This window comes from Corylus avellana, chromosome 2, assembly GCF_965113065.1.
Source record: "Corylus avellana chromosome 2, dhCorAvel1.hap1.2, whole genome shotgun sequence".
NCBI lineage: Eukaryota > Viridiplantae > Streptophyta > Magnoliopsida > Fagales > Betulaceae > Corylus > Corylus avellana.
Window position 1 is genome coordinate 8154191 of NC_142491.1, and position 143515 is coordinate 8297705.

The window sequence follows — 143515 nt, forward strand, 5'->3', positions numbered from 1 at the left end:
TCCAACAATCAATGAAAATCTTGTATCGGAAAATAAATAAATAAATAAATAAAAGCTTAATATCTTGTCTAAAATCTCTGTCGCGTCATGACATGAAAAGAGAAGCCTATAACGGCATGCCACATTGCATTTGAGCGGTGGGGATATTGTCATTGCATTTATTGGGGCTTCTTCTCGACAACTAATTAACCAATAATAGAAGAGCCTGCATTATATATATCCCTTCAAATCCATGCACAAGTAGCACAAATCGGTGGTTACACTACCTCTAATTAGAAGTATGGCTACAAAACCAGGGATCCTCACTGACTGGCCATGGCAGCCTCTTGGTAGCTTCAAGGTATTTATTTATCTTTTTTATTCTGGATATCTTCGGAACACCGTACAAAGCATTCCTCTAAAAATTGTTTGCACTCAACTGGATCACATTGATTTGTATTATATAGTATGAAAAGATTCATGACTTGTTGATGTTGTCATATGGTTGATTATGAGCTTCATAAAAGCAATATCTTTGTTAACTTTTCTTTTTTGGCCTGCTGTTGGGAATTAAGTACGTGGTTCTGGCTCCATGGGCGGCTCATAGCACATACTCATTCATGGTAAAGGAAGAAAGTGAGAGAGACATCGGCTACTTCCTTATACTTCCATTCCTTTTGTTGAGGATGCTTCACAATCAGATATGGATCTCTCTGTCCCGTTACAGGACAGCCAAAGGCAATAACAGGATTGTAGACAAAGGTATCGAATTCGAGCAGGTTGATAGAGAAAGGAGCTGGTACGTTCGATTGGTACTTTTGTTGCTTCATATATAAAAGATGTTCGTTCACTTCCACGCAACGAACATGATTTGGTCTTGTTTACATACAGGGATGACCAGATATTGTTCAATGGAATCCTATTTTACGTAGGCTATCTGAGTCTTCCTGGAAGTCATAACCTACCCTTTTGGAGAAGCGATGGTGTGGTTATCGCAAGTCTACTTCATGCGGGTCCAGTGGAGTTCCTCTACTACTGGCTTCACAGAGCATTGCACCACCATTACCTTTACTCTCGCTACCATTCCCACCACCATTCTTCCATTGCAACCGAACCAATTACTTGTAAGATACTTTATTTTATGACACTAAATATATAGAATGCTATTTAATAAAACTGTTATTTGACTGAAATGATACACTAATACTATAAAGTCAAGCGCTATATAACTCGAATGATGTATCAATAAAAATTAACTTTTAATTATTTTATAAGTACTGATCAAATAATTAATTTTTATTATTATATCATTAAGGTATATACTAGCCCTTTATTTTATCGGATAGGGAGAATTAATTTGTAAAGTTAGTAATATCTTCATGCATGCGTGGCAGCTGTGATCCATCCGTTTGCGGAACACATAGCGTATTTCATGCTATTCGCAATACCATTGTTGACAACAATGCTCACCGGAACTGCCTCTATAGCATCCTTTGTCGGATACGTGACATATATTGATTTCATGAACAACTTGGGTCACTGCAATTATGAGCTCATTCCAAAATGGGTCTTTTCCATCTTTCCCCCTCTCAAGTATCTCATGTATACCCCCTCGTAAGTATTTCTTATTATACTATTTATCTAAAAAGTTTAAATAAATTTAATTATTTAATTAATATTTTAATATTATTCTTGCCCAACATAGAATATTTAACTGATAAGTTTGCATTTTTTTTTAAAAAAAAAATTTGGATTTATTTATATCATTGTCTATTGCTAATGGTCAGAAAAAGTAGGAAGGAAACAATATGAAGAGGACAGTCAATTGTAAGAACTTGGCCTTGTGAGCCTTATAAATGTTGCACCGGCCGCCAACATCCCAGTCACCATTGGTCCAACAGCTAAATTTCATTATGGAATACTTTTAAGTTTCAATTCTTGTTAACAAGGGACCTAGCTATATGCCTAATCAAAAATTCTTTTTATTATTATCTCTATTATTGTTGTTTTTGCCATATGAATTTCATCAAGAAATTATAATCCAAAATCTTTAACGCGACAGGTTTCATTCCCTACACCACACTCAATTCCGTACCAATTATTCACTTTTCATGCCTATTTATGATCACATGTATGGGACCATGGACAAGTCCTCGGATACTCTATATGAGGCTTCACTAAAAAGACATGAAGAGTTACCTGATGTGGTACATTTAACGCATCTAACGACGCCAGAGTCCATCTATCATTTACGGATAGGATTTGCCTCCTTGGCCTCTATGCCCCTCACGTCCAAATGGTACCTGTGGTTGATGTGGCCTGTGACATTTCTATGGTCTTTGATTCTATCTTGGAACTATGGCCGTGCATTTGTTTTAGAGAGCATCACCTTCCAAAAGCTCAAATTGCAGTCTTGGCTGATACCAAGATACAATATACATGTAAGAATTCGATTTGTGTTCAATTTTTGTTCAACCTAGACTTCTTGAGATTGAGACACGTTTTTTGTGTCTTGTTACGAAACTGATATTCTAATTTCAACGAGTTCAATTCCAATTACAACTGAATGAAAGCCAAACTGAATTATTGCTGGTCACATTCAATTGATTCAACTTTTTTTTTTTTTTTTTTTTTTTCAATCTAACTTCTTTCTTTGTTTTTGTTTTTTTGTTTGTTTGTTTGTTTGTTTGTTTTTTTTTTTTTTTTTTTTTCTGAATCTTCAGTACATGTTCAAATGGCGAAGGGACTCCCTCAACAGCTTGATTGAAGAAGCTATACTAGATGCTGAACTTAGAGGAGTTAAGGTGCTAAGTCTTGGTCTTCTAAATCAGGCAAGTAAATCCAGCTTTTTAATATTAAACTAATAAAGAACAGAAACTACACTTATCTTAGTCAAAAGTTAAGTTTGGATTTATGTACAACTAGGGACGGAACTAGAAGTTCAATTTTAAGGGGACCGGACTGTAAAAAAAAAAAAAAAAAAAAAAAACCTAGGTTCTAAAATTAGAAGAAAAAAAAATAATTTTATTTGTATTATATGTTGTGTAAATTCGTAGAATGTGACCAACAAGAATTTTGGTATATAGCAACTTTTAATGCTAAAATGGCCATGAAAAGGAAAAAAGAAATTGTTTAAAGTGAGCCAAAAACCGGTCCAAAACGGTTAAAGTGAGCCCAAATTGGTATATAGCAATTTTGTCTCTCCTCGGTTGTTGTCTGGATTAGTAATTTGAAATTCCTAGGTGTTTCATTCCTTGTTTTGTCTTTTTGTTTTTGTCGTTTGGTGTGTTTCTTTTGTTATTTGCTCAGAAAAAAAAAAAAAAAAAAATCATGCTTTCTAATATATTATTTGAAACTTATTTTGTCGATCCAATGGTTGGTTTACACAATGGAGAATTGTTGGTGTAAGAGAAATTCATTTCATATCCTCCACCTCTGATATCATACTGTCTTATTTTTATATAAATTTTTGCAGGGGGAGGAACTTAATAAAAATGGTGAGCTTTACATCCAAAAGTACCCTCAGCTTAGAATAAAGCTGGTGGATGGAAGTAGCTTAGCAGTGGCTGTGGTGCTAAATAGCATTCCAAAAGGAACAACTCAAGTGTTTTTAAGGGGCAACCTTACTAAGGTTGCTTATGCCATTGCCAATGCTCTATGTGAAAGGGGTATCCAGGTACGTTTTAAGTGCTGTTGATTAATCGTTGTTCAACCTAGCTAGATTGCAATTTTTTATTTTATTTTTTTCTATTAATGTTGCTTAGCTTATAATTGTATGTATCAGGTGGCAATACCATATAAGGATGAGTATGAGAAGCTTAAATTAAGGCTCACCACAAAGTTGAAAAATAACTTGATCCTTTCATCAAGTTATGCTGATGAGAAGGTAAAATTTGCAACCCATTTCATGATTGCTCGTGACAATCTTTCGTTGGATACTATAACTTTTATTATAATAAGATTTTTACAAGCTAATGTGCCACGTACAGTACTGTCACATCATCAGTTTGTACCGAGATTATAATAAAAATTATAGCATCATAAGCATTTTCCTTTTATGAGATTCATGGCATAATTAAAATATAAAAAATGAAGATTTTTATATTGAACTTTTTAACACTATAGTATGACATAACTAGAGATTTGCAGACATGGTTAGTGGGAGATGAATGGAAAGAAGAGGAGCAACTGAATGCGCCAAAAGGAACATTATTCATTCCTTTCTCTCAATTTCCACCAAAGAAAATGCGGAAAGATTGCATCTTCTACACCACACCAGCCATGATCGCTCCCACATCTTTGATCAACATGCACTCTTGTGAGGTTAGCAATTAACCTATTGACATTTTCTTCTTAATTTTAGAGTTACGATAATATTTGACGCTATATATTCATCACATATCCCAAAATTGTATTCTCATAAGAAATCGTTTTTTAAGTATTTAATTAATACTCTAACGTTTTCCTTTACATGCGAGTTCAAATTCTCGCTTAACAAGTGACACCTAACATATCTGTTAAATTACAAAGATGAGATTAATTATTTAATTAATATTTTAACGCTCAGTATTTTTTTATGTTATAGAATTGGCTGCCAAGGAAAGTGATGAGTGCTTGGCGTGTTGCCGGGATAGTGCATGCCTTAGAAGGGTGGAATGTGAACGAGTGTGGGAACACTTTGTTTAATATCGAGGATGTCTGGCGAGCAAGTCTTCAACATGGCTTCCGTTCCTTGATCGCGCTTTAGCTAATTACATTCATATATATGAGAATAATTTAACTTTCAAAAATCAAGTTTGCAAAATTCTACAATTCAGTCACATTTGCAGCTTGAACATAAAATAAAAAATTAAAAAATTAAAAAAATATAATAAAAATAAAAAAGCATAAAAATATAAGAAAAAAATCACATTCGTATGAAATTTTATATGATCAGCCTCTTTTTTTCTTTTTTCTATTTTTTTTTTGTGATATATATATAAAGAAAAGAAAAAGAAAAAAGAAAAAGAGGCTGATCATATAAAATTTCATATGAATGTGATTTTTATATATGAATTAACCTGATAAAATAATTGCTTCTATAAAATTATTGTACGTAGAGGCTTATATATATTGTACTAGGCCTTGATATTTATGTCTCGTGTCTGAACGCAAGAAATTACAAGTTAAAATGTATCATCCATTATTAATTACTTATTAATGTGTTGCCTACTACGACCGAACTGATTAAAGTGTTTTTGTTGCCATGTGTGATTTGTACGTAATTTTCCGACATGCATGATATAATTAAGCACTGGCGTCGTCCTTTTTCTTTTCTTTTTTTCTTTTTTATTTTTTGAAAATAGAAATTACAGTGGTGGAATTGTTCATAATTCAAATTCTTCTCGTTTTTTAGATTATAATAAAATTCATAAATGTACGTAAGACAGTTCAATTTTTGTTGGATTGTCTTAAGACACACGCATGCAACAATTTTTTTTTTTTTTTTTTTTTAATTACGACGTATATATATAACTATTAAACTATATAAGAGTGACCACATTCAATCAAACTACAAGACTTTAATTGGCTCAACTCAAAGATGAATCACATCACAATTTCCTGCTACATTAATGCAGTACTAAAAAGTAGGTGCCACTTTTCAGAAAGATCTATTGATTTAGGTTTAAATTTGCAATTTTTAAAAAAATGTTATTGTAAAATGTGCACTTTTAAAAACACGGCGTTTAAAAACGCAATTTAAGTGTGCGTAAAAAAAATTACAGTTTAATCTTTAAAATCGTAATTTAACATTTAAAATTATGTGTTTCCTTAGCTAGTTTGCGATTTTATTTCATATACACCATATAAACAACGAAATCAGCTAATTAAAAACGACGAAATGTACATGTGTGTAACTTTTAGATATTTTATGACCAAAAGTCTAGTTTTCTAAAAGTATTATTGTTTTTAGAGACATGTTAGAGGTAATAAATCTTTTACTAATAGAAGCTTACTAACCTAATGTACGTGTAGCTCATTCATTGAAAAAAAAAAAAAAAAACAATTAATTAACAAAAATGTAACAAGTACTGATGAATGAGCTACACATCAGGTTAGTAAGCCTTTTTTACTAAAATATTTAAAGCATGTTTGAAATTATGTTTGAGAAATAGAATTTTTAAGTCAAAATGCGTTTTATTTTTTATTTTTTATTTTTTTATGTGAAAAATTCATTTTTAAGCCAAAAGTGCATTTTGGCAATTTTTAAGCTTTTTAGATCCTTAAAAGTGCTTTCAATTTTTTTTTTACCAAATAAGTATTTTTTTCTTCAAACTGACTTTTTACGTATTAAATGCACTTTTAAACCCATTAAACGCATACCCAAACAGACTGTTAGTACGCATAGCATTTCTTTGTTTTTATCCAAACAAGATTTGGCTAGCATAACAATACATTTACATCCGTTATCAAAATGCATGTACGTAAACATTTTTTACGTGGTTTTGTGAAAAGAACTACACACTTTTTATTATTATTAAAAGTAAATATGATAATACTGCCACTCACGTGGTTATCACAATATAGTTATGTTTGTATAACCTTATATGGGCATTACAACGACGCTTTAGCAATTTTCTCAAATGGAAAGCAAGAGTTGAGACTTGTACCTCTCAAGAGCGTTGCTTCCGGAGCACCTCAGTACATTCTACGTCGAGATTATACTTTCGTAGGGTTTCAATTCGCCACTCAACAAACCTTCCTCGCATCCTTATACATGTCTTGGAGATATATAGAAAGAGAAGGACAAAATACAATGACTTGGGGCTCTATTTATAGAGTTTTAAGTCGGTGCTACAATGCTCAATCGGTGGACCGAGCCTTTTTTGATTTAGCCAATTACATGTTTGCCATGTGTCTCGGTCAACCAAGGTTGTGGCTCGATTGACCGAGCCGTCATGGCTTGCATTAAAAGCATGCCAAATATGAGTTGGACAAGTCTGACTCAGCCATTTCTAGCAGAGCTCGTTTGGACACGTGTCTCGGTCGCCTGATGTCCAAAAATATATATTTTGCAACATGTCCAACATTCTCAATTGACTGAGCCCAGTTCATGCATGGAATCCTATAATTCCTTTGTTTCGACCCTAATTTTCGTTTTGTTTTGTATTATCTCTCTCAGGCATTCTCGTAATTCATATTAAAGTATTATAAAGGGAGGTTTTAAGCATTTTACTGTTATCTTAACATTATCTTAGGTGATTTATTTTCTTTGAGTGTTACACACACCAATAAATTGACACCATTTTCACAACACATTTACTTCAACTGTATCGCCCCCAGTAGCCTGGTTGGTCCTGCCCCAACGATAACATCATAGAACTCCATAGACTCCCAATCCAATCCAATTAACTACTGAAGCTCCTCAATCCACCTACATATATACAAAATCCTGAAACCTTAAAAAACCCAAATCAATTTTCCTTAAGACTCCTGAAATTCTTGTAATTCAGTCTATACCCAGATGAAAAAACCTTAATTACGAAAACCAATCTGGGAGCTGAAGAAACTAAATTAAATATCGACCCAAACGGTGGTAAAACTAACAACCATTTGGAGTTTAGTTGGATATATGAAATTGAAATGGTGTAGTTTGATGTGTGTGTGTGAGATCTAGAGAGAGAGACGATTAAAAAAACAAATGAAGAATGAAGAGCCACGGTAACAATATATTAATTTAAATATTCTAAAGATAATGTGTGTTTTAAAGACTTTATATATAGTTAAAATTTAAAGAATTTGGTATTAAAAAAAAAAAAAAAAAACAATAATTCCGTTGGATCGGTGTTCGGTGTTCCTTCTCATGATATTACATATTTGAAGTTCGGTACCTACATTTATTGGCCGGCAATTAAGACCAATAAATGGAGGAATTGAATCTCAATTCTTTCCATTTGACATCACAAATATATTTTGGACCTCCTATGACTGTATGACATAACAAATATTCGCATTCACTAATATTATATACAAATAATACAATGAAACAAAAATCTTGATTATAAAATAAATTTTATTAAATAAAATAATCCTCTTTGAATCCGTAGCTAGAAATTAATTAAGGATTTAACTTCATTGCGGTCTTTTGCAGCCCCCAGCCAATTACTGCCACCTAAACTAAGTGCACAAAATTAACTTACAACCGAATACACCGGATGAAGAAAAGAGAGAAAGAAAAAATGGCGTGGGTTTGGCCGAGAAAGAAGAAATGGCCGTGCAGTTTGGCAGAGAAGAAGAAATAAGATAGGATCTTATTCCTATCTTCGTTGCTTTCATTCCAGCTTCTCTACAATTAATTGAGGGTAACTGCATGTGCTAGCTCTTGCAAACGATGGTCCAAGGGGATGTAGTAGGTTTCTCGTTTGTGACACAAGTAAGTATCTCTAATTTGATGTAGTAGGTTTCTCGTTTGTGACACAAATAAGTATCTCTAATTTGAATTGTCATGTCGTCCATGAATTAAAATATTCAGAGAAGAAAAAATAATAATATCTTGTCTGAAATCTCAGTTATGACATAAAAATATAGAGCCTGTGACGGCATGCCACATTGCATTTGGGCGGTGGGGGTCCTGTTATAGCATTCATGGCGGCTTCTCAGCTTCAACCAATTAACCAATAATAGAAGAGCATGCAATATTATATATATATATATATATATATATATATATATATATATCCCTCCAAATTACTCCAAATTAAATCCATGCACAGGTAGCACAAATCGGTGGTGAGACTACCTGGCCTCTTGGGAGTATGGCTACAAAACCAGGGATCCTCACCGACTGGCCATGGCAGCCTCTTGGTATCTTCAAGGTATTTATTTATCTTTTTTAACCGGGATATCTCCGGAACATCGTGCAAAGCATTCCCTGATCTGTACAGGTTGGATAAACCTCTAAGTCTCACCCGCATACGTAACTCAAAAAATTGTCTGCAATCAACCGGATCACGTTGAATGTACAAATAGTTGTTAATTTTCAGGATCACGGTGTTCCGGAATATTTCCGGAATACTGTACAAAGCGTTCCTCTAAAAATTATCTGCACTCAACGAGATCACATTGATTTGTATAGTATGAAAAGATTCACTTGTTGATGTTGTCATATTGAGCTTCATAAAAGCGTCTTTGTTAACTTTTCTTTTTTGGCCTGCTGTTGGGAAGTACGTGGTTCTGGCTCCATGGGTGGCTCATAGCACATACTCATTCATGGTAAAGGGAGAAAGTGAGAGAGACATCGGCTACTTCCTTATACTTCCATTCCTTTTGTTGAGGATGCTTCACAATCAAATATGGATCTCTCTATCACGTTACCGAACAGCCAAGGGCAATAATCGGATCGTGGACAAAGGAATTGAATTCGAGCAGGTTGATAGAGAAAGGAACTGGTACGTACAACTAGTACTTTTGTTGTTTCATATAATTTGTTTTAACCGATAATAATTGTTGTTATCGTGCATAATAATAATGATAAATAATATAAAATAAAATAAAAAAGATTAAAAGAGAGTTGACATAAATTTAATGTGGTTCGGCAACGTGCCTACGTCTACAGAGAATACGACTGTATTTTGCAGTTAATGATTTAGAGTTACATCATAACATATATATATATATATAGAGGAAAATCATAAACCCTAATTGTACGGAAGTATTTTAAAAATGTTTAAAATACTCCATACCGTGAAAGTATTTTGAAAATTTCCCACTCTGTGAATGTCGCTATCACTCCACTCCCGTCTACTTGACCCTAACCTTGACCTTCAACAGATGTTCTAATATGATATATAAAAAATGCTCTTTCACTTGCATGCAACGACACATGATTTTGGTCTTGTTTAATTACAGGGATGACCAGATCTTGTTCAATGGAATCCTATTTTACGTAGGCTATTTGAGTCTTCCTGGAAGTCATAACCTACCCTTCTGGAGAAGCGATGGTGTGGTTATGGCAAGTCTGCTTCATGCGGGTCCAGTGGAGTTCCTTTACTACTGGCTTCACAGAGCATTGCACCACCACTACCTTTACTCTCGCTACCATTCCCACCACCATTCTTCCATTGTAACCGAACCAATTACCTGTAAGTTTACTTTATGAGATTAAATATATAAAATGTTATTTAATAGGCTGTTATATGATTAAAATAATATAAAATTAATAATATATTTGTGCATGCATACATGGCAGCTGTGATCCATCCATTTGCAGAACACATAGCGTACTTCATGCTGTTCGCAATACCATTGTTGACAACTATGCTCACCGGAACTGCCTCTATAGCATCCTTTACCGGATACGTGACATATATTGATTTCATGAACAACTTGGGTCACTGCAATTACGAGCTCATTCCAAAATGGGTCTTTTCCATCTTTCCCCCTCTCAAGTACCTCATGTACACCCCCTCGTAAGTTTCTCCATGCCCTCATCACTTTCACCTTATTATGATTTACCCTTCATGGTCATCTCTAAATGTTCTTTTACCGATCAAACTACATGTACAAATAGTTCTTCTATTTTTTTTAAAAAAATAATAATAAATTAGTTTCTAGCATAATTTCATTTAAAAAAAAAAATTAATTAATCCACTGACACGATGAGTTTTGTTGCATTTGCATGGCATCATTACTTCCCCTGCACTATCCGACACACGAGGAGACACATAATTAATTGACTTGACTTTCGACACAGCCCACACCCAGTGTTGGGTGGTCACATGCCAGTGCCGTACACATTTCCTTTGAATTTACAAGCCATCTCTCACCAGACATCAGCTAAGATCTAGTGCGTACTGAAAAAAGGACATATCAATCTTTGAGTCTTCAGGGTTATTTTGGTGTGTTTTGAAGGCATTTAAAAGTGTATATAACCTTTAAAAAATTTGTTTGATTAAAAAAAATATATGTGTTTGATAAAAAAAAAATTAAAAACGTTTTGAAGAGTCTACAAAATTTAAAATTGAAGTTGTCAAAAATTGATTTTTTACTTAAAAATTTCAAACATGGTCTTAAATCCAAAACAATCTCATGATAAACTTTCTTCAATTTAGAGAGGAATCCCCAAGGTATACCTAATTTAGAAAGAGAACCTTTATTGGATCCCATATTGCTTAAGAGGAGCTCTCTGGTGCCTTTGATCCACGCCACCAGTGAGTGAATATATTGCTTTTAGTTGGGTTAGACGAGGGACCCAAAAGTTCATTCAATTTTGCAAAACAAACCCTAACCACTTTTCTTGATCTCTCGTATCACTTTCGCTGAGGATTGCGTGGCCACATTCTCTGATTTTAGGGTGGCCGTATGCCCACATCACCTTTCACAAGACTCCTATCTATTTAATTTCTTGGCCCATTTGAACAGAAGGGGATGGACCGCTCCATCTCAGTGTATTTAAGATAGTAATTTTTTTTTTTCTTTTTTTGATAAGAAAAAAATATATATAATTAATTTACTGACACATTGACTTTTGTTGCATTGGCACCATTTCAATTATATTTAACATTAGGGGAACCCTGCCTTATGAAACGGAGGTTACTAATTTGAATTAATTATCTTCTTCTTGTGTGGATGTGTCAAAAAAAAATGGTTAATTATCTTTTTAGTACCTGAATTTTTACTTTTTTATTTTTTCCGTTCTAAGTTTCTATTTATATCATAGATAGTACCTATGTTATCAATAAATATCGGTTTACTACTTCCGTCACAATTTTGTTTAAAAAAAAAAAAAACTAATGGTTCGGCCACCCCACTTTGGCCTTAGGGTGATTGAGCCACTCTCAATGACTAAAATGGGGCTGGCTGACCACCTTTTTTTCTTTTCTTAAATTATTTTTATGATTTTTTTTTAACTAAATAGAAAAACAAATAGGGGGTGGCCATAAAAAATTATTGTCGTTTTCGTTATAGAATTTCAAGAAATTATGATCTAAAATCTGATTCAACAGGTTTCATTCACTACATCACACCCAATTCCGCACCAATTATTCACTTTTCATGCCTATATATGATCACATGTATGGGACCACCGACAAGTCCTTGGATGCTTTATATGAGGCCTCACTAAAAAGGCGAGAAGAGTCACCCAATGTGGTACATTTAACGCATCTAACGACGCCAGAGTCCATCTATCATCTACGGCTAGGATTTGCCTCCTTGGCCTCCAAGCCCCACACGCCCAAATGGTACCTGTGGTTAATGTGGCCTGTGACATTACTATGGTCTTTGATTCTATCTTGGAACTATGGCCGTGCATTTGTTCTAGAGAGCATCACCTTCCAAAAGCTCAAATTACAGTCTTGGTTGATACCAAGATACAATATACATGTAAGAAACGTTCATTTCTGTGTCTATTGTCGGCTTGTGTCCAGATTTAGTTCGAGTTGGATTTGTTGGAATTGTGACACGTCCTCCTTATATACTGGTATAACACACATGTGCTTATATCAAGAAGTTCAATTCCAATTAATTAGAACTGAATTCAAGCTAAACCCAATTATTACTAGTCACATTCACTTTGATTCAACTAGTTGTTTTATATCTATATCTAACTTCAATCTTCATTTTTTTTTTTTTTCTTTTCTTTTTTGCACTTTAAAATCTTCAGTACATGTTAAAATGGCGAAGGGAATCCCTCAACAGCTTGATTGAAGAAGCTATAATAGATGCTGAACAGAGAGGAGTTAAGGTGCTAAGTCTAGGTCTTCTAAATCAGGCAAGTAAATCCAGCTTTCTAATATAAACTAAGAAAGAACAGAAACTACATTTAGCAAAAAGTCTTATTTTTATATTTTTATCCCCATGAGCTCCTCCTATTGGAAATATTCAAAAAAAAAAAAAAAAATTAACAAAAAGATACGTGGATTCATTCTTTCTCACAATATTTTATCAACATTTTATTTGTGTAAATTTTTGCAGGGGGAGGAACTTAATAAAAATGGTGAGCTTTACATCCAAAAGAACCCTCAGCTTAGAATAAAGCTGGTGGATGGAAGTAGCTTAGCAGTGGCAGTGGTACTAAATAGCATTCCAAAAGGAACAACTCAAGTGTTTTTAAGGGGCAATCTTACTAAGGTTGCTTATGCCATTGCTGATGCTTTATGTGAAAGGGGTATCCATGTACGTTTTAACTGTAGAATTCTTGTTCAACCTAGATTGCAATGTTTTTATTTTTTTCTAATGTTGCTTAGCTTATAATTGTATCAGGTGGCAATACCATACAAGGATGAGTATGAGAAGCTTCAATTAAGGCTCACCACGAAGTCGAAAAATAAATTGATCCTTTCATCAAGTTATGCTGACGAGAAGGTAAAATTTGCAACCTATTATTTCATGATTGCTTGTGATAATCTTTCTTTAAGAGAAATATAATTAGGGATATTATAACTTTTACTATAAGTTATTTACAAATTAATGTGACACGTGGCTTGCATAGTAGTGCCATGCACGTCCGTCTTGAAGTCCACGTGCCACTTACCACGCCAAGTTTCTAAATAATTAAATTTGATTGTGGTTGACGTGGTAACGCCATGTGCACTATCCCATCATGAGTTTGTAACGAGGTTATAGTTTAAAATTATAGCATCATAAGCATTATCCTTTTTTCTTGAGATTCATGGCATCATAAGCATCAAAATATAAAAAGAAGACATTTTTTTAATTTTTATTTTTAACTTTTTAACCCTATGATATTATATAATGAGAGATTTGCAGACATGGTTAGTGGGAGATGAATGGAAAGAAGAGGAACAACTGAATGCATCAAAAGGAACATTATTCATTCCTTTTTCTCAATTCCCACCAAAGAAAATGCGGAAAGATTGCTTCTTCTACACCACACCAGCATTGATCACTCCCACATCTTTCATCAACATGCACTCTTGTGAGGTTAGCAACCAATTCACATTTTATTCTTTTAGTGTTAACATATATGACACCATTCGTCATCTAATTATCCCAATTTCAAATTGTGAAGAAATAATGAATTTAATTATTTAATTAACTTTTAACATTTTTTTCTCACTTGGGAGTTTAATGTATAGAATGTTTAATTGAAATGAGAGGTACTACATTACAGAGGTGGTATTCAAATTTAAAATATTTACTTTGATATCATGTTAAACTACTAATAATCTCAATAGTTTAAGCTTTTGATGATAAAAAATTATAAATTTAATCATTTAATTATTATTTTAAGTATTTTGTTATCTGATAGAATTGGCTGCCAAGGAAAATGATGAGTGCTTGGCGTGTTGCTGGGATAGTGCATGCCTTAGAAGGGTGGAATGTGAACGAGTGTGGGAACACTTTGTTGAATATCGAGGATGTATGGCAAGCAAGTCTTCGACATGGCTTCCGTTCTTTGCTGGTGCCCGTTTGATCGTGCTTTAACTTCCTTCATATATATATATATATATATATATATATATATATAATGTGTGTGTTTCTATATAATATAGCTACATTTAATTATCTCATGTTATTTGATGCATGCAGTTCTATTGAAAAAGAAAAACATTTACAAATATTAGTTTCTATATTGAGAATAATTATATACCAAAGAGACTTTATCAAAATCTATAAACGTATAGAAGATTGCTTCATATAAACATCTTTGTTAGAAAAACAATGAAAATACATGATTAAAGAGAGATGTGAGTATGTGGCATAGTGGCATAGTTGATGCGATGTGGTCTCTCGAAAACCCATTTGCTGCTTAGTGAGAAAGAAGAAAGAAGCTAGTGCATGTGCACAAAAAACAAAGAGTTGTATGCGCTAAGGCTCGGTCTGGTAGGGGTACTGTAGATATCTTCTTTTCTCAAAGAATATACTTTTTCAGCTGGTTAACGTACACAATAAAACAAAAAATTTATGTGAGAATCACATGTTTGCTTTAATGACAAATACTAATTTAATAAATTAAATTTGAAAAAAAATTCATGAACCCATTTTAGAAGAAAACTTTATATATATATATATATATATATATATATTGTTGGTATCTATCTTATATATATATATATGAGTCATTTAACAAGTACTTCTGCCCAAAAGAAGGAAAGAAAAAGAAAAAGAAAGAAAAAAAAAAAAAAAAAGCAATTGAAATAGAAAGCCCTATGAGCCTTTTACTTGGGACTTTATGGTATGATTTGCTAAAAAAGTTGAGGTTAAATTATTACTTGTTCTAAAACTTTAAATTGATAGGAATATGTGAATTTAATCATTTAATTTATATTTTAATACCCTACTTTATGTGTGAACTCAAACTCCTCCTTAATAAGTAAGGCTTAACGCCTAAAATATTTCAATTAAAATTGGAGGGAAATAATAAAGATAGAGTTCGAAGTAAGGATCTTTGTTATGATACTGTGTAAAATTAGAGGAGCTCTCAAAAGCTTAACTACTTAAAAAAGTAAATAAATTTTCAACCTCCAGCAAGTAATCGAACAAACCAAATAATTTCTTCATCACTTTGCGTGCACCTCCATTTGTCTTGTATGCATGCTTTCATTGAAATTTTTGAAAGAACAAGATAAGTACATATGCTCTTGGCAATGATGCAGATGGTGAGACTTTGAGTTGGAATTGGTGAAGTATTTCCCAAGAAAAAGTCTAGAAAATGTTAGTTTCATGAGATGATGTCAAAGATGTTCGCATGTTCTAAGCAAGGAAAACTATAACATAACAAAAAGAAAGAAAGCTACCGATTCAATGACGGATTTGTAAAAAGAGATGAACGAGAGGCGTGTAAGAGAATGATACTAAACACCGATCGTGTTGAATTACGCGGCCAATGATTATTAACGAGACATGAGACCTGAGTTCTACAAAGTGGGCACGTAGAATGGGACCGGAACCATGCATCGATGCAGTCGACATGGAAGCAGTGGCTGCATTCAGGCAACGCCCGGAATCTTTCCCCGTCGATGACGTCGTAAAGGCACACCACACAATATAAGGTGTCCTTGTTGCCCGCTGGATTGTGGCGGAAGGTGAGCAGAGGGAGGTGATGGCTGTGCCAGAAATTCTTTGCGCAAAAATGGATGGTGAAGAAGACGATTGCGATGACAATGGTGTGCCTGCAGCAACTACTTGTGGTGCTAGCTATTTTGACTATCAACTCCAATAAATCATCCATTTCTTTTGATCACCAAATTTCAATGCTTTCTCTCTCTCTCTCTCTCTCTCTCTCTTGAACGTGGAAGAAGAAGGCGATTATGTCTAGTATTTAAAGCTTGCAAGAAGTCTTAAAGTTGATGAATTTTGTAGTTTAATCAATCTAGTTGCTTCCAAGAGATTATGAATTAGGTACGTAAAGGAAACCTGTACGTGGCCGTATGGATACCTCATGCATATTAAATTGTTATTCAATTCCCCAATGGAATATCAAATCCTTAGGGACACAGTTTTTCTCTAATTGGGTCGGAGAAACTTCTTCTAACTTAATCCGTAAAAATGACGTTTCACTTTCATGTGAAAAACACTTTTTCTTAAAAAAAAAATCAGAAGGACAAAGTAAGAAGAAAACTTTGTTTTGAACAAAGTCGGAAGAAATTCTTCTAACCCAGTTTTGATGAAAACTGTGTAAAAAAAAAAAAAAACTGTCACATGACTCACATCAATAAAATAAAATAAAAATATAATTTCTAGCGTTGCTCAGAACAAAACAGACGCGCATGCCGATTAGCACCACCAACCATTGTCCCTAAAGGGTAGCTCAATCTGCTGGACACCACGCCTCATGAAGCTAATGTTACTAGTTCGAATCTCCCTGCCCTTTTCCTTGTAAGGATATGTCAAAAAAAGAATAATAATAAAAAAAAAAATCCCACCTCCACCACCAACCATTGATCCACATTGTACATTTAATTGTGGTTAGGGTACATTGCTTTTTCCCCAAAGTTTGGAGTCTCTTGGTCGGTGCCCTTTTTTGCTTTGTCTTTCCTCTTATTAATTATTGTGCTCTGAGATGAAGCCAGCTTTGAATTTGGGAGATTCAGGGTCAAAAACATTTTGAAGAGGGACCAATTAACAAAGAATACCTTAATTTTTTTTTTTTTTTTTGCCTTAAAAAAAAAATTGTAATTTGGGGGGGACCAGGGCCACTCCGAGTCCCCCCTAAATCCGTCTCTGATTGTGTGAACTGGATGTGAAAATATATTTATTTAGCGAGTTCGAGTTCATAAATAATTTTACAATATTTTTATTCGTGATTCTTTTGTCAGTGTATGAGGTTTCTCATATATTTCTGTTTATTTTATTTTTCGTGTTCATTTTATTTGAGTTTTTGATATTTATTTGAATTGGTTTCTAATGAAAGTTAAAAAGAAACACACATTTCATTGAAACTGGTGCCTACTAAATTGAATATTGTCTTCAAATGCACCGTACTTGATTGTCGCAAATGTTGGACATTGTATTAACTCTTGCAATTTCAATAGCAATTATAGAGGACATGTTCCAAGGAAATTTCTCAATTTTGTGTATTTTTTTTTGTAAGTTGACTAGATAGACTTTCCTATACTCCTCTTTACTTCTGAAACAATATTAATATATAAATATCTTTTTTGAAGTTATATATATATATATATATATATATATTATCTTTGTTTTAATTAAAAAAAAAACACTTGACTCCACCACTGATTATGTGAATCCCGATTCCCGAACAACCCACCAACCAGAAAGTAGTATCCACGGCATGGCTTCATGTTGTTTGAAGAAGCAGGAACAGGTGCACTAACTTGAAAGATTGATAATGCTTCATTCTTTTCGTGTGCACAATAGCAAGGAAATTGTTGCTTCAGGCATGTTATATATATATATATATATATATATATATATATATATATATATATGTATATATTAGGAACCAAAGGTAAACATGTTCCTATCTTATTATCCCCATGGAATAAGAAAAATGAAAGCCAAGTAAACATTAGGTTTTGATCTCATTGCCAATTTTTACTGTCAAGGCTTAAATGGATTTCCTTACAAGTTAAGATTATGTTCCAAGGCTACTCTTTCCAAAAATTATCGGTATATTATGTTACAATTAAGATACATAAAAAGAATGCCCTATACTTTATAAAATGCTATGGGACATAAGAGAAATGATACAGTTCCTCCTCATATTCTTCTAGCGTTCTGTTGATCCTACATGAATATTATTTTTTTTAAAAATGAGGGACCAGTGAAGTTTTTTTCTGGTTTTTTTTTTTTTTTTTTTTTTTTTAATAAAAAACAATATTCACTAAGGATCAGAAAAACACCAAAAAGAACCACAGCATATCTCAGGAAATTATAGCTTTGTTTCCATGAAGAGTAATTATTCACATAACACTGTCGTGCATGAACTGTTCATGCACGCCAGCATTGTGTTTATCATTACCCTTCCATGAATAATTGAAATACATGCTCTTTTCTCTAAAGCACAAAACACTAAAAACACAAACAGTTTTCACATTTATATCCCCTCATAACATTTTTTTTTTCAAACCAAAAACAAAAAAGGCAATAATAATTTTTACTCAAAAAAGTCTTTTCAATAGAAATTGAACCCTATGAGAGAGGAACATAAGCAAGCTCATCGATTGAAACCACTGGTAATTGATCTATGGGAACCTCAAAACCCCGCAGCATGCAACCCAAAAAGATAGAAAAGCTTCTCGATTAAAGAAAATTAATTTAGAGGTATTACTTTGATATAAATATAAATTGCTCTAGACAATCAATTGACTGCATTTATCATTTTTTTTTTCCTGACCATAAAGTGAAAATAAAAATGAAAAGAAAAGAGTGAAATTTCAATGATTTTATACGTATGTAAAGAATCATCAACGATATAATGTATATACAACCAAGTCTCACTCTACTGAAAATTAAAGAAAGCAAAATACGTGAAACAAATAAATAAATATTTGAAGGGAAGCTGTTCCAGTTACTGTATACGTTGTCCACCCCATGAGTCTAATGGTTTTCCCACTTCCCTAATTGCTCGAGAACATGTAACGAAGAGCAAAGCACACCAAGAGAGTGAAAGGGAGCGAAGACAAAAGGTGGTTTGACACATTCTATCCATACAGGCACTATCCAACCCTCTTCACTTTTTCTGTTCTTTCTAAAGCTTTTCTCCTGGTAGGCGTGCAGGGAGTAGGCTAGTAAAACAATCAGAGATCTTTTATGTACATGTGTGGAACATCTTAAGGCACTCTCTAGCCCTCATATAATGTATATCAACGTGACGATTTCAGCTGAATGTGATTTTGAATGGAAAAAATTAAGAACATAAACCAGTAAGGCACAACAAGTAGGCAATACCAGGGATTCTGAAAATAAACTGCATTAGGAGCCAACATTTCTTTCTATGTGCTTCAACTTGCCAATCATGCATTTGACTGGACATTTCTCTGAAGAAACAAAATAGCTTCTGCGCCTCATGGATGCTAATCTGGATATTAAACTTGTATTTCAGCTGATTAGGTCTACCTGTGTCATGAAGAAACCCTATGCTAAGAAAATAATCAAAGGAAACTATAAATTAGCATTTCTAACAGCTTTAGACTCTCATCTTTTCATGTCACTGGATTCTAACCATAATTTTAAGTATTTGCAGGGCAGAAGCAAAATGAGAACAATAGTTCTTAAAATGATTAGAGAGAGACTCAAAGTCATCTGCTACAAAAGTACTCATTTGTAGATTTCATAATTCTCAATGTATAATGATATTAACATAGTCAGCTGGTAATAAAGCTACTTCAATTTAACCAATGATTTAATTCACCTTTCAATTATGCACCCACAAGGGTTCCAAAGAGAAAGGCTTCTCACTGCGGGTATGAGCACCAGAAGTCCCAGGAGGTGCATGCACAGTAATTGGAAGAACCCACTCGCTTTTGTCTCTTCCCTCTATCAGAAGTGGGTGCTCGTATCTGAAGTCATAAAATCCAGAGTTTTAGGAGGGAGTGGTGATGAAAATTCTCAACAACTACGGATATTGCATATTTTTGGGTATAATTAAATCTCTAACTGTTTGAAATAGAAAAGAAAAAAGCCCTAGCACCAAATAAATCTGTGATTTCTGATAAATTGATATCAAACTTATCACCTCAAGCCACAACTATGAGAAAGAGTCAAGACCATAGTTAGATACATAACATATCCTTACAATCTAATGTTGTTTCTTCATTTAAATTACTAGTTGCCAAGAAAAACTATGATAATCTTTCCCTGCCATACCATATAACCCTTTTACTTCATGTACTTTAATTATACTTCTCATGTCATGGGAACCTTCACAACATACTAATCACTTACATTGGAAGAAAGCAAGATGCTATAGTAGTGATACTATTAAGTCATACCTGGTCCAATCTACATTCTTTGGAGTGGTAAAAAATTCAAAACGAAGCGACCATTGCACGGATACATGGGGAGTGGAAAAGGACATGGGCCCATCCATGGGAATGGAGAACAGAAAGCTTGTTTGGACCAAATCCGCAACAACCTCATAATGATCGCTTTGAACCTGCAAGCATATTGGTCCAACAAACATGCCACAAAGCAAAACATTAAAATTCCTTCAACGAATTAATAGAAGTTCACAACAGAAACTATTTCTCAGTCTTGCCTAATAAATCGGACTCTTTCAAAATCTTTCTGTATGCATTTTAAATTAGTAGCTTTATGCATCTGAGCAATGTAATGTCAATGTAAGAAGCATGGTTTACAACAAAAACTATTTCAATGAAATAGTACCTTCGTAAGCGTAGGGGAATTCCTCCGAGAAGGATGGACGAATCGCCGACTTACAGTCTCTGAAGTCTCCAATGTTATTGAAACCTGGAATATCAATCTTTTCATGAAGCATCAATAACACTAAACAAATTGATACTTGCTGCTTATGATCTTTCTACTGCTTATAATTCCACAATTACCTCAAGGCATCTCCTAGCTCCTTCTTCATGAAAGAAAGTAAGAGTTCCACCAATCTGAAATTGAGAAAAAGATAAACAAAATGAAAACGAGAAAAAGGAAAATAAAATAAAATAAAAAAGAGACAGAGACAGAAGAAGAAAGAAAACCCTTAGAATATGCAAAACGGGCCCAAGACATCAGTATTAAACTGAAAGAGGATCTTGGTCATTGGATGCAGCCGATGCATCCATGTGGGTCCCACTGTGGAACAGATTCACACAGTGTTACCCGCAGAGACGCATGGTGCCATCACAGTGCGACAAACAGACCTTCAAAAATGACCATAGTATTTCTCAAACTGAAATTACCATATCGCTGAAGTAATAAGTTGAGTCAGAGTTTTTTGGAGAAAATCTAAGCAGAACTTGATCATCCAGCCTGATATTGTAAGACCTTCCTCGAACAAAGCCTTCTGCTGCAGAAAATGTTTACATCAAATTAGTTTACCAGGACTTACAACACACTGAAATCAGTTGATCCTATATATATGACAAGTACATAAAGATATTTGAAGGAGAAGAAAGTGTGATAATTTACATGCTATGGGTTCAGCAGCTTCCGATCCTGATGAAGAGGATACTCCTGTTTCATCATCTGCAGAAAGGGGCCTCATAAGCTTCCGCTGATGGCTTGGAGAGACAACGGCAGCCGGCTTCTGTGTTGATAAAACATCTGTTTGCAAAACTAAGCTTTATTCAGAAAAACTGCACTTCTGAACTCATAAGAGAATGGCAAAAAAATATTTCATTTTTTTCATTACTCCACGGTCATGACAGAGAAATTGCAAAGAGAGTTATCATAATGCAAAATGGAACTGAAATTTTCTGAACTGAACAATCTATATAAGGTTTGGGTATAGAATGAGTGATTAAGAAGTTGGCTTAAGTAACTCACCAGCACTAGAATCATATAAGACCTCAGCCACGGACAGCTGAGGAAGTGGAACATTTGAAGATAAGCTTGTACGTTCTGCCTCAACATATGGAAGATCCTTAGTTGAAGACCTTGCTGCAGATGATTGCAAGGACAGTGAACTTCCAAAGGTTCTCTGTACATGTTCTTTCATGGGATTGTATGAAGAAACAGATGAGATCTCATCCTTCGAGCTTTCATAGCCTTCCTCAATGCCGTCATATATGTCATTAGCTCTAACCTGCAAGGAGTAATTCTACTCTATATCAAAAGATCAAGTGAATGACTAAATCTATTATTTTGAAGCTCTCGGTGAAAAGCATCAGAATGTATGATTGCACTATGCACTCAGAGTGTTAAGAGAGAGAGAGAGAGTTACAAGTTAAAACGTATTATTAACAGCGTACCCAATCAGAGTCTCCATCCATCTCTTTCCAAAATATATCCAGTTGGATGGTTGTAGAAGGAACAATCCCTAGAAACATTGAGAACACAGGGATATTTCTCAGTTATCCTATTAAATGCATACAGAAACTATTACATTTAGTGTGAGCTGTATGACATATAAAAAATAAAAAATCTATAAGCATTAAGAAGATTAAATGCATTTTTTGCTGATTTTGGACTTTGTAGCACGACAGAAGATTATTTTTAACTTTAAACAACAAATTTATATTGATCCACATTACTGTCATGCCTTGTCATCCAAACAAACAAACTGTGAAAGCATAAAAAATCAGCTGGCACTATTTGCGTACAGAGAGATTCTTCACATGGATGCCAAAAATAACATACACAGCAAACCTTATGTCAAGAATGGAAATAAAATTCATGGAAACAAACAAATACCTTCCTTTTTTTTCTTTTCTTTTTTACAAGTAATTGTAATTGGCCCCAAGGGAAGGAGGAAGAGGAGATTCGAACTAGTGACCTCCGCTTCTTGAGACGTAATCCCCAGCTAACTAAGCTACCCCTTAGGGTCAAAGATGGAAAATGATTAAAAGAACAAAAGAAAAACTCATTTTCGATCTAATGAAGATAGTATAACGCTTGGAGTGGAGATTAGACCTTCTAGTGTTGTTTACTATTGCTCATTATAAGGAGGCCTCGAGGGCAGACCATATGTTGTTTTCTAATGACACCTTCCAATGGAATATCGCTTTCATCAGATTCATGCATGATTGGGAGGTGAAGATGGTCACTTTGCTTGTTAATCTCTTGTGCTCTATTAGTTTGAATCAAAGGGGTTAGGATAGAATTTGCTAGATATACCTTCCAAAGGTAGATGGTGGAGCTTAGGTTTTTTTGTTTTTTTATCATGCGCTTAGCCCCTCAGTTGGTCTTTTTTCCCTTGGAAGAGCATTTGGAGGAATAATGCCCTTGGGAGTGGCTTCTTTGTTTGGACAGCAGAGTTAGAGAAGATCCTAACTTTGGATAACCTAAAGAAACATGTCATAGTGATGGCTTGGTGTTGCATATTCAAGATGAGAGGGGAATCAATCAATCATCTTTTGCTACATTGCGAAGTCGCTACAGATTTGTAGGTTTCATTTTTTGTGTTTTCGGGATAGAGTGGGTCATGCCCTAATGGGTGGTGGCTCTGGCTAGTTGGAGAGGCCAGTCTGATAGCCATCGCATTATAGAAGTATGAAAGATGGTGCCCCTATGCTTGATGTGGTGTATCTGGAGAGAACACAACACCCGAAATTGAAGATTGTGAGAGAACGGTAGTAGGGTTAAAAGCTATGTTGTTTAAAATGATGGTTGCTTTCAATTGTTCTTGCTTTCTAATTTTCTTGCTTTTCTAGATTTGTGTTCTTCTTCTTCCTAATTGGGTCTCTCTCTCATACACTTCTTGTATACTTGGGTAACGCCCCTCTGCACTTTCTATTAAGATTGAATTACTTTTATAATTTTTTTTTTTTTAAAACAAAAAAGTATTATATGAGCATGTAGGGAAAAAACATATAGCCAAGTCAGAACTCTCCTCTCTCTCATTGTTCAATTGAAAAGAGCAGATTGTCCCTTGAAGTGGTTTTTATGACTCTAGCCAGAGCCTGAGCATCTAAGTCAAACTTTTAACACACTTAAAAATAGGACACACATGGACCAGTACTAACTAAAGGTCAAGCCATATCAATTGGCTGAGTTACATGCCCTGTGATTTCTAATACTGTGGGAACTAAGCTCCGATTTTTTGAAACTTTACATGTATGAATAGTCTTATGTGCCATATGAATAACCACATTCATATTTGTGTAGTACATAATGCACAAATCCATCAACATGAATGAGGCAATTCAAGAATTATAGCTAATATAAAAATCTGAAACAAGGGAACAACATAAATTTCTGATTGTATTTCATTCGCTATAATGATGATCCAACTTCTCCTAATGGTCCCACTCAAGAAGGGAAATGGGGCCAAATTCTATAGGACAACCAAAAAGGTTGATAAAAAGGTTGTATACTAACAAGATGCATAACAACGCTCCAATGCATTATCACTTATACTGTTTTCTTAGCCTGATGCATGAAGATTTAGTTATCATTGCAACCATTCAATCAATAGCCAAATGCAAATGTGAGGATACTCAGCCAGAGCAAAAGATAAGCGAAGAGCTTCCATCAAAAGAAGTGGGAGCATAAATAGAACTTATCATCAAACTTCAATACCATTTCAAGTAAACCACAAACAGGAAAGGGGTAAAGATAATGAGATCTTCAATGTATATATCATACCCACTGATTAAAAAAGAATAAAAATAAAAAATAAAAAATAAAAAACTGCTTAAGACAAGTCCATAGTTTTTTTTATAAGTCATGCCACCTTTTTTTTTTTTGGCTTAATAGGATAATACGCTAACTTTTACATAATATTCAACATTAATATATCGATGTCATTCAAAGACAGAAAATTTCCAACACTAGCCTGTTCAGAATATCTTTTAATGGGAATCCACAGGTTGAATTAATAATTTTCAATCCATGTTTTGAACTAAATGACTCCAGTTCTGAGACAGAAGCAGTGACATGGAGTAAATGGAACTTAAAGGAAAACTCACCATCACTTTGACCGTCTTCCATTAGCAACCCACTGGTTTTTTGAGCAACCCATACTTGTAATGGGATACGAGCTTCCTGTATTGGTTAAATTTCAGCAAATTTTAAATCTAAATCATCATATTAAAACAATATATTGAAAGGCTGACATGGAAGCAAGGACTTGGACATTTTCTGAAATATTCCCATCCCCCATTTAAACGCATATACACATATGTGTGTTTGTATGCATGTTTGCTGTGGGAGGGCAACTCCCAACTTCTTGAAATGTCTACAAATAGTTAATTAATCAGCAAGCAATCAGAAATCTAACCACTCATATTTTGGAAAAAAGTGCCCAAGAGAATGCAAAAATAAGATAGATGACAAGTTGACAAAAATAGGTACTCTGTATCACAACCAATATCATGCAGAAAGTTTAAAAATAAAAAAAAAATGAAGCAAAAGTTTAACTGAGCGGAAATAGCAGTAAATTGTATATAGTACAAGAAGCAAGAGATATGACCAGTGCAATAATCTATTGCTGAAAAAAAAGGAGCAAATAGTTGATATAGTCTAAAGCAAGTTAAAGGAAACCAACCAGCTCAGTACGATCTTTTACTGACTCTCTATGAGAGTGGCCATTTTCCAGTACCAGCCATTGTCCAAAAAATGTAGTTTTAACATAGTAAAAGTAGCGAATGGTAGCACCCTTATACGATGGTGGTATAATGTCTGGCAGCACAGTTCGCACCACATCTGCAGATAACATTGAATGTTTTACTGAATCAATTGGTTTGAATCAAAATGATAGAAACATAAACCCAACATGCTGCAATGTTTCATGCAAAATAACCCAATTGATTATGAGCTTAAGAATCATGTAGCCCCAGTCAAAGGGTCCTCCTAATCACGTAAAACACAAGATTATGTACCCAGGATTGGTCTATTGGGTTATAGTCAACAGATCAGGTTCCAGTTGCCCCTACGGTTCAACATCCATATCATGCCGACTTCCATTTTGGGTTAAAAGGATTGTTTCTTCTTCTACATTTCTGAATCTATGGTGTCATTCACATTTCTAAATAATCCTAAAAACACTAAGTGGTGGATTCAACAATGAAATCAATTTGGTAATCAAAACTCAAAAGTCGTGAACTCAACCAAAAAATAAAAACACTGAACTACGTGCATCACAGCAACATCAGCCATGGAATCTGTATAGATATCAATTCAATAATTGATTGAAGAGAAAGTAGAATACATATTTACATTACAGAATCACATAAAAGCAAACAAAAAACAAGAACAGAAGCTTACATGATTTAGTGGCCCCAGAGGGAACAATCTGATTCGAAACCATCGACGGTACCGCGCAGTCCATAAACACATGTTCACCTAAAAACACAATTCTTGAACATAAACTCGAACAATACAATCAAACAAACAAATTAACTAATTAATCATCCCAAAAATTGTGATTCAAATTTAAAGTACAAACCTCGTCTTTGCTTGGATCCAGGATAGGGCTTGGGAGTGGCGAACCACTGCGAGTCAAGCTTCTCGACGCCTTTGATCTCGAAACCAAGGCGCTCGAGCAGGAGCGAGCAGGCGAGCTCGTCGTCGCTGGCTCGGGGGTTGGAGATCTCGACGGTGACGACGACCAGATCACCGGGCCGGTACACGTCCTTGTCCGTCTGGAGCTTCAGAGTCGGTCGGAGCTCAGTCTTCGAGGAATCTTCCGCACGGTTGCCGCCTCCGAAGAATGAAAACCTTGGCGCCAACATTGCCTCCGATTTGACTTTTGCTTTTGCGGAGAAATGCGTCGTCGTCTTTGTCTTCCTTCTTCTTCTTCTTCTTCTTCTTCGGCTTCGAAAGCTTGGAGGAGCAAAGACCCTGGGCGAGATCTGATCTGTGTTTGTCTTTGTTAAGTTTTTTGGTATCCGCTGCTTAGTGAAAGAAAATGTGGAGTGATATCACGTGACTACCTATATATTCTCTTTCTCTGCAAATTGGAATTTGTAAATCTCCAATTTTTTGGAACTTTTTTTTTTTTTTTTTTTTTGGGCCTTTTCTTTTCCTTTAATTATTTTGTGGAGTTTAAACAAAAAAAAAAATTATATTTGTTTTAGGGTTAATTAACTTTTTATAATTTCAAAATGAGTATTATTAGGAGTATTACAATTTTTTACCGTAAATTCTTTATAAAATGATATAGCAATCCCGTAATACTAATCAAATCGACCAACTAAATAATTAAATTTATTTGTAAATTTTTTTTATTCATACTTAGAATGTAACATAAATTTGAGGTATGCTATTTAGTAAACCCTCGTGTGAATGCTATACAACTATAATAATGTGCCAGTGAAAATTAGTCATTGATTTTTTCTTGTTATAAGCCTCTTTTATCTAATTGCTAATTTTTTCTGTCACATCATTATAATTGTATGAGAGTCTACTAAATAACGTTATTCCATCAAAATTATAATATATTAAGCATCGTTCTTCCAAAATGGAAAGAATAATGAAGATATTTGTAAACCCCATTTGGGATTTTCTTTAGACACTAATTTTTTTTCATGTGAAAAATTTTATTGCTTAGATATATTTCAAATGATAATATATTATTATTTTTAAACTCAATATCAAATTATATTCATTATATAATTTTACCTTAAGAAATATAACTATATATAGATTTTTTTTTATGTTTTTTTTTTTTATCCCCGTCTGAACGATATAGTGGGCGAAGGAGGCCTAAGAGAAGAATCCTATCTATCGTGAAAATCTGAGAGTTCAGCAGAGCTTAAAGACTCAAAGATGGCATGCGTGTCAAGCCCTCCGTCATCCTCATCATCGATGCTTCTTCCAACCGAGTTGCTTCCAAGTCGCTCAGTGAAACCCACTTCGCTTTCTTGGACATGCTCCTTTCCCAAGCTTGGCATCTCCAATACCATCACGCACCCACCTATCCCCACACTCAAAAAGGTATGGAACTCTTGCTAATCCCTCACTTTTTCTCTCTTTTAGGACGATTTGCTTGATCTTTTTACTCTCCAAGAGTCCATTTTAATGACCCATTTCCTTGGTTTTGCTAGAATGTCAGAAATTGTTGAAAACCCAATTTGTAGATAGTGGTTTATGGCACTGGGTATGTATGATGGACTGAATGAATTTTAGCTCAAAACCCAGTTAATTCTTGTAATAAACAAACTCAGTTGGTATCAGAAAAAGAAAACTTGAACCTTTTCGGCATCTCAGTGGTTTTTAAGCTTTGTAGTAGCCCAATGGAGCTTGCCTATTAAACTAGTTAGACGACAGAGTATACATCCTAATTTCATTCTTGTGGAGTAAACAATAAATTGGTGTTGATTTTATAAGGGAAAGCTGCTATTGTGTAGATTAGATGCCGAGAAGAAAATTCTGACTAATGTGGCTTTAATGCTTGTTGAAATTCTTGAGACAATGAATGGCATGATATTTTGAAATGAAAGGTGAATGGTCTGCAAGATGCTGGTCTATGTAGAATCGAACAGATATTGTAGAAAATAGGTTATATCCTTTGTAGTAATCTTGTCAGTATTGTACATCCATAGAAACTCTTTGCTATATGACATAGAAATGTTGTGCTAAGTAGGAAAAGAAACAGCTGATGTTAGATGAATTGCACTATATGGGAGTTGTTTTTTGGACAGGATAAGGTGACAAATTTGACAAGAGGAGGCCATTGCAAATGATGAACAACATCCCACAATTTTGTTATGACAGTTAGTATAACTTATCGTGTTTAAGGTTGTACTTGGAATTAAAAAGAAAGCTAAGGAATTTCCCATTCTATTTTCTAAAAAATTTACACACATATATATATATATTGGATATACTGTATAGTTACACACATGCGCACTCTACAAACACATATCTATATATTGATAGAATGTCCATATGAAAAGAACAACTTTTCAGTTTTCATACACTATTCTTTACTTACCTCCTGGCAAAGAAAGCCTCAAGTGATTTTCATGTTAGAGTAACCCCTAAGAGTAGCTCATTGCATTTATGGAAAATCTTTAGAAAGAGCAATTCTAAGGGTTGAAGAATAAATTTTTTATTTCACTTTTTTGCCTTCACCTTTTCCCTCACTTATAGAACTCATTATGAGATGGGTCACCATGTATTGTTGTTCTTTCATTCCAATGCCTGCTGAGATGAAAAGTATACTCGGAGGTACTCCCGTCGCTGTTCCCAAATATAATTTTAATTTGTTCCTGTTTATTTTTATCACTCAAAGAATTGACCTTTACATATGTTTCTTAGTTGGTGACCGACTTTATCTTCACATTCTAGATCTTTGGCCTGCTTGTTTATTTATCATGGTCTATTTGGAAGCAATTTTGTTTAATAATAAACGCCTTTTTTGCAATTGGAATATGCACCCTAAAACATGTGGAATAGGTCATTAAATTGAAAAAGACATCCACCATCAATGTTTTAGGGAAACTGGAAAGCAAACTTTAGCATGAGTCGTGATCTTCTACGGGATTGCCTCTTTAGAAGTCATTCCTTCTTGTAGTTGGTTCATTCGGATTTCCAGTTGTTAATTGTTAAAATAATTGATGGATTCTACTCTAAATAAGTTGTCTACACTCCAATCTAGCTTAGTAAATAGAAGAAAGCTGCTAACTCACTTGGTGCCTGTAGGATTCTTTCATTCAAGCTGCCTGGACTCGGAGATCTCGAGGCGAGGCTGCTAAAAGACCAAATAAGAAATCATGGAAACAGAGGACAGATATGTACATGAGACCATTTTTACTAAATGTCTTCTTTTCAAAGCGATTTGTCCATGCCAAAGTCATGCACCGGGGTACGAGCAAAGTGATATCTGTTGCTACTACGAACTCCAAGGATCTGAGATTTTCGTTACCATCACTGACTGATCACAATGCCTGCCGGGTTGTAGGGAAGCTGATTGCAGAGAGGTCAAAGGAAGCTGATGTATTTGCGATGTCTTACGAGCCCAGAAAGGATGAGAGAATTGAGGGTAAGCTGGGGATTGTTATTGATACCATTAGAGAGAATGGGATTATGTTTGTTTAAAATATATGCCAGGATTTGGAGTTTCTTTTCACCTGGTGATGCTCTGCCCTCTGCTTGGAAGTTTGTAGGTTCCTTTTAGATGCTTCAACTCTACTTGTGTGAAGGAAATAGAAAATTTGGGGGGGGAGGAGGGGGAGATCACTCCCTTAATGTACTACGTACTTTTGCATAAGCTAAAATCACTTTTGTTATTTTTTTTTAACTGTATTTGAGATTTTTACTTGGTAATTATTTGAGGAGTGGAAGAAGTTGTTCGGTAAAGCAAATGCCAAATTGAATTTGGGGCAAACAAAGAAGGGTGTGGAATACTTTGCCCCCAACTAGAAGGATGCATTGCTGGCCAATGGATATGGCTTTTTAATCCAATACCATTTTATATTTTATAGAATCTGCGCGGTTTAACGAATGTGCATTAGCATCACTTACCATTTTTCCGTTTTGTTAGGCTTAAAATATTTCTTTTAAAAAAATCAAAAATATTTTCAGCTATTTATTTGCAGTTCTTAATAATGGTTTTTTTTTTAAAAAAAAATTATGTGTTCGGCTCGTGTGAAAAATGGTTAAATATTTTTTATATTTTCAAGAGAATAGCCTTCGGAGATGAAATTAAAATTCAGTGTAATTGTATGCGCATATTGCTTGCAATTTAAATAGGCAATTGCGAGAGGAACTTTGTAAGCCCACCTACCCGGGCAGGTGTTTAGGCAAATCTAAGACCTGCTCGGTCAATTATGTCTTGTAAGAAACCCTCTCACAATTGTCTGCCTAGAGTGTGAGAGAACGACTACAAATGAGAAGCAAAAGTAATTTTATGCCTTGTGAAGATTATTTTCCCTGGTCAACTATAAATATTTTAAGATTCACCAATAGTTTATGCCGTACCAAACATTCAAAAATAAGAAGAAAAAAATTTCCAAATAATATGGAGCTTTCCCTTCAATATTTTAGTGAATTCAATGGATGAAAGGGGAGCCCTTCCCTTTATGGTCTAGCCTGCTGTCTTTTGATCCAATAGAGAAAACAACCAGTATGGTTATACTCCTTGCCATGAGCGACCCAAAAAAGGTGAAAAGAGGAAAAGATGGTCGGACAATCGATAAAGGAGCCTTATTGCTGTTACCATATTATTAATAATGATATTAAAAATACAATCACAATAGTAAAGATATAGAGGTACTACAATCTTCTGTAATAAGGAATTAATGGGAGGCAATAACATCCCTAATAGAATACAATCATACGCAGCCAACAATCCATAACCTGAAACAAGAATAACGATATAAATATGTGATCAGCAAGCTGCAGCATTTAGTGGTACAATTTGTTCATTCATATCAAATGTCAAGAACCTGTGTGTGTACAATTTGTTAATTCATATCAAAATGGCAGCTGACCAAAATACCCCTTATCGATACTATGTACCATAATTCTACTAAAGAACTATGAATTACTTTTCCAGCATCGATAGATTTCCAAGTAAGTTGGTCATACTACAATCTTCAATCACTACACTTCACAGGATTGAACCCACTGCTGAAAGGCATTAAAAACAACTTCAAACACAACTACTTTCACATTTATGTCATATTAAAACTCTTTTTTAACCAATAAGCGAAAAGCACCATCTAAAAAGTTTTATCAAACGAACCTATTCACTCTAGTTCACAAGAACCATAGATGTCAAAAAAAAAAATTGGATGAGAAAAAAAAAAAGTCGTTGATTTCAGGGTGAAGAATAGCAAATTTTTAATCATGATCTACCTAGAAGAAGATGACCATTATCAGAATGGATGCTAAAATGTTTTCTTAATCATAGATTATTTCAAAATTGCCTTCAAAGCATGATCAACTTATAATTTCAGTGGCGTGTCTCGGTTCAGATTCTTAGTATTAAACAGAAAATGAACTAAAAAGGCACGTAACTAACCGAGTTCAACCTTTGAAGTGACCTCAGAATGCAAAAACAATGTTATCCAAAAACAAAAATATAGAATTCTTAAAAGTCCAAGATCAAATTTTTACCTCAATAGATATAATGTCTGAAATTTCAGGTAGATATGCAGTACTCAGTCAGCCTGCAAACAAGACACCACATCAATGACAGGAAACAATACACCTGAACGGCTGCATATTGTTCTTCAATTAAAAAAGAAAGTTAAAAGTTTCAAATTTCTTTTTTTTTCTGCAATTCTCGCAGTGTTAAACCGCAATATGCTGCGTTATTGTACTTTGAGTACCTAGTCGTTGTCCTATACATGGAGTACAAGACAATAGTGTTGTGGCTTGGACAAAAGGCTAAGTCAAGAATTGCAAAATAAAAATAGAACTTGGAGAGACATGTTCTCCATAAATTACTGATATATTCAACTTAATTTTTGAGCATTCACAATCCAGTTATTTCAATTAGATATGTTAAATCCAAATTGTCCTGAATAAAAGCCTATTTCTGATTTCTTTTTTTTAGCATGCCAGTAGTACAAAAAAGAGTGATATAACATAAACTTGTTTTTTCACCCAACATATCATGTCTCATGCTTCTCTGAATATTACATACATATGCATGATTATACCCCCTTGCTCATACCAACCATAACTGCTACTGGTACCACAGAAATTAATTTAGTTGTAAAAGAGTAATGCTATAGACTACATTTTATCCCACAGATATTCCACAATGCTGATGTGACAGTCTCAACCAACTCTTAGCTTCTTCTTTTTAACAAGGACTAAACCAAGGGTTGGTTAAGATTGCCAAGTCAGTATTGGAAAATATTTGTGATATAAAAATATAGTTTCTAGCATTACTTTATTAATTGTTAATGTTTTATATGGACTTCGATTTCAGAAACTATAGTAAAGCTAAATTTACATCATATTGGGCATACGTTTCCATAACTATATTTACAAAAAGCACACGGATGTAAGTATTGAGACTATACAAGCCCCATTTACAGCACTAATAAACTCTCTTTCCAGATTTTAGTTTCCTTCCAAAACAGAGTCTAAGTAGATTGAACTTCCACAAAGCACATCTATGGTGCTTTACCTTCTCATTTTTAGAGGTGAAAACAGCTTTAACAGACTCAAAAACCTCTTCAATAGGCCTTGCAGCATCAATCTGGGGATGAAGGCACAACATCAGTAGTTGGATGAACATCCAGAAAGATTGACAAAATAAAAATATTGAAGTTGGAACATCAAGAAAAAATTACCTTTCGAACCTTTCCCCTCGAATCATAATGCTCAATCACAGGGAGACTAGACTCCAAGAAAACCTTAAACCGCTTCCTAATTGTTTCAATGTTATCATCTTCCCTTCCCTTCATTATGCAGAAAAAGGATAAGAACAGAATAAAATATTAATATCCAGGGGAAAAAACTCAGGAAAAGATACAATTAGACCAAAGAAGGATATTAACTCCAAGAGATACAGAGAGAGAAAGACAAAGGTAACCTGGTTCCTACTCAAAAGCCGCCTCTCCATCTCTTCTTCTGAACAATCAAAAAACAAGACAAAAGCTGGCTCGATTTTTGTCTGCATAACACATAACCATCACACATTATGGCACTTAAAAAGAAAGGCATCATGCAATAGTAGTTTCATATAAATATCAACTAAAGAATCTATTCAGAGAGAGCTACTCCAAACAGAGAAAGTCTTCTACAACAAGCAAAATCAAAATAAAGAAGAAAGACTTGTGCAGAGGGCTTACGACATCCTCAAATGCCGCTCGATTTTCCTCATTACGAGGAAAACCATCAATAAGAAACTTGTCATTACCACATTCCTCGATTGCTCGTTGGAGAAGCTTAATGGTTACCTCTGATGGAACAATCTTTCCTTCTTTAATCATGTTCTGAATCATGGTACTGTAAGACCATATGAGAAACTGTTAAAACTGTTAATTACTATCCTAAAGAGCAGAAAAAAAAAAAAAAAGCAACATTATAGAATATTCGATATCCAAGTCAAAATTCTAAGCAGAACCATACTAAAAATAATAAATAATAATGATAAAGAAAAAAGACATTCGAAGCAGTGCACAAACAGTCATCCAATTGTAATGTCCGCATGCAGCACAAAAGACCTGATGAACCAATGAAGCATGCCCAACAACAAAAAATACTGGTCGATGGAACATAGTGGGCAAAGCCACAACACAAAATTGCAAAAACTATCTTGTTAACATATGAATCATTTCCTAGCAATGAGGATGGCAATAGGTGGATTTGGGAGAGAGAGCTCCTTTCCAACCCCAAACCCCAAGGGAATCATGCAAAAACAATAAACCATTTCCTGACTGATGAGTCACAGCAGTAAACAATTTTGAAAGATGAAGATACAACATTGAAAGACTTCGTGCCTAGATAAATGGTCACCATAAAGCTGGCTCTCTCTTCTTCTTTTTTTATGTATGAAGGTAATCATGCTAAACATACAGTTGCTCGATGGATAATTAGCTGAGGGAATAAAAATCTAATGGGAATAGTTCAATAGATAGTAATTCATATAAATTGTACCCATTTTCAGAACCAGATTTGATTTCTGCCCGGAGAAGATCACCAGCACTGAGATGGGTATAACCAAAGTGTTGAACAATATTTGCACATTGGGTACCCTTTCCACTGCCTGGGCCACCTGGCCAATCAAAAGAATCAAGAAATCGATTTAGAAAGGTCTACAAGAAGTTTGTTACAGAAATAGAAGGAAGACGACTGGCTGGAAACAAAAGAAACAAGGAAAATAAAATAAAAACTTATTGCCTTATTCAAGCTAACACCTTCTTTGAAAGGAACTAATAAGACCGTTCCCTGTGACTTTTTCCATTATTTTAGGAGCCATTGGCAGTAGGAAATGAGAATCACAATTTAAGCTTTGGATCAAAAAAGAGAGTTTTAACAAATCTAATTGATCCAACAGTTGACTAACCACTCTTTCTCAATGAGGAGGTTCATTGTTGAAATGGCCAAATTTCCAATGAGGAGGTTCATTGTTGAAATGGCCAAATTTCCACTTCAATTATTGTTAATGTTGAAAAGTAAAGGCCAAACTATTAGAGAAGCATATAGTGTCATTATAAAATGTCAAATCTTAGCATTATGGTCATTTGCAGTTATGGATAAAATCTTAAAAAAAATATACTAAGTCAAAAGTACACAAACTATTTCTTCTTTCAAAATGTAGGAGAATTTCTAGCCAAGAAAGATATTGATTTCCAATGTAAAGCCATCCAAAGCCTCAAAGTTCTGAAGTTCACTAAATTTATATCTAGCCAATAATAGAATGACCTGCATCACCCCTATATGGGGAAGGAGAGGCATCTCAGGATCCAAACTAAATACATTCACAGGCATTAATATAAGACTAAAATGAGTTCTGGCCCAAGAAGCAGTTTCTTCACCACCAAAAATGGAGTGAAGGGTGAGGTTATGGATTTCAAACTCATGGGGGGCTTATGCAATTTACCCAGATAAATAAATATATATAATCAAGATCCTAGTCCAAAATATTCAAGGATCTCCAATGAAAGTGCAATTCTTATTCTCTAGTCATGTTTCATATCATGTAGAAATCATAGTCTAACCATAAATTTAGAACAGAAAGATGACTTAATCAGTCAGAAAGGCTCATGTATCTATTTATTTGATGTTTCAAGAAAAATGCCAGGTCAGGACTTTTATAGTTCTTTTGTGCTTCCAGCACCGTGCTTCTCCAGAAATCTGACCAGGTGAGAAAGTGTTTCTTTTCTTTTCTTTCCTTTTTTTGGGTGAGTGGGGTGTGTGTGGGTGTGTGTGTGTGTTGGGGGGGGGGGGGGGGGGGGGGGGTGTCGCGTTGTTGTGAAAGATTTATTTAAATTTTGAAATACCTAACTGAATATCCAATACAAGCAGAAACCTTGAGAGTCTAAATAAGCTATAGGAAAGATCAATAACTAAAACACTTTGAGCAAGGTGCTGACCTAAGACAAAAACAACTGTAGGCTTCTTTTCAGCTATGCTTCCATTAGCCTCCTGCAGTTGAATAAATGTGTCATATTAAATAATGTATATCCTACTACTAAAAAAGATTTCAGTGTTAAGAGAAGTTCCATGCGGACCAGCTATCTTTTAGCCAATCATAGAAAACTTGTTTGAAGGCACACATAGACCACAGATGTTTCATCAGCACAAGTCTATAACCAAATTCCAAAAGAAATCCCACAACAGCCAGTAGCTACAAAATCAATGGGATACCTTGTTTGCAGCTTCAACAGCAGTTCCCATGAGCACCAACTAAATTGTTTTTGAATATGCTATCTGCATAAGCAAATATTGCAGTCAAATAAACAAATACAAAAAATCTAATGTCTATTGCTACATAACAGAATTAACTATTAGCTGATCTCAACTTGGTTAAGAAATTTCTATGTTTTTTTTTTTTCTTTTTAATATGGCAGTATACAAAAACACACAAATATTTTTGTATGTATTAGTGCACATATGTATCTATATACAAACATATATTCACACATACATGTCTGTATATGTCTATAAATTTATTATGCATGTTAGTTTATATATATATATATATATATATATATATATATATATATATATATATATATATATATATATATATATTTAATAATTACATGTGTGCCATGCCAGTCCTAGTGGAGCTACAAAGCTCCATCCAACATCCAAACGCAGTGCAAGAGTTAAATGCAGCCAAGCAGATCAACTAACGTATTGTATCAGATCTATATAAACAAAGGATCTTTTACGTTTGTTCTCTGCCAAAACGACTATATCCAATTAATAACAAGAAATTCACTTTGATCCTCATGATTCATGCATAATTCAGATCTTCCAAATAGCAAAAAGCCAGATCATTCCATTCAAAACCAGCACTCATTAAAATCTCCACAGATCCACCATTCACTAACCACAATGTTCCACTTTTTAGCAACGTAGAAGCAAATAAAGCACACGGCTTGACAATTTTCAAAGTTCCTTACTTTTCCCGCTGTTTTCTCGGAAACCAAACGGGAGCGAAATCAAAAGATCCAATCACAAATGCAAAACCAGAGGAATGCAAGATCAAAAATCCAACCAAAAGAAAGTGCTACACAAATTAACTGAATTTCGCAAAGTTCAAAGAGATCAAAGCCTTAGAGATATTGAAGCTCTTACCGAGAGCGGCCGAACAAGAGAGATCTGAGGGGGAGACACGGTTCAGAATGAGGCCGCGCGCCTTAAATAGAGGCGTTTGGAGCTCAGAACTGATTATCAAAGGAAAGAAAATCTGTGACCGTAATTTGAGCGTTTTGATCGGTGGGGGGTAGATTTGGGAATTTCATGTAAATCATACGCCGTACGCGGTTCGCGACTTTGCGTAATTGTAACGGCTAAAACCCCTCTCAGATCCCGAAGACTTTTGAGTATGTCCTAAGCTAAACTTAGCCGACTTTGACTAGGGTCGTCGGTCGTCCACTAATAATTATACATGGTGTAGCCATCAGGGGGTTCCAAAAAACATCCTCTCCACTTCGCTTCATCTTTTGATTTAAATTAAATTTTCAATATTATTTAATAGTATATATGTAATATATTATTACATCATTTAAAATTTTTAAAAAATGCACTATTATTTGCACTAGTAAATATTATAAAATTTAATTTCGACCATAAAATATCTAATGCCATCCGCAAACAAGTTTCGAGCTCGTTGGTACAGTAAATTTGCCTCTTGTCAGAATCCCTCTTAATATATTCAAAGCAGCATTGATGTAGTGCCAAAGCTGATGTTGCATTAGGGCTGACATGACAGCCTATTTGGATGACATGTGGCGCATGATGTGTGCAGAAAACATGTCAATGCATGGATGACATGTGAAATTAGAGTGGCGGAGTGTGGCCGTGTGGGTGGAGTAGCAAAAAATTATGGCGGAGCATATAGGCATGTGGAGGCTTCAATGGGAGTGTTCTTTGTGGCATTGGTACAAGCGTTTTTGAATCCTTCGATCATGTGGCCACTGACTCAATAAATAGATCATGGCAGAGTGTGGCTGCATTGATAAAATCTTCGGGCACCGCGTGGCAACTTAGATGGAATTGGTCACGTCGACTCTGGATAGATCGTCTTTACAGGTTTCGATTGGTGTAGTGATCACCGAATCGAAACGATGCTTGGAAGAAAGAGATCTGAATAGGTCAAAACTAATGTAATTGCAAGAGAAACTGATGGGGCCGGGGAGAATGCTGGAAAAATGAATAAGAATAGTGGGTAAGGTGCATGATTTAGAATTTAAACTTTGATACCATGTTAAGAATAAGACTGTATGTTGAATTACCGTATAAATAGAGGATGAGCCTCTATATAGAGGCAAGCTAATTTACTCACACATACAAAAACTCATGTGGAATCATAATATTAATATATAACCTAACAAAGGTGTTGGAAGATGTGTCAAGGACTTGGATATGGGTTCCAAGTTAATCAACCCAAAAACTAAAAATGAATTAGGGAGAAAAGAAACAAGGACAGAAAGCAAGAAAGAAAAAGAATTCAATTCCCTGTAAAAGATCTTTCTGGGGTCGATTCTTCTTGGCTTCCACCCTTATTTATTGTTTGGTAAGATTGGAATATGTGCACTGCATCCTCTTGCAACGGTAGGGAGTTGGTCCACTTTGGATGAACAGAAGGAGAAAGGACCACAGATGTCAAGTAGAGAGTACTTGGCACTTGGAAATTCTTTTTGCAAGTGAGAGACTACTTTTTGTCCTCCTTTTTCTCATATAAAATCCAGATGAATAATGCAATAAGCCATACATCATCAAACTTCACAGAATTATCAAGTTGGGAATGAGAACAATATTATATATAAGTGGAATATTTTACCTGAAAGAGCAACTTTCTTATCTTAGAGAAAATTATAGTAGCTTTTACCAAATCTTCTTAAACAATGTCCTACCAAGACTTAAAGAAATAAGATTTGGATCCATATTCTTAACCACCTGCTTAACCCTTTTTGTTGTAACCTCTTTAATGAGTGATTCTCTATGTGCATCAAAGATACATGCTTCTTTCTATTTTGCTTGCATCTCAAATTTGTATTTTCCATCCACCCTTAATTAAAATAAAATAAAATAAAATAAAAAACCAGTGTTAAATGGTAGTTTACAGATTCGATATTTTAACTAATTTCTTGCTCATCTCTTTCGATTTTTCGTTAGATTATGCAAATCACATGTTTTTGTATAAAAACTTGGAAAAAATGTAAAATCAGTCTTTGTAATTTATCTGATTTGCAATTAACTCTATGTGGTATCAAAATGAACTCAAAGGTCCCTGATTTATTTCAAAAAAATAATTTAGTCCTTACAGTCAAATTATATTCACTAACTTAACAGACCCAATAAATTAAATAAAAACACTTGTCATATTTAAATAAGTGTCACACTAATGGAATCTGTTAAATTAGCAGACAGAATTTGATAGTAAGAACTAAGTTTTTTTTTTTTTTTTTTTTGTGTGTGTGTGCATACCTTAGGCACTTTTGAGTTCATTTTAATACCATAGAGATTAGGTAAACCAAAGGAAATACTTTTACATTTTTCCCTAAAAACTTTGTTTATACAATTTCTCATGCATGTGCATCAAACGTCATATAGACACATATATGATCATCATGATTTTATCAAAGCATGACGTTGTGTTTGTTTTTCAATTAGAATTCAAGCACATGAATTAGAATCACATGTATTGTTCGGACATATATAGTCTGTAATAGAAATATGGAGATTTATGGTGATATTGCTAAAGAAGGTTTACGTTGAATTTTCCTAGTCTTTTTCTTCTTTATTTTTTGAAGGGAATTTTCTAGTAGTTACGGTTTTTCTTGCAGTAGAATAAACTGTATTGATTTAATGCTTAAGCAATAATAAATGCTATTTTAATTAATTAGCCCTAGCTAGGAAGTCTTATTTAATAATTAAATGGAAAGCTACTTATAGGTCAAGTGGCTTTCTATTTCTCTGTCTCTCTCTCTCTACACATTTTTCGCACTTACCCTTAATCTCCCATGTGCGATACATAATCCCATCCAACTACAAACCAGATTCAAAAAGCCCATTCCATTAGCTGAGGGCAATAAAATAGATCAATTTTGTAAAAAATATTTTGCACATAGAATGCTCAAATTTTTCTAAACTATCATTTAAAAAAAAAAAAAAAACTCTCAAACTACCATTTTGTGACATTTGACCCCTCAAAATTCTGTTTCGTAGCGATTTGACATATATCCATTAGATGTTGACATTAAAATGGACATAAAATGGCATACACGACTTATATGTGCATATTTTAGACTTGAAACACTCAAATTGTTTTGATTTTGAAGAAACAAATAGCAAAAGAGAGGGGCCCTCTCCCCCCCCCCCCCCCCCCCCCCCCTTCTCTAAAATCAAAGAAATCCAGGCATTTAAAGTCTAAAATATGCCCATATAAGTCTTGCATGCCATTTTTTGTTCATTTTAATGCCAACATCTAATGGATGGCCAAATCGAAACGAAACGGTAGTTTTAGGGGCCCAAGTGTTACAAAATGATAGTTTAGGTCAATATGAGAATTTCAAGTCCTCACATGCAAAAAAATTTCATATATTTGAACACTCTCAACTAACAGAAGGGGTTTTTTTTTAATGAAATAATAGTTTGAGAGGGTTATCGTGAAGGTTTAGACAAGTAAGTGGAAAGAGGTGTTATTTTATTTGTGGGGGGGGGGGGGAGTATTTAGGATTATTCTATATCCCGTTGTTAGGATTATGAGCTTCCAAAAATGTTATTATGTACTTAATAAGTAGTTTTTATTAAATGAAGAGTTCCGATCCAAAAGTCACATTGTACTACTAAATGAAACCCCCCCATTTGAAAGGTTGAAAGGGCATGATTCCATCTTAAAAAATGTGAGTATGTACTTAATAAGTAGTTTTTATTAAAAGACATATAAACTTATGAAGAGTTCCGATCCAAAAGTCACATTGTACTACTAAATGAAACCCCCCATTTGAAAGGTTGGAAGGGCATGATTCCATCTTAAAAAATGTGAGTACATAGAGTTATGTGATAATTCCTCTTATTTTTATTATTTTATATTATTAGTGTGATGTCTCACATCGTCTAGGTATGGAGATGGAGATGTACTTATATGTATACTTATGTCATTCATGACAACTACGCGTTTTAAAGTCGTGATGATCATAATCTCATCAAAACTCCGTAGTTAAGCGAGCTTATATAAGAGTAGTATCAAGATAGGTGACCTCCTGAGAAGTTTGGTTCGAGGGAGCCAAAAGCAGACAATATTGTGTGTCAATGGAGGTGGGGTGTACAAATGGTATCAGAGTCATTGCCCAGCTTGAGATGGGGGGACGTGCACAAGCCCATGAAGGTCATTAGCGAACACTTGTTGTGACGCCAAGAATAGGCTAATCCCATGAGAGTCGTTAGCGGGAATGCTGGGTCCTAAAAGGGGGTGATTGTGACCTTTCACATCGCCTAGGTATGAAAATAGCGATGTGCTTATATATATACTTACACCCAAACAACACGTTTTAAAGTCGTGATGGCCATAATCTCATCAGAATTCTGCAATTAAGCGAGCTTATGCAAAAGTAGTATCAAGATCCATCAGAACTCTGCAATTAAGCGAGCTTATGCGAGAGTAGTATTAGGATGAGTGACCTCCTGAGAAGTCTCATTTGGGAGAACTAAAAGCGGACAATATTGTTTGTCAATGAGGTGGGGTGTTACAATAAGCATGTTACTTCTTGTAACATTGTTTGAAAATTTCTTCTTTTGATGTTCACATATTATTACCCTTCAAAATAGTTTCTTAAAAAATTCTCATTATCTCTCCTTTGTTTCCCACTTCTTCTTAAAATAGTACTTTTCACATCATTTGAGAAGGATTTTGGAACACCTAGCAGCCCTCTTTTATTTATAGTTCATGCATTTTTTTTTTCTCGATATTATATTTCATAATAATATTATTAAATTATAGTTTACTAAGATCACATTCTACCCATTTGTTTTGAGTAAATTTTTTATTTTTTGTTCAATACAATAGCCTTTTGATTTTTTAGAGATGATTCTTTTATTGGATAGTTGCTCTTGCACCTTTTGTTGAAGATGGAACTAAAGTTACTAAAATGAAATTATTCATGCAACCTTTAAAATATGTGTGTTTATTTAATGCATTGTAGCCCTTCAAATGCTCTTCAATTCACATGTTCAAATGAGTACCAACCTTTCGAATTTAGTTTGGAACCTCATAATTTAAACAATGGGACTATATTAAAAGAACGCATTTCACTTATGAGCTATCTTACCTTATCAAATGCTCGTTAGCTTTTAAAAAAAATAATTAAAAAAATTGCCTGCATTCTTTTTTATATTTCCAAGGATAGTAATAAATGCCTTTTTTCTCTCAACTATTAATATCTCCTCAAGTAAATGACTATGTTACCCTTTTAATTAACTAGGCCTAAGGATGGATAGAATTTCTTAAATGTATTTTTGCTCTCCACCATCAATCTCTCTTCAAAGATGTGCCCGGTCAAGCAGAGAATGAGAAGGAACAGTAAAGAAGGAAGAAGAAGAAGGGCCAAGCAGAGAAGAAGAAGAAACGATCAAAAAAGAAGAGGAGCAGGAGTAGGGGCTGGAGAAGGAAGAGGTGGGGCTAAGGGCAAGAGAACCAAAAATTTACCTGTAGAAAAAAAAAATTCCAAATTTTATTTGTAGGGGCGGGCGCCTTTGCCCACCCCTTTAATATCGGCCACTGCTAGCAACCCTTGGGGCGACCAATGGTGGTGGTGATGTCCCCCTTGCCACCCCAGAGGGTTGGGGTGGCTTGAGGCCACCTATGGGTTGGCCGCAAGCCACTTCAACACACTCTGGGGTTGGCTTCCCCCCACCCCAAAAGCAAACAAGTGGTGGCCAAACCACCATTATTTTAGAGTTAAGTTTTGTTAAAGGGCACGTATGGTTTTTCAATGGATAAAATGAGGTTATTTTGGAAAGTTTTTGGTAAAAAATGTCACGTGCAAGGCACGTGACCACTTCTTTCATCCAATATAATCAATGATGTTGACAAATGGGTGTTTTTGACACAAAATGATAATTTGGTATATCCAAATGTCACACTAGTCAATTCGTTAAAAACTAAAAACTAGGGGGGAGGGGGGTGGAATGCTAAATTAGCTCTTGGGGTTTAACTCTTCTACAACTAGGGTTTAAAAACTAACAAAGCACTCGCCATAGTAATCCTACCTGACAAATAACTCCCTACAATTAACTTCGATTTGAAATTCTAACTAAACTCATTAATGTGCCACATCATTACCAATAGAAAATAGACATGTGTCCCTTACGATGAGTCACTAGCAAAATGCAATGTTGAATTTGACACGTAAATTTTTAACGCTAACAAATATAAAAATAAAAAATAAAAACGATAAAAAAATAGTAGAAAAAGAAAGTAAGAGATGTAGGGTGGTCAACTACTCCCAAATTGGACTAAGAGGGTAGCCAAATTTAGGGGTGGCACAATAACCTCCAAGCCTTTTGGGTGGTTCCGCCACCCCTCTAGCTGAATATATGAGTGGTTGAACCACCCCAAGCCTTTGTAAATTGCCGAACCACCCCCAGATTTAACCAAAGGAGGTAGCCAAACAACCCTCAAGGTCATGGAAGTGATTTGACCACTCTCAGATTCAGCCAAAGAAGATGGTTGAACTACCCTAAAGCCTTGGGTGAGGTTCGGCCACCCCTTCTAGCCAATCTTGGGGTGGCCAATGACTCCCCATGTGTTTTCTTTTCTCTTTTTATTTTTTATATTTTTTAAGGTAAAAAATGACAAGCCTGATTGAAGCAAGAAAGCCAAGCTTTTGCCAGAGGATGAGTCTTTCAAGTATTGGTAGCATTCTTTTTTCAAAGTCTAATATGCTAGCGACTCTTCAAGCGGAGTAAACAAAATGAACCCATTTTGGGTCTTGCCAAGAAAGATTTAGATGAGAGTTGAGAAGTTGGCTTTAAACAAGCAACATATTGAGCTGTCAACGCAAGAAAGCCGTTGCGCATTAGTAACGTGTAATATTTCATTGTTGCATCTGTTTTCTTGCTGTAGTATTTTGATTGCTTGTTAGCTAGGCTATTTTCAATAAGGGGCGCGTTAGCGCTTTACTAATATAGAACGATCTGTTTGAATTTGTGACTTTAAAATGAGCAATTTAAAAAATATTTATTTCATAACATGTGATTTGAAAACTCAATTTTTAAAAATGCTAATGCTTTAATCAATCTTTCAATGAAGGCTACCATCTCACTCGATCTAACGTGACATTTTGCCCCTAACTCATCATAGGGACACGTGTATTTTCTATTAGTAATGATATGTCAAATTTTCCATTAGAATTTCAAACAAAAGTTCAATGTAGCAAGTTATTTGTCGGAGTGCTTCGTCAGTTTTTTAAACCCTAGGAAGCTATTTGTCAAAGGATCAAACTCCAAGGAATAATTTAGTATTTTTCCTATAAAAAGAAAAAAAAAAATTAAAAATGAAAAACCTTCAAATCCTGGCAAATAGATATTTACTTGATCCAAAAGTCACTTAAGTGAAAAAGTTATAAGTATTAAACAACACTTATTTGAATCAAATTAGTTTAAAAAATAAATCACTTTCGTATAATATATAAAGGCAAAGCCTTAGTCATGGTTTTGGTTATACGTCAAAAAAAAATTTCTAAATCAGAAAAAAATCTATGGCTTGCAAATGTATTAGAAAACTTATGGTAGCGATGATAGACTTGTTTATCGTTATTCTCCTACAAATACAAGCTAAAGACCTTTCTCACATCTCTTTCCATCCATCTTCGCCTCCAGTCATTCATCCTCATTTCTCAAAACTTGATAATGTTCAAACTAACGACCTTTGTCCTACCTCTTTTTGTCCCTCTCCATTGCCAATCGTGTATCCTCACTCCTCTAAACTTGATAAAGTTGAAAGAACATTGCATACTTGCCTTGCAAAAGAATTTAAAGCTTGTGAAAAATATTTCAAACGGCCACATGTCATCAATCAATTTCAACAATGTCTCAGAGAAGCTGTGGGAATATGCCATAAAGAATTTGGCGTGCTCAACTTTTCTAAAGAGTTTAGATTGTGCAAGGTGGATTGCGAATGGCAAAATTTTCGAGGAGAGATCACGGAAAATGATCTCAGAAAGGCTGCAGAATGTTTCTTAGAATGTTATAAAAAGCATTATAAGAATTACTAAGATGTTGTTTATAGCGCATACTCCCTTGCGAAAGCTCTGGTAAGTATTGGGGTTTGTTTCTTGACATTTAAAACAAATAGAATCCTAACCATGAAATGGACAGGATCTTATTCAATTTCTTGAAATCTATACATATTTTCTAACTTATGAAGTATTTAATAAGTAAATTCAATATTTAAAGTAATGCCAAACAAAACTTTATCATTATCATAGCCATTGATTCTCACTCTCTCTCTCTCTCTCTCTCTCTCTCTCTTTTTACCTAAAAATGTTGTTATAATTTGGTAGTTAATTATCTAGTTTTTTTACGATAAATATGTATGGATTGCCAAGTAATTACCAAATAAAGTAATTTAATTTGAATTAGAGCAGTAAAAATATCATGTTAGTGAATTACAATGATAAAAGTCTTGAATATTGTGAATTACCTTGTATAAGATTTTGAAAAATGAAGTTTTAAGAAAGTAATTATGATCACATAATTCACATCTTTGGTACACTGCTATTTTTTTTTTTCCCCTTATAATTTGTGCATTAAGCATAAGTTTCTCTAATTGGCTCTTCTAATTACATAACTCTTGAAGCTTGGTTTTCCATTTTTTCCACCACTCTATTTATTAAGCTACATTTCTCACATAATGCATATTATAGTTTCAGATTTACAGGGAGGCTTCTCAAGGATTATGCAAGAGCAAAACTCTTGTACAACTTGGTTTGATACGGTTGTGTTTTCGAGTTTTTAAGTTTGACCAGTTTGGACCCAAAATTATGTTAGTTGGGAGTTGAATTATATATGAATTTGTTGATATTGTTTTATGTTTGGAGATTTTAAAGTTAACCACGGGTGTATTAAGGCTTCAAAAATAATATGCTATTTGTCCCTTTCAAAAAAAAAAATTGCTATTTGTCTAAAATATTATATGAATAATTGTTATTATTGCTAAATACTATGTTATACATATACATAATATGCTATTTATATGTAATAACATTGTACAAGTATCAACCCCAACCTATACCAACCCAACAAGACAAAACCAGGAAACAAACTAAACTAGAATTTTAGTATCTGTGCCCCAATCACAACAAAGAATCCTATTTCCAGTGGTACATTGAAACTTTCCTTTAAAAATAATAAGCCTTTTAATATCCCAAATAATTCTTTGGATCACTTGATCTTCTGTTTTAGGAGAACCCTCATGTCCGATCGAGTAATGCTACAAGTTCCTTTTGTGTTATTTTTTGTCTCTTAAATGATAACGTGGCTCTTAAAATCACCATTAAACTTGTGATTGATCACTATTGATTTTTGACCAAATTGTGAAGTAATTCTACAAGTCGATCACTCTTGTGTCCTTTTTGTGTCACTCCAAAAATGAGGTGGCTTTTAAGATTATCAGTTGATTAAAATTCAATACTGATCAATTACAAATTCAATGGTGATTTTAGAAGTCACATCATTCTTGGAGTGACACAAAAATGACACAAGAATGACTTCTAACATTACTTTAAATTATAATTTTAAAAGTTACATCATTTTTAAAGGACCGGAACACAAAAGTGACAAAAAATAAACTTTTAGAATTACTCAATAAATTCATCGCAATTAACCCATAACCCAAATGGAATTAGGATTTAAGAACACACCTTTAGTTTTGCAGCTCTATCCACCCACTATGTTTGCGACTAATTTTGCAGCAGTCACTAGTCTTAATTACCCTGACTTGGGATGTTTTCAAAGTTGTCATTTATTTTATGGGGAATGAATAAATATGGCCAGAGTTCAATTCACGTGAATGCAATTTTAAGCTGAGAAAACAAGGTTCAAATAATTGAAATCCTGGACACAAACGCTTTGCATGCATGGATTGTACTACTTACAAATTAATTAGTAATTTTCCTAATTTAATCATATGTTCTGAAATATCATTTTCAATTTTTTATATATCCATACAATTCAACTTGAGTTTTCGAACGACCAAAGGAATTGAAGTTCCAAACATTTTGGCAACAATATGCAAATAAATGGTTAAAATATATACACTTGAAAATAATCAAATATGTATTATATTATTATACTTTGAATGTGTTCTCACAACCACTATGGGATGACTTCTTGTCATTGCCAAAGAAGTTTTACAATGAATTTTCTAGTATTTAGTGGCAACTCTTTGCATCGGAAAGACCATTTTTCTTGTAGTATAATAAACCGTATTGATTTAATTCTTAAGCAATATTAAATGCTATTTTTATAAAATTGCCCCTAGGAAGGTCTTATTTAAATGAAAAATTATTTATAGGTCAAGTGCCCCTCTCTCTCTCTCTAAAGGCTTGTTTGGGATTGCGTTTGAGTGACTTAAAAGTGTTTTTAACAATCAAAAAGTTTATTTGAAGAAACTCGTTTGTTAAAAAAATTAAAAGCGCTTTTAAGGGTTTAAAAAGTCAAAAAATGGCCAAAACGCAGTTTTGGCAAAAGCTTAAAAATGAAGCTTTTGTCCAAAAGCGTTTTTTGACTTAAAAGCTCTATTTCTCAAACACAATCTCAAACAGGTTCTAAGGAATATACTTAACTCATAAACTGACATTTTTTGCACTTACCCTTTGAATCTACCATTTGTGATATATAATCCCTTCTCAAAAAGCCCATTCCATTAGCTGAGGGCAATAAAATAGATAGAATTTTTAAAATTTTGGGCTTGAAATGCTTCTTCTTCTTTTTTTTCTTTTTTCTAAACTATGATTTGCTTAAAAAAAAAAAAAAAAAAAAAAAACTCTCAAACTACCATTTTGTGACACTTGATCCTCTCAAAATTCCGTTTTGTTGTGATTTGATTTTGACCCATCCATTAGATGTGGACATTAAAATGGACATAAAATGACATACATGACTTCTATGTGCAAATTTTAGACTTGAAACACCCAAATTGTCTCGATTTTGAAGAAACAAATAGCAAAAGAGAGGGGGCCAAGTGATCAACCACCCCTCAATCCCACCTCTCTTTCTTTTCCTTTTTTCCGTCTAAAATCAGAGCAATTCAGGCATTTCAAGTTTAAAATATGTATATGTAAGTCATGTATGCCATTTTTTGTTCATTTCAATGCCAACATCTAATGGATGGGCCAAATCGCAACGAAAAGGTAGTTTTAGGGGTCATATTTCCAAAAAAAAATATGATGGGCCAAATCGCAACTAAATTATTTGTCAAAGGATCAAACTCCAAGGAATAATTTAGCATTTTTCCTAATATATATATATTCTTGCAAATAGATATTTACTTAATCCAAAAGTCACTTAAGTGAAAAAAGAGTCATATTTCTAAAAGTCACAACTATTAAACAACACTTAATTGAATCAAATTAGCTTAAAAAATAAATCACTTTCGTATAATATATAAAGGCAAAGCCTTAGTCATGGTTTTGGTTATACATCAAACTTATAAAAAGTTTCTAAAGTGAAAAAAAATCCATGGCTTACAAATGTATTAAAAAACTTATGGTACTGATGATGGACTTGTTTATCCTTATTCTCCTACAAGCACATGCTAAAGACGTAGCTCATATCTCTTTCCATCCATCTTCGCCTCCCGTCATGCATCCTCATTTCTCAAAACTTGATAATGTTTAAACTAATAACCTTTGCCCTACCTCTTTTTGTCCCTCTCCATTGCCCATCATGTATCCTCGCTCCTCTGAACTTGATAAAGTTGAAACAACATTTCATACTTGCCTTGCAAAAGAATTTGAAGCTTGTGAAAAATATTTAAAATCGCCACATCTCAACTATCCATTTAATGAATGTCTTGCTGGAGCTGCGAGAACGTGCCATAAACAATTTGGTGTGGACCTTTCTCTAGAGTGTGCATTGTGCAAGATAGATTGCAACTGGCGAAATTATCGAGGAAAGATGACAGAAAATGATCACAGAAAGATTGCAGAATGTATCTTGGAATGTTATAAAGAGCATTATAAGAATTACTGAGATGCTTTTTTATAGCGCATACCCCCTAGCATAAGCTCCGGTAAGTTTTGAGGCTTGTTTCTTGAAATTTACGACTAACCATGAAATGACTCTTTTCTATTTCAAATGAAATGAGAAGAATTCCACTTTGTTTCTTGATATCTACACATATTTTATAACTTATTGAGCATTTAATAAGTAACTTCAATATCTAAAGTAATGTCAAACAAAAGTGTATCTGTATCATAGCAATTGATTCTCACTCCTTTTTTTTAACCTAAAAAATGTTGTTATAATTTTTTATTTATCTAGTTTTCTATGATAAATATGTATAGATTGCCAAGTAATTACCAAATAGAATAATTTAATTAAAATTGGAGTAGTAAAAATCCCATGTTAGTTAATTACAATGATTAAAGTCTTGAATATTGTGAATTACCTTGTATAAGATTTTGAAAAATGAAGTTGTAAGAAAGTTATTTAAGAAATTATAAATCTAATAATTGAAGTGAAAAGATGAGATGATAATTACTTGATAGCTTTGGCTATTCAGTCATGCCAAGTAGCTTCACAAGCATAATAAGCTTTTATATTTTTTTTTCCTTGTCATTTGTGCATTAAGCATAAGTTTTATCTAATTGGCCCTTCTACTTACATAACTCTTGAAGCTTGACTTTCCATTTTATTCACAACTCACTTTATTTATTAAGCTACATTTCTCACATAATGAATGTTGTAGTTACAGATTCATATGGAGGCTTCTCAGAAATTGTGCGAGTGCAAAACTTACAGATTCATAGTAATGTTGTACTAACTGGTTTGATACGGTTGTGTTTTTAAGTTTTTAACTTTTTAAGTTGGACCAGATTGGACCTAAAATTATGTCATTTGGGAGTAGAATTATATATGGATTTGTTGATCTTGTTCTATGGTTGGAGATTTTAAAGCTCCTAGCTGGTGTATTAAGACTTACAAAAATAATATGCTATTTGTCTAAAATATTATATGAATAATTGTTATTATTACTAAGTACTATGGTATACACATAATGTAATAACATAGTATCTTATATTTAATTGTACATTTTCTCTATCTCATATTTTGTATATTAAAAAAAATAATATATAAAATATATTTTGAGTAAGCGTTTCAACACACTAAAAATTGCCTCAATCCAACATCTTTTGAGAGCTTTATGGCCAAAATACTAACCATGTCAATCTATCTTCGTACAACTTTTGTTTTCAAATTAGGTTTTCTAAATAAGGACATTTACTTATAGCATATCAACAGGAATTATGCCTTCAAGGAGTAGCTCAATTGGCTAGAAACCATATCTTATAAAGCGAAAGTCACTAATTCGAATTATCATTTCCCTTTTTCCCTCCTTTTTTGCGGACATGTAAAAAAAACGCATGAATTCTTTTATTTTTATTGACAAATTTTAATGTCTACAAACTCAAAATAACTTTCTCTTCTGATCTTGCTTGGTCTTTGATTCACTTGCATTAGGTCCAATCTCTATCAACTTTGGGCCTCTAGTTGAACTTGACTCTTTCTCCATGGGTCTTGAGCTTTTCCTTTCTTTTATTATTATTTTTTATTTATTTTATTTATTTAAAAAAAAAAAAACAACAAAACAAAAACAAAAGTTAATGGGCCTGGATTGAACTTCTACAAGAGAAAAAAATAAAAATAAAAAATCATAACAAGTTTATTGAAGAGGCATTGGCATGTAGAATTAATAAACTCCATGAATGTACCACTTTAATCTGAAAAATGTGTACTAGACAATGGTGATAATGCCTAATACAAATAATATATTAATGAAAATTTAAGTAATTATCAAAAACTCCCTTGACGGCCAACATAAGCGTTAATAGTAAAGCATGTTTGGGATTGCGTTAAAAAGCTTCAAAAATATTTTTAATACTTAAAAAGTTATACCAAACAAAAGTTGGCATCTTTGATAAAAAAAATTTAAACATACTTTTTTACTCTAAAAATAGCAAAAACGCACTTTTGACAAAAACTTAAGAATGAAGCTTTTGCCGAAAGCGCTTTTAAAATAATTAACTTGCAATGTTGAGACACTACTACTAGGGCACGAGTGCACGACTAAAGTGGGATCCAGATCCACTAGAATTCCCCTAAGAATTTCAGTTTTTAGAATTTCAAATTCAGATCCTCTATTTTCATCCAAAGGCTATTGTCCTGCCACGTGTAACACTAATAAAAAAAATAATATTTAAATTTTAAAAAGAAAATAAAAAAAATAGAATAATATGGGGTGGCCGGCCACCCCATTTTTGCCATGGGGGTGGCTTCGGCCACCTCCAAGGGCCGGTGGGGGGTGACTTTAGGCCCCAAGGGTAAATCGGCCACCCCAATGGCCAAACCCAATTTTTTTTTTTTTTTTTGTTTTTTATTTTGGGTTTGGCCCTTGGGGGTGGATTCGTCCACCCAGGCCCTTGAGGATGGTTTCAGCTACCCCATGACAAAAATAAGGTAGTCGGCCATCCCATATTATTCTATTTTTTAATTTTCTTTTTAAAATTTAAATATTAGGGAAAATTTCAGAAAGCCCCCCTGAACTTCTAGCCAATTTGAAAAAACCCCCCCTGAATTTCCAAAACTCTCATTTAGGCCCTCTGAACTTTGGTTTTCTCTCACTTTGGACCCTTTTAACATTAAACTACGTCGTTTTGTATCCTAAAATTAAACACCTACCCAGCCCAAAAATGACGTAGTTTAATGTTAAAAGGGTCCAAAGTGAGAGAAAACTAAAGTTCAGGGGGCCTAAATGAGAGTTTTGAAAATTCAGGGGAGATTTTTCAAATTGGCTGAAAGTTCAGGGGGGGCTTTCTGAAGTTTCCCTAAATATTATTTTCTTATTAATAGGAGTCGTGGACAATAACCCTTAAATAGAAATGAAGGCTGTGAACTTGAAATTCCCGGAATTCCTAATTCCCCCACGAAGATCCTCTGAAGTGGGCATTGGGTGCCTCCAGGCTCTCCTCGTACAACGAAGCTTAGTTTACCAATTGCGCGACTGATTCAAGGTATGCACTCTCTCTCTCCCTCTCGAATCGCTCTTTCTGTTTCAATCGCAAAGCATGCTTTCGTAATTGTAGCATTTAATTTCCTTTTCTACATTCACCTTTTTCTGTAAGCAAAAACAAAAATTATGCACTTTTTGTGTTCCAAGTGTTAGCGATTAAATGTTCTCTTTCTTTCTCTCTCTCTCTCTCTCTCCTTTTTTCTTATAATAATATGCCCAAAAACTGTTTGTGTAAATGTTTCCAAAAGGTCCTGACACCTTGGGAGTTGGGTGGGACTGGGACGTACATGCGTACATGTGTGTGTGAATATAATTTACATATTACTTTGAATTTAGATGTCTGTATTGTCTAAACCTTCATGAGTGATGATAGCATGTTCTTTGAAATGGGGCTATGGTTGTCTTATGGTGTATGTTCCAGTTTTCACTGCAAGCCATGGAAGATCCTCATTCTGTCAGTAGTCCTAGAAGAATTCTCAGCCTGTCAAAGAAGAGGAGGGCAACTGTTTCCTCTCTGGACAAAGATGAAAGGACTTCCGGGTTTGGAGTGTCTGGAGAGCATGGTCCCAAGCCATCAGAAGTTTATGGGTTCGTGGGTTCCATAACTACTGTTGTTGCAACAGGTTCACTTCATAGATCATGCTTTTACTTCATGTTTAGGCTTGGTTGAGTTGAAGTTGCCTAATTGTTTGATTTCCTGATGGTATTGAAACTTTAAAATAAATTTATCAGTTTAATTAATTGTGCAGGGAACTGGGTGATTATTTCATTTGTTTTATCCATGACCTGGATTTTATCTTAATATATTAGTTAATTGCTGGTCAGTTGGAATAAAAATGCCCATGAGCATTACCTACTGCAGAGGGGGGACTAGGAATTTTAGTGTGGGGGGCAGAACTGAAAAAACAATTTTGTGGGGATAAAATTAATTTTTGAAGGTCTACCTCATTAAAAAAAAAAGTTTTTGGGAGATTTTTTAGAATTTTGGGGGCCTGAAGCCCCCAAAGCATAGGCTAGTTCTGCCTCCGTGCATTTGCTTCTGTTTTGTGCGTGTGGCGGGGTGGGGGTGGGGTTCAATATACTTGGCATTTTTTAGAATTTTGGGGGCCTGAAGCCCCCAAAGCAAAGGCTAGTTCTGCCTCCGTGCATCTGCTTCTGTTTCGTGCGTGTGGCGGCGGGGGGTGGGGGGTGGGGGGGTTCAATATATCTGGAGCTACTATAACATGAATTCGGCTTGACCTTGTAATGTTGCATGGACCGTAATATAAACAATGGCGAGATACTTGGCATTTTTTTTGTTTAAATCAATTTTTTTTTAAGTCTATTGTTTTGTTTGCCAGTAGCTGGTATCACAATACCAGGCTACCTGTTGTTTAGCGTTATATGTGCATTCTCGCCCATAAATGGGATTTTCTTGTATCATTGGAGGTCTGTGGAGTTCTCATACACTTCTATTGCTTTGAGCAGTTATTTTCTTGGTATGGGCATATGTTCCAGAGGCTTGGCTACATTATATTGGAATCTTCTACTATCCTAGCAGGTATCTAAGATTGGTTTCTATGCTGTGTTTTTTCAACTTCAGTCGGTTTAGAATTCTTCTATGCCATACGCATTTCCCATTGAGAGAAATTTATCAGGTGAGAGGAAACCTAAATCAGTAGAGCCTAGTTGTGTATGGTCTACTTGATCGGACACAAATAGTAAGTTAAATCAACCCAGCTCCCCCCCTGCCCCCCCTAGATTGGCTCTGTAATTTTTTTCTTTTTTGGAATCCTATACTAATTTATTAGTTAAGCTATGCAGTTAGACAATGATTTGGGAAACTTGGTCAATTTGGGCCTAACAAATTTTTAACTTCTGAAAAGAATGAATTTTAAATGTGGAAAAGTTTGTGTTTAGAACAAAAACATGTAACAAAACTTGCGAATTATTTGTTTTTAGTTGTTGATATTCTTATGTCCATAGCATTGGTGGGCAAAATTTTTTGTACATTCAAATTGTGAGGTCAACTTTATGCTTTTCAGGTATTGGGCGTTGGCAGTGCCGGCTTATCTGATGGTGACAGTAGTATTAGCATTGGGATTTTATCTTGGTCTTAACTTCATGTCGACTCCTTCCCCAACTTCCTTAAACACTGTGTTTGGTAAGCCTCAACTACTTTCTGTTATAATATGTTTTGAAAATCTTCTTGAGGTTTAGGAAGTTTTTCCTTTGTTTCCAATCAACACCATTGACTCTTGAAAGCATTTTATTCATTAGATGAGAAGCTATGAAGGCAATAATAGAATTTCATTAATCCTCTTTGCTTCTTTTTTTTTTTTTCATGGATTTGTGTAATTTTTTAAAATGTGTCTGTATGTGTATGTTTCCTTCAACTCTGTGTTAATCTTGTGCTCATCACTTCTCCAGATGAATTCAGTAGAGAGCCATCAAGCTTCCTGCCTTCAATGGATGGAGATGAGCAGCCCATTGAACCCATATCTGATATTGGCCTCGATAGAATTAATGATGTCATGTTTAATAATGTAAATTCATGATCCACACTAGGTTATGACTGTCTTGTATCCACATTAGATTTTGTTGAAGAAATATACACTATTCTTAATGTTTATTAGATTGTTGAGATTATATTCTACTGGGTTGGTGAAAGTGCTAGAACTCCCAATTCTGAGCACATGCTAATGCTAGGTGAGCTGCTTTTAGATACCCAGAAGATGTGGGCTTCGTGTGGTCTTCCAACTGCAGTTTTAAGTGTATACTTCCATGAAATTTTTAGTGGAAAAGAAGAGGAAGAGAATTTGTACTTGAAACTTGAACAATTTTGATTTTTGTTTCCAGTTAGTTTGGGATTAAATTTTCCCTCTTGGGTCCTGACATATTTACCAGTGAGTCTGTGACCCTGTTTTAAATTAAAAAAACATATTTAGATTTAGGGTTCATTTGGAATTGCGATTTCAATAAGTACAATTTTAAAAATTATATTTTTGAATTAATACTTTTTAAAATTGCGAAAGCGTTTGGTAAAACATGTTAAAAATTAATTTTTTTATCAAATATTTATTATGTGAAATCGTGATTTTGATTTGAATTCACATTTTTTCAAATAAGCATCCCTTAAACATGTTTATAGAAATTGTATATTTTTTTTCTTATTTTAAATTAAGTACTTTTTAAATCACAATGCCAAACGCCTTATGTTATGTGATATCTTTTAAAAATGTAAATTGTTCTTGCAAAATTATAATTCCAAACGTACCCTTAGTGAGTGAGAGAGAGAAATGCCTACACGTTTATAGCTGAACAAGAACAAAATATTTTCATAATTATTTTAGCCCTTTCATGTTAGTTTAATAAAAATAAGAAGATTGCAACAACAAATTAGTTAGTTTTCCTAATTTAATCATATGTTCTGAAAGATCATTTTTCAATTATTTCATCTATACAATTTCACTTGAGTTTTCCAACGGCCAAATGAACTTCCAAAAATTTTGGCAACAATATGCAAATAAATGGTTAAAATATATACACTTGAAAATATGTATTATACCAATTAGCAAAGAATTTCAGAGTACACAAATATTGTACGCTCCATTTCACTGCATCAACACCTCATCACATGAGATGGGAGATAAAGATGCAGTGTTTAGTAGTGATGAGAACCTGGATGCTATGATCTTGAGCTAATTGGAAGCCAGACAGCTTGTTCTCCACGGAAACGGTCAGAATTTTCCACTTTGAATGTGTTTCAACCATTAATTTGATGCATCCTAAGAATAGAAACCTCAAGTAATAACTAGATTTTCTTGGTTGCTTTTCTCACTGATCTTATCCATCTGCAAGGTCAGCAGCTCGTGCACTTTAACCTTCAACTGCAGAGAAAAGGGTCTCTAAATTGAAAGTTGCCAGGAAAATTTGGAAACCAAATGTTGAACAAAATTTGACAGGAAATACACAAAGTGAGAAGTTCAAGATGTAAGCATAAGTCACCATAGCAAAACTCAAGCAAAAAGAAAATGAAAAAGGAAAAGCCAATATCAACACTCTAGCTCTTAACATTTTCCCCATAATTCACAATACCTTTGAACAGAGAACGAAATCTAAGAAACAAAATTACGTTGCTACACCCGTAGAGAATACCCGAGGCAAGTAAGCTTCATTTTCATAAAGTGATAATGTGAAAAAATTCAAGTTCAAATATAAGAAATCAAGAAAAGCATATTATATTAAATCTAGGCTATTTTGAAAGGCTTGAAATTTTCATAAAATAGTTACCTCACTAAGCCCTTCTTCGGTCTTTACAGATACATGGATAGCTCCATCAGGTCCAAATTTCCGGTACCTTGCCAGCTCAACATGATCAGGATTATCATTGTCTGTGATGAAGACTACAGGAGAATTTTGAAACAGATCACATTTGGACACAACATCAAGCCACAGATGGTCGCCAAACCTCTCCTTTATTTCTTTGTATATGACAAACTACAAAATCCATCATCAAAAACTCAAAAATAAGTCATTAAAACACAAAGGAAAATCTTAAACTGGGTGAATTTTCAAAGAAATGAGAATGAACCTAACGTTTTCTCTACTAAAAGAGAAGACAACTCTTCCTCGGTAATTGAGAATCCATGGGAAAAGAAAAGAGAAAGTGAAATCAACAGCCACTCCATTCTTAACCACTTAATTGTAGGTTTTTATTTAATTTACCTACATCTTCTACAAATATAACTGATAAATGCATAAAGATGCTCAACGTAACAGATGGACAAATGAGATGTCAAAATTCCCTTGTAATGCATTATGTGCATGTGTAGCATGAATAAGAGACTTAAAATTGAAATCCAACTATCAACCAAAATCAGGCCACAATGGTGGATCCAACCACTCATGCTCGGTGATTGCTTCAAGCATTCCAAAATATAAAATTGCAAATATATACGGATTTGCTTCCAAAGTACTTGACATGTATACTCAGATTACAAAGTAGCCTGCTTTGCAATTCAACTTTACCAAGTGCCGTATAGATTACATACCATCATGTTTTAGTATTATAACCAAAATGACTCTACAAACACTTAATACCTGATCAGAAGGTGAACTTCCACACTCTCCAGTGAGGTCATGAACATATAATATTGCAGTAGGCAAATGTGACAGGACAGCAAGTGTCAACTTTTCCAAATTATTCCTGTCGTCTGCAGATCCAAGCAAGAAAAAGATGAAATAACATTGTGAAAAACTAGAAAATGCAAACATAACAACCAAACCCCTTCATGTATGTGTCTGCTTGTTTATGTGTATACACATTCGCACGAACCGCTTTGTATAGGAAAAACTAAGTAATCTGAGAACAATTATATTGTTCTATAAGTGATCAAATTTTAGCTATCCAAATATAGTTTTCAGATTTATCCAAGCTGTTTAAATTCTTGTCCCTTAACGATGGTTTGATGCTCCCAAAAAAGTAATAGTTAATCCAGTCCGCTTCCCTTTTACCGTTTTCCTTGTACCAAAACAATCTACTGCCTTAGAATCTTAAAGCCTAAATCATCTTAGGAAATGGGTTCATTACCAGAAAGATGAAATAATTTCCAATAATCCAATTACTTTTTTGAAACAATGAGAAATGTGCCGTAAAACAACTAATTAGTTTTTCGACTTACAAAGAACACCCTTGTCAGGTTAAAATAGAGAGAGATGATTTTGTACATTTGATCGCTCTGACTTACAAGTACAGTAACGTGTGCCCCTTCAACATGACCAAAGAAAAAGGGTGACAAGAAGGGAAAGTGTCCTACCATCACATCTCTTCAGCAAGCCAGGAGTGTCTGTCACCTGTGGTTGAATTTCTAGTTGTTACTAAAACGGAATACATCTCAAAATTGAATAGAATTCCACATCTTAGATTGAATGATTGACCTGAAAAGTCTGGTAGTTAAGCACTATATGACCCATAAGTATTCCTCTTGTTGTAAAGGGATAGTTGCAGACCTAAAACAGAAGAAGGGAAGAAAGAGAGGGAAAAAGAAAAAAAGATGACAGTTAGCAGCAAAAAACGTAATATTTTTTTAGTATACAATCTCCATTAGAAAAAAAAAAAAAACAAACTAAAGACTAGAGTTTCATTTTTTCTTAAATGAAATTTTTCGAGCAGTGATGATTTCACATTCACAAGCATCCATAGTGAGATATACTTGCCATGGTGTTACAATCCTTTGATGATTAGGACTAGAAGTCCATCTCTCTGCCTATCTCGAATAGATTGAGTAGTGTCAAGTTGGGTCTCAAGTATTTTAATTCTAGTAGGAGTCGTATATTTCAATAAGAGTACATCTTTTATATGTCTTAGTGTTGGAGTCTTCAATTTGTTTTGCAGTAGGAATAGATTGTTATGGCTGTACGTCTACTTAAAGATTGTTCTAATGCTAACAAAATAATAGAGAAAATCTATTCCCAAACATATGAAAATCATCAATCAATCTGCAAGTACCTCTGGCTTCCCTGTAGAGAGTGTACGGACCAATGATGACTTGCCCACATTAGGAGCCCCAACGAGGCACAGTGTTGGTGTTTCCAGATCAACAACTGGCATTGCCCTTAAGGTCTGGAAAAATTGTAGATTATAGAAAAGACACTGTCAGGAAATTTTTTAATAATGACGCAATTAATCACAAACACACACACACACACACACACACATATGTTTCTGTATATATATCTACACTATTGCTAGCACAGTGTTTCTCATTAAAATCAAGCTTCATAAGCTCTCAAATGCATTACTAACAAGCTGAAGATGCATAGAGGACTGAATCTAACAAACAAATAAGAAGCAAATGAGCAGATTGAAAGTGTGAACAGCTGGAAAAGCATGAAGAAATCAATGATATAAAACTCTAAAAAAAGCGAGCGCAAAAAAAAAATCCTTAAACTGCAAGATATGCATATCTTCCTTGGAGGCAAGTACATGTCCTAAATTGAGTGATGTGTATACATCAAACTGAAATGTTAATGAATGATTTATTTCCAAGCCATCAAAAAAACACCAATTTATTCTTGCCAAAGTTTTATAAGTTAATCAGATTCCAAAGTTCCCAAAAAATACAGCTTGGTTACATGTATATGATTGTTTAATAATTTTTTTGATAGCGAAGAACCCCTCCAAGGCAGGACCACTTTGTGTACCCACCCTTATTAGGTAAACCTTGGACTCATGTAAAGTGTCCCTGCACATGGATCGGGTAATACTCCGACTTCGCCAGTGGGCTGGCCCCAAGGAATTGTTTGCACCCAAGGAGATTTGAACCTTAGATCTCATGGACTACCACAAAGACCAAGGCTCTTACCACTTGAGCCACTTCATATGATTGTTTAACAATTAACTGTGCCATGAAACTATTACACTTCTAAATAGACCAACATTGTGCAATGTGAGAGAGAGAGTTTATTTGCATAATGCTAATATCAGCTGAAAGGTATGTAACATATGCATATGTATAAGCTAACTATAAATTACTTTTTATGCGCATAATGTTATAGAATATACAATAAAATTTGCAGCCACATCCTGATCATCTTTCACATAACACAATTTTCAGATTCATTGTGGCATTGTCTCCAAATACAGTTCATTGTCTCCAAATGAAGTTATGTTCATGTTCACTGACCATGCCTATTCTCCATAATAATTTCTTTAGTAAAAAGCATATATGACACTGTCACCATGCTACCAAAGAAGGAAAAGAAAATGTTGTCATCCTTGACCATCCATCCCTTTATTCACAAGACTTATGTACGTACAACATATAAACCTACATACCCATACATACAGCATATACACAAAAAAGAAAATTACAATTCCATATGGTATTGTTTCTTTTTAGTTTCTCTCCTCAATCAGAGACTCCTGCTTCAGAAGGAAGAATACCTTGGCAATATGTAACAAATCATCCACAACTTTTGCATCCTGATTGAAAATATCTTCAATTTTCTTCATACCCTGCAGACAAAGCCAAAACAAACAAAAATAACATTTGTCGATGTGAATGGAAAATGTATTCTGCATAAAGACAAAAGCGCACCTCACTCAGTCTGTCCTCTGCTTCACGCTTCGTTAAGGACTGTGCAGTTTATAGGACAGAAGCATGTTAACAGGAAACAACCATAAAAAAAAAAAATAAAAAAAAAAAAAAATGTTGAAGGAACAGAATTTCCACATTAATTGTAACATTGAATGTTTGTACCAATAGGACTCCAAATAGGCAGATCTCTTCAAAAAAAGATTTATCACAAGCAGAAAGGATAATAGCCAGAACGATAGCAGGAAGATGAACTCATTTTATGAGCAATAAACACATATAGATGGAAATTAAAGATTAAATCAATGCAAATAGCTTTATCAGCTTGATGGACGCAGCAATAAAGAAATCAATATCACTGCGTCATTCTCCCCTCTGAGAGAACCTAAAGAACTTTATTTTCTAGAACAGGGTGGCAAGGACATACTTAAGATAGCAATCATCAGGCTTTTATTTGAAGCTGTTTGGATATATATTATGTCCTATCTACTGTGACACTGCTGTTACATCTATAACAGCCAAGGCAAAACCCGTCGTCAACATTTATACTAAATCAAATGCATAAGAACCTTTGTTCTCATAGAACACTCCTTTTAATGTACATATGACAAAAATCAGCACAAACCACACTACCAAGGGCTTACATAGTTGCATACTTTAACAAAAACAATTTCTGCTCCATTAGTCAGCTCTTGAGGTTGATAGCTAAATTCTTTTATTTTCTCTATGAAATTTTTGAACACATTCAACAGTATATGCTAAAAGAAAAATAATTCACAAAGCAATTTGTATTTTACAAATATCAAACTTATTAAAGAATAAGAGGGTTTGTTTTTTTTTAATAAGTAAACGCAATTCATTATAAAGCGCAAAAGGCACAACCCAAGTTCACAAAAAGTATGCAAGAGAAACCCCTAGCTAGTAGAAGAAAAAAGATCAAGAAAAAAAATGAAGCTAGAAATGTTTAAGTCCACGGCAGTTGTCTAGTGATAGAGTCTTAAAGAAAAAATCCTTAAGTTCCTCTATCGTCCGTTCACGGTTTTCAAAACTCCTATAATTTTTATCCCTCCTAATACACCATATAAGACAAGACGGAACTATGTTGTGATATTAACAAAGAACCTTTATAAAAGGGAACAAAATGTTGTGATATGAACATTATACCCCACCCTAAACTAGTAATAGATGTTAGTATGCTCTGATATCAAATTTGCAACTGAGCGTATTACCCTACAAATGCTTTGTGATGAGTACTTTTTCATTTTCCTATTTTGTTCTCTGGAAAGAATTTGAGTTACCACTCCTAAAGTTTATTAAAGTCTTACAATTCTGAATCGTAATCGGAGCAATATATACATGTACACACAAACAAACACATTTACATGTATGAGTTTATGTATGTATGCATATATGCCCTGGAAAGCGATGCTAAATTCTTGTTTCCACCCAAATGAGCAACTTAGTTCCCTTTACAGTTCAGTCACATCTTTGAACTGACTCCAAGTTACACCTCCGAGTGCTATCAGTAACTAAAATCTATTTTTGACAACTATGATACATTGTGACCAAATCTCAAGGTTATTGTGACCTATCCTTGAGAAGCTATGGCGTTGAAAAATCACATGAATCCTTTTTATTTTTTGCGGAAAAATCATGTGAATGCATATGAAGTTGAAATTACATAAGAAGCTACCACCTGAAGCCTGTCAAAGGCAATCATCAGGGACAATATACAGGACGGCAGTCAACTTACAGAATAATATGGGATCCCTACGTTAACCAAGAAGTCAATGAATAAAATTTTCCAATTGAAAGTCTGAACAGAAATTAACAAGTTTCAACATGGCTTGAAGCAAGTTCAAGATTGCGACTGATGTTAGCAATATTCATGTATGACCACATAAGTAACTAAGGATATCCAAAAGTGACACAGTAGCTCTTAAATTTGAGCAAAGATTCCAACCTTGGCACAGAGGGAAGCATGTTCCTTTCCAACAGAAACCACCTTCTTCCTCAGAGCATCAACCTTTCCCAGCACCTGTCAAACCATGAATAAATCCACAATGAACAAATTCATAAAGGAACTATTCATGCAGTCGCAACAAGTAGTGCGGTATAAACAAATCTGAATATGCTTTAAGTGTCCCAAACTTAAATTCTCTTATCATGTAGAACAGTCAGAATGCTGACCAGCATTCCACACAGAATAACGAAACTTCTTTCTAAAACCAATCAGCCTAAAAAGTAAAACAGAAAGAAGAAGAAAAATAAGAAGACATTATACCGACCACATTACTGATTCAGTAAAACAGGAAGCATCCTAATACAATACTGACCTAAGTTTGTAGTCATCATATATATCACTGATATTTTAATAAATCTGTTATTGGATCATGTTGATCCCTTCAAAAGTTGCAGAAGAACCATAGGTCCTAATAAAAAAGGCAAAGCACACTGCAAAGGTTCAAAAGACTACATGTATAAAATGTTGACAATGACTTGATAACTATTTACCTCTTCATAATTTCCATCACCAAGAGTTAATTCAATAAGAGAACGTTCATAACGGTGAAGATATTTCTTCTTTGGAAAACTTTCCAGATACATCCTCAAGGAAATTGCCAGTTCCTGAATGAAAACAGGAAGTTATGTATGTCAGCTTTGAACAGTTTCCTGTACAGAAACTCCAAAACAACAAGTTTGTTCCATAAAATATCATGACAGATATGAAGTTAAGAACCAACTTTCATCAGTGCATCAAGTTGTTTTGCACCTCTATTTCTCTCTCGCTTTGCAATATTGGCAATGCCTACAAAATAAGCAAAGTAAATATCAAGGTTTGCAGCACGTTTTAGGAACCAAGTTTCACCTATTCAAGAATGTCATGTAAAACCCGATGTGTCCGTGATGAAGAAAAACACACTGCCCCCAACAAATACCCTTCGTAGGTAAAACCCTTTTTGCCTTCCTCAGTGCTGAATGAAGTATATCAACAGATGGCATCACCATGGGTAGCTTTTGAAATGCACCAACAGTATCGAGTTTTGCCAATGACTTTTCCTAATATTAGAATGTTGGAAATACAATTGCCATTAATTCTTTTGCAATATATATTAAAAATAAAACAAACTAATAAAAAATAAATAAATAAATGAAAAGATAACCACCATAAACCATATAGAGAAAGCTGAAAGTAAATCATGGTGGAAAAAAGAAACTCAGTTCAGAAAAGTTAAGAGAAACTGAGGATAAACCCCATTCCAGTCCCTTGCAACCCTAAGAAACAAAATTAAATAAATGGTATGAAACTTCACTAATCCCAAACTTGCTCGCAAGTTGTTAAGAGTAAATGTCACTGTAGTTAATCACTATCCAGATACACCAAGCGATCACCAATGCTTTGATTACACGCTATTCAGCCACTACTGCCATGGACACGAGTACACTGATTTCTTTAACCAGGCTACATTTGTTTGCTTCCAATATTATAGAAGCACTAGACCGTTGGAGGATTACCTTGACCTAGAAGTAGGCATAAATGTGTTCCTTTAGGTAGCAGGCCAGACAATCATACATTTTTAACAGCATTAAGTGCCACTTTTTTTTGTAATCCAAGCAAGATTTTTATTAGATTCTAAGGACCAACCCCTAAGATCCTCTTGATTCCTTCACAATTGACCTTACTTTTCACCCATAGAGAGTTTTGAACAATATATCTTTTAGTGCTACCACATTCTCTCCCAGTCTTCAAAATTTCAGGAATTACGTTCTCTCTAGAAGCACCACATCACGCAATGGGGAATTGCGTTCTGTCCGAATCATTAAACCACCAAAGCTTTGTGCACAGCCCAAAGTTTTCCTGACTTCTTAAAAGAACAGACCACTTCCCACCCAGGCATGTGATGTGCGAACTCCTGCATTTTATTTACACAAAATTCACCACACTCATCACCAGCTCTTACTGATGATGTCTCTGATCAGTCCCTCCCACAATTTCTCTGCAGCAATTTCATTCCATTTTGGCTAACCTCCTCAGCTCCTCCTTCAGTTCATTACTGTATTCAAGTCATCCATTCCTACCTTAAAGTCGGAAAACTTTCATTTCAAAAAGAACCGCTTCATTTCCACTACATGTAGGACAATTCTTCTCATCAACATTTGGCATGCAGAATACTTATAACATTAAACCCATATCTAACATTTGGACATGTGCAGAAGAAGAAAAACAACAACAACACCATTTATCAACCCTCATTCTCTTTTTCAATATGTTCTTGAAACTAGATAAACGATAATCATTCGAAGAAATACCTTTGTTTCCTTTTCTTGTTTAGTTTGTGTAGTGGGAACATAGCTTCCATTGACAACTTCATACGTAGTAGTTTGCAAGCTTTTACAGAAATACAGGGTCGGATAAATTTTCCAACCAGGAATCACATATAAACCTGCTTTCGAAAGCAGCTTATTAGTAGCTGAGATGAAAATCATTTCACGTAAAACTAAAAGCATCACATTCAAACTGGTATTACATTAAAACTATAAAGAATAAAACATAGAGCTTGAGCTTAAATGTCGTCCGTTTTATTTCCTTCTAACATGATTCTTAAACAGAATACAACTTAAAGCATCAAATTTTATTACTGCTTAGTATTTTGTTCACCCTTTCTTGGTACAAAACAGAAGCTTTAAAAACAATGGCAACGCAAAGATTTTTTGAAACCAATACAAATGGGTATCTGGCTTGAACCCACATCAAAATATTCAAGAATGTTTGTAAAGCATTCATCAAATTAAAAAAAGAATCAAAAGAGAATGTTTTTAGAGAGAGAGAACCTCTGGGGAATTTGGAGCTTCTGAGAAGCATATTGGTAGAAGGAATCTGGCATAGTTGGAAGAGACTGGAGGCCCTACTCATCTTCTATTTCTCTTCAGTATTTGAACTCTGCAGGCAGAGGACGAAGGTGCGAATCGTTGGTGGGTTTTAGCTCTTATTGGGGTTTTACGCCATTTTTTTGAGTACCAACCGGTGATTTTAAGATTGCCACAGATAATTGGGCTTTTATAAAAATAAAAAAAATAAAAATAAAAAATAAAAAATCAATTTTTCTCTTTTTGGCCTTTTCGTTTTGTCAAAACAGTTCTTTTTAATTTGGACGAAAGAAAAAGAAAATATGAGACGAAAAATATATAGACAAATAAGCAAATGCGTCATTTGGTAGGGGTGTCAATCCGGTCCCGATTTTCAATTTTTGGCCAAAATTGGGACCGGAACCTGGGTACCCCGGTTACCGATCGGTTCCGGTTCCGAGTATATAAGTTCCAGTTTTCCAGTTATAATCGGGTGCCAAAAACTGGGATTGGAATTGGGGTTCCTGATTTTTGGTTTTTTGCAACCGGAACCGGCTCCCCGGTTTCCCAATTTTCTGGTTTTTCAGTTCCGATTCCGATTCTCCGATAATTTTTGACACCCCTATCATTTGGTAACTAACCAAAAATAGTAAGAAGAAGAAGTGTTTCATTTAGTTTTTAGGTAAAATGCTAATACTCCAAAATGTAAATATATGTACATGGTTTTTACTGTTCTTTTTACAAATAAAAATAAAAAGAACAAAATGAAACTTATGTTCTTTTGTCTAATGAAAAAAACAAAGAAGACATGAGTCTTCATTTTAACATTTGTCTTTTGTCTAATGGTTTGACTAGATAGATATTTATTAATTGTCCAAGCTACATATAATTTGGACAACCAATTTAAAGAATACTTCAATAATATTCACAAATTTATCAAGTATAATGTTACACTTACTCACTTTTCTATACATTTTTTTCTTATTTATAGGTAGTTTTTAAAATTACCATTGATTATGAGATGTGTCTTTATTGAATTTTAATTCAATGGCAATTTTAAAAACTACATATAAGTGTAAAAAAGTGAGAGTAAGAGCTTGTTTGAGAAATAGAGCTTTTAAGCAAAATATATATATATATATATATATATATATATATATTGGCAAAAACTTTATTTTTAAGCTTTTGTTAAAAGTGCATTTTAGCAATTTTTTAACTTTTTAAACCTTTAAAAGCGCTTTTAATTTTGTTACTAAACATATACTTTTTTTTTAAATAGACTTTTAAATATTAAATACATTTTTAAGCTCTACAAACGCGCACTCAATCATACTTAAAGCTTAAGATTACCCTTTCGCATTCAATTCAATTGCCGCATGTAACATTTTTATGCTACATAAAAGTGCTGCTCACAAATAAGATAACAAACGCGTACTTTTAGCACGTTGTGCGAGGACACCCATAAAACAGGAGAGATCAGAGAGTTCGCATAAGCCTGCGAGAGAGAGAGAGAGAGAGAGGTATATTCTCTCTTACTCTTTCCAAATGCCATTGAATACTATGCTATCTCTTGCTTCTCTTCAGCTTCCTCATCATCCCCACCTCTTCTTTGACCATTTACAGAAGACCCATCTGCGGAAAACTACAATTTATACACAAAACCGATGTGACCAGGCAACTACCTCTCTTGCTCGATTGTCCACTACTTCAAATGCTTACCCAGTCGACAGGTATTATATTATCTTCAAGATTGTTTTTTTTCTTTTTTCGTAGTTCTTTGCTTCTTCTTCTTCTTTTTCTTCTTTTTTTTTTTTTTTGTTTTTTTTTTTTTTTAAGGTTAATTTATATATAAAGGTCTATGTTGTCCATTTGCAATCTGCGTTTAGCTTAAACAGTTTTACTCTTTCGGAAGCTTAAAGCCCATCTCTACTTGATACATTTTGATGCTTATTTTGTTAAATATTAATTAAATAATTAAATTTATCGCTTCTTATCCGCTTAACCTTTTGAAACAAAAGCTTTAACATGGTACTATAGCATAGTAAGTCTTCAGATTGAACCATGACACTACAATTTTTTCTCATTTCAATTAAATATTTATTATACTGCATGGGAAAACATTCCCATTAGTTATTGGTGATTTGAGTGAGATGAAAGAATGAACATGCATTCTTAGATAACAATGCAATTTCTGTTGTAAAGACCCATCTAATTAATTGTATGATGTTGAATATATTTGTGAGAAGTAGTAGTGCACTCTTTCTATTTGAAGGAAAAATCCTTCTACTAAACTTAGTTCAACCCTTCTAATCTCAACTTTTGGCCTTTCTTCCTCATGCTCTGCATAGGGAAAAACAAAAAGAAAAATCAATATTACAATTTCTTTGTTGGAATGCCTTCTGTGAATTCAAAAGACACCCTTTTTTCCTCTTCCTCAGCACCAAAACATACTTTAAATTTTTTTAAATTTGGTGTAAAGTGGATTAAAGCACACCTGGGAGTTTGGAAATTCATTTCATTGTTGGAGGAGATTTGGGCATGATTAAGCCTTCCCTAGATTAGATACTAATACAAATTTACATTGTTTGATAGCAGCAAATCTTCTCTTGCTTGTCTCAAACCCCTTCAAGCAATTCTATTTGATATTGATGGAACGCTCTGTGATTCAGACCCTATCCATTATAATGCCTTCCGTGAAATGCTTCAAGAGGTATTCTTAAAACTTTCATGCTATGTTTGCATCTTATTGGCCAACTGACATGCAAGTGTTCAACAGATAGGTTTCAATGGTGGAATCCCCATTACTGAGGAATTCTTCAGTAAGAACATCAGTGGCAAGCATAATGAAACTCTCTGTCGTGTCCTCCTTCCTGATTGGGATCTCCCAAGAGCACGGAAATTTATGGAAGATAAAGAAGACATGTTTCGGAGGTAACAAAATGCAACTGCATCCTACATCTACATGAGTCTTAATACACACCACAGGTGGACTTTGTATGTAACGCAGTTTAAAACAGAGTCCATAGCCTAAAGGTTGGTGCTCAATATAATTGAATTGCTGAAAGTGTTTTTGCATAGCCTTCCAAGTTGATAGCGTATAAAATATTAATTAAATAATTAAGTTCACTATTTTTTATTTACACTTCTCAAGTAAATATGATTTAACATAGTATTAGAATAGATGTCTTAAATTCGAACCCTCATTCCACAGTTTACCGTTAACCCTTTCCTATTTGCAAGGAAGGGCTCTTGTCTAAAACCATATTATTTACCACTTTATTCGATAAATGTTTTTTAGTAGATTGATATACAACTGGGATAACATGGTAGTGGAAATTGGCCTTTGGATCTATAATGATTTGTAAAAATGAAAAATCAATTGCTGATTTTCACTGCCACGTCATCCTAGCAGTCTACTAAATAACATTTATCTTCTTATTCAGTGGGACTATGGGATACGGTCCAAATTTTAGATAATAATATGGAAAGTTTTGACTCTAGTATTGAAGATGAGATTAATATTCAAACTGTAAGTAAGTTTATGAGCTTCTTGATGGATTGTGTTTTGTAAAAGCCTTTGTTTTCTTGAGCTAGTTTGGCATTTATTAATCTAGAAGGTTAACATTTTTTAGAAGTGGAAAGTTACTGGTCTGCTCATTTCAAATTATATAATGAAACCATATTGAGTATGATTCCTTGATGGAAATAAACAGGTTGGCATCTGAACAGCTAAAACCTGTTAGAGGCCTGCACAAGATGCGCAAATGGATTGAAGAACGCGGGTTGAAACGAGCTGCGGTGACAAGTGCGCCAAGGCCAAATGCAGAGCTCTTAATCTCAATGTTGGGGCTCTCGGATTTCTTTGAAATTATTATCCTTGGAGATGAATGTGAACGGCAGAAACCTTTCCCTGACTCCTACTTGAAGGCTCTCCAAGCACTTCAAGTGTCAAATAAGCACGCTTTCGTGTTTGAGGTTTGGCCCCAAAATTGTGTCTCATAAACAGTCATGCAATGTTATTTAGTAGATTACTATACGACTGTTATACAACTATGATGATTTGGTAGTAAAAATCAGTCCTTGATTTTCACTGTCACATTATTAAGTTATATGATAATCATATAATAATCCGCTAAATCTCATTACTCGCATTACATGTATGACTTATTTTGTCTTTTGGTTTTCGTTTTGGAAGGATTCGGTTTCTGGGGTGAAAGCCGGGGTAGCAGCTGGGATGCCTGTAGTGGGCATGGGTTTAAGAAACCCTGAAAAGTTTTTGACAGCAGCTGGAACCTCTTTTGTTATTAAGGATTTCGATGACCCGAAGTTATGGACATCATTGAAAGAGTTGGGTAACAAGGAAGAATAGTATTAACAGTAAGAAGTTGAAACAATAGAAGAACTTGCACATTAAGAAATAAGTGGCACTGATGGAAGAGTTTTAGTAGCCATTCATTATTTCAAATTCACTCATTGAAGCGTTTGGACATCCCAATGGAGTTAATCCATCATACTTGTTTTGTTTGAATGAATCAATTTTTTTTTTCCTTCTCTCTTTCATTTCGGCACCACTTCAAATAAATCTTCGTTTCTTCCAGGCACGAAAAGAATTTCATTGTACTAAAAGGGAAAAAAAAATCGAGAAAAACAAAAACAACGAGAATGAGATTTTCCCTGTATTTTTCTTTTTAGTGTGCTTTGTAGCTTTATTTGTATTTTGTTGCTTGTGTATTGTAAGTTGCTGTCTTCTAGCTCTTTGGCAATTTGATTTTTTTTTGGTAAAGACTTTTGTAACTGGATTAGGGTTGGTACTTGGTACCTCTCTACGCTTCAATTCCTACTTCGGATTATGACCGTGCATATTTGACTTCGATTTACTTTTAGTGGTTGCTCTCTTCAATTGGAGGTTCAAATAATTTTTTTTTAATCTGGACCTATTTTATTTTTGTGCCTTGTACAGCCCCCTTTGAGATGACCAAATCACTTGTTTGACTAATTTCTTAACCTTTGTATGTATTTTCGCACTACAGTATTTCATTTTAGGTATATTGCTGAGAAGCTTACCCATTTTTCATATTTAAGATTGCCCACTCTTTTCCTTTCGAATAAAGAGCAACACAAATCTTTCATTGTAACCCTTTCCGTTATTCAATTAGAAAAAAATAAAATAAATAAAATCTCGAACAATTGCTTCGGTCTAATTAGTAGAATGCAAGTAAAACCTTCATTAGTTATAGTGAAAGAGTATTTTTGTTTTTTCTCTTTTTGCAGAGACAAAAATATCTCTCCACTATAACTAACTGAATATTTTCTTGTTATTTTTTTTTTCTTTTTTTTTTGTTGCTTTTGTTTGAAAAAGTATAGAATTGTAATTTTATACGAACTCCATTAAAAAATAAAAATTAACAAGTTTCGTATAGAATTAGACAGAAAGATTAATTTGATAGCGAGGACAAACTCAAAATAATATCATAAAAAATTGGTAAATTAAAACTAAAAGATGAAAAGGGGGGAAAAAAAAAAGTGGAAAAAGAAGGCCAAATCAACCTTATGTGTCATATATGTAGCAAAACAAGAATCCGGTTTCTAATACAACAATAGAACTAAAAAATTGCACAACAAATTCGAAGAACAAAGATTGAGAGAGAATCTGAGCTATCCAAGAATTTAACGAATTCAGTAAGAATCTGACCCACCGTATGTTGAACTATAATACAAGGCATCTCCAAACACCAATCAATCTCAACGGACCCATGATACGGAATCAACCTCATCCCTTGCTGCCTTATATAATTCAAGCCTTTTCGCACACTGTTGCCTCCTCTCCATCAACGCAGGGTCTTCATCCAACAACTGTGAAAGCTGCTTACCCTGAAATAGAAGCCCAACACTATGATTAATTACCCAAGTAACACAGATTTTCCATGTTTAACATATAAAAGAAGCCCTCTAGCACACAAGCCTCACAAACAAGCTGGAAACACGTTTGCAGGGTGACGATCTTCAGCAAAAGATTTGCTGCCCTCGAGTATTTTTGTCAATGATTCACGATAATCTTGGACCATTGAACAAAAAACCTTTAACAAGATGGATTTTTTAATTACCACTATCTGATTATATTTCCAGAACATGGTTAAACAGGTACCCTAATGCATTAATGAGATAGAGTACCTCTTTCTTCCCTATTTGTGTATAGAAGTGATTTAGCAATGACTGTTTAGCTTCCCGGACTTGACAATAAACCACGGCCTTGGGAATTGTGTTCTTCAGCGTCTCAGAAACCATGCCCACGTAAGAGGACACATTCGAGCCTATTCTCCTAAAGTGCCCCTCTGTGTACCGGTCGTTGGCTGAGGCAGCCGGGTTTCCTGCTTTCTCCACTTCCTGGGGAAGTCTTCTAAAGAAATCCACAGTCAAATATGATGATTCCATGTCCACCAATCGAATAACTGTCTTCTTACTATCTTCACGGAACCTTTCCAGGGCCTCATTAGCAGCACCAGCTATTTCAGCTTGAAGGGTTGGAAAGCGCTTCAACTCCTATGTAATCACAAACATTAATATAAATCTTGTTCCTCATTAACAGAAACCAGCACTTGTTAAAGTAAATAATCATCAGTAATTTCCCTGAATTTCACCTGAGTTTCTCCTATTGACTTTCTCACGAGTTCTTTCAGAACAAAGTGAACCTACATTACAGTAGCTAGATCAGTCATAGATGAAATTACCCCAAGTAGATTTTGACAAATACTGCTAACTTAGAAATGCATTCCAGAATAAACTTCACAACAGCAGGTATAAACATGACAGCTTACAGCATCCACAGAAGCTTCAGATGGGCCTCTGAAATAATTAAGTGCCCCTTCAATTAGGCGCCGGTAACCTTGCTCAGGGGCAATCAAATGTGGCTGATAACCGTCTGCTTCTGAAACCACTTTCCTTACATTCTGTAGAGAAAGATGCCTATCAAATGGAAGCTTCCTTAAAGCAGCAGGAAGCTGGTTGTCAAAGACTCCATAAATCCGATCACCTCCAGGCCGCCTAAATTTGATATCCAAAGATACACAGTATTATACTACAGGCATGCAATCAAAATTAAGAGATAGTAGCAGATCTAGCTGAAGCTGATAAAACTGTGGGAGAAAAATGTCAATCTATTCAACATATAGTTAGCATACTAAATTTGTAGGAAAAGTGCGGATTAAATATCTTCGAAGCAGTGTGCTTGGCAGTTCATCTATTACAGAAGCAGCTCAAATACCAAAAAAAAAAAAAAAAATGATTAAGGCTGTGAATGAGCTGGCATCATACAGATTAGGGGAGTGTTTGTTAAACAACACCCCACCACACCGCACTGTTCATGGACCACGGTACTGTTCATGGATAAAAAAAAAAGAAAAAAATAATAATAATAATTGGTATAGAAAAATGAAAAAATGGTATTGGGAAGTAAAAAATTTTGTTTTGTAGTGATTTTTTTATTTGAATAGTAATAAAAAGTAAATGATGTGATATAAAAAGTAAATGATTTGATATAAAAGTAAGAACGTTTTTTTTGGAAAAAATGAAGTGAATAGTGTGGTGGAATGTGAGGGAATGTGAGGGGATGGGAAGGGGTTTAACAAACAACCCCTAGGAATGCAACGAGAACCACCCAAACTGAAACTGAACTATTCATATGTCAACACTCTGAAAGCAATCAATTTCACTCCAATGTACCTTTATTATTCAAGTTGTGAAAATCTAAGATAAGTACACTAATCGCACTACAGTTGGGTTAATCAGTTATAGGCTCCGGCCACCGGTGAAATTAGAGACAGACTAGATTGGTGTCACCCACATTTGAAGGAGACTACTCTCAAATTTTTACTGGTGATAAAGAATAGGTCCAACTTTTAACACCATTATATCCTTCAAAAGAGTTCAGAGTACAAAATGAGCTCTACAATACATGATTACATCCACGCCAATCATTTTCTATGCCAGACAGGAAACATATTAAGATTTTTGGTTTCAGAAAATTCAGAAGTTCAGGAAAACAATGACGGGCAGAAGTAGAAAAAGTAAATAGATGTTTTACCCTCCATCCAAGTGCTCCTTGAAAATTCGGTCAAAAGCACGGCAAAGTTCCAGGATGGTGTATAATTGAGCCTAAAACATCACATGTCAGTTAAGGGATTAAAATAGCATCTTCTTTACCAAAAAAAAAAAAAAAAAAATTTACAACAGATTGAAGCCACTCACCCCAGCATCAACAGCAATAGGTCTACCTAGATGATCCAACTCCGACTCAAGTTCATCAATGCTTTTGTTTATCAAAGATGTTATACTTGGAATCCGAGCCCTAATCACAGTCTCCAAGTGCTAGAAACAAGGTCACATCATCAGTATGATATGCTCTAAAAATAGAAGGAAAAAAAAATCATCTTAATATGCAATGAAGCTAACACAAAATAAAACCTTAGAGAGAAGTTTTGCAAGATACTCTGAACCCATTTTACTAGCTAAGTGCCCATAGTCAGGACTGGTTGCAAAGTACTCACGCTCCTTGCGCCTCGCAAGTATCATGTCAACATTTTTATTAATGTCAGCTTGTGAACGGTTCACAACTCCAACCCAAGGATGTTGCAGTCGATAAGATCTTCCTTCAAGAACCTGAGGGCATAAAAAGCATTTTAGAGGCAAAGCAATTATTTTTAGACGTTTATTATTTTCTATTAAGAAATAATTGTTGAGAGCCATTGAAAATGAACCAAAATGAACTGTAATAGCAAGGTGGCCGACCACCCCCACCCTCAACCATTTCCCGTTTGTTTTTTAATTTTATTTATGTTAATTTCCATTTGAGAATAAATTTGTAATTTTGTAAGGATTCTATCAGAAAAATGGCCGAAATTTGTACAAAGAGATCAGTTTGGTATAGAGGCATACCACAAGGATTTATAAGTTCATTTTCAAACCACAACAATTTATTTGTTAAAAAGTTGATCCACGTAGACCAACTGAGAAATTTTCCCTTTTCTCAATAGAATAAAAAATTATTTTTTAACATGTGGAGAAACTGCTTATGAGACCAAGTAAGCAGTTTTGGACAGGAGTGAAGTGAAAAAAGTGAGAAACTTGTGCGTGTGTGTGTGTGTGATGAGTGTATTCACCCACTACACTAAGCCTGATCATGATGAGTGTATTCACCCACACACACACAAGCACGCGTGAGAGAAGAGAGAGATCTTACATCTATTGCATTAGTTCCTTTGTCCATCAAATCCAGCTTCGTCAACACACCAAATGTCCGATCACCTATGCAATTTACAAACATGGACTCATAAGGGACGACTAAACAAAGAGCATACAAATAGGATCTCATAAGGGATGGTAAGAGAAGTAAAAAAATCTGCACGAGGCATATACCAGCAGGATCCACATCCCTGGCAAGTTTGATGGCATCCGACGTTGCAATATCTTGATTGGCTGGAGATATTGCTAATATGATAGAATTGGGCTACAAAAAGAACATAGTCATCATTGATGACACTTTAGATTTTCATATGAAAACTGATAAAATATCGAAGACACTCAGAATAACCAAATACAAAATTTAATGCCATACAGGACAAAACTTAACCAGAGACAATAATAAAAGGCATTGGATTCTAGTAGAGAACAGAAAATGCTTGTCTAAAGAAAAAGAAAGGGAGAAGGGAAGACAGTAAGGTACATGCAAAAATAGGAAAGATTATGGAAGCAACCCATAAAAATGTTCAGTGAAATTTCTTTTAAAAAAAAAAACACAATACCAGTCCACTAACAGAAACAACAAAAACTACAGGACAAGGCTCCATAAAAGAAAATTATTAGTTATATTGTACATCATTCGGCAATTATTAGATGGGACAATTCAAGAACTTACTCATTGTTATCCTCTAGCTCTTAACTGTAGAGTTTCTTTGAAGCATTAAAAACATAAGCGGCTCTTACTATCAGAACCAGGATCCACACAGTACAGTAACTGGGAGATATAAAACTCTTATTAACAGAAAATAACAACTTATTCTAACAAATATAACCCCATATAGGCATAGCAATCTTGCGTTCATATGATAATTATAGATATAATCAATCATGCTACGCGCTCCACTAAGATCTCAGTAACTACTTTCCCGAATTCCTATGAAGTTCCTTTGTTCGTAGTGGCATAAAAAATTAGAGACCTCAACATGATGTATCATTACCTTCTCAACATAAGATCGAACCATGCTTTCAATATCTTGAACAATACTGTCAGATTGTCCCTCTGTTGGGGAAAAAGAACAACTGTTTTAGTAAAGACTGAAATATAATATCATTCAGAAATTCAATCAGTTATGTAACATACCAACAGCAACTTTTGTCAAACCGGGTAGATCAATCAGGGTTAAGTTCACAACTGCAAAATGAAGGACATGAGAAATAGTTTCAGGAAAAAAAAAATACTATAATACAGACTATAGAAAGATCTCGACTATTTATTCCAACTTCATGCCGTAAGAAATCAGAAAGTACAAGACATCAGGAGAAGATAAAACGCAAGTGCAATCAGAGAATGCATTAAATAAGTAAAAATTATGTACATGGAATTTATCAGAAGAACTTAATAGATTAATTGTAGAGGACACACCAGTAGTGATTCAATAGACATCATACATAATCCTCAGGAATACACCAACACAAATCTTTGCACATCTTAACATTCTAAGAAATGTTATATATCCATTCTTATATCCCCTAACAGCCAGAGAAACCAGTTTCTTGTCTATCTTTTTCCTTTCCTTTTCTTTCTTCCTACCTTTTCTTCAATAAACACACAGCATAGGCAGGATCCAGTGCCAAAGCGAACCGGTTAAAGAATTTTTTTGTATCAAACCTTCCAAAGAGAGGCCAAATGGCAAAGTTGATACTTCAAGCTACCACCACCAGACTTCCTTATGTGACAAACACGTGTATACATGGTTTTCTTCTCAAGCAACTATTTCACACAATAGTTATTCTTTATGTATGAGAGAAGATATATAACTATACAATCATACATATTAAATCAAATTTTTGGAGCATCAGAGGAAAAGTTAAAAATTTCATTTTTTGAGTTAAAGTATCACTTATTTTCAGTTTAAAATAATTTCATGGCAATTAACTAATATTGAAAAAATAATAATTGGTTGCACTTGAAGCTGCCAAGAATATTTATAACACAAGCATCACACGTCATATGTATATTGTCAAAATAAAATTTTATTGGAAAAGGATGGCTTTTCACATGAAAAATAAACAACATATTCTGCAAGTATGTCAGGCACTGGTTATTACTAGAACAGGGCATAAGTATCCTGAAAAGACAGACAAAAAACACAAATGAACTCTCAAAGTAGCAAAAAGTGCAACTAAAACTCCAAGGACATTCATAAAAAAATAAAGTAACCCAAATGACAAGTGTTCAAAAAAAAATTGATATTAGTAACGCACCATTTGGAGAGTAGATACTGAGATGAATAGGAACAGGAGATATTTGTTTCGTCTTCCCGGTTATTCTATCAGTCTCATCCTGAATTTCCTTGCGAACCAGGGCTGGACAGAAAAATCAGAAGCCTAAATATAAGTTCCAACATCAAATGTATCTTAGAAGCAACAGGAAATAAACAAGCTGGGTTCAGACAAGGTTCACAAGTTTAACTAAGTGAAACATGAGAACAAACTTAACTTTTAGTATTTGATAATTATGTGTTTAACAAGAATTTTAAATATTTTTTCAATGATAACATTCCGAGATTCATTCTAGCTAATTCCCTAAATATCTGGTCGAGGAGGTTTTCAATCCAGCTACAAGTAGGAAGGCCAACCCATTGTGGATACTCGTAGATCAGATGTGACAATGCCCAGCACTAAAATTCCCAGGCTTTTATAAAACAAAATTTAGTTGACAACCAAACACGTAAAACAAGAAACCAATTTATAACTTCGTTGATGAGGAGCTATATGCAGTATAAGTAACCAACTAAGCGGAAAAGATACACATACCAAAATCAGTGAACTTCCTCCTAGGGAGGTGAAGGAACTCAGCGTACTCCTGTGACCCCTCCTCCGTCTTGTGAAGCTGCAACACCAACGGTCGCCTCGTAACGATACCTGCGGCAATCCAAATCCCCACACCACAAAAAGTTCTAGCAATAAGCAAAGATAAAATCAGCAAGCAAAAATAATCTTTTGAAAGCGAAGTGAATCCAAAAGGCTTCACCTGATCCTCTCGGAAGAAAGTCACGCCCAACAATGCTCTCCAATACCGACGATTTTCCCGAACTCTGCTCTTATTCAAACAAAACAAAATATCAGGCCAAATTCAACTCAAAATCGCTCTCTCTCTAGAGACTCTCTCACTTCAAACTATTTCGAAAACAAAAATTAAAAAATCAGGCCAATTTGAACTGAAAAAAAAAAAAAAAAAAAAACTTTCTCTCATTTCTACTTTTTCTCTCTCTAGAAACCTCACTTTCGCTCTCTAGAAAGCCTAAACTCTCAAAACTTTAAAGAAACAAATTCAGTTCAATCGAAGAGGACCTGGCCACCGACGACGGCAACGGAGGGAAGAGCTTCCCAAAGAGAAGAGAAAGTGTTGTCTCCGCCGCCATAGTCTCCGAGAACGGTGCAAGCTCTCTGGATCCGGTTCACCAACCCGATCAAGCTCTCCATCGTCGCCATCGCGTCTCAAAACTTCACAAAGCCTCTTCTTCTTGATCCGGCTATCACCGATCGTCAAAACCCTAGGGTTCCAGAAGCAGCTGGAACAAACAAAAAACGCAGGCGCGAGGAAGAGTATCTGACTTGGAATAGACGCCACTAAGCTTTCGTAGAGAGAGAAAGAGAGAGAGAGCTGAGAGAGGCTTTTGAAAACGGGTGGTATTGGTTTAACCGTTTAAGGACAAGGGTCAGAGCCAAGAAAATGTTATAAAACGGTGCGCACCGTTAGGACTGGTGGGGTATAATGAATAGTGGATTGCTTTAAGGCAACGGACACGCTTTCGAATTTTGAAATTTGAAAAGTTTTTGGGCGGTGGGGACCACTGTTTGACAAGGATCAGATATATGGCGGCCACGGTCTTCATTCCCAATCAGAAGGATGGTCCGACCGAATGACAGAATCTAGAAGATGAGGAAAGGTGGGTCGGGTAGGTAAATATCATCCTTTATAGGGGCTGTTTGGCAAGTGGTGATTAAAATTGCGAAAGAAGGGGGAGAAAAGAAAATACTTCCAATTTAGTTAATTCGTATGCAACTAAAAATTGATAATCTGTTAATTATTTTAATTGTCTTTTATTTTTTATTTGATTTTACATGTCTGGGAGAAAAATAATGGCCTCAAGCCAATTGAGCTACCTATTTAGGGACAATTGTCTTTTATTTGATGTGATGGAAAACGCTCAATATATTTTTTATGATGAGGAAAATATTTTTTATTTAATACAATACTATTTTTATATTTTTAATGATCAAAATATATTTAAAACATTTTCTTTCTTTGAATTTTATTTTATATTAATTAATTATGAGTCCTACCTCTACAAAAAATAAAATCCTAACTCCACCAATTAGGGCTGCTCAAACAGGGCGGTTATAACCACCTCGCAAACCACTAACCGCTTATAACCGTTAACCGCTAACCACTTTGGTAGGCAGTTATTAAAAACCGCTAACTGCCTTCATTTATATATACTAATATAAATATATATATTAAATATTTTATAATAATAACATATATTAATTGTTTCATTTGGATTAATGGATTTGGGCTATTTATGACTATGTATGTGAAATATATAATCTGGTATGAGATGTTTTGGGCTAAGCCTTATTCAAAGAGTGTTTTTTTTTTTTTTTTCATCTTTTTTGAAACATTTTAGCCTTAAACCCTTAAAATAAACCCAAAAAATAGGTCAATTAAAGGCTCAAAACACTTAAAAAACTCAAAAGCCGCTTATAACCGTCAACCGCTAACCACTTTGGTAGGCAGTTATTAAAAACCGCTAACTACCTTCATTTATATATACTAATATAATTATATAAATATATATAGTAAGTATTTTATAATAATAACATATATTAATTGTTTCATTTAGATTAATGGATTTGGGCTATCTATGACTATGTATGTGAAATATATAATCTGGTATGAGATGTTTTGGGCTAAGCCTTATTCAAAGAGTGTTTTTTTTTTTTTTTTTTTGGAAATATTTCGGCCTTAAACCCTTAAAATAAGCCTAAAAAATAGGTCAATTAAAGGCCCAAAACACTTTAAAACTCAAAAGCCCATATAAAAAAAGCGGTTATAAAACCGCCGGTTATTGGATTGAATAACCGCTAACCACCTAGGCGGTTGTGGTTATTAAAAATCGATAACCACCCAAGGCGATTGTGGTTGCGATAATGGTTATAGCCAATAACCTCTGTTTATAACCGTTTGAGCACCCCTACCACCAATCACCACGCGGGCGTGGTCATGACCCCATATCACCATATCACCCATGAAGGCTTGGTCAGCCACCTTTGAAAGTGGTTGGACTTTTTTTATTTTATTTTATTTGTTAACATGACAGTGCCATGTCGCACCGAGCATATAAGCTAATTGTACACACAGCTAGCATTTTCCTATTTGATAGGACTGAAGGAAAATCTTCTAAACTAGGAGTTAATCCTAATTTTGGATGGATTAGATAAGTGTAAGAGTCTCTTTCAATTGTAAATGTTTCGATAATCACGAATAAAGTTTAAAGCATATGCTTGGCTAATGGTATAACACCAAGGTTGCTTTTTGATTGTCTAGTTGTGATCGATCATGAATATATTATTGCCTATGTGGTTGTACTATGTTAAATAATATATTTTTCATGCATTCTAATGTATTAGATGACTGCCACGGTGGATAAATTGCCAATTTGCCACACTTCTACGTCAATTTTTAGGTAGCAAGAAAAATGGTCAAGTGTTCTTTTGGCTATGAGTTAAGGTTATTTACTTATGAATGGCATTGCTCTCTTGATGTGACACTATATTGACCTTTTCTTTTTCTTTTTCTTTTGGGTATATGGTGTGGGGAGGAAGAATGATTCTGGAATTTTTTAAATGCTAATCTAGCAGTATCTACAATTTTCCAGTTCTGTACACGAGGATTATATATTATAATGAATTAGTGGCTGAAAAATGAAAATTACATTTTGTTGGTCATAAATGGCCCCCAAATTGACCCTAAATGTTTCTATTATATGTAAATGATTTTGAGACCGAAGGGTATCTAAAGATTGAATATCACTTGAGGCGCGTTAGTGAAGCCAACAAAATTGGCTAATCCATGACGTAGCGAGGCATAGGATTGGGACTTAATTAGTACTTTGGATAGTTATTGTGAGAGAGTATATATAATACATATTTTTCTTTAGCTTTTAATATGAATAATTCTAAAAGTCTCTCTTGTGTCCCTCAAAAAATGAGGTGGCTCTTATAATTATAATTTGATTAAAATCTAATAATGATCAATTACAAGCTCAATGGTGATTTTAAGAGCTACATCATTATTGAAATGACACAAGAGGGACTTGTAACATTACTAAAAGAGAGAACCTCTTTGTTTTCTCGTGAGAACTTTTTTCTCTCTAATACTCTCATATGCATCTGTCGTGAGTGTCCCTTTATCCCTTTTCTCCTGCCTATCCGTCATCTCCTCTCCCTCTCATCTACTCTATTTTTTTTTCCTCGTCTTATGGGTTTGTTTTCCAAATCTTTAGATCCACTCCCATCTCTTCCACCGGCACAATTTTTCTCCACCATCTCTAGCCTTCTCACCACCCTACTGCTTCTTTCTCCTATGGAGTGAGACCCGAGTGCAAAGGCGAAGACACAAGATGGTGAGAGAGGGCAAACACCCCTCTAGCCCTCCTAAAATAAGCAGCCTAGGTATAGTTTGTAATTTTAGCTCTAACTGTCCATCCTCAAAAATATTATAGTTTGTAAAAGTGCCCCTATTTTAAATATTATATGCGACAGAATCCTCAACTAAAAAACTTTAAATAATATCCCCTCCATTTCGAATGAAATGGAGAGTATCCATTTAATGTAAAAAGATGGATAATATTGTAAATTTGATCATTCAAATAGTCAAAAGCAATTATATAGGCAAACGTTGGCTTTATAAAGGGAAAACTAGTATATGGGTGGAAACTTGTAAGCGTCAAAGTAATTATATCCTCAAGATTCACCCCATTGGGACTGGTCAGCTACCCCAGTTTTTTTTAATTTTTAATTTTAATATTTTGTTATATATATATTTTTTAAAATAAATAATATTTTATTATTTATCTTTAGTTGGGACACGTGGCAAAATTGTGGTTGTTGGATGACATTGGATGGCTAGGATTTGAGAAAAAGCTGATGGGCAATTTTTGAAAGATTGTCGGGGATCCTAATCCGTTATAGGGAGTAAAGGGTGGGCAGTGGCTTGTGCAATGGGAAACATGCCCAACAATTCGAGCCAAGTTGTGGAATGCTTGTGCAATTTGAGCCAAGTTGCAGGGTATGTGATCATATTTAGATTGTTTCTTTCAAAAGTAATTGTTAATGAGAGTTTTTGAAAATTCCGTTAAATCCCGACTTACTATTTTTTATAATAAAAATAGGGGCATTTCGGAAAATTTTATAGAATTTAACGAAAAATCCTAACAAAAAAAGAATATTGCAAAATTTTTTTTAAGTTTGATACCCTATATTAAGAGTTTTTGAACTTTAAGAGGTTGTTTCAAAACGTGTGAAAGTTTGAGAGAATTTGTTGAAGTTTCCAAAAAAAAAAAAAAAAATCATATTATGAGATTGAATATGTTCATTTGTCATATTTTTCAATCTATTCTATTTTGGAGCCTAGTAAGCCTATGTGCTACATAATGAAAGATAATCTAGGTACTACTTAGTTCCCACGATGTTCTATTCCTCTCTTTTCTGTCTCCAAAAGATAAATCACTTTCTCTCTTTTCTTTTCTTTTTTGGTGATCAAGATAAATCACTTTTTTTTTTTTTCCCTTTGTACTCCCATTTATAACTCTTTTTTTTTTTTTTTTTCATAATCAATGTGGGAAAGGGGAAAAAGGGACTCCCATTTTTGATTTAAGAGTCAAGAGTGTCGGACAAAATTGACAATTGTTCTGCAAAATAATTAAATAGATTAACCCTCAAGAATTGAAATAGAATCAGAATATGTCATTGAAACTTCTTTTTTTTGGGTCAATTATAAGATTTTTTCTCATCTTCAAATTATAGGATTGGGTATATTTCTTTGCATTATATAATGAAAGGTAGCCTCTCTTTCCTCAAACCTCTCTTTTATTCTTCATAGGATAGACATAGCCATCTATATGATAGCAAAAGAGTTTATAATTAATATTTTACTAAAAAATACAACCATACGTGAACCGATGAGTACAAGCGGGGTAGTAGTGAATGATGATATGTCAGTAGATAGACGAAAGCCATGCCTAGTGTAACGACAATCTCTGTGCTGCCCATTCACAGCCTAGTTAGTTTGAAGAATTTTCTTCAACCCAATTGAAGTCGGCTATTGGTCAGTGCTCTGGATATAAACCCAACAGAGACCAAGGCAAACACAATATTATGTAAATGAAGTTTTAACACATTCTTATGTGAAGAAAGTAAATTGTGGAGATATTTGATAAGTATTCAATGACAAAATTTGGTTTGTTTACTTCAACAATACAAGTAAAAAAATAAAAATTGCTAGCACACACCCCCACACAATTAAAGAGCATCATCTTGGGCTCTGTTTGTTAACATTTTTATTTTTCTCTCTTTTGTTTTTTGTTTTTAAAACAAAACCATTAATAAATAACTCAAAATATAAAAACAGTTTTTTTTTTTTATTTATTTTATGTCACATTAGAATACTTTTTCATACTAAAAAAAATAGAAACCTTCCAAAACACATTAACAAACAGAGCCTTGCTATATACATATAAATTAAGCAAGAATATAATACAAATAAAAATGTTGGTTCTGCTCTGCAGGGTATTTTGGGGGGGGGGGGGGGGGGGGTGGGGGGGAGGTTGGGTAGGGGTTTAATCATTCTTGTAAACCAATGTCGGGTACTCTGGACTCCACATGTTGTTCTTCACAAATTCTACAATCTCTTCCTGAAAAGCAGATGCAGTTACATTAATGCCGAATTAAACTACGAAAACGCCTACGATCAGAGATGTTCAACGTTGAACTGTTGCTATTTCACAACCATACATCATAGATCCAACACTTCTACCCTACTAAATCTTATCCTGCCATCAACCTTTTATATGAGTCAAGGCTAACTTCCTAGAAGGCCTGTTGGTGGCAAGAAGGGGCCTATCATGACAGCTTACCATGTATAGACCATGTTATCTTTTTTTCTCTTGTTCTTCTCTACCAAACCCAAATTTCTAATTCTTTTGTATTTCACAAAACCTGATGACTGCTGATATACCTCAAAAACCCACAAAGATTCCCACCATTTCCCCTTTCCACATTAGTATCCACTGTTCTGCAACTTGATTCTTTTACTGTTGTTGAAATTGCTAGATTTTAAGTCATGCTGTTTATATTTGGATAGTATATTGGAGGGAAACATATATATATATATATATATATATATATATATATATATATATATATATATATATATATTGTGGGATATCTCCTTTGAAATTGACCTTCTACAAAATTCTAATGCCAACTATATAAAATTAATAAGACAAATTGATTAGATACCCTAGAATACGGCTGAAGCAAAAAGTACTCCCATCTAACAATAATAACTTAATTTACCCATTTGTTGCAGAAAATGTGTTGAATTAAATTCTTTCAATTGATGCTGACTTCATACCTTGGATAGAATGCTAAAAATGATATACGTCTATATCTTTGTGCACTCATGCAAGACAAACTTTGACTTCAATCAGTCATAAATAAGATCCAAGTTCATATCATCCAAATGTATCAGACAATTTTTTTTTTTTTTCTAAATAAAAAACATAAAATTATACTTAAAAGTTGGACTTCTGATAACCAGGAACATACCTGAGTAAGTTTCCGTAGTTCTCGAGCATCCATTTCACGGTATCCTTCAGCTAGATCCTCCACTATAGCTTCCTTTACCACAGCTGCAGCTACCTCCTTCGTTATATCTCGTATTCTGCAGACACGAATTAGTTAAGTAAATACGCACAAGGACTAGAAATAAAGCTGCCAAACTGCCTCATAGCCAATAATAAATAAACAGAAAATAAAAGGGCCCAATTATGCACCTAGATGTTGAAGGGTATATAATCCCTTTGAGAACCTCCTCTTCAGTCATATATGCAGCTAGGCTGTAGATTGCAATCGATTCAGAGAATAACCAATATCAGTAGTAAGTAGATTATTGAACTTTGGAAAAAAAAAAAAACTACAAATCAAATCAAATTTGGTGGCTACTCTTCCTCAATTCCCCAAATCCCTACTCTCCCACATGTTAGACCCAAGACCTCCTCCTTATAAAAGAGGGGGAGATACCACTTGGCTAAAGAGCTGGTGGTTATAGCGCAGAAAATAATAGTCATGAATTAGGACTATTACATTTATTGAAGCCTGCAAGTGATTAGTAATTATGAAACCCAAAGATTACTAACATAATTACAACATATACTAATTATTTGTTTATTTTCTAAAAAGGACATTTTGGGAGACAGCAGGCGTGGACTGCTTTCTGGTGACATATAATTCTGAAGTTGCATAGAACTTTCATCCTATAGAAATCAATTAAGATAGGATATGTGATAAGTACCACTCTGCTGCAGCCTGTAACATGCCATCGGAAACGATTCTGGAGCCAGATAGAAGAGTACCAAGTCCAATGCTGCATCAACAGACAAGTTAGTAATACGAAAAGTCATATTACTGAAATACAATGAATTTCTTTTAATAAAACTAACCCTGGAAAGAGATACATGTTGTTTCCCTGGTTGCAGTAGCCAATATGACCATTTCCTGTGGAAGTCTAAAGGAGATAAGGTTCTCACATCATATAAAAAATAATTATTTTTATAAGTGACAGTTTATTGAAAGATAAACTAGCACAGCCCTCGTACATGAAATGTATAAAAAAGAGAACCACATTAAAGGTGTCTAAAATCTAAAAAGTTTACAAGGTCTAAAATATTTGAAAAAGGAGGATATTAAAAAAAAAAAAAAATTGAAGAGACCTCTTCGTGGTAAATTCCTCTGTCAAAATCAGCAGGGGAGATATAGACAGGCACATTCATGCATCTAAGAAGTAATAAGCAAATTCAACAGTTTCATGAGTAACAATTAGTGCACTTTTACAAACAAGTTCTAAAATAATCAGCTACACGTTAATAACAGTTTCTGCACTTCTACTGACTACAAATGTTATCCGACTACTTCAACAATTTCAATCTCTTGGGATAACTTGCAATTAGATTACATTAATTGAATGAAAGTAGGATATAGTAAACATAATGGTCTTATTACATACCAAGATCTACATCGTTGAATGGGCTTCCACTTGCAAATATAATATTGTCGCCTAGAATGGAGAATGCTTCTTCAGGGGTGCATTCAGCTGTCAGATTAAGAAAAAAGGATGATAACAAAGTGAAAATCAAAGTTTTGAAGAAAGCTGATTTACCATACAATTTGTATCTACTACAAAGAAGGGAGAACAATGAAAACTCTAACCATTTTTTGTGGGGTTTGACATTGCAAAGATGGCTGGTCTTGTCGATGTTGAACCTTTAAGGGCCTCTAGTACCTAAATATCAATTTTGCAAGAAAAAAAAAAAATCAGTTGGCAGAACTTAGTAAAATTAGGTGAGGACTTGACTACCCAAAATCTCATTTATATGGACGCAATTGTTAAAATCTAAAGTATAAAACAAAATAGAGAGAAATAAGCAGAGGAATATTTTGAAGAAGAGAGAAAAAGAAACACACAGATTTAAGTGGTTTGGCTTTAGAAGCATATGTCCACTGTACTCAAAGTCCAAATGGGCAATGATTTTTAATGCTAAAGATATAATAAGAAAGTCATATTTATAATGAGATTTCAACACTATGGAAAAATAATGTCAACTATCAACTTATAATATTTGAGTATCAAATCAATGAAATTGATTGCAGTAATCTCATAATTGGTCATAGCAATCAATCCCTTGATTTATTCATTATGATATGGAAAATGAATCCTTTTTCAACACTCCCCCTCAAGTTATGCATGAAATCATAATGAAGTGTGCAACATGTAAAATTTTTGTAGGCGGATCTGAATGCTGTCAACACTCCCAAAGTTAATTTCTTCCTTTCCTTTTTAGGATATCGCAAACTTATTATCGAATTTCCAATAGTGAAAACACTTACTCTTTCATTTTACTACATTGCCCTTCCCTTTTTTAAGAAATAATGCAAGATCCAGTCCAAAAATCATGCTCACCTCTAATAATGATTAAGGGTATTTGAGGGACATTACTATATTTATCCCTTGTTATTATAAAGGTGCCATATACAACCGAGTATTATAATATGAAATGCTCCTAAAATGCATAATGATCTCTGAAGCATGATAAAGAAAGGGTACATCCCCCCAACCCCCCCCCCCCCCCCCCCCCCCCCCAGGGAGTTTCAGTCAATAATCCAAGAGTCAATTTAAGCAGGACCAAAAATTTCATTAGCGTTATATGAATCCTTCCAGATACCTCTTTCGAGAACAAGCCCCCAACAGCAGATAATCCAAGAAGTACATCAGGCTTTACTTCCCGTACCTGATTAGCAAGATGTGATCAGTACTGTGGTAAACAATGATAAAACAGACAGTTTAGTCATCCACATCAGAGAATATTCCCAACTCCGTAAAACTTTCTTCTCCTTTTAATTGACATGTGTATCACACTTAGTATCAACAACAAACCTTGTTTATTAGAAGAATGGTAACAGTTCTTAACTATAACTAATAGCAGCTTAATTACTAATCACAAACAATTTTTTTTATCAAATCAGACAAGAAACAATCTCATTGTTATTTAATACCCTCAGATCCTGCTATGTCTGTAGGAGGTGTAAATTAGTAATAAGTTGCTCAACATAGACAAAAACAAAATTAAGGGGAAAAAAAGCTTTAATATCCCTACTTTCTCATTGAAGGAGAAGCTACACAAACTTCCATTACCAGAAAAGCTTCATGCTTAGCAACGAAATATAAATATATGTATGCGGAAGGAAGGCGTGGTTTCAAATCTAGATGCCTCTACTAATTTTCAGTTACCTAACACATAGAAAATACACCAAAAGAAAGATGCAATTTCTTTAATTTAGCATGCATAATGACATCTACAAGAATATACATAATGGAAATAAGTGAATTTCACAAACCACTTCTGCAAGACTTGCGCCTTCCCTTAAGCCTTGGCGATTAATTTCTTTGACCCTCTTTGCAAATGGGCGTGCATCTGGATCAATATTTTCACGTTCCTCTGTGATCAGGCCCTGCATAAGACAAAACAATGAATTTAATTATCATATCCAGCTAATTAGGAAAGATTTCCTTCGGTGTGCAACATGAGTGCAAGATATCAAGGAAAATTGCATCCGACATCTTTTTTATGAGCAAGATTAAATTCATTAAAATAAAATGAGGCAAAATAGGCAAGACATGGGGACCCCAACAAACCTCATCACTACAGTTAATATAGTGTCAAATTTTTTTTTTTTTTTTTTTTAAAAAAAAAAAAACAACTAGAAATGGGCCAAAAAATGACCCGGTCCGATAACTTCTTAAGCTCACTGGCCAGGAAAAAGGCTGCCAAAAAAAGGAAGTTTTTGAAGCAGCTACGGCAGCAACAAGGGATCTTAGTTGCCGCAACAGGGAGGGTCGCACAGAAATCAATTGGGTAAGGGTTGTTGTCAGGGAACTCTACTCCGATGTCCATTAAGAGAGGTGCCTGGCAGTTGGTGCGCAAGGGACATAAATTATTTGCAAAATACATAGACAAAACGGAGCACCAGCTATGGAGAAACTTGGAAGAGGGGAAACAGCACAAATGCCTTAGAGCTGCCGTTCAGATGGGAGGGATGCACAGAGAAGCTAGAATCTGGGACTCAGGTGCAGTTGTGGAGGCTCGTTGGATGCACGTGGTGAAGGGGTGTGGGGGCGGGAGTGAGGCCAGAGGAGGGGGCGCATGGATGGAGTCAGAAAAACATGTAAGCATTTTTTTTTTCATAAGAAAGCACTTACTTTAATCTTGAGCAACATAGAAAAAATACGTGAATGTCTCAGGTATTCGTTCCTGCATTCCCATGCATTTAACAACCCATGAACGAAATCAGGAAACACAGGCAGAGCAAGGGTTTAGACTTTAGACCTGCATGGTCCTGAATATGGGACGCTACTTTCAATTTTCAAGTCCAGTGTAAATGAATTTATTTATGTTATCAACAATATAGGCTTATGACGCGATTGCACTTTACAATCTTTTTTTTTTTTTTTTTATATAAGCAAATGGCCCCAAAAGAGAAGAGGAACGGGAAATTTGAACTAGTGAGTGGAATTTCGAACGGGAAATTCTTATATAAGCAATTTAAGGGTGCGTTTGGGAGTGCGTTTTTAAAAAAATAATTTGCGATTTTAAATCAAATCGCAACTTTAGGGTGTTTGGGATTGCGATTTTAAAAACGCAAATTTTAAAATCGCAAAAAAATCTGCGATTTCCATAAGCTGATTAGAGGGTGCTTATTTGAAAAAGTGCGAATTTAAAACAAAATCACGATTTCTATTAAAAAGATATTTGGCGCAATAGTTACCTTTTTTAGAACGGGAATGAAAAAAATACCAAGAATACCCACCTAAAATATATTAAAACCCTTCTTTTTTTCTTTCTTTTTTTCTTCATCCTCTGTGTCTTGTTAATCCTTATTGGTAATTTGGTCATGAAACCGCAATTATATGCTAATGTTATCCAAACACTCAATTGATAAAAAAAGTATTTTTTAGTATGTTTTACCAAACATCTGTGCGATTTTAAAAAGTAGCGATTTTAAAAACGCAATTTTTAAAATCGCACTCCCAAACGGGCCCTAAGAATTTTTAGCATTACAATGAGTGGAATTTTAAGAATTCGTTTTAGCAATCGGCTAGAGACTGCGCCTTATGAATTTCAAAGAATTTATAAGTGACATGATTATTAGCCTCGGCGAATATATTATCACATATTCAACCATTTGTTGGGACCTTGCAGTCCTGTTCAGCAAGCCTGCAGTTGCTGACAGTTTATTTCTGTCAAATTGACCAGGTCAATTGCCATATCTCAATGTAACTCTATCAGAGCTATGAAGATATAAGACTCATCACCTCATAGCACAGTAGCAGATAACAGAATTTGGGAGTTACTACTAACCTTGGCATCAACTACCCAGAATTGACTTCCTGCACTCTCAAAAGCAGATTCATTATTTCCTAACATCCTTGCCATTGTTTTCCTTGCAGCATTAAGAACCCCTATTCCTGCACTGAAATAGTAAAAAAAAATTAAGCAAAGAACCTTCAAAATTGATATTTTGTGCCAAACATGCAGGTGCTTTGCTGTTGGATCACACAAAACATTGGACTTTTTGCAGATGAGATAAGTCCTTGTGAAGCATTGGCATAACTGAAAAAGCCCCCCAAACACAATCAGCAGGTTGCAAAATCATAGATGTGTAAGGGAACAGCAAGGAAAACAAGCCCCAAAAATTTAATATCATGAACCAAAATAATGCAGGGACATTGTCAAATAAGATTACTTTAAACATAGAGACAACAGAACCCGGAGCCTTTGAAGTAATAAAATAATTGATAAAAGAACATTCATGGTAATTGATAAAATTAAAAAATGCATCATAATGTTGACAGTCAGAAGGACCATTACACTCGTGGATTACATTGTATCATTACTTATATAGCAAGTACAGAAAACTCATTTGATGGTATGGAAACCAGTATGAATATGGTTAAACTCAAGCATGTATGCTCTATAAATTGCGAAGATTGCTATGCAAACACGCAAGTACTAAATAAAATGAATATAACTTTAACTGAATATTTTCAAACCTTGACTATTTTCATTAGCAAAAATCACCTCAACCATTTCTACCGATATGGCATCGGCTAAACAATCCACTTTCATCATCATGCTTAATTTAGAGCTATTCATTCATTTGTGCTACTAGCCCATTAAATCACCAGATTCCCAAAAGCTTAAGTTAAAAAATAGTGAATTTAATAATTTTGATTAATATTCTAGCAATCACACTCACGTGTGGGCTCAAACTTTCTCTCAATAAGTGAGGCCCAACACAAAATATTTAATTGAAATGAGAGGTAAATTACGGAGATAATTTTCGAACGCAGGACCTCTGTTCTAATATCATGTTAAATCACCAGTTGTCTCAAAATCTTAAACATATAAGAAATGGTGAATTTAATCATTTTAATTAATATTCTAACGTAGCCATCAATAATTTCTTATATCTTCGACTTATCACATCTTCAACAAAACCTAGTGTTAAGCCTTAGTCTTTGTTAAAATATCAATTAAGTGATTAAATTCATCATTTTTTGTCAAATTAAACTTTTGAGACAATTGGTAATTTGTCTTAATATCATACAATATTTCTAATTTCGAATATTGACTCCACTCTACCTCTTATTTGAAAATTAAATATTTCACATGTTGGGACGCATTCACTGAGCGAGAATCTCGACCCCCATGTGAAAGATAATATTAAAATATTGACTAAGTGTGTTCATCCATTTTTCAATCAACTTAAGCTTTTAGGATAATTAGTAATTTATCATTTCTTTAAAAAAAAAAAAAAAAAAAAAAAAAAAAAAAGAGGAAAAAATATACGTACTCTCCTCAAACTAACACTCAATTTCCAATGTCCCCTGAACTAAAGATTGCATCAATGTCCCCCCAAACTACCAAAAATTTGCAATGTACCCATTTCGTTCCTCAAAACGACAAAACGCCCTTCAAAAATTTTAAATAAAGCAAAAATACCCCTAGAAATTCGAAGAAAAAAGCAGTTTGGTGAAGACCCACAACAGTGTTGTGGATCTTGCGAAGCTGCTGTGGGTCTGTCACCACTTTTTTTTTTTTTAAATTGAATTTTTTATTAAATATATTTTTGTGATTTGGGGGACATTGCAAATTGAGTTTTAGTTTGAGGAGGATACGTATCCCCCCCCCCCAAAAAAAAAAAAAAAAAAAAAACTCAGCCACCCTTTTTGAAGTAGTATGGAATTTTTTATTTTTGATAAGTTGAAGTAGTATGAATTTTTTATTAATAAAAAAAGAAATCTAAGCATTAAGAAGCATACAAAATGACTTCCTACAGAATTGCCACGTATCTCAGCCAACTTTCTTCCGTCTTGCATTCTTTCGCAATTAACTTAATATTCTCATGTTCATGCTTAATTGGGTATGGCCTTCTATATATTGCTGCTGATGTTGCCTTATCATATACAGCAGCTCAATGCACTTTTTTGTAAGAATGCATCCTTCATCCAAAAAAAAAAAATCCTCACATGCCATGCCTTTGACAACCTAGACTTTTACATGGTAAACAATGAAATTTTCTTTAAGTAAAATTAATCATTACCTTTTTTCTTTATATAAAATTAATCTTCCTATTCTTATCTAAGTTTGATTCTTCCATGAGTTTAAACTTTCAAATGGTAGTTAAGAACAGTCTGACTTCCCAGGATGAAGATTAATTATTGGTATTATGTTCCACAACCATTTCTCCTCTCATTCAACCACCACAAAACAAAATCTTCTTCTCTATATGAAAGAAATGCCAACCTTCCAGCACCAGCAACAACAATCTTTTGCTTTGGAAAGTCTATCATTGGCCTTCCTTGTGCTCTAACAGCTCCTAAAAGGCCAGCAATTGCAACTCCTGCTGTTCCCTGTAAAGTAAATTGACATCAAATCATGCCAGTAGTAACAGACGGTAATACTAATAAATGCTGAAATCTAAAACAAATTACCATGGTCTATGTGCTATATCTCATATCTTTAATTCTTATTATAAGCATATACTCATTTACAATTGAAACAATATAACACAAAAGATACATAGAGAATGCTCCACCAACAGTCACTATAATTACAATAGAGATTCATTCCATGGTTTGAAACAATTGATACAAGGGCCATAAAAGAAAGAAATATGCCAAGAGAAATTAATCACCTTTGCCTTTTTTCTTTTCAATCAGTAAAGAAAAAAGAAAAAAGGCAAAGATAAATTAATAGTTAAAGTATTAATTAAATAATTAAATTTACCATTTTCTATAAATTTAAGCTTTTGGGACAATTGATAATTTAACATGATATCATAACAAAAGTCTCGAGTTCGAACATTATCTCTGTCATATATCCCCCATTTTCAATTAAAATAGTTTGCGCTTTGTCTAGTCCCACACACAAGAGAGAGCGTTAAAGTACTAATTAAATAACTAAATTTACATTTTCCTATAAGCTTTTAAACTTTTGGAATAATTGGTGATTTAACAAAAAATAATAATAATAATAATGAGAGGATAAACCTAAAGATGAAAGAGTCACCTAAAGAATAACAAACAAATAAAGCCAATGAAATCTACTAAAGGAGATGAAACATTGCAAAACATAGAAGATCACTCATACAAAGTTCATAGAAATAAGAATTTTAACTCGATAGTAGACGTCTGAATGCTATTGAAGGTGTGATTATCTCCAAATCATCCACATAAGACATAGAGGGGCCGCATTCCATTTTGAACTCATTCTATGCCATCCAAACAATCCATGCCAGTAACACTATACATCAATCACTTTATGAAGCATCACTCATTCAGCAACCATGGAATGAAGTAGCAAGTGATCAGTACACTCATCACATCATTTACACATAGAGCACCAGTCCACTATAATGGTGTTCCTTTTAATTAAGTAGTCCACAGTTATAGTTCTTCCCAATGCCATCGTCCAAAAAAAAAAAAAGAAGCCAATCTTTCTAGGAACTTTACTGCCGTAAATATCCCTCCAAGGAAATTGCATGCCATTGGAACCTCTTAAGGCCTCCTAATAAGAACAAACATCAAATTGACTACCATGCTTTAGCTGCAGTATTAATTAGCTTTGCCTCCTTGATCTACTGATACTTGCACCAGTTCATCTTAAGGCTTTGCACATGCCAAAGTTCAGAGGCTTGTTTTTGAATCAGCCAAACTTAGCATCATCAATTCCTTTATTGCTTATAAGAATTCCTCTAGTAGGTATCTGTCTTGTAAAATGACTGGGACTTAATTTGCCATGGTTAACAATCAGTTTCCCAATTGCTTTTTTTTTTTTTGTTGAAAGAAGTAATCATGTTTTATTAAAAGCATAAGACACCCTAAGTACACAAGATATATACATTAGTGACTAGAAAAAGAAAAGCGGATAAGAAAATCCGTATAAGAAACCCAATTGCTTCTTATTCTTTCTGATGAAGTATTTGTTATACTTCATAAGAAAGAAAAATATTAAATTAGGCAGAACCCTTTTACAATTCATGAAAAATTGTGGTGAATCCCAAAAAGGTGTTTCAGCAACAAAAATCAGTACAACTGTACTGAAACAACAGTTATCTTCAGGACATGTGTAATCAAATAATGAACAGCAGTTATTAAAATACTCGGCCATTTAAGAGTGTTGGCTATAAGTTTCATGGACACATATTACTCCTAATTTAAGATATATTTGTCATCAATGCTTAAAAAAGAGCAACATAAATGCTGCTAAATTATCATTGAAGGTTGAGACAATATTAAATTATGTAGACAGATATTACTATGATAAAATAATTGAGATGCTTTAACATAACCAAGAAATTCAATTACCTGGACATCATCATTAAACATTCTGTAAGTGTTTCTATAACGCTGCAACAACTTAAAGGCCCACTTGCTTTGAAAATCTTCAAACTGCACAAACCCAAGTTCCTTTTATCTCCTTTTTTTTTTGCAAAAAATATATATAGAGTTTATCATGCAATACAGCTGTTAGTGATAAAATTAGCATGTGCCACATTTAGTTACCTGCACAATCACATTTGGCCAACGAGTAAACACTGCATTCATGAATTCATCAATGACAGCAATATATTCATCACCATCAAGACGATGTTCTTGCAATCCCAAATCTGGTAATAAAGAATAAAATGATCATTTATTTTTCTATTGGACTTGCACTCATGTAAATGATTAAAAACAAAAAGGAATACATGCAAAATGTTAAGTAATATAAAACAGGGTACATGAGCCATAGACATTAATTAAAATGTGCATGATATGAGGCATGAAGAGAAATATTGCTAGTCAACATGATGTGGGGGCATAGGTCTCATGAGAGACAATGATAGGCCAACCCATTAATGTCAACATTCAGGTAACAGCAATATGATTCCATGGTTTAAAAATATCGAACAAAAATGAGCTTTCATGAAAGGAAATCTACCATAGCTCACCCACCAGGCATCACATACAGAGTTACTGTCAGCTTCACCATCCCTCTTTTCTACTACACTAAGAATCTTTGGGTACCATGTGTTTTTCCTAAATCAATGGGAGGTTTCAAGGTAACCTAGTAAGGCCTTGAATTGTGTATATATAGTGTTTCCAGCGATCCAAAAAGAATAGTGTTACCATTCTCCAAGGTATAACGCATTCGTTATAGCACCAAGGTTACCTACAATAACAAGCACTCTTACTTTTAGGACTTAAAGACTTCTCTTTAATGGGAGATTAGAGGTGAAGTTATGTCTTTTATGCTACCAAATTTTACCTTGGAATCCAATGAAGTTCGATTTTTCAATATGAATTCGGTAGACATTCTTCACTAGCTATGTTGACAGTTTAACAAGAGAATGGCAATCAAAATCCTAATAGAGCACGCTCTGCTACAAAGTTTTTTTTTTTTGATGAATTATGCTACAAAGTTCTTTAAAGATAACGAAGCATTAGTGGTGACTATTGAATAAACAGCATAGAAAGCAACATTGATCATGTCATATATAAAATTTTGCTTCAAGTGCCAATTTTAGTTTCCTTCTTCCACGGTTAAATGACTCTTGTTTTACACTTTTGAAGGAATTATCATCCTTCTTCTACTGCATCTTCCTCTCAATGAAATTTTTGTCTGGTGTGCACTATGTGAATTTGGGTGGGGCTCTGCCTGTATGTCTTACCAATCTACCATGGGATCTAATGATAATCCAACCACAGAAAAGTTAATACCATTATAACACGCATACGGGCAGTGACGCAAAAAGGTATCATAGAGGAATTAAATTTGCTTCTTTCTTCAAAAACAGGGGCATGCATTGTTCTAAGAAACAAGAGTAGCAAGTCTCTTTTCTATGTACTAGGACAAAATTTACAAGTGGGATAACAACAGAACAACATTTTGTGAAAAAACAAATGGTGCAACTACAATATCATCACCATCGAATGAATAAAAAAAGACTTACACACGTGGTCTTTGAGCAACTTCTCATTGTTAGTTCCCACATCAATCATGACAGGAAGTACCTATTGTAGGAGAATATCAAAAAAAAAAAACTCTTTAGATAATACTCAGTAATAAATCAATTAGTTGGGATTAAGTCTTAGTTTGAGTTGAGTTGGTCATTAAAAATCAAAATGAGAATAAAGGTGAAGAATGCATCGTAGAAAATAAATCAGCTCGAGAATTGAATGAAAACAGAATACAATCTCAGCACTGAAATAACTATCAAAACTTTTTGACTCCTTATTACTAATCTATGTACTATGGTCCAGCAGTACACAATCAATTAGGAACTATGCCATCGAACTTTCATCCAAAAAGATAACATTAGTATCTCTACCACTGATAAATACAACTCTTACACAGCTTATCAGAAATTAGCACAAAACATTCGAAAAACTGTTAACGTCAATATCACACATCAGATATAAGTTTTTGGCCATCAAGGTTTGATGCAAAGGACAAAACAAGTTAATTGGGTCCATGTAGTTTTATTTATAGGTCTAATAATTGGGTTTTTAGTATTTGGTTTTATGTTTTATTTAATTTTCAAGAGTCGGGTGTTTTTGGTAATTCAATAAATGGGTGTTGCCTTACATTATGTTTAGTCATTAGTCTAGTTAAGTGTGTTTTGTACTACAATCGCGAGAGACTTCAATGGAATAAAAATATGAAGAATTGATTCTCCTTTCTTGCTTTCTCTTCTCCTAACTTCTTTCTTTCCTCCCCCTCTTAGCTTCTTTTCTTTCTTCCCCCTTTCCCTCTTTTAGCTTCTTTGTCCTCTTCTTTGTGATTCTTGCGATTATTGTTCATCCTACATCAAGTTTGGTATCAAAGCCTTGCGATCGTTTTCTATCAACAATTGCCTGATCCCAACGCCAGCCACAAACAGAACCACGGATTGTTTTCTCACGACGCACTCTCAGCTTGCCATGCAAACAACTAATCTTCTTCTTTATCCCCAGAGAGTGTTGCAAGTACCACTACACCACAGTCAACAACCCACAGCAATCTGCTCGCCCTACGCTACCACGCCACCACCACCACCCAAACCCACCACTGTGCCGCAACCAACTACCCACAATGATGGATAGTCCTTTGCACGGCCACCCAAACACACTAATAAGAATGCATGCACCAACACTTTGAGCCACAACCACCGCACGGCACCCGAATATCCTTCACGCAAGGCTACCACTACACAGCGTCTCTTCGCACCCTCCATCGACCACTGCCTCCATTATGGTCCCATCTTGCCATCATCGCCACCATCTCGTCATCCCACTTTGCTACTAGCTACTGCTGTCACTATTCTATTTCGCCAGCACCGCCATCGCCTCGCCTCTACGTCACTACTACTGTCGTCAATCATCGGGAGCCACAACTCCTCCCTATCCTTGTCGACCCACCGCCCCCCAACCTTGGTTTTGCTCTGTTGCTATTGTATGAGAGAACAGAGATGCAACATTTGGTTTTGTGAAGGAGTTAGTGAGCGGGTCAACACAAAAGGGAAGGTATAGAGAGAGACAGTAAAGCGTTAAAAAACAAGAAACGAGAAAAAAGGTTTTGGACGCTTGTTGCTTAGCTTACATGTAAGACATTTAAGACTTGCGAGGTTGGTTGGACTCTTTTCAAGACTTGAGAGGTTGGGCTTTGGACCCAAAATGTTCTGAGCATATATTTTCAACATTTCAAAACTCGACGTCGAGTTTTCTCTAACCAGGGGAGAATTATGCAAGGGGCAAGACAAGAGTTAAGTGAGTCCAGAGAGTTTTATTTAGGTCTAATAATTGGGTTATTAGTATTTAATTTTCAAGAGGCAAGGGTGTTTTTTTGGCAATTTAATAAATGGACATTGCCCTAGAATAGGGTTTAGTCATTAGTCTATTTAAGTGTGTTCTGTACACCATTGGAGGGAGACATCAATGGAATAAAAATATGAAGAATTGATTCTCCTTTCTCTCTTCACTGGAACACCTCAACTAACACAGCAACTTGCCAACTGCCACATTCACTCTCCCTCTCAAAGTTGTCCATCAACAACTACTCCATTGTAACGTTTGATAAATTAGTCCAAGAACTCAAGCTATGAGTGCTCCAACTTCAAGCCTGTTTGCAGGGTAGGAGTCGTCTTCAACTATTCAGCAGCAGAAGCCAGTTCGCCAAACTAAATTGATAGCTTAATTAAAGATACTATATTGATACTTCCATCACTGTACTGACTGCAACCCTATAAATGTTCCATCAATGTAGAAAGATAGCATTTGAAGAAAATTCTATCTTTGGCTTGCTCTATTCAGTAGTACATCAGCAGGTTTGTCAAACTGTTTAGAAAGAGGATTAGACCAACTTGCTTCAACTAAATTTCCATCTTATTCATGTATCTTCAAAGAGTTTATTTATGCATATTTGATAACAGCATACACAATCATACTCAAGAAAGTAACTATAAATGCATAAAGAAATATGAAATAGAAAGATACGATACAAAAAATAAGAAATACCCTTTGAGGATTTATCCCTGCAGCAGCAACATATAGATCCAGCTTCCCAATTGCAATTCCAATTCCCTGAACTCCAAGGTCTCCTAGACCCAGTATTCTGCTTCCATCTGTGACAACAATCATATCAACCTGCAAAGCAAGGTTTTTAATACTCCATAACTTATTGGTAAATATATATCTATAATTTAATGCTCGATGTCACTAACAGAAAGACCTGATCAGCTGGCCAATTATAAACCATTGACATCATTTCTCCACGATCCACTGCACTGAAATACATTCCCCTTGGCCTTCGAAACAAACCACTGTAATTCTGGCAAACCAGACCTACAGTTGGAGTATAAACTATAGGCGCGTATTCCTCAATGTTGTTAATCAAAACCTGCCAATTTCAGGAATGATGTTATGATTTGAATTATTAAACAATGAGATCCATAAGGTTAGCTGTATATAATTTATTGACTACTCCAACCAGCATGAAATGCAAATAATAATGTAAAACTAATATTTGATGAAAGTGTGGAAGAATATACATATGAATATGGAAATGCATCTGAGAGAACATGACAAAGTATTAGACACCCAAAATCAATATCAGGGCAAGGCTAAAGAAGAAACCCACGTACTAATACAAAATACAAAGTGGGTGGCAGATGTATGATAGTGATAGTATGGTAGCATCTTAGGACTAGCATTAATGGTGCAGTTGTTGCCCATTGGCAGTGGTACGGTGGTCAAGAATTAAGTCATATTGAAGATCTTATTTGAAGGTTCATCAAAGCAGGCTTCATCGCATCAATAAATGTTTCTATATGAAGCAAAGAATACTATTTCTCCTTTTGACTTTTAAAATTAGAAAAATGTCACCTTTTGGACAAGGTATCAGCAGAAGGAGTTCGAGTGTGCACTGTGCTTGTGTCTACAGACAAAAATGCAGAGCCTTCTCTAACCAGATTATAATGTGCTTTACAACAAAAAATGTTTTTTCAAATTTTATAGCCCATGCTCCCCACATATATGTGGTTGCAGCATTCTGCTTGGCCTCAAATGCATTTTCCACATCATTTCTAACTTATTTTCGAATTTTGAAACAGAACAAATTTTGTTTTTGTACCAAACAATCCATCTTTCTTCCATAAGGAAACTGTTCGAGTAGAGAATATATACAGATGCAAAATAGTGATTTAGTAACAGTAGAGGGTAGCAGCCTGCCTCAAAACTCTCTTTAATCCCTAACCAGGAAAAACCTCTCTTTGTTTATTGATTATTCCTTTCAGCAGAAGACTACTTTTTCCTCGTCTTCCTTAATTTTCAGTATTTTTTTTTTAAAAAAAAAATTAATTTTTAATTTTATTTTATTTTTTACATTCTACCATATTGGGAGGTCAACATATGAATCAATACATTCAAGAACCTAAATTTAAGTCCAACCATTCCAACATCCACGAGAAGGAAATCAGCTCTGAATAAAAGGGATATAAGAAAACAAGGACCAAGCATCCTGACATCTTTCTGTGACCTATACCGTGTTAAGGATAGAAAAAAGGGGCAGGGAAGGGTGACACAGTTAACTGAACATTAAAAAGAGAGAGAAAGATATACATGTTTGCAACCAACACTGACTTACAAACATGGACTGACAAATACCTAAAAGTTGCAGGATGCTAAGTGATTTTTTATGAGGTAAAAGCTCAGTCTTCCACGCCTTAAGAGTTAAAATCATCAGATTATCTTCTCATTACTGAGGTGTAAAAATCAACAACTCCAAACAGGCAATGTTAGCAACTATCTCAGATAATCACTCAATTAAGCAGAGAGCTAAACACTAATTTCCAATGATAAATGCACGTCAGCATAGAGTTGATATGAAGGAATTAAGTTTTCAACCCACCTTATAATACATAGTCTCGTTTCTGTCATGCAAACGGTTGAGTATCCGCCATTTTGCCAGAGCATTTGGATCAGATGGTCCATCTCTTGCTTGCACTTCAAGCCTCTTCAAGTCAACCACTGTCGATTTTCCAAATATCAGCAATAATACTAGCACCGAAATTTGAAGTTAATTTATATACATTTTACTTCCTTGCTCTATTGCAATAAAGCTATGGACCTTTGTCTTCGTCACTTAGGTGCAAGATGGGTTATGCTTAAGTAGGGCTCACAATTTTGATATGACCCTCGAACCTAATATGAAATTATAGAATTAGGGTTTGGCATAAATGGGTTCCGGTCAGAAATGGGTCAACCCACTTGACCCATTTAATAAACGGTTCAACACGCTTGACCCGCTTGACCAGTTTATGAAATTATATATGAAATACATGTTGAAATAGGTCAAACGGTTCGTGTTCGTGTCGAAACGGGTCAAACATGTTGTGTTATGTCAGATCAAACAAGTTAAACAGGTAGCGTTTAGGTTTAAATGGGTCAAACAAGTTGACTAGTTTGTGACCTGTTTAATAAACGGGTCGTGTCAGGTCACTCGTAGGTCGTGTTAGGGTTGAAGGATTTGATCCATTTAACTTACTTCAGTTTTGGCAAAGGAAACCAACTTCATAAGGGCATGGAATGCGGTGCCATCGTGTCATTGACACAATGATGGGAAAGAAACATGTTGACTTTTGAGGGACAAGAGCTTTCTATTGATAGAATCGTGTCTGCTTTTGCCCGATCTCTATTTTTTTGGATGTCCATTGACTTTACCGGATATTTCAGATTCATTGTATACTTGATTATTATTTTACAGAGATAATTTAGTATCCAGCCTACCCATAAGTTACTCCCGTCGATTTTTTCATGCTGCCTTTGTTTTTAGGTTAATAAAATCTCTCTACTTATCAAAAAAAAAATGAAATTAATAAATACTTAAGTCATAAACCCTAATCTTAAAACCTAACTTTGTATTTCAATGATTCTAAGATAACCCAGGCTATCTACGTTCATCGCTCTCATTCCAAAGATTTATGGGGCTGTTGATCTCAAGGATTTTCGCCCGATTAGTCTGGTGAGCAGCATTTATAAAATTTTTGCAAAGGTTCTAGCAAACAGACTAAAGATAGTGTTGGAGAAGATTATTTCTAAGTAGCAAAATGCCTTCATCCAAGGAAGGCGGATCCTAGATCCTGTTCCTATTGCTAGTGCCTTATGTTACTCTATTTTCGGTCTTTTCAACTTTGTGTGGGCCATGCCTCATCGGGTGAGAGATCTCATCCTAAGTTGGAGAAGGAAGAGTGGTAATTCTCAAAGTTAAGCTTTCTGTAAGATGATCCCGCTCTGTTTGATGTGGTGCATCTAGAGAGAAAGAAATGACTAGAACTTTGAAAAAAATGAGAGGATGATGGTGGAGCTAAAGGCCTTATTTTTCCATACTCTTTTTCAGTGAATAGCTACTTGTTTGCACATTTCTAGTTTTCCTGACTTTTTTTTTTTAATCTTTTTTCTTTCTATGTTTAGGTGTTTCTCTTGTATACTACTAGGTGTGTCCTTTGATTATTTTACTTACTAAAAAAAAAAAAAACTTTATATTTTCATCAATTTGCAAGCATCTCCATAATGCCTCCGACAATAATCATGTAAATCCACAACCTCTAACAGCACCTAATTGATTTCCAAAGAAAGCTACGATCAATTTTAAGTTGCATTGATTAATGTGAACAAATTTATAATGTCAGCACCATGAGCTAGCCACACTGGGGAAAAATTAAAAAGGACAGAAGAAAAACTCACTGTATCGTTCAATTTGCTGCTCAGAAGACATAACATTCGGAGGTAAAAGCCCCCGAAGATCAAGACGATCCCGCTCCGTCATGGAAAACGCTGTTCCCTAATTTGACAAACAAAAATTGCAGCAACTTAACAACCACGGCATTCTAATTAATTTGATGATCAACGTCATTCTAAAGATCCAAACTGTCTTTCCCGAAACGGAAAAATATCAAACACGGTTATACTCGAAGAGAATCAGAGAGTTAAACGTAGTGCAATTGGGTGAAGATTTACTTTGTTGAACCAAGGATCATGGAGAATGTCGAGGCTGCGCTTGTGCACCATGGTTGGACGATCGCCCTCGGTGGTAGTGAACGATCTGGCCCGCATCAGCACCGGATTACTACTCATTAGTCTCAGCCGTTTGATCATGGCCGCGGAAACTCTGATCTGATTGGAAAAGTTCGACATCCTTGAATTTCTTTTTTTTTCCTTCTTGCTTTTGGGGAAATATTCTGGGATCAAGCCCTAGTCGAAGAGTTGAAGTAGCAGAAGTAAATGCGAAAAGGAATGCGGAAAGGGAAGAAAGCTAAGGGAATGAGTGAGAGTAAAAGAGGAATAACTAATTAGCTGTTAATGCAGTGGTTAAAGTATCTTTTCCGCTTTTTGTTTGTACGTTGAATACGGCCAGTTTGACTCGCTGATTGCGGACATGATTCTTTGGCCTTTTTGAGTTTTTTCTTTGTAGGGCGTATAGCTAAATTTGAAAAAAAAAATTAACTTAAAGAAAGAGAATAAAAAAAAGTCAGCTGTAGATGCCATTGGTTATAGGTTATGTTTGGTTATAGGTTACAGGTTATGTTTGGCAAGAGGCTGGAGTGAAAAGAGACCCATGATCCAAAATTCAAAAAAAATTTACAATTTTTTTTCAAAATTAGCCATAATATTCTTACTTTTTACATTAAATCAATCATTTTTTTGTTACTATTCAAATAAAAAAATCATTACAAAACAAAATTTTTCATTTTTTTATACAAAATATTCTTACTTTTTTTTTTTCTCTTATATCAATCAAATCTATTATAGTACAGATCTACTTCCTAAGTCCATTCAATTACTTGTTGTATACAATAAAACAAGTAATCGTAGGACAGAGTTTTTCCTCCACTTTCACTCAATTCGGAGAAAAACTCTGTCCAATCATAATTTTAGTTCTCCTTTTATCTTAAAAATTATATATTTTTTTAAAGATTATTATAAATATTATAATAATCTAGACAACTGAATTTCAACTAACTTAGAATTTTGATTTGACTACTAAACAACTGAATTTGAAAACAAATATTTTATCTAAAAAGAAGAAAGATGAAAAAAGCCATTGCCCATGGCCCCATGTATATAGAATTTGCCTTGCATTATAGAGCATTTTCAATAAACTCTTCATTTTTTAGCTAGAATTTGGTTAAAAAAATAACCTCTTTTTTTTTTTAGTTTGACTATCAGCTATGCTAAAGTAGCAAATAATAAAACTCTCTAAATTTTAGCGATAAATACAAAATTAGCCTCTAAAGTTGGCCTAAATTACATATCAATCATTGTGAGTATGGTATAAAAAAAAAAAAAATTATAGGTCTCTATAGTCGGCCTAAATTATAAATTACTCTATGTGGTATAGAAAATAATTTATAAGTTCTTAAGGTAGGCCAAAATAACAGTTTACTCCCTTAAATCAATTTTCGTTAAGTAACTTAATAGAATCTGTAACTTTGTCACGTCATATCCAACAAAAACGCAACACATGTTATTTATTTATGATGGAAAAATACATTTTACCCCCTGAACTATCCATCAATTTGCACTTTTAACCATATTGTTTAAAAAGTAACACTGTATCACCCAAAGTTCCAAATTGTTGCAATTCGACCACTCTTACTTTCTTTTTTTTTCCCCCCAAAATGCCTCCATCCAAAGTTAAAAATTAAAAAAATAAATAAATAAATAAAAAATAATAGGTGGCTGGTCTCGGGTGACCGGCCACCCCTTAATTTTTTTTTTATTATTATTTTTTTTAATTTTCAAATAAATTTTTTTTTTAACTGGATGAGGGCATTTTAGGGAAAAAAAAAGTTAGAATGGTTGAATTGCAACAATTGGGAAGTTTTGTAGGGTAATGTGTCACTTTTTAAACATTGGGGTTAAAAGTGCAAGTGGATGATAGTTCAGGGGGTAAAATGTGTTTTTCCCAATTTATGACTTTAAAAAATTACAATTATGATTTTTCACATCATTTTATGACACTAGCTAAGATTGTACATCCATCATCACTCTAATGATCATATAACTATAGTAAATTAACCTAATTTTGTCTATTCTCAAAATTTTACTGTGTATAACCCTCTATCATTTTTATCTTCATTTTCACAATTTGAGAGCATTTTGCGAGATTTTGAGTGTCACATCTTATAACCAAAACTAAATAGAAACAACATTCAAATTAATAAATTATGACAAAGTTTTCATTCAAATTAAGCTTGAGAAAATTGGGTTACTCTTTTTATTAAACTAACATTTGTCTTTGGAGCATGTAAATTGATTTCGGGAAGTAAACTATTATTTTGGCCTGCCCTAAGAACTTGTAAATTATTTTTTATACCACATGGAACGATTTGTGATTTAGGTCAATTACATAGACATATAAATTATTTTTTTTTATTTTATTGAGTGATTTATAATTTAGGCCAACCACAAAGACTAATTTTACATTTATTCCTAAATTTTATTTTATCTTAACTTATTTTTTTGGATCTCAAAAGCACCCGCAAAATGTAAAATAAGAAAAAAAAATGGTGAGTAATTTTTTATCTCACGAGAGGGTATTTTTGTTATTTTGAATCGCAAAATAAAGATATTAGTAGATTAAATGAGATATTGCAAAAATTAAAACACCTGAGAGACATTGCAAAATTGGTGGAAGATAAAGAAAAATAAAATATAATCGAAAAATCAGTTTTAGTTTATAAGGGTAACTCAATTAGTTTGAAACCAAACTACATAAAACTGAAGTACTAATTCAATTCTTTATCATGCAAACAAAAAAAAAAAAACCAGCGTCAGAATTTTGATGACATATTAACAACGCATTTAAGGTAAGGTTTTTTGTGACAAAAACCAACCCCATAAAAAATCAACGGTCAGAGAATTTTTATGATTGCATCTTCACCCTTAAATGTGCCACCTAATTTATTTAAATTGAAAAACAATTAAGAGACGGTTTGCAAACCAAATTCTAGAACCCACGCAGTCACCACATCGATCTAAAACACTGAACCCTAGTCCCCATAGCCGTCGCCCCGTGCCCTTTGTCTTATTCCTCTCAGTTTCTCTTGTTCTCTTCAAAATGCTCAAGAGCCCTAACACCCATTCTTAACTTGAACCCTAGTTCTTGTTACGGTTTCTTGATTTTTCTTCTCCTTGGAACTCTGCGTGAAAATGAGACCGATTTTGATGAAAGGCCATGAAAGGCCGTTGACGTTCTTGAAGTACAACCGGGACGGGGACCTCCTTTTCTCCTGCGCGAAGGACCACACTCCCACCGTCTGGTTCGCCGACAACGGCGAGCGCCTCGGCACCTACCGCGGCCACAACGGCGCAGTATGGTGCTGCGACGTCTCAAGCAAGTCCCTATTTCTCTCGCTCTCTCTGTGTGTTTCATTCACCGCATGTTCTTTGGTTTTCTGTAATTAAACTTTGTTTGGTTTTGAAATATAGGGGATTCCATGACGCTTATCACTGGGAGCGCAGATCAGACTGCGAAGGTTTGGAATGTGCAAACCGGAGAGCAATTGTTCACGTTCAATTTCGGTTGTCCGGCCAGGGCTGTGGACCTCGCTGTCGGGGATCACCTCGCTGTCATTACCACCGATCCATTCATGGATTCTCCTTCCGCAATTCACGTTAAAATCATCGCCAGAGACCCCGCTGACCGTAAGCTTTATTATGCTCCGTTTCATGGATTTATGCTCGAAAGGGCTAATTGTTGTTGGTTTGTCGAGTCCATGTCAATTTCTTTTACCAATAAAATCCTTGTTTTTGGCATATGTTTTGTGTATCAACCGGCTGATAGTTGTATAGTTGATGCAATTTATTGAGGAATATTTGTGAGTGGTTTGTGGATAGTTCTTGAGATGTAGGATATTAGAGTCTAGTTCAGGGGAATTGCATGTGGTAAGTATTAGATTAACCATTACTTTGATTTTCCTAGACGTTGTAGTATTTTTTGGAATTCTTTAGCGACAACACCTAGTTTTGCCATTGTTTTTTTTTCCTGACCAAAAAGGGTATGGGGTAACTGCAGGCTACCTAGAGGTAACTATAGTAGGTACACATAGTACTACTTTATCTGCTGGGCATCCGTGAGGAGAGCCTAGATGAGCCGTCAACATTGTCATTGTTCATTGCTTACCTGAATAACCTGCAGTGATATTTCCTGATTGCTTAATTTGTTCCTTTGCATTCACTTGTTTTAGGTTTCAGAACTGGCCCTTATATCATACAAATTGGATCTATTTTTTGTTCCCTGCAATTCTGTTTTGAATTGATATAGCATGTTTGTAGCTGCTATCTGTACCCTTGTGTTTTCATACTATAAAAGTTTGGTCTTGCAATCTTGGGTGCCTTGACTCTTTAGCTGCATTGCTTTGAATGAAGATGTTAGAAGAATGCTATGTGTCTCTGTATCGTGAGATCTTTGGAAGCTTTAATATCTTAAATGAGCTTTATGCCGACTTAAAATCATCAATCATTGATTTTGCAGAGACTGGCGACTCTGTTCTTACCATCAAGGGCCCTCAGGGAAGAATTAATAGAGCTGTTTGGGGACCCTTGAATACCACCATCATAAGTGCTGGAGAAGATGCCGTGGTTCGTATATGGGATTCCGAGGTACGTGGCTGTATTAATTTGATGGTTGCCTTGTTATCTTCAAAGAATCGTTTTAGTGGTGCTTTGTTTACAGTTAGCATTTCACTATTTGTGACTCTATGGTTTTATTTGGGTTCTTGTTGGGTTTCTTCCAAAGCGTAATTTAAGTTTTAGTATGCTCTTGCTACTCTTCAGTTACTCCATTCTGGCCTCCATTATTCTTTGAAATTTATTGATTGAATGCTTATCATTTAATTTGTTTTACTCTTTTTCTTTTTTTTTTTTTAATAATCGTGCAGACAGGAAAACTGCTTAAAGAGTCAGACAAGGAATCTGGCCACAAAAAAACAATTACGGCACTTACAAAATCTGTAGATGGTTCTCATTTCCTCACTGGTTCACTTGACAAATCTGCTAGAGTACTGATCCCTCGATCCATTTATTCCATTCTTTCTGTTTTATTGTGTGTATATATATATTAAAATTTTCTTAATGACTTTGGTTTATCTGTCTTTCTACCTGTTCTTATTTGTTTTCTTGCGAATATTTAGCTGTGGGATATCAGAACATTGACTCTTATCAAGACGTATGTGACCGAACGCCCAGTCAATGCAGTTGCAATGTCTCCACTTCTTGATCATGTATGTAATGATTTTTAATATGGGAACTTTTGCTCCCATGATATTATTATCACATATCCATGCATTATGACCTTTCTTTCTATCAGAAGTAACATTGTATGACCTTCATTTAAATATGATGACCCTGACGAGGTTCAACATTGCATTGAAAGTGTTAAGTTTTTGTTTTGTGATATATGAAAGGGCCTTTGTTCTAGTTGCATGTGAGCCTAGTCCTAGTTGATATCTTCCACCAGATATCCATTGAAAATTGATGAATCCTTTTGTCTTTTGATTTTCAAATACCTGGGTTCTGAAAATACAATAATTTACATATTGGGGCGAACTTGTTTAAAACAATGTCTTAACATATTTCTATATGCTTCAGCACATTTGGATCTCTGCCAAGTTTTGTGACAGAACTTGCCCTTTCTAGTATGTTTTGATTGCAGGTTTTTATGTATGGTAATTGTACATAGACAATGAATTACATAAATGTGGAATCATAAGATTTGGCTTGAAATATTTTTAAGTATAACTAAATTACAAGAGAGAGATTGGTTTAAAACCAATCAAATAGGAGAACATTATCCTAACCATACTACCCCAGTCCTATTCCATTTGTCTCATATATTTCTCTGGGATTTCAAATGTTGTTTGTCCACTTACTACAAAGAGTATCCATTAATTTAAGGTTTCCCCATATTACCCTTATTTTTGGGGGGATTTAGCACTATTTCTATGTCATCAGTGATGAACATAAATTTAATTTGAGGAAATTTGAAATAAAATTTTAAACTCTCAACTTGGTTAAATCATGTCACTTTAAGCATGGAAGTAGTTCCGTGGGTCTTTAAGGTAGCTCTGAAGGATCTCTCTTCTGAGGTTCTCACTTTGGGTTAAAAAACTTTAACTATGTAGATAGATGTAAATGATTTTGTGGTACTCTCGAGGTAAAGGTTCTTTGTCATTTGATGTGTAGGGATTGAAGAATCATTGACCTAGTCTAGGTGGTTGTCAAGGTTAAACACACTCACATACAAAAGGTGTACTTTTGCGCTTTTTTGGGGGGCGTGGGGGAGGGAAGGCACATTACTACGAGTGTTGCAAAATGTTTCTGGCTGTGAAATATATATTACATACAAATTTTGAGATTAATTTAATCTGATGGATAGAAGATGTATTGGTGATAGGTTCTTATACAATTTCATGCCATGTGGTATGATTGGTTTATATTTCTTATTTATGCATTTACATTATTGTACATCATCTAATCAATTTCAATGCTTTATGCTTTCTTAGGTGGTGCTTGGAGGTGGTCAAGATGCATCTAATGTCACAACTACTGATCATCGTGCTGGAAAGTTTGAGGCTAAATTCTATGACAAGGTAAAATCATATTTTCATTTAAGTTCTCTAATAATATTACAGTTTGTGGTTGTTTAGTCTCTTCAGTATATGATGTACTCTCATTTTCATATGCGTAGATTCTTCAAGAAGAAATTGGAGGTGTGAAAGGGCATTTTGGACCAATAAATGCTCTGGCATTCAACCCTGATGGAAAAAGGTTTAGTTTTGCTGTTCTTTTCTTTTTTAGCAAATTAGGTTTTCCAACTTAGTGTTGAGTAAAGACTTCTTGTCTTGCCCCCTACTCTAAACCATTTATTATCAAAATCTGGAATAAATTTTCCATAAATAATCAATTAAAAATACCTAAACTACTAACTTGGCAAAATCGGCCACAAACTCAAGCTCTGAGCTCTATAAACCCTAAGAAGGGATTACATGCTACAAATGCATTCATCTCCTTACAACGTAACCTTATTTTATATCACTTGCATGTGTCTACTTGTGTTAGTTGAGTTTAAATGGATATAGACATAACGATGAAGTTGAAAAAAGCTTAAGGGATTGTTTTCCCAAAGCTTTTGTTCCCTTTGTGTTCATGCACCATTTTCCCAAAAAAATTAACATCAAAACATTCAAACTTTTTTCACTTTTTATATCACATCATTCATTTTTTATTACTATTCAAATAAAAAAATCACATCAAAATAAAACTTTTTAACTTTTCCATACAAAAAATTCAAAACTTTGTATCACATCAATCATTTTCTATTACAGTAACAAAGGCAAAACCATTTACCAAACAATCCCTAAATTTGAAGGGAAACATCGCCGGAATTGGACAATTAGGGCTGAATTGAAACGTTATCTAATGTTGAAGGGCCACAATTGTACTTAACTTTAATATGTATAAAGTGCGGGGGTTATTTGGATGGAAACTTGTGATAATAGTGATGATTTATGTTTATACTGGTCTTGGAGTCTGGGTTATTTGTACAAATATAAGTCTATATGTCTTAAATTTGGGTGTGACTTAGGCTGGTGGAGACTATTTTGAAGTAGTACTAACTGTTTTCTTGGTGGTGTTGGCATCTTTAAAGGTAGAGATAGTATTTGTGTGATGGTAGTTTAGTCTCTCTTAGTGAAGGAATTGGAGTTGAACCAATATTCTGAGTTTCCCATAGAAATGGAATGACATGAATCCATCTGTTGAGTCTTTGTCGATACTCTGTTTATTTGCTTTTTAATTGGCTTATGCTCATTTCCTATTTTTGCTGATTTTCTGTTAATCATTTCTTGAAATGAGTTGCATTCAATAGTTCAGTTTAAATCAAGGCACATTCTATTTTCTCCTATTAGTGGTAGTTCTATTAGTATTCACTTTAAATAATCTGATTGACCAAAATTGTCCTACAACTTGTTGGAAAAATGTATTTGTTTAAATGGCATGATGTCTTGAATTTCAATCTAATTTTTGTAGCTTACCTATTTGATTTGTTTGAACTTATAGTTTCTCAAGCGGAGGTGAAGATGGTTATGTACGTTTACATCACTTTGACCCCGATTACTTTAACATCAAGATCTAGATTTGGAGCGTAAAACTAGATTTGGAGCATAAAGCTTTCACAGTATTGATTGAACGGTGATGCTGTTTAATGCCCAACAGAGAAAGCTTGGCTTGGAAATTGGGAAGTGTAATGATGTTGTCATTTGGGATGATTGTCTTACACAAGCATCCCACTGAACATGTCAACAATTGAGAACATGATTTCCCTTTAGGGTTTTTTTTTTTTTAAAAAAATTATTTTATGAAGTCATCTATTAAAATTAGAATCGAGGTTTGGAGGTTATTTGGAAGTTAACTTTATTTTCCTTCTTAAGCAGTAATTTTGTATCGTGGGTGTTGGACGAAACAATGCTTAGTATTTTGCTTGTTGGAACAGAGTTTTGTAGAAGATGTAATATTCCATCTGTACAGATGATCGGCATTTTTAAAGTTCTCTACAAGAAGATGATCATTATTTTACCTGTTATTAGCTATCTATTTTGATATTTCCATTTCATAGCATTTTAGTTATTTTATTTTTGAAAAAAAAAAAAAAACTGAAGGCAGCAGTTGTAAATGTTCTCTTGATACATGTTATGGTTATTTATTTACTTACTACATCTAAATGGGAAGTACAATGGGGGATCTTGGTAATAAGTTTATGTTCAATTATTTATTTCATTAGTTATTATTTTTTTTAATATTTGTAATAAGTTTATGTTCAATTTTAGTTTAGTGTTTTTTTTTTTTTTTTTTTTTTTTCATAGAATAAATAATAAAAATCTTGACCCCTTTCAACCAAAATTCTGGTTCCACCACTGCATGTAGCACGTAAGTTTTTCAAGTCTCCCCTTTTGGCGTTTAAGCAGCTGTCATTTGTGATTGTGACTTGTGATAATCTGCCGGACAAAGTTTTTCTTCAAATTTGGTTGGAAGAATTTTCTTTAATCTAGTCTATAAAAGTGACATGTGTTCCTTGAATATATAAGAGTGAGATGCATATGAATTTTTAATAGCAGGAACAAAGTTGAAATTTCTTTAACCCAATTTAAAAGAAAACTCACAATATTCAATTAGAGGCAGTGAAGAAATTAGGGGATCGGGGTAGGTTATGGTCACCCAATTCCTTCCTTAGAAAAAAATATTTTAGGTAGTAAAAAAAAAAAAAAAAAAAATTATTTAAAGTTTATTGGCCTATGCCCAAAAATTTTTTTGGCTCCCCAATTCTTCAGAAATTTTTATTTTTAAGCCCATATTAGCCCCTCTCGGGCCTCTCCTGCCCAAAACTTTTTTGACCCACTCTCCCTCTTTTATTTCATTACGGTAACCCACTCCGCCTCTCCTGTACTTTCCCTTCTCTTCATATAAAACCCCGCCCCCCCCCCCCCCCCCCCAAGTCATACTTTCTGGTTCCATTGTTGCCCACCGAACATGGACACTTTGGATGATGAAGATAGGGCCGGAATTAGGATTTATGGAGTGGGGGGATGAATTTTTTATTTTTTATTTATTTTTATTTTTATACATTAGGAAGACAAACTTAAATAAATACAAAAATACATGATACATATAATCTGTGTATATGTGTTTTTATAAAATAAAAGCATAGAAGTCTTTAAATTTAATCTTATGACATCACAAACATATAATAATATAAACAAATAGCAAAATAAACTAAACATGACTTATTGGGTCAAGAAAAGGTGCCTTTGAATACATACCAAAACTATATAAATTGGGGTATTAGAAGTTTAGTCAGCTCCATTGTTCGCTGGATTCGGATTTGGATCATCGCACCATCAAATTAAAGGACCACAGAAAGTGGTGCATTAAAAAAGAAAAAAAAAGAAAAGAAAATGCCGCTAAAATTATTATTTATTTTATTTTTTTTGAAAAAAAAAAAGAAAAAAAAGAAAAAACCACTGAATTAGGACGTTTAAAGTCAGCAATGTTTAAAGAAACTCTCTGTTAAAGCAAACGTGGCGATTTTGAGCTATAAATAATCCATATTCCCATAGTCAGCAAAAGGCATGGTTGTCTTTTTCGTCCATGTACATCAAATTTACATGGGGTCCATGTAAATGATACCGTCCATCATCATCGTCGTATCATTTACCCGAGACCCCATGTAAATGATAACTTCATGTAGACCCCATGTAGAAAAAGACATATTAACTGCCATGAGCGATGAAAAAAACATCGTCGTCCACGCCATGGGGTCCCCATGTACATGGACCCCATGTCAAATTTACACGGGGTCCCCATGTAAATTTGATGTACATGGACGAAAAAGACAACCATGCCTTTTGGAAAACCTAATTTGCTAAAAAAGAGAAGAAAAGCAAAACTAAACCTTTTTTCCATCAGGGTTGAATGCTAGAGGTGACTAAACTTCAAATACCCCAATTTATTTAGTTTCGGTATGTATTCAAAGGCACCTTTTTTTTGACCAATAAATCATGATTAGTTTATTTTACTATTTGTTTATTTTATTATATGTTTGTGATGTCATAAGATTAAATTTAAAGACTTCTATATTTTTATTTTATATAAACACTCATAAACACACGTACACACATAAATTATATGTATCATGTGCTTTTGTATTTATTTAAGTTTATCTTCCTAATATATAAAAATAAAAATAAAAATAAATAAAATTCATCCCCCACTCCATAAATTCTAATTCCGCCCTATCATCATCATCCAAAGTACTGTCCGTGTTCGGTGGGCAACACCAAAAAAATATTCCCACCAAGCCCACGCGCACGGGTGAGCAAACTTGGTAGCATCATCATTAGAGTAGGGGGCAAGACAAGAAGAAGTCTTTAGTCAACACTAGGTTGGAAAACCTAATTTGCTAAAAAAGAGAAGAAAAGCAAAACTAAACCTTTTTTCCATCAGGGTTGAATGCCAGAGCATTTATTGGTCCAAAATGCCCTTTCACACCTCCAATTTCTTCTTGAAGAATCTACGCATATGAAAATTAGAGTACATCATAGACTAGACAACCACAAACTGTAATATTATTAGAGAGAACTTAAATGAAAATCACCTTGTTATAGAATTTAGCCTCAAACTTTCCGGCACGATGATCAGTAGTTGTGACATTAGATGCATCTTGACCACCTCCAAGCACCACCTAAGAAAGCATAAAGCATTGAAATTGATTAGATCATAATGTAAAATAATGTAAATGCATAAATAAGAAATATAAACCAATCATACCACATATGGCATGAAATTGTATAAGAACCTATATATCACCAATACATCTTCTATCCATCAGATTAAATTAATCTCAAAATTTGTATGCAATATATATATATTTCACAGCCAGAAACATTTTGTAACACTCGTAGTAATGTGCCTTCCCTCCCCCACCCCCACAAAAAGCGCAAAAGTACACCTTTTGTATGTGTGTGTTTAACCTTGACAACCACCTAGACTAGGTCGATGATTCTTCAATCCTTACACATCAAATGACGAAGAGCCTTTACCTCGAGAGTACCACAAAATCATTTACATCCATTTACGTAGTTAAAGGTTTTTAACCTAAAGTGAGAACCTCAGAAGAGAGATAGATCCTTCAGAGCTATCTTAAAGAACTATGGAACTACTTCCATGCTTAAAGTGACATGATTTAACCAAGTTGAGAGTTTAAAATTTTATTTCAAATTTCCTCAAATTAAATTTATGTTCATCACTGATAACATACCTTTTTTTTGACAAATGAAAGGGACATGATTTAATAGGACAATTGTCAAAACACTATTGTCAAACACAGGTCCGGGAAGTTTCGGCATCCTCTAATTGGGGCGTTTTAATCACGTCAAATAGGAAAACGACAAGTGAAAATCCACGGTTATCTACTTATAAGATTTGTGTTTGGTAGAGCACCCCTCTCCACCGTCCACAGCCACATGTGCACTGTTCCTTTGATAGAGTTGGTGATCCTCATAGTCATAAGATGATAAAGGCACGTGGAGATATAAGAAAATTCTAATTTCACACTTTGCACTGATTTTCCACAATGCTACTACATATTCAATTTTTATACCTGACCCAAAAGTTGGTAAATATTTAACATCTTCTAATTACACAATTATGTGCGTCAAAAAGTTGTCAAAAAAAAAAAAATCATTTAATTCATCACGCGCAAATGAATATTATGAATATTATGTATATTATATATATTATAAATTTATACATAATGAATATTATGTATCCATTTATTATGTGAAGGTCAAACATCATACAAGGTTGCTAAGTCAAATAAACATCAGAAGTTGTAAAACCAGATTTGACCCCTCTAATTAGATTGAATAATGTGCTGTCATGTAGCATATGTTGACCACTTGCATTTGATTTTTATATCTGGTCAATAAGGTTGAACTTTTCCTCTTAGTCGTTGCGCGCAGGTGCTTTATAGAAGAGTTGCAATGCCTTGTGTGTTGCGTTATGGAAAAGCACATGCTCAGTACTTCTCAACTAATACCTCATCACTTAGTCTAAATTGTCATTGCTTGATGCCCATTAATAAGCAACTTTCATTTACCAATATTAGTAAAAACCACTTGTATGGTGATATGTAATATATTAATCATGTGGTCCCTGCTGGGAGCAAAGTATTTTACTTTAACTGGGTCCAGCTGCCGTTTTGTAGAAATGAATAGATCCAGCTGTATCCACAGTGGTTGAAGCATGAAAATGAATTACCCTCTGAAATTTCAAAAACTTCCAATTTAGTATATCCATCTTTTAATTTATTTTTTTAATTTCACTTATTTGTTAAGATTTTTCGTTAAAATTCTTAAAATACAATTATTTTTCAATAAATATATATATACTTCAAAGACTTAGGTGTGAGTGTTTTTGTAAATTTTTTTTAAATTTTGACCAACACCTAAATTCTTGTAATTTTTTTTTTTTTTTTTTTTTTTTTCGGTATTTTGAAATTTTGACACCCCTTTTTTTATTTAACGAAAAATCCTAACCAATGAATGAAAAAGAAAAAAAAAAAAAAGAAATATAAATACACTAAATTAAGAGTTTTTTAAATTTAAGAAAATAATTATAAATATGATGAAAGTTCAGATAAATGAAATGGAATTTTTTTATAAAAAAAAAAATAGAAAAAAACGTGCGTATAGTATTTTTTCTATTTGCTAAAGCAATTTTTAGAAGCTAGGTTCATCCCTTAGGTGGGGTATGAGTGGACTTGGAGAAGAGTGTGAAATTTGGAAATTAAGGAGTCTTTTAATTGAGTAGGTAGAATTGCTTATCCTATAGTATATATTCTGTCTATATTAGGTAATGATGGTTAACAAATAGAACTAGCAAGTCGTAATCGGTTGGGTAATCTATGATTCTTGATAGAATTATGAGCAAAAATGGGACAGCATGTGTGATTAAAGCTACTTCAACCACTTAAAATAATAATAATAATAATAATAATAATAATAATACCCCTTAATCTCACATACGGGCACAAGTCAGGAATTTATAAAAGAGTTATAAATCATTTATAAGTTTAGTATTTTTGAATTCAATTATAACCGTGGAATAAGAATTCAATTTCAGATACCGAAAGACCATAAACTGGGGTCAATTATTGGAGTCGAGCCCCGTTTAATATAAAATGCTTCTTCAACTTATAATTCTTGTTTCAGTAGGTAGGTAGTTCTTCCCAGTGATTGTTTTCTTCAAAAAAAACACGCCTTTGTGTCCCTATAGCTATTTTACCCAAGAACGTATGGAAGAACCAATTATTCGTACCACCAAATCATTTGTAAACATCAATTAGAGCTATATAAATAACCAAACAAAACTTAATAATAAAACACAGTACTTCTTCGTCAAATACAATAAAACATAAATCCCAATTCATCGATAAAACAAAAATCCCAAACATAAACACACTTATATAAGATATATTCAATTCCCAGGCCTGCAGCAACATAATCTGGATCCAATATATTTAGATATATATTACAATTATTCCAATTAAGTTTCAAAATCCAACAAAACAAATAACAAACACTCCGACATATATACTGATTGAAACATCCAGTACTTGTATATATACTAGACTCCCAAGAACTCACTTCGATCCAACATTCAGCTACCTGAGTATCGATCTCAAGTTCTTGAGGGACCATCTCCTTAATTATTCTGAAAAATTTAAAAGAAATAAGGATGAGCTAACTCTCAATATATAATTAAGTATCATACATAATTATAGTTTAAGCTAAGTAATGTTTCACAATTCAAAACGACCATTCATGCACCTCCCCAAAGCAATTCAGGATATTGCATTGAGAGGCAGGACAGAGAATGATGTATGCATGGTATTAGGTTTGAAAAGGTGAGTTGCTGGAAAGGAATACTGAGACGAGAATATATAATATTATTAATTCTTCCTATATATAATATATTGGACATAGAATAACTTTTTTTTTTTTTTTTTTTTTTTGAAACATGGACATAGAATAACTATGATCAAGCATGAAAACATAAAAGGGTTGTTACACGTTCTAGCCCGGTAGGGATCCGGATCCCCTCCCATTATGGAGGGGGAAAAAAAAAATTGAAAGCAGACAATTCATCCATTTCAAGAAAAGCTATGCCTCATGTTTCTTTTAATTACTTACCCAAAAAAAAATATATTCCTCTCTTATCCTTTTAAATTGATAATGTAAATAAATGTAAATAAAGAGAGTAAATAAAAGTCTCACTTGCATACCAGCTAGCTTCTTCACCTTAAGACCAGTCAAATGGAAATGGAGAGGAACCTAGCTTCTTCACCTTAATTAAGAGCAGTGGCGGACGCAGGGTTTTTCCTATGTGGGGGCATTTATTTAATGAATAAAATAATAAAAATAATTAAATATAAAAAATAATTTTTTGGTCTTCTTTTTGCATTGCTGTATTTTTTTAATGAATACAAAAACAAAGTTGAACAAAAATATAATGAACCGAATAAGTGAATAATTCAACAAAATTTTTAATTATGTTTTAAAACATATAAATAGAACTTACAATTTTTTTTTTGTCACTACTAGTGTTAATTCAATTGTCCTATTTGTAGATATGTTCTTCGAATTTAGTCTTTATCACTAGGATGATAATCACACTTTTTTTTCTTTTTTTTTTTTCCTAAAGCAAGGATCTCTGGACAGATTTGCTAAATCTACTTCAACACGAGGTTGTTTAGAATTTGATTGGAGGTCAATAGAATCCTTATTTTTCTCCATAATTTCAGACAACTACAATTATATATTTATACAATTAAAGTATGAAAAAAAAAATTATATAAATTCATAAATAATTAAATATAAAAACAATTAGCAAAAATAGGCTTAATAGCAGTATAATTATATAAATATTAAGACAATTCATTTAAAAGAACAATTATTTTTACAAGGCTGGCAAGCACGCGTGTTTTATTTTTACAAAGTCTTTTATTTTGTTTTTAATTTACATAGCCGCTGTTCCCCACTTTGGGCTTGGCTTCTTGTTTTTTTTTTTTTTAACTTACACGGCTGCTGTTCCCCATCATTCTTTAATTTTTTTTATTGTTTTGTTTATATTTGTTGCAGCCTGTCCCCACTCCCCAGTCAATATTCCCAAAAAAGAAAACGCACCGTTTAGAATATTATTCGTCGTCTTCTTCGTTCCATTCGTCTGAAACACTACGTTTCTAAATTTTTTCAAATTTCATTTTACGAAGGGGCATAATATATGGCTAAAGCACGAGGGAGAGGGCATAATCATGGCTAAAGGGCATACTTATGCCTGAGAGAGGATATAATCACGGCTGAGGGGCATACAAAAAAATTTTACCAAATGGCAAGGAGAATTTTTAGGGGTTGACTGGGGGCATATGCCCCCAGTCGAGCCCCCCTGGATCCGCCCCTGATTAAGAGGTAAGACCTTTTGTAAACGGTATCGTCCGTAAGCTTTTAAAAGTCCATGCAATATTGCAGTTATTTTCTTCTCATTCTGATAATGCTGACGACGTAAATATTCGAAGTGGCCCACCAAAAAGTCTTTAGACCAATACACCATGTTTTGTAGCCCTGAGGGTCCCCAGACTCCCAACGACACGTTTCTCAAACATGATTATGAAATGAAAAATATTAAGAGTAACAAATATCTTTTTTTTATTATCTTTTTTCTCTTAATATGATTTTACCTTGCTTGGTAAGTGATTTGTTGTTTTATAGGTTTAATTCCAAGAGATGGGGTTGTTATTTGAATAGACAATTAAATCAATTAGAGGCAATTTCCAAATTAAATCATTGACCATGTAAACTTTATACTTTGAAATTTATTTGCTATTTGCTATGATTGAACTATGGAGTTGAAAATTACTAATCATTGTACGTGAATGTTTTAATTGAAAGGCAATTTGTAAAAAATTAAACCTATTATGTTTTTATCGTATTGTAATTTGTGAATTCTTTCCTATATCAATGGCATTGGTATTATTATTATATTACTTTTCCTATTTTTCATTTAAACGTGTCAGATCGTGTCAATCTGATATGACCCGGTTATTTTAAACTGGTTAAACTGGTTGTGTTAGGTTACTTGACTATTTTCTGTATTGTGTTCGTGTTTGAGAGTTCATCAAACATTATGAGGCTCACATGTCTCTAGCAGTTTAGAATATCAAACTCACTTCTCCTACAACTTAAAATGTGGGACTTACTCACGACTTGTATATTTTTGGATAAAGTTCATATAACCCCCTCAAACTACCACCCAATTGACAATGTCCTCACAAATTTTTAATTATGACAATGTCCCCCATAAACTACCAAAACATTGTCAATATCCCCCCAAGACTAATAAAAAGATCAAAATGCCCTTATATATTTCTTAATAAGACAAAAATACCCTTATAAATTAAAAAAAATAAAAAAATTAATTTAAAAAAAAAACAAAAAAATTTAATTTCAAAAGAACAATTTTTTTTTTTTTTTAAAAAAAAAAAATTAAACGAAATTTTTTAATTTTTTTATAAGAATTTTTTTAAAAAAATGAATATATTTTTTAAAAAACGGAAATTTTTATTTTAAAAATTTTATAAAAAAAATAAAAAACGAAATTTTTATAACAAAATAATCGAAATTTTTTAATTTTTTTCTTATAAAAAGGATTTTTTAAAAAAATTTTAATTTTCTACCCTTTGGATTTTTGTTTTTTTAATTAGTTTTAGGTTTTTTCTAGAAGTTTTATTTTTTTTTTGTTTTTATTTTATTAAGGGTAGTTTCGTCATTGGGAGAACATTGACAATTTTTGGTAGTTTAAGGGGGACATTGTCACAATTGAAAGTTTGAGAGAATATTGTCAATTGAGTGGTAATTTGAGAGGGTTATGTGGACTTTTCCCTATATTTTTAGAAATAAAAGCATTCATTCAAGCCTCAAGGGTTAATTGTTTAGGTGCATGTATGATAGCAATTAGCATTAATACTCTTATTTTCTCCAGCACATGAAGCATACTTGTCCCCACACGTTAGAGATTTTTGTTTTTGTTAGTTGGGATCACGTGAGTAAAAAGTGGCCACGTAGGAAGCCGATTGGCGCGGCGGTTCTGGAATGAGAAATTTTGGTATGGATTCCTTCTTGAAAAAGAAATTCATAATTTAAAGAGATAGGGGTCTCGTCGGAGGAAATTATCACTCACAGAGATCGTACATATATGCTTTTTGCTTGAAATGACGTGCATAAGGATTTTTAAATTTTGATATTTATTTATTTAATCGGATGATTATTTTTAGCTCCATTGTGTCATTAATGATGATAAAGATTACAACTAAAATTATAGTAATCACTGTAGTAGAAAATATTTAATGTCATATAAAATTTTAAACATTTTGTATGAAATAGTGAAAAAAATATATATTTTGTTTTGTAGTTACTTGTTTATTTAAATAGTAATAAATAGTAAATTATGTGATTTAAAAAGTGGAAAAAAATAAGAATGTTTTAGAAAATTCCCCCCAACCCAACCCAATTTTAAAGCTCCCCCTGCTTTTTGTTTTTTGTTTTTTTGTTTTTAAGAAGGTTAATTTGGACAGAATATTAAAAGTCAAGTTGCAAGATATAGAGTCAACCCAAGAAAGCATAAACTAGCTAGCTACGAAATAAAACTAAATAACACAGGTCACTAAGCTAATTAACAATTAAGCTGATTTTACACTTATTTAAAATATGTTTTTTCTTCCTAACCCTAATTTACCCAAGAACCAATTATTCTTATCACCAAATCATTTGTAAACATCAATTAGAGCTATGTAAATAACCAAACAAAACTTAATAATAAAACACACTTCTTCCTCAAATACAATAAAACGTAAATCCCAAACATAAACACACTTATATAAGATATATTCAATTCCCAGGCCGGCCAGCAACATAATCTGGATTATCCAATATATTTAGATATATTGGATAATCCAGAACCCCTCCCATTATGGAGGGGGAAAAAAATTGGAAGCAGACAATTCATCCATTTCAAGAAAAGCTATGCCTCATGTTTCTTTTACTTACCCAAAAAAAAAATATATTCCTCTCTTATCCTTTTAAATTGATAATGTAAATAAATGAAAACAAAGAGTAAATAAAAGTCTCACTTGCATACCATTTTTTTTTTTTTTTTATAAAAAAAAAATAAAGATGTGACTTTTTTCTTTCAAATTACTTTTCTCTTCCAATTTATCAAGGCATAATTTACTGATTTTTAATTCATTTTCAATTAGTTTTGACAACCTTTTATGTAGCTTGTTAGTTGTTTATATTATAATGTGAACACATATATAGCTTATTCCTATTTTGGCAGCAAAATAGAGTGGATTTTTTGTTTAAAAAAAAATAATTTAGTTATATAAAAAGGAAATTTACTGAAAAGTTCAATAAAAGAACTTAAGATGCAATTTAACAAACTGCGTTTTTGTTTTTTATTTTTTTGTTTTGTATTAATACCTATATGTTATCTTATTAATATATTAATATATCAATCTTAATTAATACATATTTATGAAGTTTAACAAATATATTTTTTGTTGCACACATTTTGTGTTATCAAATAGTTCATATATATATATATATATGAGATTTTGGTGAGAGTGAGATTTTGCGTTATCCTATTTCAAGAAATTGACTATGCAAGCTTACAAGTTACAAATGGTGGGGCCCAGTACAACAAGAATTTCTTCAAACTTGGCTAGCAGATCATTGGCCATTGGCAGAGGCTCGTTATTTGATTGGGTTATATTCGTTGTCGTTATTTGATCGATATGTTTCTTATTAATATATAATCTTAATACATTTATGAAGCTTACAAATGGTGCGGGCGGGGCCCAGTACAGTAATTTCTTCAAGCTTTGCGGCAGCCCTATCCCGACTCCTTTACGACCTCACGTCATGATCGAGCTAGGGTTCCCGGTGCATGCTGGTGCTTCAGCGAAAAGTTGTTCCATCTTCCCTGTAAGGCTCACCATTGATGATCACACCGTTTGGACATATAATCACACAGTATATCGAGACCATACAATCACCTTCTCCACTTGAACGACAAAGATGGCACTCGATACTGCACCGGCGACGGCGCCGACGACTCCTCACTCCGGCATAAGCCCACATAACTTTCTTAGCTCCCTTGGTCGCACCCTCGCTATGGTCGGGCTTCTTACGATCTTCACGTTGGCCATTACTGCCATCGTCAAGACTCTGGCCATTTACGTCATTAACAAGTTGAGGCAACCGTTTCGCCCACCTGCTGACCCCGTGGAGATCCCAGAAGTTGGGCAACCTGCTGACCCCGAGGAGGTTGTTGGGGGCTGGCATCCTGCCGAACCGGAAGAGATTGATGGGGAATGGCAACCTGCCGAACCCGAGGAGATTCATGAGGAGGCGCTTCCGAATGTCAATCTGACCAGTCTTGCCATTGAATAGGTATGTTGTGAATGAATAAGAATTCTTGTTATTTGGTGTTCATATGGTTTCTTCTTCTTTTCCTTACCTATCAAGAGGTATTGTTTGATGTTCTTTCTTCTTCTTCTTTGATGCTGTTGCTGTTGGTCTCTTCTTCTTCTTCTTTGATGAGGTGGTCAGAGGCGGAACTACATGGAAGCTTGGGTCTTGAGCGGCTCGAGCCACTCGAACGGCTCGGCCCCCCAAGTCCCATGTTTTCTTATTTAGAAGTTTACCCCCCAAATTTTTTACCAAAAACTCTAAAGGCTAGTTTCGCCCCTCGAGGTGCGGGTGCTGTTGATGTTCTTCTTCTTCTTACCTATCAAGAGGTGCTGTTTGATGGTCTTCTTTTTCTTTGATGAGGTGTTGTTGATGTTCTTCTTCTTCTTACCTATCAAGATGTGCTGTTTGATGGTCTTCTTGTTTTTCTTAATTTGATGAGGTTCCGTTGATGTTCTTCTTCTTCTTACCCATCAAGATGTGCTGTTTGATAGTCTTCTTGTTTTTCTTAATTTGATGAGGTGCCGTTGATGTTCTTCTTCTTCTTACCCATCAAGATGTGCTGTTTGATAGTCTTCTTGTTTTTCTTTGATGAGGTGCTGGTGATGTTCTTCCTCTTCTTCTTCTTACCTATCAAGATGTGCTGTTTGATGGTCTTCTTCTTCTTCTTCTGTTTTATGAGGTGCTGTTGATGTTCTTCCTTGTTCTTCTTCTTCTTCTTTGATGAGGTTGCACTCGCGTAACGGAAGGTTCACCGCGTGCACCCCATCCCCCGCCACTGCTCCCAACTAATTGGCCTATCAGGAGGCCGGAGCTGTTTGATGGAACGTCCATATATGAATACGTACGGGCGAGCACTTCCATATAAGCCAGTCCACTTCTTACCCCTCCTTCAACCTCCTTCCCAGACGAATCGCTGCTGCATGTTGTGGGCTAGCTAGAACGTGTAACAACCCTTTTATTTTTTCATGCTTGATCATAGTTATTCTATGTCCAATATATTATATATAGGAAGAATTAATAATATTATATATTCTCGTCTCAGTATTCCTTTCCAGCAACTCACCTTTTCAAACCTAATACAGTATCCGACCGGAGTGCTTTTCTCTTTTGTTTTTGGTTTTGGTTTGTTGAGTTTTTGCATGGAAAGTTAAATATGTGAGCATGCATATATACAGTTATCCTTGGTCGATGATAATTGATGTCTTTGTGGTATAACGGTGATTTCCCTAGCTATCATGTGACCCTGGATAAATTCTTTGCAAACATATATATTATTTTGTGAAATTTGTTTGTCTCACAGTCACAGCGTTTTGAATTGTGAAACATTACTTAGCTTAAACTAATTATCTATGCTACTTAATTATTGAGCGTTAATTAGCTCATCCTTATTTCTTTTAAATTTTTCAGAATAATTAAGGAGATGGTCCCTCAAGAACTTGAGATCGATACTCAGGTAGCTGAATGTTGAATCGAAGTGAGTTCTTGGAGTCTAATATATATACAAGTACTGGATGTTTCAATCAGTATATATGTCGGAGTGTTTGTTATTTGTTTTGTTGGATTTTGAAACTTGGAATAATTGTAATATATATCTAAATATATTGGATCCAGATTATGTTGCTGGCCTTGGAATTGAATATATCTTATATATATAAGTGTGTTTATGTTTGGGATTTATGTTTTATCGATGAATTGGGATTTATGTTTTATTGTATTTGAAGAAGAAGTACTGTGTTTTATTATTAAGTTTTGTTTGGTTATTTATATAGCTCTAATTGATGTTTACAAATGATTTGGTGGTACGAATAATTGGTTCTTCCGTACGTTCTTGGGTAAAATAGGGACACAAAGGCGTGTTTTTTTGAAGAAAACAATCACTGGGAAGAACTACCTACCTACTGAAACAAGAATTATAAGTTGAAGAAGCATTTTATATTAAAACTCCAATTGACCCCAGTTTATGGTCTTTGGGTATCTGTAATTGAATTCTTATTTTACGGAAAATCTCATCCATCTCCTTATTAGGGTTTAAAATTAAATTAATTAGATGGTTAAAAGGTAACCTCACCCTTATATTCTTATAGGTTTTATAAAATTACAAAATTATCATTAAATTACAAAACTTTTAGTTTTCCGCAATGTCGCCCATTCGGTTAAGATTTGACATTAAATTATAATTAGATGATCAAAAGGTAGAATGACCTTTATATTCTTGTAAAAATCATTAAATTACAATTATATTTTAAAATTTTTAACCATATCCATTAATATGAATTAACAGAAACTCCCATGTATGTTTGAGATTAATGTTGCCCATGCACTTACATGTGGGTGTGCTTTTCACATGCTTAAATAACATATGACACATTTATAGGTTCGTTTATAGGAAATTCTATTTGTAAGAAATTTTCGTTAAATTCCTTGGAGCCATAAAAAGAATTCCTAAAAGGCAATTAAGGATGAAACGTGAAAACTCATAGTAAATTTATCTCATAATTTGTATGTAATATATACTTCATTGTAAGAGTTGCTTACCAAATTCTTCAATTCCTATTATATGATTAAAGAAACAATTTGATACTTTTGGTAGAAACAATTAGAAGAAGGTTTGGACAGAAACAGAAGTAGGCTGTGTAAATGGGCGTACATGCATGAGTATGAGAGAGCACAAATTATTTTTGTTCTTAAAGAATTGGGGAGTACATTAATATTTGATAGTTAATCAATACTAGTTGCCGGTTCTTATTATAATATATGGAGAATGGAGAAAGAATTATACCATCTTTTATGTCGTCATATTTCCTTGTTCGCCACCAGCGCATGCTGTCACAATCATAACAAAAAATATGGCTTATCCTATTAGTCTATTAATTAGAGGCCCTTAGGTCGGGACGGAGGAGGGGGGTGATCCATATAGGCTGTGGCACCCAGCCGGCGACCAGCAACTCATAATTTATAAGATAAAACTTTGAATTTTTTTTGGCATATCGGCCACTAATAACACGTGCATGCAATGTATTGACCCTTAACTCTGCCTTTAGGGCCATATATCAGGCCATGCGAAGACTTTGAAATTTTCATGTCGTGCTGACCTCATCACTCACACGTGATTCTCAACCCCTTTTAAGGTATAATTGTTTTGAAATACTGGATGAAATAGATAAAAATAATAATAATAATGTTAAATATATTAGATAATATATTAGAAGTGGAAGAAAGAGAGAGAAGAGGGAGAGAGCGAAAACACATAATGGACTACATTGTATTGACTCTAATAATAATAATGAATACAGAGACCTCTATTTATAGAGAGGCAAGTAACCTAATAGATTAAGGAAAGGTAAACCTAGTAGAATAAAAAAAGGTAAACATAATAGACTAATAATACCTAAAGAAGTAAATAACAAGTAATATTCTTAACATCCCCCCTCAAACTCAATGTGTAAACTTGAGTTTGGATAAACGAAAAGGGAAAGAAAAAAGGAATTCGCTGAAAAAGCTACTTGTGCCGAAACAATTGCTGAAGTAATGCCATAAAAGTTGTTAGAGACCGGTAGATTATGCCTGAATTTGAGCAATGCATTTAAGCTGGAGCTTGGTTCACTTGGTTGTAATTTTGACTTGAAAACCATATACCAGTAATGAAGTAACTCGCCTGGTTAACTGAGAAAAGTAGGTTCAGTTAAAAGGAGCTTGTTTGGCCCGTAACCCTTGGACCGTCTCTCGCCTTGTCTGCTGAACAAAAGTCTGACCCATCTAACTAGTAGATTGTCTCGCTTGGTCGGTTGAGATAAGCAAGGCCGGTTGAAGAGGCTAATCATGCCTGAAACCCTTGGACCGTCTCGTCTTGTCAGTTGAACTAAAGTCTGACCCATCTAACTAGTAGACCGTCTCGCTTGGTCAGCTGAGCTAAGTAAGGAGAAAAATGGCCGGTTGAAGATGTAACGACCTCGATTTTAAAAACTCTCATATAAACAATATTAAATAGATTAAAAGAATAAACGAATAAATTAGATCAATGATATATTTGAAGTTAACTTTATTTTCCTTAAGCAGTAATTTTTTATTGTTCGACGAAACAATGCTTAATATTTTGCTTGTTGGAACACAGTTTTGTAGAAGATGTAAGATTCTATCTGTATAGATGATCGTCATTTTTGAAGTTCTCTCCAAGAAGATGATCATTGTTTTACCTGCTGTTAGCTCTCTATTTTGATATTTCCATTTCAAAGCATTTTAGTTATTTTATTTTTTGAAAAAAAAAAAAAAAACTGAAGGCAGCAGTTGTAAATGTTCTCTTGATACATGTTATGGTTATTATTTACTTACTACATCTAAATGGGAATTACAATAGGGGATCTTGGTAATAAGTTTATGTTCAATTATTTATTTCATTAGTTATTATTTTTTTAATATTTGTAATAAGTTTATGTTCAATTTTAGTTTTTGTTATTTCATTCATAGAATAAATAATAAAAATCTTGACCCCCCTCAACTAAAATTCCGGCTCTGCCACTGCATGTAGCACATAAGTTTTTGAAGTTTCCCATTTCGGCGCTTAAGCAGCTGTCATTTGTGATTGTGATCTGTTATAATTTGCTTGATAAAGTTTTTCTTCAAACTGGATTGAAGAAATTTTCTTTAACCTAGTTTATAAAAGGGACACGTGTCTCTTGAACATGTGAGAGTGAGATGCACATGAGTTTTTAATAGTAAGGACAAAGTTGAAATTCTTTCGATTCAATTTGAAAAAAAACTCACATTATTTAATTAGAGGCAGTGATGGAATTAGGGGACTGGGGTAGGCCATGGCCACCCAATTCCTTCCTTAGAAAAATATTTTAGGTAGAAAAAAAAAAAAAAATTATTTAAAGTTCATTGACCTATTCCCCAAAAAAATTTTGGCCCCCCAATTCTTCAGAAAAAAAAATAAAAAATAAAAATTTAAGGCCATTAGCCCCTCTCAGGCCTCTCCTGCCCAAACTTTTTTAGACCCACTCTCCCTCTTTTATTTCATTACGGTAACCCACTCCGCCTCTCGTGTACTTTCCCTTCTCCTCATATACCTCCCCCCCCCCCCCAAATCGAACTTTCTAGTTAAAGGGAAACGAGGTTGCCCACCGAACACAGACACTTTGGATGATGACATAGGGGCGGAATTAGGATTTATGGAGTGGGGTGGGGGGATAAATTTTATTTATTTATTTATTTTTATTTTTATATATTAGGAAGACAGACTTAAATAAATACAAAAGTACATGATACATATAATTTCTATGTATATGTGTTTATGAGTGTTTATATAAAATAAAAGCATAGAAGTCTTTAAATTTAATTTTATGACATCACAAATATATAATAATATAAACGAATAGCAAAATAAACTAAACATGATTTATTGGGTCAAGAAAAAGGTGCCTTTGAATACGTACTGAAAGTAAATAAATTGGACTATTTGAAGTTTAGTCACCTCCATTGTTCACTGGATTCGGATTTGGATTTGGATGTGAATGCTTCTTTCGTACTTTCCATCGCACCATCAAAGGTCCAATTCTTGTCCAACCTCCTCTTGCCCGACCGGAGGTGGTTGTTGCCGGAAAGTCTTAAGCATGGCTTTGAAGCATTTCAACAGAATGTTAACGATTAATTGACTAATGATACCCGAGAGTCCGAGACGATCCCTGTTCCGATTTCATTTGCAAGGCTTTCCATTGCAAAACGTGAAGGTGGCTATGTATTAGTTTAAGCTAAACCGTCATGAATTTTGGCTTTATAGATCGGAGCTGGGAGCCTTCCATTAGACATATAGGTTGTGTTTGGCAAATGGCCGGATCGGACGGGACCCAAAAATCAAAAAAAAAAAATTCTCAAAATTAATTCTAACATTCTTATTTTTTACATTACATTAATCACTTTCTATTATTATTCAAATAAAAAAATTATTACAAAACAAATTTTTTTATTTTTTCTATACAAAATATATATATTTTTTTCTTTCATATCAATCAAATCTGCTCCAATTCCCTTTCACTCTTTTTTTCAATTCTATTGCCACACACAGCCATATATAACTCGGCTCCTTCACATTTTCCTTTCCAAAATATCTTCCGATTAAAGAAGATGCTATGAGGGCATATGCGTCATATATTTTGGAATACGCGTCATATGCTATGACGACGCGTCATATGCGTCATATGCCCTCCGCCCCCCAAAAAAAGCGCCATATATTTTCCCTCACCCCCACCCCCACCCCCCCAAAAAGTACACCTTTGGAATGTGAGTGTGTTTACCCATGAGAACCACCCAGACCAGGTCAATGATTCTTCAATCCCTACACACCAAATGACAAAGACCCTTTACCTTGAGACTACCTCAAAATCATTTATATCTATCTACGTAGTTAAAGGTTTTTAACCCAAAGTGAGAACCTCAGAAGAGAGATCCTTCAGAGCTATCTTAAAGAACCACGAAACTACTTCCATAAAGTGACATAATTTAACCAAGTTGAGAGTTTAAAATTTTATTTCAAATTTCCTCAAATTAAATTTATGTTCATCACTGATAACATAGAAATAGTGCTAAATCTCCCCCATTGAAATACTAACTAATGAAAGGTCCAACCATAGTCCAAAGCCTTAACACAACTTGAACACTCAAGCCTGAACAATTTGGCCATATAAATTTTGAATGGAAGTTGTCACGGTTGCTTCGTGGCTTAAGCTGACTTAAAGCTATCAATGTTGACTTAAAGCTAAGCTGACTTCGTGCCCCCATCACTTATTACAACGTTGTCATCACTTTTGAAATTACCCTCTGAAATTTCAAAAACTTCCAATTTAGTATATCCATCTTTTAATTTATTTTTTCAATTTCACTTATTTGTTAAGATTTTTCGTTAAATCCTGTTAAAATTCTTAAAATACTATTATTTTTCAATAAATATATATATACTTCAAAGATTTAGGTGTGAGTGTTTTTGTAAATTTTTTTAAAATTTTGACCAACACCTAAATTCTTGTAATTTTTTTTTTTTTTTTTTCGGTATTTTGAAATTTTGACACCCCTTTTTTATTTAACGAAAAATCCTAACCAATGAATGAAAAAGAAAAAAAAAATATATAAATACACTAAATTAAGAGTTTTTTAAATTTAAGAAAATAATTATAAATATGATGAAAGTTCAGATAAATGAAATGGAATTTTTTTATATAAAAAAAAAAATAGAAAAAAACGTGCGTATAGTATTTTTTCTATTTGCTAAAGCAATTTTTAGAAGCTAGGTTCATCCCTTAGGTGGGGTATGAGTGGACTTGGAGAAGAGTGTGAAATTTGGAAATTAAGGAGTCTTTTAATTGAGTAGGTAGAATTGCTTATCCTATAGTATATATTCTGTCTATATTAGGTAATGATGGTTAACAAATAGAACTAGCAAGTCGTAATCGGTTGGGTAATCTATGATTCTTGATAGAATTATGAGCAAAAATGGGACAGCATGTGTGATTAAAGCTACTTCAACCACTTAAAATAATAATAATAATAATACCCCTTAATCTCACATACGGGCACAAGTCAGGAATTTATAAAAGAGTTATAAATCATTTATAAGTTTAGTATTTTTGAATTCAATTATAACCGTGGAATAAGAATTCAATTTCAGATACCGAAAGACCATAAACTGGGGTCAATTATTGGAGTCGAGCCCCGTTTAATATAAAATGCTTCTTCAACTTATAATTCTTGTTTCAGTAGGTAGGTAGTTCTTCCCAGTGATTGTTTTCTTCAAAAAAAAACACGCCTTTGTGTCCCTATTTTACCCAAGAACGTACGGAAGAACCAATTATTCGTACCACCAAATCATTTGTAAACATCAATTAGAGCTATATAAATAACCAAACAAAACTTAATAATAAAACACAGTACTTCTTCGTCAAATACAATAAAACATAAATCCCAATTCATCGATAAAACAAAAATCCCAAACATAAACACACTTATATAAGATATATTCAATTCCCAGGCCTGCAGCAACATAATCTGGATCCAATATATTTAGATATATATTACAATTATTCCAATTAAGTTTCAAAATCCAACAAAACAAATAACAAACACTCCGACATATATACTGATTGAAACATCCAGTACTTGTATATATACTAGACTCCCAAGAACTCACTTCGATCCAACATTCAGCTACCTGAGTATCGATCTCAAGTTCTTGAGGGACCATCTCCTTAATTATTCTGAAAAATTTAAAAGAAATAAGGATGAGCTAACTCTCAATATATAATTAAGTATCATACATAATTATAGTTTAAGCTAAGTAATGTTTCACAATTCAAAACGACCATTCATGCACCTCCCCAAAGCAATTCAGGATATTGCATTGAGAGGCAGGACAGAGAATGATGTATGCATGGTATTAGGTTTGAAAAGGTGATCAGTTGCTGGAAAGGAATACTGAGACGAGAATATATAATATTATTAATTCTTCCTATATATAATATATTGGACATAGAATAACTTTTTTTTTTTTTTTTTTTTTGAAACATGGACATAGAATAACTATGATCAAGCATGAAAACATAAAAGGGTTGTTACACGTTCTAGCCCGGTAGGGATCCGGATCCCCTCCCATTATGGAGGGGGAAAAAAAAAATTGAAAGCAGACAATTCATCCATTTCAAGAAAAGCTATGCCTCATGTTTCTTTTAATTACTTACCCAAAAAAAAATATATTCCTCTCTTATCCTTTTAAATTGATAATGTAAATAAATGTAAATAAAGAGAGTAAATAAAAGTCTCACTTGCATACCATTTTATTTTTTTTTATAAAAAAAATAAAGATGTGACTTTTTTCTTTCAAATTACTTTTCCCTTCCAATTTATCAAGGCATAATTTACTGATTTTTAATCAAAAATTCATTTTCAATTAGTTTTGACAACCTTTTATGTAGCTTTTTAGTTGTTTATATTATAATATAATGTGAACACATATATAGCTTATTCCTATTTTGGCAGCAAAATAGAGTGGATTTTTTTTTTAAAGATAGTTTAGTTATATAAAAAGGAAAATATATTACTCAAAAGTTCAATGAAAGAACTTAAGATGCAATTTAACAAACTGCGTTTTTGTTTTGTATTAATACCTATATTATTATGTTATCTTATTAATATATCAATCTTAATACATATTTATGAAGTTTAACAAATATATTTTTTGTTGCACATATTGTGTTATAAAATAGTTCATTAATATTATCATATATATATATATATATGAGATGTTGGTGAGAGTGAGATTTTGCGTCATCTTATTTCAAGGAAGTGACCATGCAAGCTCACAAATGGTGGGGGCCAGTACAACAAGAATTTCTTCAAACTTGGCGGCTGCCCTAGCCCCACTACTTTACGCCCTCACGTTATATATATATATATATATATATATATATATATATACAGGCATTGCTTGTAGTGAATGGGCCTGTAAAATATGGCTACGTACATTTCACATGTTGTAGTATGTGTGTGTAGTAAAAGGAATAAACACGCACTCACATGTAGTAAAAGGAATAAATAAACTGACACTCAATATTTTAGTCCACGTAATATACAGGCTATTAGGCCTAATGAATGAACGACTAGCTAGCTAGAAAACAAAACCTACTACAATATCGCCGGCCCCAGTATTCCTTTCCAGCAAGCAAGCAACCTTTTCAACCCTAAGTTAATGGTAATTCATACAAGCCACCTCTGCCATTTCATATTTTCATCCTCCCACCTTTGGGTGAGAATGGCGAATCCTTTAAAACAAAAGATTCTGTTAATTCATTGCACGTAATAATTGGGTTTAATCCATTGATCCCTTTCTTGAACAGTACTTTGGGCGGAGATGACGGAGTTAGGCAAAGGCCACCCACTCCTCTCATGTCCACATTTCCCGTTAACGGAACTTGAACTAAAATTAATAAAATATCAATTTTTATGCACCCGAAACCTTAACTGCATGCTAAGCTTTCCTAAATTTCTTCGTTTATCTATACACCCCACTTGCCAACTCTTCCTGGACCACATACCCACTTGCCTTCTGAACGTTCAAAACGTGAGAAAAAGTTAATTTGAACGTTCAGAAGGCAAACAAGAGAATTTTGATATTTATTTATTTGGTCGGATGATTATTTTTAGCTGCTTTGTGTCATTAATGATGATAAAGATTATAACTAAAATTATAGTAATCATGTAGTATGGTATTGGTATGCATAATGACTCGAAGGAATTAAGTTATTGTACATAGTACATATACCTTTCTTTTCTTTTCTTTTCTTTTCAATAATAAAAAGAACTGCAAAGTCTGCAAGCAATCTCTCTCTATATATATATATATATATAATTAATGACATAGCTAGGAACTCAGTCAGTTTTGTTTTTGTCCATTTTTTAATAGTGTATCCTAACATAGTGTATAGGCTATTATTATAAGGTCTAATAAATGAACAATAATCTTCCTTTTACTACATGTGAAATGTAGCCACATTTTACAGGCCCATTCACTACAAGCAATTAATGCCTATATATGTGTGTGTGTGAAGGAATAAATACAAGAAAACTCAAAATTTTACTAAATAAAAGCTGGAAAGAAGAGTGAGACATATATAAGATCGGAGGGAGACAGTTTTTTTGGATATAGTCAGAGATAATAATGCAGAAAAAAAAAATATTTGCAATGTAGCCCTTAATACGACACCCAAAAGCAACAATATTTACCAACAACAAATTAATTAACTCGAAAAACAGAATATTAAAAGTCAAGTTGCAAGAAATTAAAGCATAAACTATAGCTAGCTAGGAAATAAAACTAAATAACACAGGCCACTAAGCTAATTATCAATTAAGCTGATTTTACACTTCTTTAATTATTATTTTTTTTTCTTCCTAATCCTAATTTACCCAATTAAGAACCAATTATTCATGCCACTAAATCATTTGTAAACATCAATTAGAGCTATATATATAACCTAACAAAACTTAAAGATAAAACACACTTTAATTAAAATACTTCATAACTGTCAAATACGTACAATAAAACATAAATCCCAAGCAATTCATTGCTAAGATATATTTCCCAGCAACATAATATGGATCCAATATATAAATTAGACATTACAATTCCAAGTTTCAAAATCCAACAAAACAAATAACAAACATTTCTACATACTTATTGAAACATCCACTTCTATATACATTAGACTCCAAGAACTCATCACTTCGATCCAACATTATTCAGCTACTTGAGGGGCCATCTGCTTATTCTGAAAAATGTAAAAGAAATAAGGCTCAATAAGTAGCATAGATATAATTAGTTTAAGCTAAGTAATATTTCACATTTCAAAACGCTATGACTGTTAGCCAAACAAATTTCACAAAATAATATGTTTGCAAAGAATTTATGAAGGGTCACATGCATGATAGGGAAATCACCGTTATGCCACAAAGACATCAATTCTCACCAATTTAACCATGGCGAGCAGTTCATATATAGGTTGGCTTGCAAAACCATATACATATAAACTTGTGATGTACATGCACACCTATGGCCACTGTAATCACAATATATAGAAGAGTATTGATAATTTATATTCTCATTAAACTTTTTTAATGTACACTCTTCCAAATAAAATCAAACAATTTCCCATAAAATACAAATCAATATATTAACCAATTTTGAAATTTCTTCCAAATTCTTTCAATCACTTCATCATGACCAGGGCACTTGAGCTTTCTATCTTGATGAAAAACATCAGTGCCATCATACCCACAAAACATAAACTCAATGTATACAGATTATTCGTATTCAAAAGAATCAATCAACCAACTTGATCAACTATTTTGGACTTGAAACTTCATGACCAAAATTTCCAAACCTTATTCGTTCCATAAGTTTTTTGCTGGACCGTTTATCATAATTAATGATGGCTCATGAAATGCTAAGTCATTGATCTCAATCTTCTCTCTCCCAATTAAACTCATCCTCTCCTCCACCAACCACCACTCTTTCTCCTCCCAGCCCACCATTATAGGAAGACTCTTTAGAATTAAACTAACACCTACACAATCGTCAATATCCGCTAGCTTGGTTTATATATATATAAGGGGAATGCAAATTCAGGCGACTGTGTCCCTCCACCAGTGGGATCTTTTAAAGTGAATTTTGATGTGACCATTAGGCCTTCTTTTTGCTTCACCACTCTTTGAGCTCTTTATTTTGGCCTTTCTCTAAAATTTTAATAAAACTCACAAAACATGCCATTTAACGAACTCTTCCATCAATGTTAAATTTAGAGAAAATTTTAATAAAACTCACAAAACATTCCATTTAACAAACTCTTCCATCAATGTTAAATTTAACACCATTTCATACTTCTTCTTTCCTCTTAATTAAAGTGGATTTTTAACGCAAAGAGTCCAATAGTGGGTTTCGACCAATAAAATAGAATAATTAGTTAAAGGAGATAAATATTTAAAGAGTTTGATGTTTAATGATCTTGAAAAGTGACTAGCTAAATCAACTAGAGTAGATTTTTAGAGTTAAATCTTGAAGAGCTTAATAGGAATTTGGTTGCTGTGTACTCCTTGAAGCTCCCTCCCATTGATGCTAATTTGGTCGAAGCCCATGCTGCCCTTCTGGCAGTCATGTTAGACGTTACTTTTGGGTGCTCATCCTTGCTGATCATTGAAGGGGACTCTTTATTTTGATACGTCAAGGGGAGGCACATTAATTACAATGAGTGTTACAAAATGTTTCTGGCAGTGAAGTATGTATTACAAATAAATTAGGAGATTAATTAACTTATTCTCTGATGGATAGAAGATATACTGGGATTTTGTGGGTAAAGAAGCAAGTCATGCAGGTTACTGTGCATGGAAAGCTCAGTGTCCTACGTGTGAAGTTGGCAATTAGACGCACTCGTGGTGAGCGCGCCCAGCCAGTACCTGTTAGACCCGACCCGTTTCGGCACAGAAACGTTGAGAAATGGAAACAAAACTCGAGTGTTCGGTTTCACAATAGCTCTCCCGCCCCGAAACAACAGTTTCTCATCATATCATAGTCTGGGTTGTTCTTGGGATCTACATATTTATGTAATTATGTCTTTTGATATTAACAAACCTTTTGATATATATATATATATATAAGTGTTCGGTTTCACAATAGCTCTCCTGCCCCGAAACAACAGTTTCTCATCATATCATAGTCTTTTGATACACACACACACACACACATATATATATATATATACACATATATACACACACACAACACACACACATATATAAATCTCTCATTCATATATACATACATACATATATATATATACACACACAACACACACACATATATAAATCTATCATTCATATATATATATATATATATATATATATATATGTATGTATGTATGTATATATGAATGAGAGATTTATGTATATATATATATATATATATATATATATATATATATATGTATGTATGTATATATGAATGAGAGATTTATATGTGCGTGTTGTGTGTATATATATATATATATATATATATATATATTTATGAATGAGAGATTTATCAGAAAAGAAACAACAACACGACTAAACAGTTAGTAAGACATAAGTAGCCGGCGTAGACAGGGTACCTTTGTCGGTCAGTTTCCGGTGGGCTCGATGACCGCAAGCTCCAGATCGATCTCCGGACGGGCAGCGGCAGGTGGGTTACGCCTGGCTACGAAGTACATGGCCAGCTTCTCCACGACCACAGTGATGACAGCTCCAGCGATTGCAGCCAACGCGCCTTTCACGAGGCCGTACCCATGGGAACAAAGGGAGCCCTATAGGTTAATGGGGCACGGAGGAGCTGGAGGAAATTGAGCCTTGTATCCTTCCATCGTAGAGGAAGTGGGAGAGAATGCCTTAGTTATTTGATGGAGGGGGGATATATTACATGTACATATAGGCATCTGGGACGATCAGAGGATGCGATCAGAGGATGTAGAGGGCAGGTAAACATAAATTATGACCTTTTTACATATAGGCATCTGGGACGATCAGAGGATGTAGAGGGCAGGTAAACATAAATTATGACCTTTTTGGTTACGTACACGGCCGGTTGTTGGTAATCTTTTTCTTCCCCTTTTGCCCTCCCTTCATTTTATTTATTTGGTCCGTCAAAGAAACAATTTTCGGCCGGTTGTCGGTGATCACCGTTTTTGGTATTTTTTTTTTTTAAATTTTTCTTATTCAGCCGTCAAAGAAACAATTAATTTTTCAACCAAAGGTGACCTGCTTCTCTCTCATTGAATTTATGCTATATATATTGCTATTGCTTCCCACTTCCAAGGAGTTAGGCCATCGACTTTTTTAACAGTTAATTTTATCGAGGTTATATATGGTCAACATTACCGAGCGTAATTAAAAGTGGTGTAATCATTCTTTTCAAGGCATGTGCTCTCTCATACTCATGCATGCATGCATGTATTGTATGCCCATTTACACAGCCTACTTCTGTTTCTGCCCAAATTAGCCTTCTTCTAATTGTTTCTACCAAAAGTATCAAATTGTTTCTTTGACTAAAATGCTTCTTCAACTTATAATTCTTGTTTCAGTAGGTAGGTAGTTCTTCCCATTGACTGTTTTCTTCAAAAAAAACACGCCTTTGTGTCCCTATTTTACCCAAGAACGGAAGAACCAATTATTTGTACCACCAAATCATTTGTAAAATTCAATTAGAGCTATATAAATAACCAAACAAAACTTAATAATAAAACACACTTCTTCGTCAAATACAATAAAACATATATAAATCCCAATTCATCGATAAAACATAAATCCCAAACATAAACACACTTATATAAGATATATTCAATTCCCAGGCCTGCAGCAACATAATCTGGATCCAATATATTTAGATATATATTACAATTATTCCAATTAAGTTTCAAAATCCAACAAAACAAATAACAAACACTTCGACATATATACTGATTGAAACATCCACGTACTTGTATATATATTAGACTCCAAGAACTCACAATAATTAAGTAGCATACATAATTACTTAGCTTAAACTAATTATCTATGCTACTTAATTATTGAGCGTTAATTAGCAATAGGAACTGGAGTGGATCGGGATCCCCAGCAATGCATAAGGAATTGCTCATTTTTATGTATTGATTGTAGGAGTTTGTTTTTTTATGATGTTTTTCTGAGAGGGAGTGAGAGATATCACGTGGTGAGAGCTCATTTTTAAGGCCTTTTTGGCTGCTTATTTTAACTCATGTTGGAGTTTTCTAGTGTGGTGTTTGGGCATGTGAGCAGCAATCAAAAGCAAAATGATGGGATCTTACTTTTTCTTGTATCGGGCACCAAAATGGGGTCTTTTACAAATATGCCCTCCACACACACTAGTGGAGTTGTTAGCTTGATTTTAAGCCATTTATTAGTTCTCCCTCCAACTTTAGAATTTTGTAAAAGACCCGTCATTTTGGTGCCCGAGACAAGAAAAAGTAAGATCCCATCATTTAGCTTTTAAGGCTCTTCAAATGGAAAGTTCCATTTGAACAGGGGTTTGGACTCCATCTCACCACGTGATATCTCTCACTCCCTCTCAGAAAAACATCATAAAAAAACAAACTCCTACAATCAATACATATATACTCTTGTGATATGTCCGAATCTTTATCGTGTGAAAATGTTCAATGCTAATCTTGTAGCTTTCCATTTGAACAGGGGTTTGTTGTCTGTTGTTGGCGACAGACAACAGTCTATGATCTTACGGCCCAGATACAAAAGCGAAAGTCTTACAAATTCCCATATTAAGGACTTTTTCCTCCCCGAAGAGTCCTTAATATGAGACTATGATTATATATCCAACGAAACTAAATATTTTTTTATTTTATTTTATTTAAGGTTAGTTTATAATAAATATTTTTCCTCCCCGAAGAGTCCTTAATATGGGAATTAAGCTAAAAAAGTCCTTAATATTTTTCTTTGAAGGGTCATGAATTGAAAAAGTCCTTAAATGCACAAACCCCTGCAGGCACAAATCCGGTAGATTAGCTTTCGGTGGACCCCTTGCAAAATTAACTTTCCCTGTTCTTTCATTATGCAGCACAAACCCCTGTACGTTCAAATGGAAAGCTACAAGATTAGCTTTGAACATTTTCACACGATGGCGAAGAGAGGGGAAGAAGATCGTTGCCGCCTCTCATAGATGAAGTCGTTCACATGGAGGTTACTAGTTCGAATTTCTTCTCCTCCTCTCCCCTCTCCTTATGTGGACAAAAAATAAAAAATAAAAAATAAAAAAAGGGTCCAAAGACTATAACATCAAACTGATTTCATTTCTCACGGCTTCAGGCTTGTAACATTAAAAAAATAAAATAAAATAAATCTAAGCTTGAAAATATAGAAAATTTGATAACGATGATCCCCAAAGATCCCTCTTCAACTAGAATTGACAGAACTAATGTTTTTTAATTTGACCCGGCCGCTAACTTAAGTGCTTACGGCCTTGGCCTACAATTGGATATGCATATGTGTCATCCTATTCATATTTGTAAGGCGATTGGAGCATTTCTCACAAAGAGTTATCTACTCCCACTAAGCATTTTGTATGTTATAGGGAATCCTGTTACTGCAATTCTATTAACCCTAACTCATTTTAAGTCACAGAAACAATGGTTGCGTAATTTGGTATGATATGGGTCAAATTGTGTTTGGCCGGCGATTTCGTAAGTCAAACGCAAGTATTTAAACAAAATTATAAAAATTGTAGTATTTAAAAATGTGTTGAAAAAAATAGCGTTTTGCTAAAAGTGAAAAAATTCACGTTTTCGCACACTAAACAAGAAGGTGTGATTTTTTAAAATACTTGAAATATATGTAGAATAATAATTTTACTGAATTACTTATAAACTTGAATTCTTCATATTCTGGATGACTTTCATCTTAAATCACATAAGAATATTTTTTCAAAAAAAAAAAATACAATTTAAAAAGCATTAACAAATAGAACCTTCAATCAATTCGCCCCCCCCCCCCCTCCCTCCGCCATTGCTAATCTCTTTTAATTAGAAACAGAAAATAATAATATAAACAATTCTCATAATTATAAAATCTGGAAATCAAATATCTGTAGCAAATTAGCAATCATGTGCTATGCATCACTTGACAACAAAAATTGTAACGCAAGTCAAAAATATTTTTGTATTATATTAATAAAAAAAGAAGTGAGAAAAAGAATGAACGGCTGTGATTGTCCGCTTCATTACATATTTTTAGGGTGTCCTAGTTTGCATGGACCCCATCAAGGCAGTGGTCCCACACTCTTCCCTTCCTGAAACACGCCGCAGCCTACTGCCCTCTTCCCTGTCATGTATAGAGTATGTGAAAGTTTTCTTTACTCAAAAATATCAAAATATTCTTACCAAAAAAAAAATATATATATATATATATCAAAATATATGAAATTTAAAATATATTTGTATTTTATTGTGCAATTAACAAAAGAATATATCATATAATTCCATATAATTCAGAAACTCTGCCATAAAATGCCATATACCCTTCTGACTGTTAAATCTCTACATTTACTTATTGGTAAAGTATGAATATAAACTCTAATTTTATATGATTTGAATTAAATTGAAACTTTCGGTACGTGAACACTAAAAATGCTAATTGAATGGGTTAATTACATTCAAAGTGTTAATTAATCCTAGATTTTCATGGGTTTCATAGAAATTAATAACTATAGGGTTTGTAAAGAAAACTTTCTTATATTTTAAATATATTTTAAATTTCATATATTTTGATATTTTTGAGTAAAGAAAACTTTCATATCTTTTTTTTTCCTTTTTTTTTTTTTTTTTTTTTTTTAGCACCAACATCCGCGTACAGCTCTTAATTTGCAGGTTTGTTCTTATTTATTATTTATATGGTTTATTATTAATCATATTTATGAGATCTCCATTGTTGGTTGTGACTTGTGCTTGTGCTTGTGCGCAGCAGCGCCAGCTTCTCATATTTACGCAATTACGCTACCATCCCTGGTACGTACGTCTCTTTAATTTGCTCTATGGAGATCGAGTTTTATTGGGGATATTAATTATATTGCTGCATTTCCCTCCTATATTCTATTTCCTTTTATCCTTTCAGTTTGTTTTCTCTAATGATTTTTTTGCAAACACAAACACAAACACAAACATGTAACGGGGATAGAATTTAAGTTCAGAGGAAATCTAGACCTTCGCTTTTAAGGGAACTTAAACCTTTTAGGTTTTAAAGAAACTTAAAATCCTTTTCCAAACTCAAAGTTTTGGATTAATTTTGCTTAATTTATTAATGAGCTTTTAAATAGACAATTACGATGCATAGTGAAAATAAAAGACTAAGTAGAATAAACTTCTCTAAAAATAATACTTGTCTCTAATATTTAAATTATAATTCCTACTTCTAATGTTATCTATAAAGATAACATATTATCTTAAGGTATTTTAATCTTAAAATACTTATATTATTAGACCTTTTAATAGGGGTGTCAAAAATTACCGGAAAACCGGAACTGAAACTGGGAAACTGGGGTGCCGCCGTGCCGGTTTGAAAAATCCAAAAACCGGGTACCCCGGTTCCAATTTTCTAAAATAAGCCCAAAAACCAATTTTCTTAAAAAACCGGTTACCGGACCGGGTAAAACCGGAACCGAAACTGGCCGGTTCCGGTTCCGGTTTCTCAAAACCGAGAACCGTAGTACCCCGGTTCCGGTTCCCGGTTTTGGTTAAAAACCGGAAAACCGGACTGGGTTGACACCCCTACCTTTTAAATAGACAATTACAATACATAGTAAAAATAAAAGGCTGAGTAGAATAAGCTACTCTAACGATAATACTTATCTCTAATATTTAAATTATAATCCCTACTTTTAATGTTATCTATATAGATAATATATTATCTTAAGGTATTTTAATCTTAAAATACTTCTATTATTAGACCCCTAACAAAAGGAGAAAATCTCTGGCCGACTAAGATTTCCATTTTATTAAAAGAGAGTGTGACTTAGGCCCTAATGTTTGCTTATTCGCTGTATGTGCATTGGTGTTGACCAGATAGGCGCATGGGTATTGCAAAGGAAATGGGAACTGGGACCGTCTCGGGTAGATGGACAAAATCATTTACATCTCTCTACGTAGTTAAAGATTTTTAATTTAAAGTGAGAACCTCAGAAGAGAGATCCTTCATAGCTATCTTCAAGAACCACGGAACTACGTATATTACTATATTCCTTTCCAGCAAGCCACCTTTTTAACCCTGCTAAGTTGATGGTAATTCATACAGGCCACCTTTGCGTCATATTATAATATCAATATGGCTAATTTAATTTGCTTGCGTATTTAAAACACATTTTCACGCATATTAATTATAATATTCATGAGCTTTTAATATGAGAATTCTCTTATATATATAGCTTTTCTATTTACCAAAGAAAATTTGAAAGTAAAATTCCTAACCCTATGACTTGCTTTTACTACAAATTAAATGATGATACCTTGAACCCATAATAAAGCGGAAAAGAATGAAGTGGGCAACAAGAAACTCTCATTTGATTTGATAGGTCTCAACACATGTTTCTCTAAAGGGATAATTCTCTTTCTTCAATTTTAGAGAGGATCATGAAAAGAAGTATAAAGACATATTATAAATGAGTAGTGCTATTTAATACACTAACCATATAATTAGTGAAAATGAGCTTTTGATTTTTTTTTTTTTAGGGTTAATTTTCATTGTCATTTCATCAAGCAAGATAACACTGGTATAATAGTATAGTAAATAGAATTACTTATTAGAAATAAGTCAAGCCATCATGAGTCATTAGAAAGGAATAATGCTAGTACAATTGATATGACGCAATTGTAAAAATAAGCTTTTGGGTTTTTTTTTTTTTATAAAATAAAAACGTTGATGGTCAATGTGACTTCATCAAGCTGGACAACACTGGTATAACAATATACTAAATAGAATTATTTATTAGAAATAAGTCAGGCCATGAGTCATTAGAAAGGAAGAATAATATTTTACATCACCACCATTATCCCAAACCGTATATATGTACTATGTAGCGTAGTCCCATGGCGGGGAGACGACGGAATATTGGAATGTAAATAGAATTATTCCATTACGAAGCGTAATCATAGCTGAAAAAGGTGGAAGACACCAGAAATCAGGCGTATTTAAGAGTTCAGTTTAAATCAAGCTAGGCACATTGTATTCCTGATCATATTAGTGGTAGTTCTATTAGTATTCACTTTAAATCCCTTTGTGAGCGCTAGCAATAGTTTTCCTTTGATTTTCCTCAAGTTTAGAGTACAAAACTACTTTTTGCTTCCCTATGAAAATATATTTCACAATAGCTTCCCTTACATTTCCTTATACTATTAAAATATTATTTTTTTACAAAATACAATTTCCTACCTACCTTCACTTTTTCTATAAAATCTTAACACAATCATCAATTAAAGACAAAAAGATGAACGAGAAGAGAGAAAAGATAAATATTTATATTAAATTAATGTATAAGAAATCACTTTTGGTTCCCTATACATTGGGAAACACTGTAGCAACTCGAGAACAATCCTCTCAATTTTATTTGAAATGGAGGGGATCCATTTAGTTGCTTTAAAAATGTATTTTTGTTCAAAAAAAAAAGTAAAATAACAAAATTGCCTCCTAAAAAGACTAACTTGTTCATCTCCATTTCAAATGAAATTGAGAAGATCTAAGTCCGTAGCAACCCTTAGGGGTTGGTTAAATATAGAAAATCTAATATTAATAAGTTTTTGTGGATTTTTTTGAAATTTTTCTTAAACATAGG

The 143515-nt window shown here is 34.0% G+C and overlaps 11 protein-coding genes across 14 annotated transcripts; 6 read left to right on the forward strand and 5 right to left on the reverse strand.

Moving 5' to 3' along the window:
• Positions 1-248: 248 nt before the first annotated feature.
• Positions 249-4845, forward strand: LOC132177657 (very-long-chain aldehyde decarbonylase CER1). 2 transcript variants are annotated; one of them, XM_088512902.1, is made up of 10 exons: positions 249-340; positions 555-778; positions 871-1103; positions 1374-1593; positions 2042-2420; positions 2703-2810; positions 3455-3655; positions 3764-3865; positions 4129-4302; positions 4565-4845. In XM_088512902.1, exons 1-10 carry the CDS (start codon positions 281-283, stop codon positions 4724-4726), a joined length of 1863 nt encoding a protein of 620 aa, XP_088369028.1. In that variant the 5' UTR covers positions 249-280; the 3' UTR covers positions 4727-4845. The 2 variants fall into 2 exon arrangements, with proteins under 2 accessions (XP_088369028.1, XP_059446061.2); XM_059590078.2 differs by lacking the exon at positions 4565-4845 and having other exon boundaries at positions 4119-4249.
• A 3891-nt stretch (positions 4846-8736) lies between these two features.
• On the forward strand, positions 8737-14443 carry LOC132187646 (very-long-chain aldehyde decarbonylase CER1-like). Its single transcript, XM_059602037.2, has 10 exons — positions 8737-8834; positions 9184-9407; positions 9868-10100; positions 10208-10427; positions 11964-12342; positions 12623-12730; positions 12934-13134; positions 13222-13323; positions 13729-13902; positions 14231-14443. The coding sequence occupies exons 1-10, from the start codon at positions 8775-8777 to the stop codon at positions 14393-14395; spliced, it is 1866 nt and encodes a 621-aa protein (XP_059458020.2). The 5' UTR covers positions 8737-8774; the 3' UTR covers positions 14396-14443.
• Positions 14444-19030: 4587 nt separating this feature from the next.
• Positions 19031-26886, reverse strand: LOC132167973 (immunoglobulin). 2 transcript variants are annotated; one of them, XM_059579030.2, is made up of 13 exons: positions 26447-26886; positions 26266-26343; positions 25547-25704; positions 24969-25044; positions 22311-22378; positions 21886-22144; positions 21529-21663; positions 21300-21406; positions 20952-21005; positions 20773-20856; positions 20379-20542; positions 19799-19946; positions 19031-19503 (listed from the first exon to the last, which is right to left on the reverse strand). In XM_059579030.2, exons 1-12 carry the CDS (start codon positions 26730-26732, stop codon positions 19802-19804), a joined length of 1614 nt encoding a protein of 537 aa, XP_059435013.1. In that variant the 5' UTR covers positions 26733-26886; the 3' UTR covers positions 19031-19503; positions 19799-19801. The 2 variants fall into 2 exon arrangements, with proteins under 2 accessions (XP_059435013.1, XP_059435012.1); XM_059579029.2 differs by having other exon boundaries at positions 21529-21675.
• An 802-nt stretch (positions 26887-27688) lies between these two features.
• On the forward strand, positions 27689-30355 carry LOC132163073 (Ribosomal L18p/L5e family protein). The gene is made up of 2 exons (XM_059573273.2): positions 27689-27936; positions 29647-30355. The coding sequence occupies exons 1-2, from the start codon at positions 27769-27771 to the stop codon at positions 30040-30042; spliced, it is 564 nt and encodes a 187-aa protein (XP_059429256.1). The 5' UTR covers positions 27689-27768; the 3' UTR covers positions 30043-30355.
• A 779-nt stretch (positions 30356-31134) lies between these two features.
• LOC132168020 (UMP-CMP kinase 3) lies at positions 31135-37453 on the reverse strand. The gene is made up of 10 exons (XM_059579088.2): positions 37216-37453; positions 36277-36339; positions 36003-36054; positions 34564-34681; positions 33756-33912; positions 33497-33577; positions 33255-33362; positions 33089-33160; positions 32065-32117; positions 31135-31302 (listed from the first exon to the last, which is right to left on the reverse strand). Exons 2-9 carry the CDS (start codon positions 36304-36306, stop codon positions 32109-32111), a joined length of 627 nt encoding a protein of 208 aa, XP_059435071.1. The 5' UTR covers positions 36307-36339; positions 37216-37453; the 3' UTR covers positions 31135-31302; positions 32065-32108.
• A 14809-nt stretch (positions 37454-52262) lies between these two features.
• Positions 52263-55013, forward strand: LOC132161804 (Phosphatidylinositol N-acetylglucosaminyltransferase, GPI19/PIG-P subunit). The gene is made up of 5 exons (XM_059572003.2): positions 52263-52379; positions 52800-53001; positions 53846-53918; positions 54403-54521; positions 54788-55013. The coding sequence occupies exons 2-5, from the start codon at positions 52815-52817 to the stop codon at positions 54913-54915; spliced, it is 507 nt and encodes a 168-aa protein (XP_059427986.1). The 5' UTR covers positions 52263-52379; positions 52800-52814; the 3' UTR covers positions 54916-55013.
• An 875-nt stretch (positions 55014-55888) lies between these two features.
• PDE318 (P-loop containing nucleoside triphosphate hydrolases superfamily protein) lies at positions 55889-65467 on the reverse strand. The gene is made up of 14 exons (XM_059598367.2): positions 65290-65467; positions 64768-64901; positions 63396-63516; positions 63201-63265; positions 62971-63084; positions 62420-62494; positions 60460-60498; positions 60306-60377; positions 58869-58982; positions 58298-58369; positions 58177-58213; positions 57461-57573; positions 56651-56857; positions 55889-56247 (listed from the first exon to the last, which is right to left on the reverse strand). The coding sequence occupies exons 1-14, from the start codon at positions 65369-65371 to the stop codon at positions 56161-56163; spliced, it is 1332 nt and encodes a 443-aa protein (XP_059454350.2). The 5' UTR covers positions 65372-65467; the 3' UTR covers positions 55889-56160.
• Positions 65468-66771: 1304 nt separating this feature from the next.
• Positions 66772-70156, forward strand: LOC132184657 (2-deoxyglucose-6-phosphatase). 2 transcript variants are annotated; one of them, XM_059598377.2, is made up of 5 exons: positions 66772-67034; positions 67897-68014; positions 68081-68235; positions 69018-69279; positions 69500-70156. In XM_059598377.2, the coding sequence occupies exons 1-5, from the start codon at positions 66850-66852 to the stop codon at positions 69671-69673; spliced, it is 894 nt and encodes a 297-aa protein (XP_059454360.1). In that variant the 5' UTR covers positions 66772-66849; the 3' UTR covers positions 69674-70156. The 2 variants fall into 2 exon arrangements, with proteins under 2 accessions (XP_059454360.1, XP_059454368.1); XM_059598385.2 differs by having other exon boundaries at positions 67900-68014.
• Positions 70157-70828: 672 nt separating this feature from the next.
• On the reverse strand, positions 70829-78236 carry LOC132179941 (phragmoplastin DRP1E). Its single transcript, XM_059592765.2, has 15 exons — positions 77893-78236; positions 77573-77636; positions 77356-77463; positions 76804-76905; positions 75680-75730; positions 75537-75598; positions 74716-74806; positions 74540-74604; positions 73765-73959; positions 73549-73668; positions 73385-73455; positions 72120-72345; positions 71943-71993; positions 71476-71844; positions 70829-71175 (listed from the first exon to the last, which is right to left on the reverse strand). The coding sequence occupies exons 1-15, from the start codon at positions 78031-78033 to the stop codon at positions 71047-71049; spliced, it is 1845 nt and encodes a 614-aa protein (XP_059448748.1). The 5' UTR covers positions 78034-78236; the 3' UTR covers positions 70829-71046.
• A 5177-nt stretch (positions 78237-83413) lies between these two features.
• Positions 83414-102811, reverse strand: NAD-ME1 (NAD-dependent malic enzyme 1). Its single transcript, XM_059588926.2, has 19 exons — positions 102482-102811; positions 102209-102305; positions 100374-100492; positions 98697-98864; positions 98483-98611; positions 95941-96001; positions 94511-94614; positions 94313-94396; positions 92250-92356; positions 89802-89913; positions 87781-87894; positions 87108-87173; positions 86095-86167; positions 85892-85978; positions 85329-85383; positions 85181-85252; positions 84663-84725; positions 84436-84550; positions 83414-83519 (listed from the first exon to the last, which is right to left on the reverse strand). The coding sequence occupies exons 1-19, from the start codon at positions 102656-102658 to the stop codon at positions 83445-83447; spliced, it is 1878 nt and encodes a 625-aa protein (XP_059444909.2). The 5' UTR covers positions 102659-102811; the 3' UTR covers positions 83414-83444.
• Positions 102812-105476: 2665 nt separating this feature from the next.
• LOC132176664 (eukaryotic translation initiation factor 3 subunit I) lies at positions 105477-111107 on the forward strand. Its single transcript, XM_059588935.2, has 8 exons — positions 105477-105860; positions 105956-106171; positions 107001-107128; positions 107407-107526; positions 107659-107748; positions 109030-109116; positions 109215-109294; positions 110585-111107. The coding sequence occupies exons 1-8, from the start codon at positions 105677-105679 to the stop codon at positions 110658-110660; spliced, it is 981 nt and encodes a 326-aa protein (XP_059444918.1). The 5' UTR covers positions 105477-105676; the 3' UTR covers positions 110661-111107.
• Positions 111108-143515: the final 32408 nt, after the last annotated feature.

What these genes read in the sequence shown, in the direction of transcription:
- LOC132177657 (XM_088512902.1), top strand. Translation starts at nt 281, where the DNA reads ATGGCTACAAAACCAGGGATCCTCACTGACTGGCCATGGCAGCCTCTT. An exon ending in AGCCTCTTGGTAGCTTCAAG is followed by an intron (nt 341 to 554) that starts GTATTTATTTAT and finishes TTGGGAATTAAG; the next exon opens with TACGTGGTTCTGGCTCCATG. An exon ending in GTTGATAGAGAAAGGAGCTG is followed by an intron (nt 779 to 870) that starts GTACGTTCGATT and finishes GTTTACATACAG; the next exon opens with GGATGACCAGATATTGTTCA.
- LOC132187646 (XM_059602037.2), top strand. Translation starts at nt 8,775, where the DNA reads ATGGCTACAAAACCAGGGATCCTCACCGACTGGCCATGGCAGCCTCTT. An exon ending in TATGTGAAAGGGGTATCCAT is followed by an intron (nt 13,135 to 13,221) that starts GTACGTTTTAAC and finishes TAATTGTATCAG; the next exon opens with GTGGCAATACCATACAAGGA. An exon ending in CAAGTTATGCTGACGAGAAG is followed by an intron (nt 13,324 to 13,728) that starts GTAAAATTTGCA and finishes AGAGATTTGCAG; the next exon opens with ACATGGTTAGTGGGAGATGA.
- LOC132167973 (XM_059579029.2), bottom strand. Translation starts at nt 26,732, where the DNA reads ATGTTGGCGCCAAGGTTTTCATTCTTCGGAGGCGGCAACCGTGCGGAA. An exon ending in GGAAGACGGTCAAAGTGATG is followed by an intron (nt 22,379 to 24,968) that starts GTGAGTTTTCCT and finishes CAATGTTTCTAG; the next exon opens with GGATTGTTCCTTCTACAACC. An exon ending in TGGATGGAGACTCTGATTGG is followed by an intron (nt 22,145 to 22,310) that starts GTACGCTGTTAA and finishes TACTCCTTGCAG; the next exon opens with GTTAGAGCTAATGACATATA.
- LOC132163073 (XM_059573273.2), top strand. Translation starts at nt 27,769, where the DNA reads ATGGCATGCGTGTCAAGCCCTCCGTCATCCTCATCATCGATGCTTCTT. An exon ending in CTATCCCCACACTCAAAAAG is followed by an intron (nt 27,937 to 29,646) that starts GTATGGAACTCT and finishes TGGTGCCTGTAG; the next exon opens with GATTCTTTCATTCAAGCTGC.
- LOC132168020 (XM_059579088.2), bottom strand. Translation starts at nt 36,306, where the DNA reads ATGGGAACTGCTGTTGAAGCTGCAAACAAG. An exon ending in CTGTTGAAGCTGCAAACAAG is followed by an intron (nt 36,055 to 36,276) that starts GTATCCCATTGA and finishes ATTCAACTGCAG; the next exon opens with GAGGCTAATGGAAGCATAGC. An exon ending in TACAGTTGTTTTTGTCTTAG is followed by an intron (nt 34,682 to 36,002) that starts GTCAGCACCTTG and finishes TTGATTGGCCAG; the next exon opens with GTGGCCCAGGCAGTGGAAAG.
- LOC132161804 (XM_059572003.2), top strand. Translation starts at nt 52,815, where the DNA reads ATGGAAGATCCTCATTCTGTCAGTAGTCCTAGAAGAATTCTCAGCCTG. An exon ending in AACTACTGTTGTTGCAACAG is followed by an intron (nt 53,002 to 53,845) that starts GTTCACTTCATA and finishes TGCTTTGAGCAG; the next exon opens with TTATTTTCTTGGTATGGGCA. An exon ending in TTCCTTAAACACTGTGTTTG is followed by an intron (nt 54,522 to 54,787) that starts GTAAGCCTCAAC and finishes TCACTTCTCCAG; the next exon opens with ATGAATTCAGTAGAGAGCCA.
- PDE318 (XM_059598367.2), bottom strand. Translation starts at nt 65,371, where the DNA reads ATGAGTAGGGCCTCCAGTCTCTTCCAACTATGCCAGATTCCTTCTACC. An exon ending in AACAAGAAAAGGAAACAAAG is followed by an intron (nt 63,517 to 64,767) that starts GTATTTCTTCGA and finishes TTCTAATATTAG; the next exon opens with GAAAAGTCATTGGCAAAACT. An exon ending in CAGAGGACAGACTGAGTGAG is followed by an intron (nt 60,378 to 60,459) that starts GTGCGCTTTTGT and finishes CTTTGTCTGCAG; the next exon opens with GGTATGAAGAAAATTGAAGA.
- LOC132184657 (XM_059598377.2), top strand. Translation starts at nt 66,850, where the DNA reads ATGCCATTGAATACTATGCTATCTCTTGCTTCTCTTCAGCTTCCTCAT. An exon ending in AATGCTTACCCAGTCGACAG is followed by an intron (nt 67,035 to 67,896) that starts GTATTATATTAT and finishes ATTGTTTGATAG; the next exon opens with CAGCAAATCTTCTCTTGCTT. An exon ending in AAAGAAGACATGTTTCGGAG is followed by an intron (nt 68,236 to 69,017) that starts GTAACAAAATGC and finishes GGAAATAAACAG; the next exon opens with GTTGGCATCTGAACAGCTAA.
- LOC132179941 (XM_059592765.2), bottom strand. Translation starts at nt 78,033, where the DNA reads ATGGCGACGATGGAGAGCTTGATCGGGTTGGTGAACCGGATCCAGAGA. An exon ending in TTGCAAAACTTCTCTCTAAG is followed by an intron (nt 73,669 to 73,764) that starts GTTTTATTTTGT and finishes CCTTGTTTCTAG; the next exon opens with CACTTGGAGACTGTGATTAG. An exon ending in AAGGAGCACTTGGATGGAGG is followed by an intron (nt 72,346 to 73,384) that starts GTAAAACATCTA and finishes TATCAAATTTAG; the next exon opens with GCGGCCTGGAGGTGATCGGA.
- NAD-ME1 (XM_059588926.2), bottom strand. Translation starts at nt 102,658, where the DNA reads ATGTCGAACTTTTCCAATCAGATCAGAGTTTCCGCGGCCATGATCAAA. An exon ending in TGTTTAATGATGATGTCCAG is followed by an intron (nt 92,357 to 94,312) that starts GTAATTGAATTT and finishes TTTACTTTACAG; the next exon opens with GGAACAGCAGGAGTTGCAAT. An exon ending in GTTGTTGCTGGTGCTGGAAG is followed by an intron (nt 89,914 to 92,249) that starts GTTGGCATTTCT and finishes TTACTATTTCAG; the next exon opens with TGCAGGAATAGGGGTTCTTA.
- LOC132176664 (XM_059588935.2), top strand. Translation starts at nt 105,677, where the DNA reads ATGAGACCGATTTTGATGAAAGGCCATGAAAGGCCGTTGACGTTCTTG. An exon ending in TTCGTATATGGGATTCCGAG is followed by an intron (nt 107,129 to 107,406) that starts GTACGTGGCTGT and finishes ATAATCGTGCAG; the next exon opens with ACAGGAAAACTGCTTAAAGA. An exon ending in TTCAACCCTGATGGAAAAAG is followed by an intron (nt 109,295 to 110,584) that starts GTTTAGTTTTGC and finishes TTGAACTTATAG; the next exon opens with TTTCTCAAGCGGAGGTGAAG.